At 34.0% G+C, this 131,093-nt stretch overlaps 3 protein-coding genes across 12 annotated transcripts; 2 read left to right on the top strand and 1 right to left on the bottom strand.

Annotated features, from left to right (window-relative positions):
- Window positions 1–10,711: 10,711 nt before the first annotated feature.
- LOC127841329 (BTB/POZ domain-containing protein 6-B-like) lies at window positions 10,712–13,821 on the top strand. The gene is made up of 3 exons (XM_052370059.1): window positions 10,712–10,838; window positions 11,206–11,411; window positions 12,687–13,821. The coding sequence occupies exons 1-3, from the start codon at window positions 10,770–10,772 to the stop codon at window positions 13,708–13,710; spliced, it is 1,299 nt and encodes a 432-aa protein (XP_052226019.1). The 5' UTR covers window positions 10,712–10,769; the 3' UTR covers window positions 13,711–13,821.
- A 1,778-nt stretch (window positions 13,822–15,599) lies between these two features.
- Window positions 15,600–30,286, bottom strand: LOC127841327 (transmembrane anterior posterior transformation protein 1 homolog). 8 transcript variants are annotated; one of them, XM_052370056.1, is made up of 12 exons: window positions 30,103–30,250; window positions 29,764–29,909; window positions 28,611–28,741; window positions 27,773–27,891; window positions 26,674–26,836; window positions 26,275–26,410; window positions 25,529–25,626; window positions 24,071–24,221; window positions 23,029–23,138; window positions 22,029–22,088; window positions 19,183–19,328; window positions 15,600–17,839 (listed from the first exon to the last, which is right to left on the bottom strand). In XM_052370056.1, the coding sequence occupies exons 3-12, from the start codon at window positions 28,737–28,739 to the stop codon at window positions 16,972–16,974; spliced, it is 1,980 nt and encodes a 659-aa protein (XP_052226016.1). In that variant the 5' UTR covers window positions 28,740–28,741; window positions 29,764–29,909; window positions 30,103–30,250; the 3' UTR covers window positions 15,600–16,971. The 8 variants fall into 8 exon arrangements, 5 of the variants coding, with proteins under 5 accessions (XP_052226016.1, XP_052226013.1, XP_052226015.1 ...); XM_052370053.1 differs by lacking the exon at window positions 29,764–29,909 and adding an exon at window positions 29,456–29,743 and having other exon boundaries at window positions 30,103–30,224; XM_052370055.1 differs by lacking the exon at window positions 29,764–29,909 and adding an exon at window positions 29,464–29,743 and having other exon boundaries at window positions 30,103–30,224.
- A 2-nt stretch (window positions 30,287–30,288) lies between these two features.
- On the top strand, window positions 30,289–68,713 carry LOC127841324 (protein SERAC1-like). Of its 3 annotated transcripts, none has more exons than XM_052370049.1 (17): window positions 30,289–30,396; window positions 31,011–31,222; window positions 32,028–32,055; window positions 32,550–32,683; window positions 35,681–35,731; window positions 36,609–36,737; window positions 37,443–37,561; window positions 38,380–38,502; window positions 40,321–40,434; window positions 48,539–48,701; window positions 49,512–49,677; window positions 51,611–51,767; window positions 52,781–52,881; window positions 53,375–53,472; window positions 53,733–53,921; window positions 66,722–66,865; window positions 68,221–68,713. In XM_052370049.1, exons 2-17 carry the CDS (start codon window positions 31,072–31,074, stop codon window positions 68,409–68,411), a joined length of 2,058 nt encoding a protein of 685 aa, XP_052226009.1. In that variant the 5' UTR covers window positions 30,289–30,396; window positions 31,011–31,071; the 3' UTR covers window positions 68,412–68,713. The 3 variants fall into 3 exon arrangements, with proteins under 3 accessions (XP_052226009.1, XP_052226008.1, XP_052226007.1); XM_052370048.1 differs by lacking the exon at window positions 66,722–66,865 and adding an exon at window positions 54,988–55,131 and having other exon boundaries at window positions 68,221–68,711; XM_052370047.1 differs by lacking the exons at window positions 66,722–66,865; window positions 68,221–68,713 and adding exons at window positions 54,988–55,131; window positions 56,509–57,530.
- Window positions 68,714–131,093: the final 62,380 nt, after the last annotated feature.

The raw sequence follows: 131,093 nt of genomic DNA, 5'->3' as shown, positions 1-131,093 counted from the left end.
GGGGAGGCTTTTTACTCCGGACTCCAGGGGTCAGTGTTTCGAGCCCTGCTGACGGTTACCTTTTTAATTTTTTCAACTTTAGTCTTGATTATTTACTGCGGATTTTTGTATCCAATGTTAACATTTATCAATATGAACCATTTAATGACAAACTTCAAAACATGCCAAAATCTGTGAAAATGCCCCTTTAATTGATATATTAAAATATATGGTTCAAAATTGGGCAATTTATTTAGGTTGGTAGAACATTTTTTTGGTATGCATAAATACGTTTTATTTGTTGCCATAATTGAATGTTATTTACCATTACTTGTGCGTGTGGTACCCGGCAAATGTTAGTGGGTTAACACATATATGAGATGCCTATAAAAAATACAAGTGGAGTTTACGATTGCAACATTATTGAATGTGTAATAAAGTGAGTTGTAGTGCTTACATTTTAAAGCCTAACTTGTTCTAAATATTTCTGCATGACACAAACGTTTATACACACACTCTTTGTCTTCACTATCTTTATAAGAGATGTTATAATTATAAGGAAGTGAACCAGAACCATAATGAATATAGTAGACGACGATGAACAATGCAAACATCCAATACATCAAACTCAGTAATGACCATGTCACCAAGCAGAAACATGAAGCGGGAGCAGGATATAATTAAGTCCAATGAACGTCCACCACTGTCCTCTAGGTACCAATCAGACAAAATATATTCCGTCAACGTCCAAACAAGAAATCATCAGTTTCATCTTTCTTATATTTTTGTTGGTAAACGAGAGCTTAGACTGAGAACCTGTTTTGTCATATTCGAATTAAAGCTGGTTGTAAAATGCGAAAATATATTTATTGCTTAACAAGCATACGCAAGTCTATAGGTTTGTTCAGTTATTGTATGTATATTGAAAAACCACTTAAGATTAAAACATATTAGCAACTACACAAACGTATTGTGCTACAACATTTGTTAGTAATAGCAGGACCTTAAGCTAATTTCAAGAATTTCGCACAGTTTTTCAATAAAGAACAAAATATATATGCAACCATATTAAATTTCACCCAAAGAGGTGTATGGTTGTCATAAACAAAAATTCTCTTCATGGTTGCCTTTAAGTGTTCTGTTGTTCTTGTCGAAAATAGAATGCCGAAATGTTCTTAGAAAATATATATTCTAGCACCCATTATATGGGCCATGGTCTCGCGCGCCCCTAATAATTCATATGCTTGTGTGTACATGTTTTTCAATCACGTTTATGTAAGCAAAACAAAGTCTCACCCGAGCATGAATGTGTGCCCTTGCTCTCGAGGCACCTGTACTTGACCTTGGTGGTGTTGGACACGTGCGGATACCTTACCGTCATCGAGTGTGACCGGATCCTAATACGTTCCTTATCCTCCGTCACTAGCATCCAACGGTCCCTAAGCGGCGCCGGGATCTCACAGACGCCAAAGGGTTCTAGGAGTTTACATAAAAACGATGTTTGTTTATGACTTAAGGATCCTTTTAAGTAACGCACAGCAAGTTAAGTGTGCATTTTTTTACGTATTGCCTTGCAATAGATTACGTGTAACGAAATAAGTACTTCGTATTGATAATACACGTCTTTTTTGCTTGCGCAACGGGAATGTTACAAAGGTTTCTTTGTAAATTTTATTAATTGTGCTTTTTGCCATCTTAACATCCGACTATTGCCTTATAGGCTGGGCATTTATTTTCTTAGTAGGAAGCTGACCTTAATGGTACATGTAATAACAAGACGCGAGTGACTGGTAATCTGTTTGTGTACTTGATTTTGTAATAAATCATCAATCATCAGGCCTGTGAACATTTATCTTAAAATATGCTCAATCAATGCCACAGCATAACAAATGTTTAAATGTTGACCTTCTATCACAAAGTAAGACGCGTTAAAGCGCTTAATGTGATAGTTGTAACGAACATAAACTGGGGGAGTTTAAATAACTCGTGGGACAGCACGGATCACAAATATTGTTCAACAAAAATATATTGTTGGCACAATTCTTGAAAGTCAAATTGTAAACTCGTTTAAATACGTGCTTATGGTCCGTAACTTTTAAAATACAGAACCCAGTGTTAAATCTCCTCGATAAAACTTACCATAATTAATGTTCTATCACAGAAATATTTGATCCTTCTATTTCATAATCCTTCGTTAATTAACATTGTATATTAAGAGTTAAAATGATCACAAAATGTTAGTTACTATATAAATGATTCCTCTTATTGCAGAGTGTTTATGCCATAATCGAAAAAATGCCTCCAGCAACTACCATTGTTATATTAACTATAACATGTTATTTTCTGATAACTTGGACCAAGCGCACAAAGCTTACGTTCAATAAGATGAACCTGAACAGGCATATGCTCCGGTTCTGGGAGATTCCGCATCTCTATGACTCGTCTCGACTCCACGATATAGACGCATGACTCGATCAAATGCACTTGAAATAAAATTGTTATAACACATTTTTGAACACGAGACTTCACAATATAGACGCATGACTCGATTAAATGCACTTGAAATGCAAATGTAAGAACACATTTTTTTTAAACGAAACTGCAAAATATATACGCATGACTCGATCATATGCACTTGAAATAAAATGTAACAACTTATTTTTCTAAAACCAGACTGCACAATGTTGACACATTACTCAATCAAATGCATTTGAAATGAAAATGTTGTAACACATTTTTGAAAACGAGACTGCACAATATAGACGTATTACTCGATCAAATGCACTTGAAATAAAAATGTTATTACACATTTTTGAAAACGATACTGCACAATATAGACGTATTACTCGATCAAATGCACTTGAAATAAAAATGTTATAACACATTTTTGAAAACGATACTGCACAATATAGACGTATTACTCGATCAAATGCATTTGAAATAAAAATGCTATAACAACATTTTGAAAACGAGACAGCATAATATAGACAAATGCTTCGATCAAATGCATTTAAAAAAAATGTTATAACACATTTTGGAAAACGAGACTGCACAATATAATTGCATGATTCGATCAAATGCATTTAAAAAAAAATGTTATAACACATTTTGGAAAAGAGACATCACAATATAGACGCATGATTCGATCATATGCATTTTAATAAAAAAAATGTTATAACACATTTGGAAAACGAAACTCACAAGATAGACGCATGATTCGATCAAGTGCAATTGAAATACAAATGTCAGCACAATTGTTTGAAAACGAGATTCCACAATGTATACACATGATTCGATCAAAATTCGCTTGAACCAAAAATGTTTTGAAGATCAAATTTCCCAAGCACATTCCTGAAATGGATTCCACAAAATAGACTCATGACGCTTTAAACATATATTGAAATAAAAAATGCGCGACCAGTATAAATGAAAACAAGAAATGCTAATAAAATTGGTTGAATGTCCAATGGAAGATTTTTTTAATTTTAAATCTTACAATGGTAACTTAAATGTGTTGTTTTCATGAGATCTACTTTATATAAACATGCATATTATGATTATTCAAATGACGCCATTAACAAATGTACTTTAATGCAATGATGCTGCACGGTTTGTTTTAAATGGCTAATTGAAAAAAAATAGAAACGCGGTATTGTGGTTTTGCAGTGTCACGCGATCTAAATTAAAGAGAAACATAAACCGTCAAACTAAGCAATTCTTCGAGGACAATAAATAACATTACATTCTAAACGGACAGTGGATAATTAAAGGACGTTTTCGTAAATCAAATCAAGAAAACAATCAAAATGAAATAACGTTAACTGTTTAAGAACAGGGAAAACATCGCTGACTTGTTTGAACTAATCACTAAGTGTTTCTCCACTCATTCTTTTCGGAGTAAACGGAAAGACCGGTGTGTGATTTAAGCTCATTCGTCAATATAATAATACAATTGTGTGTCGAGTAAAAATTGAAAAATATATAATGAGAAATAAAAGTCTTGCTTGATTCGGAAATGTCTTACCTTTTGAGATCAGCAACGCCAGCAAATAGCAAAAATGAATCTGAAAATAAAATGCATTTTATTTCATACATTCCTTAAACATCTATGCAAAATACTAGTGGCCTCGATGTTGTTTACTTTTGAAAACAATTTAAGAACTTGATCATGACTATATGACATTTACCGGTAAATGTGTTTTAAAAATCTGTTATATATAAATAAGTTTTTATACTGTTTAATAATAAAGAACATTTAAGACATTTCCATAAACAAACTACTTACAAGATAATCCGTATCCATTCCTGAATCGTTTCACATTAATTGAACTGACACTTCTCAGTCGTGGAACTGCAATTAAATTATCCTCAGCAATTTGCTTAGCCAATTATTGTTGCTTAATTGTGATTTTTGGTTTATAATTCAAGTATCATTTCGTTTCTACGTTATAATTACTGTTGACACAAGCTTGTTGTTGATTTTGTTGTTGTTGTTATTTTGTATTTTCTAAGAACACTTTGACTAGTTTAAATATATTACTAAAACACATGTCATTTTTATTTCCTTTGTTATTTTTTAATACAAATATGTTTATCCCAATCAACAATCAGCGATTATAATTGCATAGTATGAATATATACAGTGTGTGATAACAAAGCATTAAACAGTAAAGTACTCACAATAAGCTTCAACATTAAATACCGTTTCAGTGCATCCACTTTTGATAACACCTACTACAGAAAACTACTGAATAGTTATCATCTGACTGTTGAAGAAGGAATCCTACGAGTGCTTTACGTTTTCTAATTATTCATTCACTGGGTAGTGCGCTTCACTTGCTCTGTTAGTCCCTTTCAGTTTACGCCGTATGAAAGAATCGTGACACATACAAAAGTGTCCGTGTTCTGTCAGGAAAACTGCTCAATAAAATGACAGGCCGCGCTGTTGTCAACCAATAAAAGCAAAATTGAATTGCATCAATGTAGCGCTAATTGTAGCGCTAATTGTTTAAGTAACTTGATTGCCAATCAATATGATATCACATAAACCTTTATCAGTCCATTCCTTAGAGTACGAAGCCAGTATTTATCCCGGACATCGCTTTTGTCGCCAGTTAGGAATGCGTAGCGCTAGTGACTATTGGTGCAAATGGATTACATCGATTTTCTTCTCTTGTTCCTCTGCGTTTTCACCTATTATATCGCGCTCGCCATTTATTCGCGAAATCATTATGGAAACAAAATATTGTTTATTCAGTACCCAGTAGGTGGTTAAGTGAAATCGTGGTGCAATATTCGCGGACTCGCACTTAATCACGAGGAAACAGTTTGTTTATGTTCGGCAATATTTCCAGTAGCTGTTCGGATGCACGTCAATTTCTGTCTAGCGCGTCTCAAATATCTTCGTTTATTAATTTATTTGACGACTTTAATAATATTTACAACAGTCTTAGCGCTCGGGCGGAACTGTTTCACGCTCAAAGTGATTAAGCTCTTGGGCGATTCTCTGATGTTTTGACAGATGCAAACTCCATTAACCTACCTATTATACCGGTACAAGCTTTACTCGTGTAGTCACTTAACACATCGTTATTGTAAAACGAACACAACCAATGCGCGTTTACTTAACTGACAAAAAACTGACGTAGAAGTCGGTGAAGAATCTGTTCAGCAACAATATATGTAATACAAACATGTTTCCTCCGTGTCATTAATTATTATTGTCAAAATATATCAAACATTGTGTTCCATTTTGCAAACATATACAAAATGCATATACTATCATTCGTATGAAATAAAACGCTAAATTTGGGTTAATGGAAATTATCATTAATTATATTAATTCGTTCGACATATTTGTAAACGTTCCACGCCCATGTAACGCTGCCAAATACTTACCTGTGCTAAGAACTAATGCTAAATAGCAACGATTGATGTATTTTTTGGATATTGCTTAAACATGCGTCGAAAGTTGATAAGCATATTTTGCGCAAATAACACTTACGGCAATACACTAGGTGTCGCGAGCAAACGAAACCAAAAATACGTTAACCCAGATAAGACGCAAACATAAAATAAGACAATAGGTTTTAATGAAATTTTACATTTTATCTAAGAGACTTGCAATTCTAAAATTTTCTTTTTATTGTTAAAGGGACATTTAAATGTTTTTGTAGATTGACAAAATTGAACAAAAATTGTTTCAGATTTTCAAAATGTCTTTGCATTTATGATTTTTGCGAGGAAACACTATTTCTGAACATTTATCATTCTTTTAAATATCCGTTATATGCATCATTTGACGGTTTAAAAACCTGAAAATTATAAAGCGTTACAAACGCGAAACGATTGAATAATTTGGAGAGTTATCGCTGTATTTTGTGACATTACCAGGATTGCTTATATAATGTATAAAATACACCACTTACTTTATGGGCACGGATGGCAGAGTGGTAAAGTAGACTGGTCTTTTATTCCAAGAGTCAATGGTTCAAGTCCAATTATGGGTTACTTTTTTCTTTATTTTCAAATTTGTAGTTTTACTGGAGCTATTTCGTTTCATTGTTTACATTTATCAAATTTATAGCATTTAATGACAAACTTCAATACATGCAAAACTCTGTGAAAAAGTCCCTTAAAGATCAAGTGTCCTTGTTCCAAGTAGACGAACATGAAAATTACAGACCTTGTGTTTGCAAAGATATGCCGTTATTGTGTTTAATTAAACATCTCCGTTTTGGGGCTCGTCTAACAAACCTATGCTTGAAGCAAACTCTGGCTAAGAAAATGTATTTAATACATTATAAATAAATTGTGAAACACATACAATTAATTAAATTTTCAAAGAGACTTATAATCGTCTGGAATCGCTTACTTTGATTCTCGTGTGTTGGTGAATAAATAATGTACTTGAAAAGTCGAATGCTGTTCAAAATACTTTGTAGACGATCCTCAAAGTCAATGCCTTGGCTATGAAGACTCGAAATACATCTGTTCATGTAGCGTGGGGAGACACCCCAATAGTAAATGAATAAAAACAACCTTTATGAACAGTTTTCATTGGAGGTCGATATATACTTTTGAGATTGCTTCCACTTAGTCAAACACGTTCTTCCTTAAGTTGATAAAAAAAAGCCGCGTTCTGAGAAAACTGGGCTTAATGCATGTGCGTAGTGTAATCCCAGATTAGCCTGTGCAGTCAATTCATGTGCGTAAAGTGTCGTCCCAGATTAGCCTGTGCATTCTATGTGCAGGCTAATCAGGGACGACACTTTCCGCTTTTATAGTATTTTAAGTTTTAAGAAAATCCCTCCTTACCGAAAATCAAGTTTAGGTGTAAAGTGTCGTCCCTGATTAGCCTGCACATAGAATGCACAGGCTAATCTGGGACGACACTTTACGCACATGAATTGTGCCCAGTTTTCTCAGAACACCACTCATTTCATGGTTAATGACGTTGATGTATTTGTGAAAGAAAAGTGTGCTATTTCCAGAACATTTTACAATATGACTTTTATTATGGATTATTTGTGTACTTAGACCAAATGTATAACAAAATTTAAAATGAGCTTATCAGACGCTATCAAACGAATTGTTCGAATATGAATCCTTTTATTAAATCGAGTCTTTACTATTCTCTTTCAATTGTTATTTGCCCTTAGAAACAAAGAAATAGCTTCATGTCCATCAGACTTCGTATAACCCATTAATGCAGCCATGTTAATGACTTCCATATGGGGAGGCTGACGTTTGATTGACTCGTACAGGAAACTTTCAACCTGCTAAGCAGTTATTTATTTAACTTGAAAGCTTCCGTTTTTATAGGAATGCAATATATTCTCGTTTTGTTTAAGAAGAAGCAACTAATTCATTATTGCATGTCAATCTGATTTATTTAATTATTTCAGCCTATTAATACTTTCAGGTTATTTACTACGTACGTTAGTCACAATGTTTTGACTGTTTCATAGAGGAAGACATCGTATCATTAATCTATGTCTCTAGAGTGGACCAATGTTATATTTATGAAATGAATATAGGGTTATTAAAATAAGTGATAAAGGTCCGATATTTGAGAGAAAATTTCTTTATAACGGTGTGTTTGTGTGATTATTGGAGCAAACTCAGCTTTTGTTAAGCTCATGTCAACTACCTGAATCTAATAATGACAATGTACGTTTGACCTATTTTGAAAATTGACATATTCCGCAGCATTAATGCATTGAAAACCAGCCATTTACAGAGCAAAACATCATGAAGGTACACATGATTAGTTTCCATTTTTCTAAATCGGAGAAATTCGTTTTTGATGTTATTGTCTTTTTTTTCTTGTAAAAAGTTATAAAACATCGAATTTTGACTTAAATTAGTTTAGATATAATGGGTCGTTTACAAGAAAGATACTTAATTTGTCTTCATGGTCTAGATATGGTGGTATATTGTTGTATTTTAAAGAAATGTAAATATTTTGAAAGCTATTAAGATGATGTGTGTAACAACAAACTCAGCGATACTTCACAATACACTAGTTATACATTTAAATAGCTGACACAAAAGAACTGTTTGTGGAAATAACTTTCCAACGTACTGATTAAGTTGACAAAGTAGTTTGTCTTAGTTCTAATCGCATCGATTCCCATAATTCAACTGTCGCAGCGGGCGGAAGTCCTAAGTGACACCTAGCGGAAATCAGACGTCGCAATGCTGTTAACGGAAGTGGAAAACATTTGTTCTCCGTATAGATTCAGAATAATTCCAAAGAGATTATTGAAAGGCTTAATTTATCTTTTTAACATCTTTTTGAATCACGACAAGTGGTTTGTTTGCTTTTTCTGTTTGTGATCATCGGCAGATATTGATTAATTTTATTTGAAAAGTGTTTGAGTGCATATCAATGTATGTGATCATGTGCGTTATTATGCGTATAATTCTTCAACAATGGTATTGAATTGCAAATGGTTTTATTAGTTATAACATAAAAACACATCAATTGATTAGAAATTTTAAATAATTTTCATTATTATAGTAGGAGGGAGTGCCTTTGTCATTTGCTCGATACTTTGATCTGAGTGGAAAGTTGCTTTGAGTGATGACAACGTTTCAATGGTGGCATTAAATGATCCAAATTGCTTTTTCGTCTGATGGTCAATCCGTTAAAAGGTCAATCCGTTAGTAGTTGGATGATCTGAGTTGTTCGTTGGTGTTAGTGGTTCCCTGGTGTGAGTGTTAAGATAATATGAGGGGCGGGATGGTCTGGGAAGTTGGAAGTTGGATGGAGTAGATATTTGGATGGTCTAGTAAGTTGGTAGATAATTGAGATTGGATGATCATGGTGATTGGATGGTGTAAAAGGTGGGATGGTCTTGGTGGTATGATGTGTGAAAGCTTAGATGGCGTGAGTGGTTTAATATAGTGTGTAATTGGTTGGTCTGAGTGGTTGGTAGGTCGGAGTGGTTACATGATCTGCGTGGTTAGATGGCCTGTGTAGTTTGATGGTCTGAGTGGTTGGATGGTCTGAGTGGTTGGATGGTCTGAGTGGTTGGGAGTCTGAGTGATTTCATGATCTTAGTTGTGGGCTTGCCTGAGTGGTGGGATGGCCTGAGTGGTTGGATGGTCTGAGTGGTTGGATTGTCTGAGTGGTTGGAGGGTCGGAGTGATTTCATTATCTAAGTGGCGGGATGACCTCAGCGGCTGAGTGGTTTGAGTGGCAGGATGGTCGGCGTAGTTAAATCTTCGGAACGGTTAGATTGCCTGCTTGGCTGGATGATGTGAATGATTGGAGTGGCTCTTACTGATCGGGGGTTGTAGAAGTGGGTAGATGTTAAGATGGTTTTAATGCACGGATTCGTGATGCCGTTATACGGTATTGAATCGGACGATATGTCAGATGAAATAAAGAACTGCATGAAACTAGCAAGCATCCAATGATTTAAATTTTGAATTCCAACAATTGAAAATATGAGAACCTGATTTTGGATCTACATGTAATGTACTTATACCTTTTTGTAAATAGTTAAGATTTCAAGGTTTGTATGGAAGATTGCTGTTGAACAGAACCATTTTTTTCGAATAACAAGTGAACAATGTTAAAAACAAAACAAATTTTCCCAAACCAGCTGCTTAAAAAACATAAAAAAAACTATGTTACAGCTTACAAATAAATAAATAAATAAATACTTAAATCACTTAAATATACGTTCATTTAAACAAGCGTGTTCATAGTTGAATGGTGTAACGCAACACGTAACGCTATTGATCTAAATTGGTGTCAAACTTTTAATTGTGTAACAAAAGGAAATTCGATATGCTTGGAAAGTATACAATAGAAATGTGTTCACGATTTAAACGGTCTGTTACTTTGTGTGTGATTGATTTAAGAAAGACATAATTCAGTCAATTATCTAAACTGTAATTTAAATGGAAGCTACTTACACGAATACGTTAAGATCTTTCCGTAATGAAAATAAACTAGATATACAAACTACCACGTAGGATTAAAATAGGTATACATTTCACTGTAATATAAACTTTTTAACGTGATATTTTCTGAAAGCAATGTCTTAATACAATCTATTTCGCATGTTTCAGTACTTAGAGAAAGGGAAACTAATCTAAACGACTTTTTAAAATTAAAATTTGAAAGGAAATTTAAAAACGTGAACGCTTAGATCGTAACTATGATAAATAGCGTGCACGGACTCCATGTGCCAGTCGTACTTATATAGATCAACAACAAGAAACTTGATTCGAACCTGGAACCTGGAAATGTTCGGAAGACTGTAGGACCGGAAATGGCGTCCATGACACTGGCGTTAACCGATTGGCGTCTGCGTAATACAGCGGCCGGACTATTAGAGCAGGTGAGACCCAGTCCAGCGATAGAAATAATATGTGTTATTAAGATTGTAGTAGTATTGTTAATAGTAGTAATAGTATAATGATGATGATGATGATGATGAATTTGTATTAGTATTAGTAGCAGTTATAGTAGTAGTAGAAGTAGTAGTAGTAGTAGTAGTAGTAGTAGTAGTAGTAGTAGTAGTAGTAGTAGTAGTAGTAGTAGTAGTAGTAGTAGTAGTAATAGCAGTAGCAGTAGTAGCATTTGCAAGAATAGCCATGATGTTCAAATATATAATTAAAACGGTTTACGAACACTTCGCTGTAAAATTATTTTCAAAGACGTTGATTGTCTTTATAAATAATCCATGACACGTTTATGTATTTCAGTTATGCATGAACGGTACGCTAGCGGACATCTACTTCGTGTTTCCAAACCGAGGCGAGCAGCAAGACTCGCTTCCAGCGCACAAGTTCATTCTGAGCATGCGCAGTCCGGTGTTCGAAGAGATGTTCTACGGACTTGATTCCGGAAAGCAGGAATCAGAGATCATCGTGAGGGACATCCGGGCAACTACGTTCCGAATAATACTAAGGTTAGTATAGAAAGGAACTCGTGACCATGAAAACTGTCTCCTATATGATGTAAGCCGTTATTACCCATGAAAAAACTCTATTTGATATTATAAAAAAAAATAATCGGCGGACAAAACAAATGTTAATCAAACATAAGTTTTTATCTGAAAGCTTTTTTTATTAAAAAAAACAACAACAGCATACAACAACTTTTTCCAAAACATTTTGCATTTACGTTTACATGCCCAGTGTTCGAAATAGAAGTCTTCTATAGCAACTCCGTCCAAAAGCAGTTCCAATCGCCTGATTTGCATACAGCTGCTAGTTAGGTTGAAACAGTGGCGTTAATTACCATATACGCGATAGACTTGTCTCGATGTGTATACGTCTTATGCGAAGAAAAATTGCTTTAATTTGCATCTGATCAATCCAGAAACTCATTCATTGACATATTCTCTTTAAGATATTGACACTTTCAAACAATTTCTTCCCAAAACCGATTCTGACTACCGTTAAGTGCTACTATATGATACAAAAATACATGCATATATATTTTGGTAAATTCGTATTAATTTTCGAAATATACTTAATAAAAGTCAGCTTAAGGCTTATTTGCGCGGGGTATTATGCGACGTTTATTTAAAAAATTGAAGAGTATGCAAAAAGGAAAAAAAACGCGAGCACTTCATCACGACCGCAATATAACCGAACATGAAATGAAAACATCCTGATATTATTATTTTCAGTATATAGTTCTTGTTTCTGAAAATTACGATCTCAGAACACATTTCGCTTCCGCTATCTGTTCACACTCTTGATCATTGTATTTCGCCCGCTGCATTTGTATGGTAGCAATGACTATCAAACGTGAAAAATGGTAGATGTTCTTACGTACATTTATTGATCCGCGGCATGGCGATAATGGGTATAATGCCATATGCGGCCATCGTAGTTTCAAACCAGCTCGTGCATTTGCACGGTCTGATCAGGAGCTACAAGGTCCGCTATGAAGTCACGGAACCTTCCGTGGTCCCATTAACACACTTCATGACCCCTTATGAGAGAATACGGATGCAGAGGCATATCTGGGGCAACACCGTTCGAATTTGTCTTAAGGCCTATTTTCGCATAACGCGGCTCTATTTATATTTAAAAAATTAATAAGGGTATGCTCGTGTCTAGCAGTTTTTTACAATACCTAATTATAATATTATGTTGTAAAAAACCATCAACATTTATTAATATATGTTCATTTGAATAAGACTGCTATGAATGTACGGTTCAATTTTCTGCAGATACATGTACACGGACAGCGTCGAATTTGACGGCAACACCGTGCTCCATGTATTGTACGCGGCCAAGAAATACCAACTCTCCCCTTTAATCGAAGAGTGCGAAAGTTTCCTGCAGACGGCAATCGACGTCAATAACGTCTGTTCGATGTTCAACCAGGCCGCGTTCTACGAGATGGACATTCTGCAGACGAAGTGCCTCGATTTCATTTGCATGAACGCCAATGACGTCTTCATTACAGACGATTTTCTCCAACTGACGCCGCTGTCTTTACTGGCCATTCTTAAAGCGGGATCTTTAGGCGTCGAAGAAGAACTAGACGTTTTTAAAGCCGCCATGAAATGGGCGGAGCATCATTGCGAAAAGAAGGGCTTTGAGCCGACTCCCAAGAACAAAAGGGCGTGGTTGGGAGAGGCGTTGTTTAAGATTCGACTGCCAATCATTCCGGTCGCGGATTTTACGACAACGGTCGTAGAAACGGGTTTGCTGACGCCAGAAGAACAAGTTGAGCTTTATAAGCACATGACGTCACACAGAAATCCATCTCGCGATGAGGATCTTTTCGATAACGTTGGGAAGTTTGATGCTAAACATCGGCCCGGCAGCGTGTTTGAGTTAAAGATTCCAGTCTCTTCGGCAGAAAACATAAAAAGCTGTCTTACGGCAGCCAGTCAGATTCTGTTAGTGGCGGATAAGCCGCTCCGTCTGCGAAAAGTTAGCTTACTATACAGCCCTCAACAATACGAGCAAAACATTTCAGTCACCATAACGAATATGAAAGACAGGTCTTTTCAAAAACCTAAGCTGGAGCCGGTCCCCGAGAAAGGACCAATCACGTTCACGCAGGGCGTGTACCTTAAGCCGAACACCCAATACAATATTGCGGTGTCCTGTATGATATACCGGGGTGATGTCAAGGCACTCGAGTTTACTGAAACTCAGAGAGGTGTGCTGATCAATATAAGTAGTGTGTTTAATTCAATCTCATCCATTCATTTGTCGAGAGTTCATTCAGATTTCAAGTGAAATCATTTATTTTGATTATTAGAAAAAAGTGTTATATATATTTATAATTTAAACAGGTTACGTTTGTTTGATATTGGTGCCAAAACTATACAACACGTGAGAAATTGCCCCTGCTTCGAATAAACCCACGAAATAATACTGCTTTGAAGCTGAATGTTTATTCTTATGCAAGGAAATACACATGTTGTACATTGAAGCGTGTTGGGAAGTTTTCATTCACTACAAACGATGAGTTTCTATATATTACATTATTTTAATATGATTTAAATATTGTTGCAAATAAAACTAAACTAGTATACAATATAACGCGTTAGTATGTACGAAGGTGTACACTTCGCATATAGCACGGTTAACGCATTAAACTGTACCGGTGTTCTTGTTCATTATAATTTCGATGGCTTTTTGCACACACAAAACCATGTCCCTGTATATTTTAGACAATCTGGTATTTATAAAGTGAGTGTCATTATTAAAAACAGTAACACATGCGAACATATATTTTTTGATTAACAAAAAAACTATTATCTTAAAGAAACCGGCGTTGTGATGAAAGGGCATGTACTTTTTGTTTATCTTTCAACATGCCAAATCATGAAAAAATGATTGTGATGTTAGATACGTATAGAACTAAATTATTTCACAATATCGTTTTCTTGACAAAACCCGAATCCGTTTCTTCATGCGGAAACAGGTAGTAGTCTCAGCTTTAACACTTTTTTAAATCAGTTTCCAATATGCTTTTCTCAGACAGAGTTAGAGACATACTTTTTGAATTATTTCCTTATATTTATTTTATTGTTAAGTATATTATATCGTTTACAGATAAATTAAGTGTTATATATGTTGCGACTTGTTCACAGTTTCTATAAGTACAATAAAAACTGTCATTGATTCAGAAAATATAGTATGCATTTTTTTTAAACAAGTGAAGTTACATCCTGACAAAAACCCGTGTGAAAATATATCTATGAACAATCCCCAATCGAAATCAGTTAAAAATGCACGTTCGTAACGCGTTTTATGGATAATCTGCAAATAACGCGTATCGCTAACATAAAATTCACGCTTTAAATTTCGGACGCTTGAGTGGTTCAGTTGCCGCCAGTTGGTTTTTGCTTTCGAAGGTCCGAGTTCGACTCCCGGTTAAAGCCTTTTTTTTATGACACATGTTATTATTATTTTAGAACTTTCCAAGCATTAGAGTTTTGCAAGCAATAATATACAGACATTATTCGAAAATACGGAACTTATTCATTGAAGCAATAGGCTACACGAATAAATATTAGAGTGCTGAAAGGTTCATATCCGGTTGATTGCATGTAAAGTAAATGCATACTTTAAGGTAAATAACCGCATTCACATACAAATGGACGATTGGCCGAAACCTTTCTGGTAAATTTCCGATAAATAGGGGAATCAAGTCATTCCCATGTTTACAAATCAACAAATCATCGGTCTGAAAAACGATACGAATACAAAGTGCTTAATCTGGACGTACATACAATTAACTACATGTGTCCAGTTTTCCTTTATTGATTATAAGCAGTGACCTTAAGGGAATGTAGGGCGTCGGTAATAGCCAGATAAGCCGTAGGCAAACAGGGATAATCTGTAACAACGCGAGTATAAATCCTGGTATGATCAATTTACTAACATAAAACATAATTTCGGAAATGCCGAAAGACTAAGGTGTCCTTGAACTTTGACCTCATTGTCACAAAATCAATATGAGTTTCCCTTTCCTCCAAAAATAACCATGATGGTCGTAGGTCAGTGTTCTCTAGAAATCTTGCGAAAGCGAAATTGCCCAATGTGCGACAGGCTGACAAACAGCTGCACAGTTTTATACCACCTCTTCTGTGCAGGAAGCATATTAAAACAATACATGCTAGTTAGCATCTTTACTTTCCCAATTTAAATCAAATAAGCACAAATAATGCTGCAGAAAAAATACAGACGGTAGAAAATACGTACACGTATACTAAATATATATATTTAAAAATTATGAAAGTTCAACAAACAAAATACAATGCTTCATTATCACAGAAAAAAACTTGTTTATTTATGAATTCATGCATGAATTGCCTTTCTAAAAGAATGTGAACTTCTTCAAGATTTGTTTATATCAAAGCTTTTTTCACTTTCAGTAATCTTTGTGGGAGAAACAAAGTGCTTGTCTCAAATGGCACGGGTACGTATGTTTCATTCTAAAAACACATACAGCTTAACAGGTTTTAAATGGTATAGATAGTTTGTCTTTATTAATGTATGAAACGTAGCAGGTTAAAAATGTGATAATTTACTACTTCAGCTTCTGAATAACAGCAAAACGAGATCTAGCTGGTAAACTATACGAACACAATTATGAAACTGTCTAGAAGACTTGTCAGTATTCATTTTAAGCATTTAGCAATTCATTTTGAAAAGCATGCAAAGCTTTCAAAAACTACCTTTAATGCCATAATTGATACAAGAACAGTATTATGGCATTTGCGGACAAGAATATATAAATGATAACAATTAAAATATTAAAGTGAATCAACAGAAAGTTAGATAGGGGCTTGTTTCCAAAATACGTTTCAACTTGGCAAAATATTTTTAATTTGTGAGTACAATATGTCTCGAAACTTAGTATGGCAAAAGTACATAAGTGTATTTGTATATTAGTTATTACCAACATATATAATAAGTTTGAAATTAGCAATAATATTACTAGTGCTAACAATACAAATCTTAGTTTTATTAATACATACAAACAATATGACAAGTTGTCACAATAACTATAATTTTTTATAATATTTGACATTTTAATGTTCACAAATGGCACAGAAATTAATAATATTCTATCAAAGCAATTATGCAGCCATAGCATTGTTCCCCAAAACAAGCATATACACAGCAATATACATTATATCTCAATGATGACATTTGCTCATGTGAGTTTTCAAAATTAAGAAAAATATCACTAAATATATTAACAAACAAAACAAAAGTGTTTGGAATGGTCAAACATACTTTTAGCAGAAAAATAAACAGTGGAATAAAATGTTAATTCTTCACTGGGATTCAGATTTATATCCATTGTTTGATCCCAATGCATACTTCTTTTGGAATTATTTTTTTTCCAAACTGTGAACAATTCGCTTTGAGATTATTTATCTAGGTCAAGCAGGGGAGAGCTTATTTCTGTTTCTCTTTAGATTTTGCTTAAAGCACCTATAAGCAATATTATTATATGTTTACTTTAACACAAAACAGAATTTAATTATGCTTCTTAGAAACCTCAGGATCTTGATCATCAGCTGCTGATCTCCCCTCTACTGTTGTGCCATCTGAAGTCCCTATAGATTCTGGTAATGATGTGCTAGAACCGATTTTTCTGCCCATGCTAAAGCTCATGAGAAAATGCCCTTTCGATCTTTGAAACAATGTTGCTCCTTCCATGGATGGGTTGTTCAAAGGTTTTGATTCTACTTTTATTTCACTACATTGTTCACTGTCAGAATTTATTTTATTTATGTTATTATCACTGTCAGAATTTATTTCAGTTCTGTTATCAGAAAAAGTGTTGGCTCCACTTGCACTGGCAGAATTTTGCGTTACATTGTTAAGATTGTCACCATGTGTGCTGTTATGAATCTCTAGCTTTCTGTCAACATAATTTGACAGAGTTTGGTCACATGACTCATTTTGGTCACATGATTCTTTGCTATGATCAAATGACAATCTGGAATTCAGACTCATGGAAGATGATGCTGAAAAACTGCTCTGTGAATCATCTGGAGTTGTAGCCCTTGGCATTTTTATAACAAATCCTTCTTTTGGCTCAATGGGGGTGTGATCTTGCACCATGGTTAATTCAGTGTAAGAATTAGCACTAAAAATCTGACTAAAATTCTTAGGGACACTTGTATCTGAGGAAGCCCTTCTTTCATCTGAAAAATTTGATTCTTTGTTGTGATTTATTGTTTCTGCCATTTCTGTGGGGTTTTCATTGGTTGTTTTGTTGGCTGCTGTTTCCGGATTGGTTGATTCCTTCTCTTCAGTATTTTGCTGATGATATTTCTGAATGACTTTGTAAGAATGGCCCAGAAGTATTATGCTGTTTAGTACTTTAAACGACATCAAACTGAAATATAAATGATTTTTTTTTCATTTTCAATATTGTAACTTTTATTTCATGACCGAATAAGTAGTAGTCATTTAACATGTACCCATGTAATCAATGGGTGTCAATTTCAACAGGATACATGATAGGCACCATTAATTCAAGTAAAATGAAAAAAACATATATTGCAGGCTGCAGATGGTGGAAAAAATAATATACAAAATACTTTTTTAACTATGAGTTAAACTATTTCATAACACATATGGTTTTATATCCCTAAGGTAACCAAAAAATAAATTACCTCTAACAGTTTCAAAGTTTACCACGTATAACCATATAAACAAATTTCAAATGGTATCAGTTAAAAGAAATACTTTATCTATCACTGAGTGTTTAGAGGATGGCAAAATATTCACTTATGTTTATTAAACTATTGTATTTTAATGAGTTTTGCAAATTATTAAGATACAACTGTTACATCTGCTGAAGATTTCATAACAGATACCAAATGTGTTATGCTTAAGCCTCAACTGTTACCTCTTATTTGATCTTTTTTTAATTTATTTCTTCACTATCAACTGTGATTTTGAAAATATTAATACAACAAGAGCACCGCATAACAGATGCCAATGCTCTGCTGCGGGTGCAGTTTTGAATAAAAGAAAGACTGTCAGAATTTTTTTTATAGAGGTCACAGTGACATTAACCTTTGACCTAGTGACGCCAAAAATAGTGTGGCGTGTAGAACTCATCAAGGTGCACCTACATATGAAGTTTCAAAGTTGTAGGTGGAAGCACTTTGATTTTAGAGACAAAGGTCAAGGTTTTAGCATGACGCGGACAGCAGACGGCGGAAGACGAGCTGGCTATGACAATATCTCCGAAAATAGCTAAGCTAAAAACTGGAAACTTAATTCTTCCATACAAAAAGTAGGTTGTGACCAGAGTGGCTGATTAAAAAATTATTCATGCATTAACTGTTGACGCCAATCATTCTCATCATCACTAAATCATGAACTGCATTGCAATACACACATCACTAAATCATGGACTGCATGGCAATACACACATCACTAAATCATGGACTGCATGGCAATACACACATCACTAAATCATGGACTGCATGGCAATACACACATCACTAAATCATGAACTGCATGGCAATACACACATCACTAAATCATGGACTGCATGGCAATACACACATCACTAAATCATGGACTGCATGGCAATACACACATCACTAAATCATGGACTGCATGGCAATATACACATCACTAAATCATGGACTGCATGGCAATACACACATCACTAAATCATGGACTGCATGGCAATACACACATATTTATGAAAATTGTCCTTACCATAAGCAAATCATGAGAACAATGGCGTAGTCCATCACAGTGTTAAGTCTAACTGATCGACTCAGTATGCGATACAGGAGACACGCCAAGGGCAGGGGAGTTAACCCCATCCGACGAGAAACAAGATCTGCGGGATCAGAAAAGGCCTGAAGAATGGTAATAAAAGTCAGTTCTAAGATGGGTACATTTAATATATGTACAGACCAAGAAACTATATTTGAGCCTCACACTTGGAAAGCGGGGCTTAATGCATGTGCATCTTGTCTTGTCCCATGTTACCAGTCCACACAGGCTAATCTGGAAGACACTTTCAGCCAAGAATGGATGTTTGCTTAAAAAACACTTCCTATAATTAAAAAACACCATAGAACCAGGAAATTGAGCAAGGATACGTTTAGAATTAAAGGAAAATGTACATGTTTAATTGATTTGCTAGGGGTAATAAACCTGTTTCCAGCTTCCAACAGCCTGTTATACATATCTATACATATCTAAAAACTGAATTTTTCCTGGTTCACTGGAATTACTTTATTTAACATTGCACTGCAGTTAGTGTTTACCCAACTAGATGTTTACTTTTTCATGAAACAGATGAAGATGGAGCTTCGTTAGTAACAAAAGCATACTTAGGTTAATATCTTGACTCAACTTCAAACTTTTTCTAAATTTTCAAGACAAGTTTTACCCTCATGATAAATTTGGTGATTTTTTTTAAATAAGTTATGAGTATATCTCATCCCTTAGATTGAGGAAGAACACGCCAGTCCACTTACAGCTGATGATTTGAGATTGCTGCTTTGCTGAGCAATATTCTCAATACTCAGCTGAATCAAAACTCAAATCTCATCTTGTTAGTTGAGCTCATAAATTTAGAATATTGATGATATTTGGCTCTTAGTCTAGTATTGTATAAGTACCTGACTCAATATTTGGACTCAACTTTCTCTTTTTTCTTAATTTTTGAAACAAGCTGGAACAGCACGCTCAAATTGGTGATGGCAATAGATTTTTTTAGTTTTGAGTAAAAACTGAAATGTCCTGTCAGGCTAATCATTGTTATTTTTTTCGATAAAGTAAATTCAGGCTTTCTACTGCCTCTCCACAAAAAACTAGGGCAAAAGAAGGGCAAGATTTTAGCAAAAAGAAGGGACATTTACTGTTAAAAAGTAGGGCTAAATAAGAAAATAATTACCATTTTTCACCTGGAATTACCGTTACATTGATACATATCCGAGTCCATCTGATGCTGTGAGAATGCCTTGTTCTGCCCATCCTTGAAATACAGGCACCTGAATTTTTTATTTCTCATTTAACATCAATATGCCCAATGGAATACAATAAAGAACGTGACATTCAAAACATACACTGTTAATCTTATAAAGCAAAGTACAAAAGCACTGTTAACCCTTTCCTCCATGAATATATACCAAACTTCACCCACTATGAATATATATGTATTCTTGCACTAGTACTAAAACAAAGAATTTTCTCACCACAGGCAATAGTGAAGAATTATATTTTTATTATAATTGTATAAGCAGACAGAGACTAAGGTCTATTCCGTTTGCTAAGGTGTTAAAATGAGTAAAGTAAAATGTAAGATGTCAACATATACTGTACTGTTTAAGTGCAACATAATTATATGAAGGTATTATTGTCAAAATTTACACTCGCTAAAAATTGCAGCAAGTACATGGGTGAAAGTTGAAAATTCCCAAAATACTGAAAATAAAATCTGGGGGCCGATATGGCCCCCGGTGGGTCCAGGGCAAGTGCCCTGGCCAAGGGTCCAGGGGGTCTCGCCCCCGGAAGCTCCTGCATTTTAGCTTATTTGAAACAAACTACAAATGCCATGGTGTTAATCAAATTCTAATCAATTTATTAATTTTAAAGTAGATGTGTGTCCATTGGACACAGATGCCCCCACAATTTGTCTCTGTCACAAAGATTCCTATCGTTTGCTTAATTAGGGGCCATAACTCCATAGATATCTGATACACTTGCATCAAAATACTAAGGTATACAAGTTCACATGCTGACAACTATTCACAGAAAGATGGCTCTAGCAATTATACTTTTGAGTTCTGCGCGACACAAACTTTGGGCTATGGACAGCCAGATGGACGGACAGACAAACAATGGTAAATCACCCCACCCTTTTTTGTGGGGTCATACAAAATTATTTATGATTAATATGACAGTAAGGAAAAGAAAGCTTTACAATTAAACTTAAATTTATTGTGTAAGAAAGGAAAACAGCATCTGCAATTACGAATTTAACCCATTAGGTTTAAAACACAGCATTGCATTTGTGGGTTTCCTCAGCTAGTAGCATCATTGGGAAAAAAAGAAACTTGGCAGTGTAAAGTCTAGATGAAACGTGCATATCTGTCACCCCTATTTCAAGAAGCACATATGTCATGATTAAATATAACATACACGTTTTTTCACAATGTAAAAAGATATTATCTTACCTAAAGACCAGTTTGTCTGTACTGACTAGCCAAGGAACCATGGTGCTTTCAAGGATGGACATCACAAGGTGATCCCCCCAAACACATCTGAACTCTACTCATTACAAAAGATTCATAATGAATGGATATCCTGTAAAATATCTAAAGAAGAATCATGTAAGCCTTCATTTTACATTTTAGTTACTTTACTTGCAAAATGAAAAAGTAGGGATAATAGGGCTATTTTTGAAAAACGTTGGGGAAAGTAGGGTTAAGAAAAAAAAGTAGGGAAAAGTTGGGACCAGTAGAAAGCCTGTAAATTATAAAAAGTAAATGTTACAACTTAAAACCATGTGATTGTTGCAATAAATATGCATGCAGACATGCAGTCACCTGGCTCTGTCTGCTGGTGGCCATGTCCATTGCCAGTCTGACTCTGAACTCCCAGTATACCTGCAGGAAACAGAGATATATTGAAACCTTTCAGAAATATTGAAAAATTTGAGAAATATTGAAACCTTTGAGAAATATTGAAACCTTTGAGAAATATCAAAACTAGAGCTTGAAATTAAAGCTGCCGTAACCTTTAATAAAGACATTGCCAAGGAAATGAGACTCTCCATCCAATCCAAAAGTCTGTATCTGATGCAATAAACCAAGTGTCTACACATGAACAATGATATCAAATGGAGTTACCAAAACTCCCCCTCAACTTGTGTGAAAAAAAGCTGATAAAACACACCTGAGCAACAGGATGTTGGATATTCTTTTCAACAAACATAAATTTAAGGCAAAAAAAGCAATTACCTATACATTCTTATTATTCACACATTTCTGACAAAGATCATAATTTTCTGATGCAAATATTTAGTGGAAAAGGAGGTAATCAGATCGAAATATCAATATTATCACGCCTGTAACATGTACTCATTAGGGTTGTCAGAGAAACATTAGCTCAACATTTTTGTTTGACACTGACCTTAAGGCATGAATATATTAAAATACAGCTATTTGGAATACATAAGTTTTCGAATGATGCAAGTTAAATCAATTTAAGAATACACACTAAATTATCTGTAATGGCATCAGCAAACAAAATTGAATGCAATACTTTAATACCAGACCCAGACACAATTCATGATCGTAATGTATGTGTATAAAACCAACAAATGTCTGGTAAATTTTGGAATGCTAAACAATGATCAACAATGCCTGTCTCAAAAATTATTATTATTTTACACCATGAATTAACTGAAGTGGGATTAAATGCGCATTAAATGCAACTTTGAAACCCGTAGTTAATTTATATTTTTACAAAAATGTGAAGTTAATCTCGTGAAAAAAACTAAATATACATGTAAAATACATTTCAGTGCATTCAAAGACAACTTACATCAGCCAGTATCTCATTAAATTTAAGGATGAAGGCGTGTTTTCCCCAATCCACCAGTATCTCTGATATAAGCACAATTATTGCATCAGGTAACAGAACCCACAAGTGCTCTGAAACAAAAACAAACAATACAAATATTTGTTCACAAGGCAGTTAATTAAAATGCAAGTTGAAAAGGTTGCATTTGCATAACAGATATGGTCTCGGCTTTAAAAAAGGGAAGTCACAGGTCTATTGCTATTTCAAGAAGTTTTCTCTTGATTTTTCTAAAGACCATGAGAAATGGTTTTTCAATTTGACTAGTGCAAATTGAAAACAGTTTTTTAACACCCTTACTAAAGCTTGGTCACAAATTTGACCTTTACCCCCACATTGCCTTAACAGTAATTGCAGTAATGCCCATGGCTAAGTTCAAAGGCACATGTCTGTCACTTAAGAATAATTTACTCAATGCCCTTGAAAATTTATCTTGTACATGTACACTTCATGGTGAGGGCGTATTTCTTGTTTTAATTTCAAAATAAAATATACGGTAAAACACGGTACTTTTGTTGTTTTTTATTTCTAAAATACTTAACATGCTTTTGCAATTGCCTTCAACAATAGTAAAAATATAAACATAAAACCAAGAAGTATTTTTTTATAAGTTTTAATGGTATCACTTGAGATATTTGTAAATAGGAAAAATGTAGGTTTGATCTTTGGACTGTTAGAGTGAATTCTTTATAGAAGTTTATTGGACCATGTATTATACCTCTTTCTTGCTCATATCTATCTATAAGGTGAATGAAGTTCTGTACCCGTTAAACGTGCAGAAATAAAGTGAAAATGGCAACTTGCAAACACAATAAAATCAGACAAGACTGCGAGTTACTCAGGTTTAATACTGTTTGCTACTCATCAGTACCTCAGAGTTGGAAATGAAGCCTTTAAAAATTCGATCTAGTAAGAAATATCTTATATTTAATTTGATTTTCTGGGGACTACAAACGCGTCAAAATGCCTAAATTGCAAAGGTTACCACGGCAACAAAAAATCTCACCCATATCCCAAGCCACCTCGTTCATGTTTCGAATGCAGACAACAAATAGCAAGACAACATAGTGGAATCTCTCCTTTACGTCACTGCATGAGATCTGGTACAGGTTGTTCTTGTCCACCCTCTTGAAAAGGTTTGACTTGATCTCAGCTAACTAAAATTGAAATAAAAATTATTTGATCGTTTTATTACATAACAAAAGAATACCAAAATGCTAAAGTTGGAATGAATATCTGTAAGTTAAAAGAAAACAAAACAGATTTATTCTAAAACAAAAACATAATAAGGTATTTTAAAGCTCTAAATTTTACAACACTTAGTGCTGATTCTCGTATCCCCTTATTTGTTATATTGACTTAAAAGGGCTCCACTATTGTCTATTGCATGGAAATAAATACCGGTAGGCTTAATAATTTCATCAATTAAATCAATGTATTTACATATTGTATGATCAACTGTTAAACACCAAACAGCAAGGTATAATGTTTGTATGACGAGCCCCTACCAGAAATCTCAGTATTTGTACTCAAATATTAAATAACCCTGTTGTAGTGTCTAATCTTAGTATGGACACCCTATGCCAACCTTTATCAGTTCAAATCAATGCTTCGTAGTCCATCATTAACTGCTAAGTCAGCTGTAAGACAACTGTGAGAAGAGATGAACAATAATGCACTGACTTAAATATCATAAAAAGCTACCAGAACATCCTTCAAGGCCCTGGGTTCCAGAACCAAAGAGTACAATACCTCCCATTTGATTAGGGATTAAAGGAACTCAATCAATTCCTTTTTACTCCCTAAATATGTGAAAATGCATTGCACTAAGTAACAAATATGGATTAGAGATTTTATGGTGGAAGTACAGGAAATGGAAAACTCTTTGGATAGGTCAAACATTCATTAAACTATACCCAAGTTTGAGTTCACAAGACATTCTTTTCGCTACACCTTTTAACTATTTCCAACTCAGAAGCAAAGTGAAAATGTCTTTTGCAAGCAGCATAAAACCAGAACAGCCTGTGAGACACTCGCAGTCTGTTCAGGTTTTATGCTGTTTGCTGCTCATCAGTATCGTAAGATTGGAAATGAAGCCTTACAAACGTCATTCTCGTAAAGATTTTAAATTTAATGAGATTTTCTACGGGACTACAAACACATCACAGTATATTTATAAGGGGTAAAGGGCTAACCCTTTACCACTAAGATACAAATTTTCACGGCTTTGGCGTCCCTCAGTAAATTAATTTTAATTAAAGACCTTTCTTACTAGATTCAAATTTCAAGACTTCATTTCTTACCCTTAGATACTGACGAGAAATAAACAGCTTAAAACCTGAACAGACTGCGAGTTACTTGCAGGCTGGTCTGTTTTTTTGCTGTTTGCACATAGCAATGTTCACTTTGCCTCTGAGTGGGAAAGAGTCGACCGTGTGTGCCGTCCTTGAAGGTCACTACTTACGTTGTTGGACATCATGATCACCAGGAGGGCCTTGTTGTGAGAGTTGAAGGCCACATTCAGTACAGTGGCTTGGAACAGAATCAATAGTGCATGGAAAACTGAATATTTTGTTAAGGAAATGTGCAATACATACACACACAAAATAGTTCATAACAAATGGTGCCAAGAAATCTATCATGCTATAATTGTAGTGCTATAATAATTATATCTGATTTAATTAGCATCAGTTTCATTGATTGTTAGTTATATTTTAAAAAATCTTCATAATTACCATCAACAACTTTTAAATATACAAATATATACAATTTACAAAATCATGTTTAATAGTGATTTTTTTCTAACGACTTTTCATAGTACAGCCTACAGGGGGAGTAAACATTTGCAATAACTAAAAGGTACAGATTTCTAAACAGCGAATTATTTGCAATTACTAACTAAGGGCGAGTGAGGATTTGTAATCGCTAAGGGCCAGTAACAATTTTAAATCACTAACTAAGAGTCAGCATTTGCTATAACTTACTAGGAATTGCAATTAATAACTAAAAGCATGTACATATTTCTTATCTGCAAGTAAGGATATGCGATCCCAGTAATGTCTTCAGAAAGATTTTTATAATACTGCCTGAATGTAAAATCAAGCCAATGTTGCAAAGCAGAAACCATTGTTCATTACGCTTTTGCCACCAATAAGATGACATGTTTAAGCTTATTTACATCATACCGCAAACATACACATAGAAGGATACAGACATATATCACAGCGATAAGCAGGTGGGTGAGAGTTCCCAGATGATCTCGCTTGCGCCCCCTGGGCTCTGTAGCGGTCCAGAACAACGCATCAAGGATGTCATGGCCGAAACTGGACAGCAACCGGTCTGCCATCTGAACAAAAAACCATTTTGCAAAGAAATATTGGTGTATTTGCATTTTATGAACTCCTGAGATTTATAATAAACTGGTAACCGGGAAACTAAATCCTTAATGAGTTTAGACCTGTTTCATAAGCATAATTACAATAATATGCTTAGACCTTCTGAGACACTCACCTGAGATACAAAGGAACTGACATAGTTTTGCAAACAAAGGCAGTAATGCCACATTTCTATACATAGAATGGCAAAAATAACAAAAACACAAACACTTACATCAAGCATATTGAAGAACACGTAAAGCTTGATGGTGGCCTGCCCCCTCACGAGGTGGTACATCATGGAGGTGTCTACGTAGCTCAGCAGAAATGAGCACACAACCAGAAGCACCCCCTTGAGAATATCACAGATCTGGGACGGCTCCAGATAATGACGAGATCTGAACAAGAAAAGGAATCGGTACTTTACCCTTCACCACACAGCTTTGCACATTGAATTTGTAATCCCTTGGAAAATCTTATTAAATTAAAGACTTTTCTTACTGGATTTAAGTTTTAAATCCTGAGATGCTTATGAAAAAAAAACAGAATTAAACCTGAACTGACTGCGAGTTACTCGCAGGCTGTTCTTGTTTTATGCTGGATACATATAGCTATTTTCACTTTGCCTCTGGGTTGTTAAAGGTTAAGAAATAATACATGAATTCCTACTTAACTAGAGCTTTGTCACAAGCATAACTTATACTCCTGCATTACTTTGCCAGCTAATTCAAGTGCTGTCTGATATATTCTTAGTATTAAATAAATCACTTGAAAAATGTGGTAGTTAAACACTAGTGGAAAAACTGACCGAAATAATGACTCCTTTATACCACCTCACTGCAGGGGTATAATAAAGTTAAAATGGAATAGCTTTGTTATCACGGTAATGGGTTCGGCCCAAGCCATTACTTTTGGGAAAAAATGTGGCATTTTGAATTAAATTGGAAAATTGGTGTTAATTTTTTTTCTTACAAATACTTTATTATTGAGAATAAGAATAAAAGAGTTTTTAATATTTAATCTACTTAGGTTCAACTTGTAGAGCAGGATAGGAAAATTATATAATAAACATATTTTTTTATATATCTTTTAAATGGAACTCTTATTTGGAAATTTTGGGCAGGCTTTGGGGGAAAATACATACTTTTGAGATTGGGAAAAGGGCCACATTTGGGTCTCAATTTTTCCCAAAAAAAACACAAATTATTTGTGTTCATTACTTATTGTTTGAAAATGACTATAAATTGCATTGGCGCTAAATAGAGTGGTCAAGCATAATACTAATTCTTTCTAAATCAAGAAATTTAAATTAAATACTGGTGTTAAAGTTTCACCTCATCAATCCACATGGCAAAGTGAACACTTTCAAGACTGCCAAACAGATCCGCAATGGCAAGAATGTGAAGATGAACAGGAATGCGTCCAGGCATAGGAAAAAGCCATAAATACTGAGCTGAAAAGGCATTATAACATTTAGCAATATATTAATAATTCTTGAAAACACAAATTTTAAAGAAAACAAATGAGGCATTAATTTGCCTATACAACAATGAGTACATATAAATACATACAATTAATACCCAATAGCACAAAATTCAAGTTTAAATCAAAGGTACCTGCAGTTTGTGTCATTATATATTTTTTGTAGTGGATAAAAACAAGTTACGTCTGCATCACTTTTAGAATCAAAGAACTCAACATGAATGACATCTTTTTTTTTTCATTTTTAGTTCACATGTTATGAGAAATTGAGACCTATCTTGTCATGATAATAATATCTAGACAAGGCTCTAAAGGGACATTTTCACATTTTGGTAAATACACAAAATTGAAAAAAAAATCATTTTTTTCAAATTTTCCTTGTTCATGTAGTTATGATATTGCGAGGAAACATTTACCATGCTCTAAAATATCCGTTATAAGCATCTTTTGACAAATTTATAAACTGAATATTATAAAGCGTTACAAATGCAAAACAAAAATTGTGTAATTTGGAAACATTTATTATAATTGTTATTTTTGTGACATCACAATGATTGCCTACATTGAGAATAAAAAACATGCAGTTGTATGTCAGCACTGATGATTGGTGAGTGGCTCAGTAGTTGAACTGCATTTGGTAAAAGTCAATACTTTATGAATATTTCTTGTAAAATTGACTATAGTTGATACCTTTTCTAATTCTCGAGGGGTTTTCATAAACGTGTAAACCCGCTGTCTTTTCTGTGCATATTTTTCTTCTTCCCTTTCTAGCAAGTAACCCCTTGTGAGTTCTGTCGTGAAATAACTAAACACCGACATGGCTGTAACATAAACAGTACAGCTTATGTATTCTTCTTCAAAGTCAACATTTTGACCATTATTATCTGATTATGTGGAGTAAGATACTAAACTTAATACAAACTATTGTATTACACCTATTTTTTGTACTTGCTTTATTTTTAATGGTTATTATAGAAACCATCTTCATATATAAGATTAATGATTTAAAAGACAAACATGTTTGATTAAATGTCATTGGATAATTGCCTTCTATGGGGAAAATCCTTCAATTTTAACTGCAAAAATAACAAAAACTAAACCTGTGTCTATCCTTGTTCTTTATTTGTTCATTGAGTAATTCAGGTGTAAACAGCTAAAACAGCACTAATATTAAATTTAACATGAATAAACAAACATCTGAAATACCATTCAAAGTAACAATCGATAATGTATATAGCATTTAAATACATGGAACACATAAAAAAACAAAAGCACAGTCATTTTAAAGTTGTGTGCCTTTTTTTTCTTTTAAAAAATCAATTAAACTCTGAAATTTCAAATCATAATTGTTAAGACATTTAATTAACAAAAATCTTTTGATATTGGCAGCGAGGGATATTTTCTTGCAGAATTAACAGAAAGATGCCCAGGTTTGTTTGTAAATAAAAGCCAGGGGGCATAAACGATATACAGCGAGATAACTGACCCCGCGAGATTACCATCCGGGTTTGAACTCTGACTGTATTAATTAATACCTGGATACCTGGATACCTGGACTGTTGGGCCGTAATTTAGCTATGCTGTAGTGGCCCCTCTGATAAATGGTCTCTTCTTTAGAATCTCTCTCTGATAATTACTATTTTATTAAAAACTTCTCTAGAGTGCGCTTAGTAAAATTAATTGTTAATTTATCTTAAATTACCGACGGGTTAAACTTCTTAATGTTCCATTTTTCAGAATTTAGCAATGATTTAAATTGATTAACACTTGTGGCAGCTATTGTTAATTCTTCCAAACTGTTCCAGTAATGAATTGATCTTTGACTAAAGGTGTTGAGTCTTACATTACTTTTGGAATTCTTGCCTCTTAGTTTCAAGTGATGACCACGAAGATTATCCTCAGCCAGATCGAACAATTTTTCCCAGTTTAAATCATCTAGCTTATGTAAAGATTTGAAAATTTGGATCATATCCGCCCTGTCCTGAATGACTATAAAAATTGTTTATAAACATGATGCATAAATAAATATATTTACTTAATAAATAATTTTATTTATACTTTAACACTATTAATATTTATAAATAACTCTTTATTCTCTTAGTCTATTTTTATAAACTAAAATACTTTGAAACATACAATCCGAATTATTTATCCGAATTGTATTCCAACAGTAAAACTTTACTTTTTAACTGCTCCTCAGCCAATTTAAATGATTCTTTCGTTTCCATGATATAAAACTGCCGTCATCGTTCGAAACTCATGCTTCCGCAGTTATGTTCTTTTCTAAGAGAATATATATTGATAATTGTGTATGTTGACGCGATTGTTTTACGGTTCGGATTTGTTTTGTTTTGCACGTTCGGAAGACAGAATAACAACAACAACCGAACAACAACAACTAAAAGAACAGTCTGTCCTTAACTTAAGTCAAATGTCAAAGTGGAGATTCGCTGCTGTTAAAGATCTTTAATGAATGGTGAATATAGCATTTATGTATTTAAAATTGCAAAAATATAATTCAAATTGCTTTTAACTAGTAAAATCGCCAACGGTAGCAACAACCTTTGAATTTGTGTACACAATTTTAAAATTTCTGTAGACAGTGTAGTCAAATTTGCACATGTCAAGTGGCAGAGAAGGCCTTGTGGTATACCATGTTATCTTCCCATGGATTGGTCAAAGTGGCAAAGGCAGTTATCTGTGCTAAATCCATGTGCAATGGTTGATACTAATGGCTTGATCATTACATATTTGGACTTTGATTTTTTATGACAACCAATTATTTAATGATTAAACAACAAATCATATAAATTATGTCATTTTCACAGTTTTTTGCATTAGTGATTTGCAGCACTTTAATCTATTTGCTTAACATAGACATTTCACAGCTTCTAACATGACATTCTCAAACAATTGATGTCAATGCAAGGTAACTTTTCCTTAGTTGCAATAATTCAACTCCGAGCTACTTAACGTCTTGGTTGCTGGGTATGTACTCATAAAAGCTCAAAGTATTTAAGAAGAATAAATTTTTCCCTAAATGGTGAGATAAACCCCCACTAGACGCTAGCCAGTTTATTATAATTTCAGGACGAAATCACACACATCATTTCATTACCTTGCTGATGCACAATGGTTAATTGCAAGAAAGATGTCACCTTACCACCACAGTTTTAGAGTTGGCTACTGCTGTATACAAAGGAGATGGTTCGTTAAGAAGATAACGTCATTTAACCTCCGGGACAGTGACTCTGTGGACATACTGCGACAGAAATTAAAGTTGTCATTCAAGGCTAAGATTGGTATTATGTTTTGTTTTACAGGGTTGTTTTATTCTTTTATTCCTTATTTAATTTAGCTTTTCCCCTAATGGGTGTACACTGTATTAATTTATAGTTACAGACCTTGGGTGTCAAATAGCCCCACTCCCAATTGTCAAATACAATTTTGCTTTAGACAAATATGATCCCATTTGTGCAGGTGCTCTGCCAAGGCTCCACTAGATTTGACTGTTGATGCATCATACTATATATGTCTAGGTCATACTGAACATATTAGTAATAGTAAATAGCTGAAAATAAATACACTACCGCAGAGAAAAATGGCTGGAAGAAAATTTCAATATCAGTTTAGATAACAAATGGGAGACAATGATGAGATATTTGATGGTCAATAATACATACAGTGGAATGCCGCATGGAGGGGTCAAATATTCCTTAAACTTAGGCTTTTATGACTATACTCATAAAACAATTACACATTGCAACTGAGTAGGGAAGGGTACTTTAAATTGCTAATAGGTTTTAATTAACAATTTTAACAATAGTTCGATAAAGTCCACATAGAACAATTCATGCGTGAAACACATTATATACATTTTTAAATATTGAATCAAAATTTCAAATGCTTACGTTACTTATAATGATAATCATATGTTGTAGCTTAGCTTAAAATCAGTAAAATTTCTTATTTTATTTTGTCCACAATTGTAATCACTTGTAGTCGTTAAGATTGCCATCATCAGCATTTATATTTTGTGAAATGTTTGATTTGGCATTGAGTGACAATAGTTTTATTTGTACTTAAAAAATATTGACTTTGTTTCAGGAGTGGTATGCAGCTTTATCCTAGGCAGGTCAGTTAGTGTTGCTTTAAAATATCCGTGTAATTGAAAGTGTAAGAAAAATATGGTCTCAAACCTCAATTACTTGACCGTCACCCAAACAATTTTCAGATTATCACACTGTTTTCTGTAGTTTATCAATATAGTTAGACTCAATAATCTGTCACTTATATCAGACTTTATTTATTAAAATTGCAAAGGGATTAGTGAAGGTTTGCCAAAATGCCTGTAAGGTTTATCATTGAAAAGGATTCTTAGTCCAAATAATTGTTTTTAAATTGTTGGGATGTGGATTGGTTTTAACTTTAGTTATCTTTTAGCTGCTGGTTGCTTTGATATTAAGTGTTATTGTTATTTTATCTAACATGAAGAAAGTATATATATATATATATATATATACAATCTACCTCAGAGGCATCTGTATGTTTAGATAAGAATCAGCATGTTATCTCTTTCCAATCAGTGTGGTTATAAATGTAAATGAGTTGTTTGTTATATATTTTCAGTGTTCTGTTTGTTACGCACACAGTCTGGTCGTTGAGTGAGAAGTTACGCTTCACCCACGAGGCCCATGAGGCTGACCGTAGGACCAGGTTCATCTACATTGACAAGCCACTGGCTCTAACTATGGAGGATATTTGTAAGTGATCAATGTCAGCTGTTAAGATTTGACCATGGAGGATATTTGAAAATAATTATTTTCAGCTGTTTAGATCGGACCACAAAGGATATTTGAAAATGATCATTGTCAGCTATTTAGATTTGACCATGGAGGATATTTGTAAGTGATCATTGTCAGCTGTTAAATTTGACCATGGAGGATCTTTATAAGTGATCATTGTCAGCTGTTTGGATTTTACCATGGAGGATATTTGTAGTGATCATCGTCAGCTGTTTAGATTTTACAATGGAGGATATTTGAAAATAACATTGTTAGCTGTTTAGGTTTAACCATGGAGGATATTTATAAGTGATCATTGTCAGCTGTTTAGATTTTACTAGGAGGATATTTGGAAACGATTATTTTCAGCTGTTAAGATTGGACCATGGAGGATATTTGAAAATGATCATTGTCAGCTGTTTAGATTTGACAATGGAGGATATTTGAAAATGATCATTGTTAGCTGTTTAGAATTGACCATTGAGGATATTTGTAAGTGATCATTGTCAGCTGTTTTAGATTTTACCATGGAGGATATTTGTGAGTGATCATTGTCAGCTGTTTAGATTTGACCATGGAAGATATTTGTAAGTGATCATCGTCAGCTGTTAAGATTAGACCATGGAGGATTTTTGAAAATGATCATTGATAGCTGTTTACGTTGGACCGTGGAGGATATTTATAAGTGATCATTGTCAGCTGTTAAGATTTTACCATGGAGGTTGTGTGAAAGGATCATTTTTAGCTGTTTTAGACCATAGGCTATATTTCTAAGTGATACTTGTCCGCTGTATAGATTACCATGGAGGTTATTTGTAAAAGATGAATTTCAGCTGTTATAGTTTTAACAATGGAGGATATTTGTAAGTTATCCTTTTCAACTGTCTTATATTAAAGAAGTGTTTCTCAAAAATAAGTAGTAAGGGAACTATTTCTGTACTCTGTGATGATAGCTTGCTTTACGGAATTGTTCACAGATTTTCGTTAAAAAAATATATCATTAGAATAATTTGCTAACTGAATTGTAATAATTGGAATAGTTTTAAATGAATATTATAAAACATAAAGGACATGCCTGTCCTTGGGTTTAAATTTGGGACAGCTAGAAGTGAAAGCTTACGCCCTACCACTTTACCAAGTTTTTAAGATTGGAAGGTAGTTTTAACTTCAAGTCAGTAATACATGCGTTTTTAATGTATTACATGTCAAGAAAAGCGTTGCCAACGCTTGATCTTTTTACCATATTTTGATTGATAATTATCAATGAACTAAAAATTATTTGTAAGTTTTTTGTTTTTTAACACATATTGCACATATTGCAGCATAAAAACTGCCACTCACTGGACAATGGCTTAATGCTTTTTGTCTATTATCATTATTTGCTTAAGTCTGTTTTGATTCACTTTAGCAAACATTACTGTCTGTTGGTAACAGCTCAAACAGCAATCTCCACTTTGGGCCAACAGTTTTTACTGATCCCAAATTATTTAGGATAACTTTAAAATGCCATCATTAACCTCTGAAATAGTCAAATAATTGGTCAACTCAATAGTTAACTAGAAATGGCGCGGCAGAGGCCGACGCGTATCCCCACGCCGAATGTTTGAGCTAGGTGTGCCCCAGGGTTGGTAATGGGGCCATGCATAGCTGAGATTGACCGTATTGTCATAAGAGAAGTTCATCATCAATTAGAAGTGAATTGGTGTAGAAATGAAGAAGTTATAGTAAAAGGCAATTTTTGGTGGGTGTGACATATGTGGGCAGGGCGCCCCAGGGTTGGTAATTGTGCCATGCATAGTTGAGATTGACCGTATTGTCATAAGAGAAGTTCAGTATCAATTTGAAGTGAATCGGTGTAGAAAAGAAGAAATTATAGTAAAAGGCAATTTTGGGCGGGTGTGGTCTATGTGGGCGGGGCCCCAGGGTTGGTAATGAGGCCATGCATAGTTGAGATTGACCGTATTGTCATAAGAAAGGTTCAGTATCAATTTGAAGTGAATCGGTGTAGAAATGAAGAAATTATAGTAAAAGGCAATTTTGGGTGGGTGTGGTCTATGTGGGCGGGGCGCCCCAGGGTTGGTAATGGGGCCATGCATAGTTGAGATTGACTGTATTGTCATAAGAGAAGTTCAATATCAATTTGAAGTGAATCGGTGTAGAAATGAAGAAATTATAGTAAAGGCAATTTTGGGTGGGTGTGGTCTATGTGGGCGGGGCCCCAGGGTTGGTTATGGGGCCATGCATAGTTGAGATTGACTCTAATGTCATAAGAGAAGTTCAGTATCAATTTGAAGTGAATCCGTGTAGAAATGAAAAAATTATAGTAAATGGAATTTTTTGGTGGGTGTGGCCTATGTGGGTGGGCGCCCCAGGGTTGGGATTGGGGCCATGCATAGTTGAGATTGACCCTAATGTCATAACAAAAGTTCAGTATCAATTTGAAGTGAATCCGTGTAGAAATGAAAAAATTATAGTAAATGGAAATTTTTGGTGGGTGTGGCCTATGTGGGCGGGGCACCCCAGGGTTGGGAATGGGGCCATGCATGGTTGAGATTGACCGTATTGTCATAAGAGAGGTCCAGTATCAATTTGAAGTGAATCGGTGTAGAAATAAAGAAGTAAATGTAAAATAACCTAAAAAAATGAGTGATAATTTCTGACGCGGCCCCACCCCAACCGCTATAACTTTTGACCCAGGGGTCAGATCAAAATTCCAAATAGTGCAGGGTCGCACATATGCTCATAGCTACCATGTGTGTAAGTTTCAAGGTTCTAGTGCTTTTAGTGTAGGAGGAGATAGTGGCCAGGACGGACGGACAGACAGACAGACAGACGGACGGACGGACGGACGGCGGAGATAGCCACAATATCCCCACCTTTTTTTCAAAAAGCGTGGGGATAAATATTATTTACACCTGTTCTGAAAATACCTGAAACCCAAGGGTAGGGAATTAATTGTTTTTCTTTCACTTTCAGTTCCAGATACATTTAGAGGAAAATTCAAGTATCACACGGAAAAGTATGGCAGTAAGAGTTTTCTCTTCTAGAACCTTACTTGGTGCTCTGTGACAGTGTGTTTTGCTCATGAACCAGTTGACTATATAGCATGAAGTTGAAAGTCAGAATAGTGTGCTTTATTGTCAAAACAGGGCTTTTAAAAATGCTTATATCCTGCTATTTGCTATCATAACATTATAATACCTGTAAGATTTTCCTTATTACATTTTTTTCGAGTAATTTTTCCCATGAACTTACTAAACCTGTCTCTTATATATTATATGAATCAGCTGACAGATAGGGTGAAGGGTCAAGTTTTTAATATGTGTGAATGACTACCAGTAACAAACGTTTATTTTTAATTTTTGTTAGCTCGCTTGAGCTCAATGTGCTCATGGTGAGCTTTATTGCCGTTTTTTGTCTGTTGTCTGTCTTCATATGGATCAAAACCTTGTAGGCCATATTTATTGCCCAATCTACATTAAACTTTCTCAGAATGAATATTATATTTATAATGTATTATAATTTTCAATAATATTTTACTAGAGTTTGAAACTGTGTCATGTGGGTAAAAAAAACTATGTTCCAACGTAAAATTGTACAAAAAAGCCTGCGGTCACTGGTGAGGCCACATTAATTGCCCAATCATAAAACTTGAGAACATTCAACCCACGATATATTGTGTGCTTTATGCTATCACTATTAACAGATTTCAAAGACTTGGTTTAGTTCCTTGGGATCGCATGTGAGTGCCTATGGACCTTTAGCCTCTTGTGCAAGGCAATTGTCATTCAGTACATAATTCACTATCAAGGTAACTACTATCCCTGTAACATGCTTTCTGTGTAATATTGTTTTCAAGAGACTTAAAGAGTAATTTTTTCATTGTTTTCATTGTTTTTCCAAGGGAAAGTTCTGCCGTGGGTTCAGTCTAAATCCAAGGACCCGGCTCTGCTGTTGAACCTCGCTGAGTCCAGGGACCCAGAGATTCGCAGACTGGGACTGAAGAGTCTTACTGGCGACAATGACTGGGAAGGTCACTGGGCTTAATTATCCCCTGCCATAGGCGGAGGGATATTGTTTTGGCGTTGTCCGTCCGTCTTTCCGTCCGTCCATCTGTCCGGCACTTTTGTGTCCGGAGCCATATCTTGGAAGTTTGGAAGTGCTTTGGCGGATTTCATTGAAACTTGATACTAGTATATATATGGATAAGAGGATGATGCACGGCAAATGGCATTGTACACCTTCAGTTTAAAACGGAGTTATGGCCCTTCGTAACTTAAAAAAATGCTTTTTTAGCTGAGTGTCAAATATAACACTTTTGTGTCCAGAAGCATATTGGCGGGGGATCTTAATCCAACAAATTTGCTTGTTTTCTATAGTTTTAACCTTTCCTAAAGTTTCATTAATTGTTATAGTTTCAGCTATTAAAATAGTAACAGTCCTATTTTTCCAGAAAACCCTGAAGTCATTTCAATACTTTAAGTCATTACTTTAGTTTCACTCATAACTTAAGTGTCACTCATTGCTATACTTTCAATCATTAGTACAGTTTCAATCATTACTGTTCCACTCATTACTATTGTTTAACTTTTTTCTATAGTTTCATATCTGAAGATTCAAGTTAATGTTTTTATACTGGTACATAGTTTATCTCATCGCATAAGTATAGCATTTCTGTGTCTAAAAAATGCATTTTTTTCAGTCACACAAAATAATTGTTGGGTAAATAATATTTTAGATCATCAGTTCAGGAAGGTTGCACAGGCTTGCTCAAACCGGACAATGGTCAGTTTGGCAAGAATTCAAGAGGCTGACAACAGACTCTTCAGACCCATGCCTTGGCTGCCTCCACCAAAAGTACGGCTGTGATTTGTTTAAACCTATTTATATAAGCGCAACTCTATCAAAAGCCCAAGGCTTATCGAAAGTATGTTTCCTAGGTAGAACCAGTACTTGATGTCTTTAGGGAGATATGAGGAATGCTCCCACAGAATGCAAATCGAACCCATGACCACCCGGTTGCGAGGCGGACACCATATCCACTGTGCCATGGCGATTTAAAGTTGTGTTTCAGGGTTGAGTGTATAACTACCGAATAACTTCTTTTAAATAAATCATCAACATCTTGAAAACCTATGGTTATCTGAACAAATCTCATAGTCCTTAAAAAATCAATAATATTTCAATATAAAAATGACCACCTGTTACTCAAGCATTGTGTATAACTCAAGCCCAGGTTCGTTGCCTGTGCATGTTTCTTCATTTGTTATTCACAATTTATGGAGACTAATAGGTTCATAAAGTTTTGTTCCATTGCTTTATTGAAAATAAAGAAAATAAGTTATTAAAAATTGGTTTTTCACTGTTAAACAAGTGAAACATAACGCTGAAAAGTATCAAAGTATTAAGAGTTCACTTACTTTTCTTCAACGAGTTCTTGTTATTATATTATCAGTGAAACATTATCTCAAAATAAACAACGCTTTTTTTTTCATTCACTATAAAAGTCCCATTAATTAAATACCTGCACATCACTCTCCTTAACAAAAGTTCATTATATCATGAATATTATTTGTTAATTGAATTATAAAAAATATTGAATGTACTGTGATTATTACAAAAATATATCGTTCAAAAAGAGTTTTACTTGAACTTGTTTACTTGTTTTACTTCAGGCTACCATTGAAGACGAATTAAGAGGTCTGTTATCCAAGCTTCAGAAAGATATAACAGACACGGCAATCCAAAAATACACGACTAGAGTTTTACCCAAGGAAAAACAGAAAAGTATTGTAGAGGTTGGTTTTGAGTGAAATATCATCATCAGACTTATACACATGTTGGCACCCTGTTGTTGGACATTTTAATAACAAATATTGGATGTACTTTATACATAGTTGTAATTTGTAAAAGCATTGCCTGCACAATGTTTCCAATGTCAAGGTTGCACTATGATTAGAGACCCAATGTTAAATATGGTCTGTTTTTGGTTGTGTAAACCTGACTGGGAAGTACAATGTATCTATTTTTAAAGCCTTATATTGATATTTGCTGTATAAATCATCTGATCTTACATGACAGGGTCAATTTTGACCCAATGAATAATTTTTGAGTGACACACTTTCAAAGTTGTTTAAATCTTTCCAGTCTATTGTATATGTAGGTCTCCAGAGATAAAATAGATTTAAAAAATAAAATCTTCAAATAGCTTCTCCTCTAAAACAACAAGGAGCAGGGCTTAAATAATTGGCATATAACGTCGCTGTCGTTCTCAAACCTCGTAGCTACAAAATGCCAAGTTTTCAGGAGAGAGAAAAAAACGATGTTTTTGAAATTGAAATTCTGTAAAAATTCCAAACAAATGAAGCTGCAAAATACAGTATAAGCCGTAGAGGCGTAAGTCATACTGATAAGTCATACTGATGTTCAGAAATGGTAGCTACGATATTTTGTCACCACAGTTTTGTCATTTGTATGAGGTAAGACAATTCGTCCTGATATGAAACCTCGTAGCTGCAAATATAAAAAAGTTTTTGTCAAATTTGTCCAATCGAAATGACGTACCTATAGGTGAAATGACGTCGCTACGACTTTTCGCCTGAAAAAAAAACAACAATCAAGCTACAACATTTTGTCTCGTGCATTTTGCAAGGGCTCTGATTGGCATAGAGCTAAGAGATATAGCACAAAACAAGCGCCAGACTTCATATATGCGGAAAAGACGAAAAAAATAGAAAAATTTGGAGCTACGAGCTTTGAGAACGACAGCGACAATAAGATTGTGTTGTGGTCCACTACTAAGTTTGTTCCAGCCTTGCCGAAAATGGCCTTTGTACTGGATCATATAATTTATGAAGATTAATACACAAATGAAAACTTAAACAAATTTCCTCAGCAAACCAAAGGCATAATAGGTTTGGAACTTAGCATGTAGCATCGTCTGATGGTTCTTTACAATACATTTTTATTATTATTCCACTGGGTTCAATACTGGCTCTCCATGTTATCTTGTTTCCCGTATTCCCCAGGTTTGTAAATGGTTTTGGATATATGACAAAAGTTGCCAACAGTTCAGTTTTTCAAAGCCCAGTTTAGCAAATCAAAGAAGAGAACAACAACCATTCTTGAAATTTAGTATATATTCCATTTGCATGCAAGCATTTTGGAACATCCAAGTACAGGATGCATTTTTCAATTCATTATTTACAAACCATTATTTTCATTAGAACTAATGCTTTTTAAAATGCATTGAAGTAATTTAAGTAAATTGGAGCATTAAGATACAAACTTCAGTTATTGGGACATCTTAGCCAAGACAGGTACAAAGACTAAGTTCATCTAATTAGTCTTTCCATTGGACATTGTGAACTGAATTGGTTTGTATTCTTATTAAACTCAAAATGTTCACCGTGGCGTAAAGGATAAGGTGTCCGGCTAGCAATCAGGAGGTCACGGGATCGATCCACACATGAGGAGGGTTCTCAAGATCTTCCCCAAAGACACCAAGTACTGGTTATAGGCCCAGGAAACGGACTCAATAGCGTTTCTATATGCCTGAGGCTTTTGATGAATCGAGCTTAAATAAATAGTTTTGAACTTAACTCCAAATGTTTCAGACCGGGCCTTGGAGCTTCGGAGGTACCGCCCTTGAATATGCCAGGTCTGCTAGTGACGACTCGGAGGGACAGGTGGAGCTGTTGTTCATGGAGACCCTAGCCATACACAGTCAGGTGAGTTGTCATGGAGACTCTAGACATACACAGCCAGGTGAGTTGTCATGGAGACCCTAGCCATACACAGCCAGGTGAGCTGTTATGAAGACCCTAGCCATACACAGCCAGGTGAGTTGTCATGGAGACCCTAGCCATACAGAGCCAGGTGAGTTGTGATGGAGACCCTAGCCATACACAGCCAGATGAGTTGCTCATGGAGACCCTAGCTATACAGCCAGGTGAGTAGTCATGGAGACCCTAGCCGTACAGAGCCAGGTGAGTTGCTCATGGAGACCCTAGCCATACACAGCCAGGTGAGTTGTCATGGAGACCCTAGCCGTACACAGCCAGGTGAGTTGTTATGGAGACCCTAGCCATACACAGCCAGGTGAGTTGCTCATGGAGACCCTAGCCATACACAGCCAGGTGAGTTGTCATGGAGATCCTAGCCATACAGAGCCAGATGAGTTGTGATGGAGATCCTAGCCATACACAACCAGGTGAGTTGCTCAAGGAGACCCTAGCCATACACAGCCAGGTGAGTTGTTATGGAGACCCTAGCCATACACAGCCAGGTGAGTTTCTCATGGAGACCGCCATACACAGCCATGTGAGTTGTCATGGAAACCCTAGACATACACAGCCAGGTGAGTTGCTCATGGAGACCATAGCCATACACAGCCAGGTGAGTTGTCATGGACACCCTAGCCATACACAGCCAGGTGAGTTGCTCATGGAGACCCTAGCCATACACAGCCAGGTGAGTTGTCATGGAGACCCTAGCCATACACAGCCAGGTGAGTTGCTCATAGTGACCCTAGCCATACACAGCCAGGTGAATTGTCATGGAGATCCTAGCCATACACAGCCAGGTAAGTTGCTCATGGAGACCCTAGCCATACACAGCCAGGTGAGTTGTCATGGAGACCCTAGCCATACACAGCCAGGTGAGTTGTCATGGAGACCCTAGCCATACACAGCCAGGTGAGTTGCTCATGGAGACCCTAGCTGTACACAGCCAGGTGAATTGTGATGGAGACCCTAGCCATACACAGCTAGGTGAGTTGCTCATGGAGACCCTAGCCGTACACAGCCAGGTGAGTTGTCATGGAGACCCTAGCCATACACAGCCAGGTGAGTTGCTCATGGAGCCCTAGCCATACACAGCCAGGTGAGTTGTCATAGAGACCCTAGCCATACACAGCCAGGTGAGTTGTCATGGAGACCCTAGCCATACACAGCCAGGTGAGTTGCTCATGGAGACCAAAGCCATACACAGCCAGGTGAGTTGTCATGGAGACCCTAGCCATACACAGCCAGGTGAGTTGTCATGGAGACCCTAGCCATACACAGCCAGGTGAGTTGCTCACAGAGACCCTAGTCATACACAGCCAGGTGAGTTGTCATGGAGACCCTAGCCATACACAGCCAGGTGAGTTGTTCATGGAGACCCTAGCCATACACAGCCAGGTGATTGTCATGAGGACCCTAGCCATACACAGCCAGGTGAGTTGTTCATGGAGACCCTAGCCATACGCAGCCAGGTGAGTTGTTCATGGATACCCTAGCTATACACAGCCAGGTGAGTTGCTCCTGGAGACCCTAGCCATGCACAGCCAGGTGAGTTGTTCATGGAGACCCTAGCCATACACAGCCAGGGTAGTTGTCATGGAGACCCCTAGCCATACACAGCCAGGTGAGTTGTCATGGAGACCCTAGCCATACACAGCCAGGTGAGTTGTCATGGAGACCCTAGCCATACACAGCCAGGTGAATTGTGATGGAGACCCTAGCCACACACAGCCAGGTAAGTTGTCATGGAGACCCTAGCCATACACAGCCAGGTGAGTTGCTCATGGAGACCCTAGCCATACACAGCCAGGTGAGTTGTTATGGAGACCCTAGCCATACACAGCCAGGTGAGTTGCAAATGGAGACCGTCATACACAGCCAGGTGAGTTGTCATTGAGACCCTCGCCATACACAGCCAGGTGAGTTGTCATGGAAACCCTAGCCATACACAGCCAGGTGAGTTGCTCATGGAGACCCTAGCTATACACAGCAAGGTGAGTTGCTCATAGAGACCTTAGCCATACACAGTCAGGTGAGTTGTCATGGAGACCATAGCCATACGCAGCCAGGTGAGTTGGTATGGAGACCCTAGCCATACACAGCCAGGTGAGTTGTCATGGAGACCCTAACCATACACAGCCAGGTGAGTTGTCATAGAGACCCTAGCCATGCACAGCCAGGTGAGTTGTCATGGAGACCCTAGCCAAACACAGCCAGGTGAGTTGCTTATGGAGACCCTAGCCATACACAGCCAGGTGAGTTGTCATGGAGACCCTAGCCATACACAGCCAGGTAAGTTGCTCATGGAGACCCAAGCTAAACACAGCCAGGTGAATTGTGATGGAGACCCTAGCCATACACAGCCAGGTAAGTTGTCATGGAGACCCTAGCCATACACAGCAAGGTGAGTTGTGATAGAGACCCTAGCCATACACAGCCAGGTGAGTTGCTCATGGAGACCCTAGCAATACACAGCGAGGTGAGTTGTCATGGAGATCCTAGCCATACAGAGCCAGGTGAGTTGTGATGTCGACCCTAGCCATACACAGCCAGTTGAGTTGCTCATGGAGACCCTAGCCATACACAGCCAGGTGAGTTGTTATGGAGACCCTAGCCATACACAGCCAGGTGAGTTGCTCATGGAGACCGCCATACACAGCCAGGTGAGTTGTCATTGAGACCCTAGCCATACACAGCCAGGTGAGTTGCTCATGGAGACCCTAGCTATACACAGCCAGTTGAGTTGCTCATAGAGACCCTAGCCATACACAGCAAGTTGAGTTGTCATGGAGACCCTAGCCATACACAGCCAGGTGAGTTGCTCACGGAGACCCTAGCCAAACAGCCAGGTGAGTTGTCATGTAGACCCTAGCCATACACAGCCAGGTGAGTTGTCATGGAGACCCTAGCCATACACAGCCAGGTGAGTTGGTATTTAGACCCTAGCCATACACAGCCAGGTGAGTTGCTCATGGAGACCCTAGCCATACACAGCCAGGTGAGTTGTCATAGAGACCCTAGCCATGCAGAGCCAGGTGAGTTGTCATGGAGCCCCTAGCCATACACAGCCAGGTGAGTTGCTCATGGAGACCCTAGCCATACACAGCCAGGTGAGTTGTCATGGAGACCCTAGCCATACATAGCAAGGTGAGTTGTCATGGAGACCCTAGCCATACACAGCCAGGTGAGTTGCTCACGGAGACCCTAGCCAAACAGCCAGGTGAGTTGTCATAGAGACCCTAGCCATACACAGCCAGGTGAGTTGTCATGGAGACCCTAGCCATACACAGCCAGGTGAGTTGTCATGGAGACCCTAGCCATACACAGCCAGGTGAGTTGTTCATGGAGACCCTAGCCATACACAGCCAGCTGAGTTGTCATGAAGACCCTAGCTATACACAGCCAGGTGAGTTGCTCATGAAGACCCTAGCCATACACAGCCAGGTGAGTTGTTTATGGAGACCCTAGCCATACACAGCCAGGTGAGTTGTCATGGAAACCCTAGCCATACACAGCCAGGTGAGTTGTCATGGTGACCGTAGCTATACACAGCCAGTTTAGTTGTTCATGGAGACCCTAGCTATTCACAGCCAGGTGAGTTGTCATGGAGACCCTAGCCATACACAGCCAGGTGAGTTGTCATGAAGCCCCTAGCCATACACAGTCAGGTGAGTTGTCATGGAGACCCTAGCCATACACAGCCAGGTGAGTTGCTCATGGAGACCCCTAGCCATACACAGCCAGGTGAGTTGTCATGGAGACCCTAGCCATACACAGTCAGGTGAATTGTTATGGAGACCCTAGCCACACACAGCCAGGTGAGTTGTGATGGAGACCATAGCCATACACAGCCAGGTAAGTTGCCATGGAGACCATAGCCATACACAGCCAGGTGAGTTGCCATGGAGACCCTAGCCATACACAGCCAGGTGAGTTGTCATGGAGACCCTAGCCATACACAGCAAAGTGAGTTGTCATGGAGACCCTAGCCATACACAACCAGGTGAGTTGTCATGGAGACCCTAGGCATACACAGCCAGGTGAGTTGTCATTGAGACCCTAGCCATACACAGCCAGGTGAGTTGCTCATGGAGACCCTAGCCATAAACATCCAGGTGAGTTGTCATGGAGACCCTAGCCATGCACAGCTAGGTGAGTTGCTCATGGAGACCCTAGCTATACACAGCCAGGTGAGTTGTCATGGAGACCCTAGCCATACACAGCCAGGTGAGTTGTCATAGAGACCTAGCTACTGTGAAACCATTTATTTTCGTCGGCACAAAATTTCGCCCTTTTCATAAAAATGACTATTTCGTCCGCTCTTAAATTCGTCCATTTCTGGTTTTGAAAAAAAAACGTCCGATTTGTTTGTAATACATGTAATACGCGGTTGCGAAAAAAATCGTGCTGGAGAAAGAGAGGTGACACTTGCAGGAGGTAGGCCTTGTTTGGCATATGCCAATTAACAAGTCTGTTATTACAGGTGATAGTAACTGTCCCTTATTATTTTATGTCATTGACACGTTCTTTGTTATGATAAGCGGATAAGTGGGACTGAATAATCGTTAACGAGTGTTTTAAACAACGAAGCCAATTGCCAATTAGTCTTTTTCCATTACTATCACGGTCAAACACATTGTCATATTTTAATTGCGTTTAATAGTATTGTCTTTAATCCGGATTTACCGCGTGTAGGCTGTATAATCTGCAACACCCCTGAAAAACACAATACACACAATGGGTAATAAAGTTGTTAACAATTAGCGCTAATCAACACTATTATACCTAAACGAAGTCGACGCATTCGATACAGCCTTATTGCATTCGCGTTTTACAGGAAATGTCAGTTGTCAGTACACTGTATAATTAGCACCCCTTTGTGTCAAAACCGGATTTAACTTGAGTGTGAATAGTCGACTGCTTCATGTTCTTTGTATCAATACCATCTGTGTATCTGTATTATAAGTATACCAGTCAACAAACAAGGTGCGCGCTTCCACATATGGGTATTCGGACGTTAAAAAAATTGACCTACGGTTTAGCGTTCACGCCGTCGAATGCATTAAGCAATATAACTCGTTTTTTTCACTATTTCTTTATTTTCAAAAAATACTAGTGGCTTATAACTTACCTTGCAATCTTTTTTTCTCGCATTTTGCGAGTGTGGGAGTGTTAATTTCGAGCCCTGTGTATATGCATGGATTACGCTGGATTTAAATGCCTCATGCCTACAGTAATTCAGTCTTTTTTGTTTCAAATATGGGACATGATTGTTCGTTAGGATCTTGAATTCGTCCATCGGTCAAAGGACGAAAAAGGCGAAAATTAATGTCGGACGAATAATAATGGTTTCACAGTATACACAGCCAGGTGAGTTGTTCATGGAGACCCTAGCGTTACACAGCCAGGTAAGTTGTCATGGAGACCCTAGCCATACAAAGCCATACACAGCCAGGTGAGTTGTTCATGGAGACCCTAGCCATACACAGCCAGGTGAGTTGTCATGGAGACCCTAGCCATACACAGCGAGGTGAGTTGTTCATGGAGACCCTAGCCATACACAGCCAGGTGAGTTGTTCATGGAGACCCTAGCCGTACACAGCCAGGGGAGTTGTCATGGAGACCCTAGCCATACATAGCCAGGTAAGTTGTCATGGAGACCCTAGCCATACACAGCCAGGTGAGTTGTCATGGAGACCCTAGCTATACACAGCCAGGTGAGTTGTTCATGGAGACCCTAGCCATACACATCCAGGTGAGTTGTCATGTAGACCCTACATATACACAGCCAGGTGAGTTGTCAAGAGACCTTAGCCATATACAGCCAGGTGAGATGGGGCTAGAAAAAGAGTTTTAGTATGTTAGTAAACGTGGCTACATGTACACACGGGAACCTAGCCATACACAGCCAAGTAAGTAGGGGCTAGAAAAGGGTTCTAGTATGTTGGTAAAGGTGGCTAAATTGGTATGGAATAGTTTTCTTTGTATGGCTTAAGTGAAACCTTGTGAACAAAATCAAAAGTCTATATTTTTGACTAAATACTTGTGAACCTGTTACTGTTACAGTTTTAGTCTTTTAATGTATCTGCTAAGATTGGCATTGTTTTTAGTGGGATTCCAGGGGTTGGGCACATTTCTTTAGACATTTTTGTCTGCTGCAAGACTTTGTCAACACTGCCTACTCAGATGATTTCAGATCTTTTAGGTTTCAGCTGAAAGTTCTTGGTGCTCTGGTTCCACTATTAATGTCTTTCACATGATTATTATAATCTTGCCTAACTATGTACTCCTACAGTATTCAACTCACACATTCAAACTTGAATTTTTCCTGATTATATGAAGTTTTGAACAAGCAACTTTTATTGTAAGTTCAAATAAAAAAGTTATACCCCTGTTTCCATAATGTTATAATTTTCATATTTTTATCTTATTTCACAAGTAATTTGAGACATATATTCAATTAGTAGCAGTGTTTTATTTGACAGAATATGTTATGAAAATATGGTATAAAACAGAAATCTAAAATATTATTAATATTTTGTTTGTCTTAAACATATATCATAAATGAAAACAATGTATACAATTTGCTTGAGTGTCATGCATTTTTGAAAATTTTGACATCATTTATATGACGTCCTAATAATAACTGGTAAAAATTGTCAAACTTTTTTTATCCTACTTAAAAAAAATTGCTTCAATTACATGAAGTTAAGAACATTTTGCTTTAAAAAGAAGTTCAGTATAACCAATAGTGAAATGTTAAACCCTACCTTTTCACAAGACTTAATGAAATTTATAGGTTGTCATTTAATGGTATCCTCAATGCATTCCACGGGGAAGTGATAGTTAATAATAAATACTACTGCATGGATGAATAGGTATTTTATTATCTTTATGCCCCCCTTTGAAGAAGAGGGGGTAAATTGCTTTGCACATGTCTGTCGGTCAGTCTGTCGGTCCGTCCACCAGGTGGTTTCCAGATGATAACTCAAGAACACAGAGGCCTAGGATCATGAAACTTCATATGTAGATAGATCATGACTCGCAGATGACCCCTATTGATTTTGAGGTCACTAGGTCAAAGGTCAAGGTCATGGTGACCCGAAATAGTAAAATGGTTTCCGGATGATAACTCAAGAACGCATATGCCTAGGATCATGGAACTTCATAGGTAGATGGATCATGACTTGCAGATGACCCCTATTGATTTTGAGGTCACTAGGTCAAAGGTCAACGTCAAACCTGAAATAGTAAAATGGTTTCCAGATGATAACTCAAGAAGGCATACGCGATCATGAAACTTCATAGGTAGATAGATCATGACTCGCAGATCACCCTTATTGATTTTGAGGTCAGTAGGTCAAAGGTCAAGATCACAGTGACCCGAAATAGTAAAATGGTTTCCGGATGATAACTCAAGAACACATATGCCTAGGATCATGAAACTTCATGGGTAGATTGATCATGACTCGCAGATGACCCCTATTGATTTTGAAGTCACTAGGTCAAAGGTCAAGGTCACGGTGACCCGAAATAGTTAAATGGTTTCCGGATGATTACTCAAGAACGCTTATGCCTAGGATCATGAAACTTCATAGGTACATTTATCATGATACGCAGATGACCCATAATGATTTTCAGGTCACTAGGTCAAAGGACAAGGTCACGGTGACCTGAAACAGTAAAATTGTTTCCGGATGATAACTCGAGAACGCTTTTGCCTAGGATCATGACACTTCATAGGTACATTGATCATGACTCGCAGATGACCCCTATTGATTTTCAGGTCACTAGGTCAAAAGTCAAGGTCACAGTGACAAAAAAGGTATTCACACAATGGATGCCACTACAACAGACAGCCCAAATGGGGGGAGGGATGCATGTTTTACAAACAGCCCTTGTAATACTTTGTCTTGCATACCAGTAATACGAATATTCTCTACTTGCACTTTGTATGTTGTTTTCATTTGTTATACTTTGTGTTGCATACCGGTAATGAAAATATTCTCAACTTGCAGTTTGTATGTTGTTTTCGTTTGTTTTCTTGTAGATTACAGATCAACTGGAGAAGATTGTAGAGAATGGAGCTTTACAGCTGTTCCAGCGTATACTCATGGAATATGAGAAAATACGAGAGTTTAGACCTCTTATTGCTAGAATCCTTGCCAACTTGGCACTCAACGTGAAACTTCATAAGCTGATCATCGAAGGAGGTAAAATGGAAATGTTGAACCTTCCCTGCTCAGAACAAAAATAAAAAAGGCTTTATGAGACCATTGTAACTCGCAGACTGTTATGGTTTAATGCTATTTGCTGCTTATCAGTGCATTTGGGTTGAAAATTGAACCTTTAAACGTTGAATTAAGTAAGAAAGGTTTTTAATTCAATCTGATTTTCGAAGGGACTACAAACAGGTCAAAGGGCGTATCTAAGTGGGAAAGAGTAAAGAAAGAATCATAATTTTTCTATGAGTATTTTCTAGTTCATTTGACCAATAACTAGTGTTCTGGAGCTTTGAATAATAGGATTCAAATCTGAAAGACAAAATTGAATACAATCGACACATTTAAATGACAAATTGTGTTTTACTGATAAATTTAACAATCATTTCCAATGAATCTGAAGCTACTGGATATATATTTTTTATTTACGCCATGTTTATGGAAACATTTTCAGCACTTTCTTTGGCTACATATTTGTTATGATTATCAATTCAAAATATCTTACTACGGAAAAAATTACGCAAATGAGAATATTTTAAATACTCATTAAAACAAAATTCTTGAAATCAATTCCCATTGTGCATGTATATAGTGTAGTGATACTGGAATGTATTCCATGGGTTCCGATGATCCCATTGTGCATGTATATAGTGTAGTGATACTGGAATGTATTCCATGGGTTCCGATGATCCCATTGTGCATGTATATAGTGTATTGATACTGGAATGTATTCCATGGGTTCCGATGATAGAGCAGTCCTAATATTCTCCTCTAATTTCCCACTGTCTACATTTTGCAAAGGTTGGGTGGCAGTGTTACACAAGTGGCTATCTACAAAGGACACGGCGCTGTTTTTCTACACCACCAGGGCGCTTGCGAACTTAGACCGTGATATGAACACGGACATTGATGTAGATGCCATGTATGATGAGGGCATTTATCCGGGATACCCCGTGTTCAGATCAAGGTTTGAGGTTAAAGATAAGGCTTGTTGAATAAATCATACGATCTTGTTTATTTTCTATTATCTGGTGTTGAAAACGGTCAGATTTTCCAACGGATTTTGAACGGATCTGAAGCAGTAAATTATACTCGGCTTAGTGTTTTATCATTGAAACATCATGATAGATAACAATTTTCATGAAAGATCCAAATTAATGTAGTCTGAAAGAAAATTTTGCATGGATAAATCTTGCTAAGCAAAAACTTTGATTAAGAAAGTATATATAATTTTATTTAGTAAAATAAGTATGCACTAGTTCATTTTTAGCTCACCTGTCACAAAGTGACATGGTGAGCTTATGTGACCGTGTGATGTCCGGCGTCCGTATGTGGGTGCGTGCGTGTGTGCGTACGTCAACAATTTGCTTGTGTAGACAGTAGAGGTCACAGTTTTCATCCAATCTTTATGAAATTTGGTCAGAATGTTTATCTTGATGAAATCTGGGTTGGGATTGTATTTGGGTCATCTGGGGTCAAAAACTAGGTCACTAGGTCAAAAACTAGGTCAAATAATTGAAAAACCTTGTGTAGACTATAGGTCGCAGTTTTCAGCCAATCTTTATCAAATTTGGTCAGAATGTTTATCTTGATGAAATCTGGGTTGGGATTGTATTAGGGTCATCTGAGGTCAAAAACAAGGTCACTAGGTCAAAAACTAGGTCAAATAATAGAAAAACTTTGTGTAGACAATAGAGGTCGCAGTTTTCATCCAATCTTTATGAAATTTGGTCAGTATGTTTATCTTGATGGAATCTGGGTTGGGATTGTATTTGGGTCATCTGGGGTCAAAAACTAGGTCACTAGGTAAAAACTAGGTCAAATTATTGAAAAACCTTGTATAGACAATAGAGGTCGCAGTTTTCATCCAAATCTTATGAAATTGGGTCAGAATCTTAATCTTGATGAAATCTGGGTTGGGATTGTATTTGGGTATCCAATCTTTATGAAATTTGGTCAGATTGTTTATCTTGATCAAATCTGGGTTGGGATTGTATTTGGGTCATCTGAGGTCAAAAACTAGGTCACTAGGTCAAATAATAGAAAAACCGTCAACAATTTGTTTGTGTAGACAGTAGAGGTCACAGTTTTCATCCAATCTTTTTGAAATTTGGTCAGAATGTTTATTTTGATAAAAACTGGGTTGGAATTGTATTTGGGCCATCGGGGGTCAAAAACTAGGTCACTAGGTCAAATAATAGAAAAACCTTGTATAGACAATAGAGGTCACAGTTTTCATCCAATCTTTATGAAATTTGGTCAGAATGTTTATCTTGATGAAATCTGGGTTGGGATTGTATTTGGGTCATCTTGGGTCAAAAACTAGGTCACTAGGTTAAATAATAGAAAAACCTTGTGTAGGCAATAGAGGTCACAGTTTTCATCCAATCTTTATAAAATTTGATCAGAATGTTTATCTTGGTGAAATCTGGGTTGGGATTGTATTTGGGTCAGCTAAGGTCAAAAACTAGGTCACTAGGTCAAATATTAGAAAAACCTTGTGTAGACAATAGAGGTCACAGTTTTCATCCAATCTTTATGAAATTTTGTAAGAATGTTTATCTTTATGAAATCTGGGTTGGGATTGTATTTGGTTAGTCAGGTGAGCGATTCAGGGCAATCATGGCCCTCTTGTTTCATTTTAATTTTGGTTTATAATTATGTAAGTTACTTCATTTTTTTCCTTTTATTCTTTAAATAACTATGTTTTTATGAGGCAAATGAGATATAATACATGTATTGAACAACCATGTAAACACTAGTTCATATTTGCATTTATGTGATTGTTTATAAGCATACAAATTATTACATTATTTACTCTTATAATTCCTGTTACCATATTAAATAACCCTGGGCCATCTTTGCTCACATTTGTATGTACACTTCTTAATGAATTCTAGAGAAGTGAAACACAAGGTAAAGGTGGACATAGTGTTCATACATGGCCTGCGTGGCGGACCTTTCAAAACGTGGAGACAGGAGGACCGACGTCACACGGAGACCGGATTTGTTGTAACCGACGAGTTTAGACGATCACATACATTTTTCTGGCCAAAGGTTAGTGTTTCTTTTTAATAATATCCTACCAAAAGGTTGTACTTGAATAATCATGGAGGCATGTGCATGCATCAGTCCAATTACCAGGTATCCATCTGTATATGGGCAAAGCTATCTTCTACAATTCTGAATGTAAATATTACAACTTTCATGTATTGCTTGTAACCATTTGAAGTTGTGTTTGTACTTTTTTGTGCAAACAAGCCCCATATTATTTGTATCTTACTCAATGTGAGTTATTGTATGGGTTTGCATTGCTCCTTTGAGAAACTCTTGTTAATGTTTATTGATTGAGTCTTATCTGAGTTAGTAAATATCTATTAATGTAGGCCACCACTCATGCTAGATGCATGATGTCATTTTTGTAAAAGCTTAAATATTTTTGCTGCAACAAATTTAATTACAATAGTCTAGTAATTGTTTTGGCTTACCAGTTGTTCATATTTACCGGTATGTCCTTCATTTAAGGAACAGATTGATCATACATGTTAATAAATCGAAGCTACAAAATTAATTTTTTATTTAAAGTTGCATTGATATCTTTAATACGATATATGTTTATATTGGAATTAGTATGTCCGTCAATCTGCCCATAAATTTGTGTGGATGTCTTTTTTTCTTGACAAATGTAAAAATGTAGTTGACAAGTTTATTTGCTTCACTTGTTTTCTTTCCCATATTCTGATGCCATTTTTAATTTATAATACTGAAGGGGATTTGACCCTATGTTATAGTTAAAACGGAATGATGCTTGTTTATATATGGAATATATATACATTAATATATATAATTCTAATTTCGATTATTACAGAAAATACATTGAGAACTCAAAATGTGGAGGGCAAATCAGTAAAACACTTCTGATTCACCAATTTCAACAAGCAATATAAAAATTGTTACCCAGATGTGACAATTCTGTTACAGAATATTTTGTGAAATGAAACCCAAAGTTGACAAATTCTGACAAGCTTAAATTTTGAATTGCATGAGTTAAGTAATGTTTTCATGTTTAGGACTGGCTAGCACATGACTTGAAAGATGTGCGCATACTGAACGTGGGCTACGATACCGAGTTGACCACGTGGAATCTCAAACATCCTCTAGAGGCTGAAAAGTGAGTCTTAGAGTCTTAAATACTGAGCTTTCTATGATGAGATGATGATTAAAACACTTTGCACTGGTTTGATTTTGTATCACTTATTGATGAGATTTTCAAACATTTTTGTTGTAATAGTGATGATGTAACCATTACAAGATTTAGATGATGATGATGAATGTGATGATTATGAAAGTGTTGTAATGATGATTGCCTGAATGATACTGATGATATTGATTGTGGCAAATGAGAGATTGTGATAATGAATTTTATTTGGAAGTGTTAAGGATATTTACAACTTTGTGATAATATTAGTGATGATTGTGATGGTTATGATAATGATGATAATCCCCATGTAGATTGTTATGTAAATTGTAACAATATTGTTTAAGATGGTGGTTTTGATGATGATATAAATGTAGTTTATTTTACAATGACAATGATTATTATTATGAAGATTATGATGATGACATTATTATTGCACACAAACGTCCTTTTCTGTCTTTTAAAGGCGAACTTTATCGAGCAGAAGTGCAACATTTATTGAAAAATTGAGGAAAGCAGATATTGGGTCCCGCCCAGTTATATGGGTTGGACATTCTATGGGAGGTAAAAATACGAAAGAATTGTCTGATAACTCCACTTAGATGATGATCAAAATGAAAATTAAGATACATCTAATTACAATCATGTGATTCCAGTTACTTATACCACTCATAATAATGATAAAAATATTTTTTTATTGGATAACATATTGTTATAATAGAATGTAAATTAACTGAAATACATAATAAACAACAACTAATACCACAAATAAATGCGTTAGCTAGATAATAAATTACCAATTAAATATAAATTAATTTACACAGGTTTATTGATCAAAGACATACTACGCCTCGCCCAATCAACCCCAAGGTATAGATGTATCCTTGACAACACTATTGGTGTATTGAACTACAGCGTTCCGCACAGGGGATCAAGTCTGGCCACATTCTCAAAAAAATACGGTGTCAAGTATACTATATTTCCGTCCACAGAGGTCTTAGAATTAGATAAAGGTAAGTGCTTCTTTTTATTTTATTATTTTAAGCATCGTTGAAACCCATATTATATACCCGGTATTGTGTTGTCAAGAGGTATTATTATATATGGATAAATGGTTGACATTATTCAGTTTTCATAAATATTGATGAGCCAAATTATAACAAATTGAAATGTTTCTATTTAAAAAAAAGAACTTTCCTGAGGTCTTAATAGTGTGTCATTTCATATGTTGTATTTCTATGTGAATAAGACATGTAACTTCATTCATGAATACACAATTTGTCTTATTCTCCACTGTTCTATCAGGAAGAGCAGCTTATTTGAGTGAAAATTTGGTCTGACGGTGGAATTAAAATAAAATACAAGTATTTTAGAGAGATTTACATATCCAAGTCATTGTGCAGGACTGCTCAAATTTTACACGAAATATACGTAATATGAAATAAATAATTCTAGAAGAATTATTCATTACAAAATCTTGGCTCATTTTTAGCTCACATCAGCACGTATTGCTCAAGGGGAGCTATTGTGGTCTGTTTATGTCTGGCTTCAACCTTTATGTGTTGTGTGTCGTGTTTTGTCAACTTTAAGATTTTTTTCACTCTAGAGGCCACATTTTTCATCAAACCTTCATGAAATTTGGTCAGAATTATTATCTTGACAATATTAAGATCAAATTGGAAAATGCATCATGTGCATTCAAGAACTAGGTAACCAGGTCAGAACTTTAAAAAAACCAGAGTATAACTCTAGAAACACTATTTATTACTGATTATTAACAAAAAATAACCAGAATGTTTATCATGACAAAATGAAGGCCATGATTGAATTTGAGTCAAATATGGTAAAAAACTTAATCTTCATGTCCAATCTTTGACAGTTGGTGTATCTTTATCTCAGGTGAGCGCACAGGGGCCATCATAGCCCTCTTGTTTTGGTTGTGTATAGTGTAATTGCTGTTAACTGCTTTGATCTTATTGTATTTTGTCAAATGATAATATGTGTAATATTATCTAAACGAGTGTTACCATTGCTTCACCTCTGACAGTGTTCTGAAACTTTGTTATGTTTGATATACAGAAAATGAGACGTTGAAAAGTCTCCTGGAGTTTTTCAACGCCATCGCTCTACAACGTGGGATTTCGGTACTGAGTTTTGGGGAGACAGAAAAGACTCAGATCGGAATGAATATCAAATTGCATGTTGTCCCCCCAGAATCAGCGGGTATGTAAAAGAATTGATGTTAATGGGTTTGGCTCTTGGAAAACAGTGCTTAATGTACTTGTGTAAAGTGTTGTCCCAGATTTGCCATGCGGAGTACACACAGTCTCATTAGGAACAACACTTTGCGTTTTTTAATGGTATTTTTATGGTATTTTTTGTTTAAAGGATATCCATTCTTTTACAAAATTCAGTTAAGGCTGACAGTGTTGTCCCTGATTAGCATGTACTTGCTAAAGTAGGACAACACTGTTCGCTCATGCATTAAGTGCTGTTTTCTCAGAGCGCGGCTCAATGTTTTACTTTTGTGAAGCATTGAATATTTTTGTTTGATTTATTGTTGTTAATTTGTCAAGTACAGCTGTTTGTTTTCAGTTTGCATAAGAATTAGGGAACTGCTATTTTCTCCTTGTACTGGTTAAGTCCAATTTTAACAAAATTGTACACGATTTCAATTATTTGAAACCATAAGTTTTATATAACCCCACATGGTTTCAGTTTTTTGTCTGGCATTTTTTGGTATTTCATCATGTAGGTGTCAGGTTTTCTCGTCCTGAGCATTACTCTAACAAATTAAGATTTTAAAACCTTGAAACTTCATTGGTAATTAGATTTTATTGAAAGGATGTGCAGTGAACAATAAACATTGTTATTGCCTTTTTTGAATTGTATTCATCTCCTGCCAAAGTCGGAGGAATATAAAATTTAGCGATTTTTTGTCCTACTGTCAGTTGGTCGGTCAGTCATTATATCTGTCACAAAATTGTGTAGGGCTATATCTCAGAAACTATATACATGTATAAGATTTATTATGAAACTGCATAGGTGTATAGATATCAATGGATAAATGTGCCATGCACAAGAATCATAACCGTACACTTTATTTAATAAGAAGTATTGCACTTTGTTTATATATTTGATGTATCTTTTCAAGGCTATATCTCAGATTATGATACCATGAATACTTCAATACGAAGCTTCATGGTTGTATTGATATTAATGAGGATAAGTGCCATGCTTAAGAACCATAACCCTTCACTTTCATAAATAGGAGTAATTTTCTTTTGTTGTTTTTGTGTATGATGTAAATTTTCAGAGCTATATCTCAGATATGAAAAAAAACTCAGCATAAAACTTAATGGGTGTATATATATCATTTAATGCGTAAAAACAATTACCCTACTCTTAATTATTTTTTTGGGTTTATGTCCTATATCAAGGGATTAGCACCCATCTATAAAACACATTTTATTTCGCAGGGAAATCCATTCAATAAATATGCTTTTTATTTTACAAATGTGTGCGCAAAATATATAACATAATCATGAACAATACTCCATCATAGTACATGTATAATGTTAACTATAAATTCTCTTTTAGATCCTGGCATGGGCGACTTTCATCTAATAAAATCAGACCACATCAACATCTGTAAGCCTAGAGATGTTGACAGTGCCTTGTACACTCTCAGTCGAGATTTCATGCGGAAGTGTATACAGAAACATGAGGACAGACGTAAAAAGAAGAAAAGGAAAAGGACACAATCTGATAGAGAAGAAAGCGAAGACTGACATCGTTATATTCCTAATTAACATCCCAAGCAGATTTGTATTATTAATTAGATGCCAAAAATGACTTATCTGGATTTTAAAGTTATTGTCCTAACATTAAGATTTTCTTAGCAAAGTCTGACATTGTTTTTATTGTTATCTTAAGATTTTATGGTCTAATGGGATTTTATTTTCTCTCGGTAACTTCTGATGTCTGCATGGATTTTTAATTGATGTATGGTAATTATTGCTTGATTGGCAATTGTCGGCTCATTTACTACTTACATGTACCCAGAGGAAATGTACCAAGAGAACAGAAAATATACTAACACATACCCGTCCAATTTAGACCGAACCCGAGTTTTATTCCCCCTAAAATCCGATGTCGTAAAACCCGCTATGAAATACGAAACAAAATTCTCTTTGAAAAAACAGTTCATCAAATATTTTATTACTTTAGTAGGATTATCGATAATATAGTGTCCATTTTACAGAATATTGATATAATTATGAACAAAATAAGTTTGAAAAAAAAGCCAACAACGACCAATTTAGTGTTAGAATTCCCGGGTACATTTCAGTTTATTTTCTGTACCCAGGGTACATTTAAGTATACGTAAAAGTACCCAGGGTATATTTAAGTAGTACCCGACCCGACAATAATTGATCGAGCGTAATTATTCGTCATGACCGGACACAATAATGCACATATCCACCATGCTCGTATGTATAAGTCAAGATAACAATTTAAAATAATGCTGTTTGGATATATGTATGGATGCATTGACCAAGTTGTTTTTATTTGTTATTTATTTCTTAAATCAGTGAGTGATTAAAGTTTTAAGACGTTCATTGCTGGAGTCAACTTTGTTTCGAAGGCTGAAATCTGTAGAAGTACGTAATACTTGCGTCGATTTCAGACAGGTATATATTCACGGGTTCACGTTAGCAGATGAAAGTGCCTTACACTAATTGAGCATAGTCATACTTAAACAATGCCAAACATTTTATCGCCTAAATTCAGGTAAAGATCAAAACATAGTCTTCAGTTGAAATTTGATTTTCACATAACAGAATACATTTGGCTTAACCCTTTACCACTCAGATACATATTTTGACGCATTTGTAGTTTCTTAAAAAGTTAAAATTATTTAAAGACCTTTCTTACTAGATTCAAATTTTAAAAGCTTCATTTTCAACCCTTATATACTGTTGGGCAGCAAACGGCATAAAACCTGAACAGACTGTGAGTTACTCCAGTAAATCCAGATTGGTGGATAAGCAATATTCTAGTCATGCTTAAAAAACAACAACATTATGTTGATGGATTTTACACCAAGTTTTCTTAAACGCCAAACAAAACATAACTTCAGTATCTTGATAATTGAGAAAAACATCCTCATAGAAGATTCTTGTTAAAACTATTGCCATAAGAAAGTAATTGTCTCTACTCCAACAGTTCAATGGTTAACATATGACGCGGGATCGGATCATTTGAGTCGCGTTCTGAGAAAACTGGGCATAATGCATGTGCGTGAAGTTTCTTCCCAGATTAGCCTTTGCAGTACACACAGGCTAATCAGGGACGACACTTTCCGCCTAAATTGGACTTTTGCTTAGAAGAGACTTCATTTAAACAAAAATGTCATAAAAATTGCACAGGCTAATCAGGGACTACACTTAACGCACATGCATTATGCCCAGTTTTCTCAGAACACGGATCATTTGGTTTGTTCAAACGTTAAACGCAACCTTACTCCAGCCGCTTTTTTGTAAATAATAAACGTACACAAAATGTTATCAAATGCAATATTTTTATATTAATATCCGTATTAAACTATTTTTAGAAACGGAAGTAAAAATTAATAGCCATCTTGATAAGTTTAAAATATAGCGCTATATTTAAAGAATGAACTATTCATTTTATCAATTGATGTTCTATTTATAAATGTATTTACATATTCAATGCATAAACCGTTACTTAATGCTACCAACAACAAGGAACACGTTTCAAATATTTAGCAAACAATAAACACTCAAAATGGAACATTGTGAAGTATGGTGTTTCCCAGGTTTTAAAATTTAGTTCAGTAAGTAATGGATTTATAACAAATAGTACTCTAAGTAGCCTGCGGAAATTGACCATACAATTGAATAGATGTGTGAGATACAGGGTATAAACAAGAGAAGTTTACTATCATAGCTAGGACAGGACACTTGATGCGTGCACATAAAAGCAAAAGACGTGTAATTTCGGGACGGTCAGCTCTACATGCAATCCGGAGCGCGAAGCCAGGCGCTTTCGGTTTCCGTCTCGCACACACACACGTGCGATGGCCACGCACGCGCATGTGGCGCATAACAGTGACCGTCTGCGGCCGGCGTCGGGCTCGGGACCACCTGTGGTGCTGCCGGCTTCCGAAATTACATACTCGCGGGATTGGCGTGGAATAATCGTTCCACGTGTGTACAATGCTGGATGCCCTTAGGTTTTGTATCACATATAAATTTGACGCCAGTTCCTCCCCCCAATTACCATCTGAATATAATTGATAGTTCATATGTAAATGCATTTTCATAATTTTCCATGCGATATCCAGAGCTATTTGATTAATTACTAGGCAAAGTTTGAGAAATCCCAGCGATATTTACCACTTGCAAACATTTAAACGAATGGCTGAAGTGCATTAGCAATCCTATATTTAGAAGTTCAAATTAGATCCCGCTGTTCTCAGATTTTTATTTATTTGATAATAACCTCAATGTTAAAGTAGAACATGGGATGACAATTGTGTTATCCGTTGTTTTTCCAGCTCGTTGCTTCTGTAAAGGAACAGAATGCGTTTCTCTATGATCGCGCGAATTCCTCTAAATATATTATCTGGATCATAATCCTATTAGCGGTCGACAATACCCTTTTTTCGGAAACTTTAAATTAAACAAATTTTATCCATGAAAAAAATGTGAACACCATAAATGCAATTTATATGTACTGTACTTCCTGAGAAAACAAAGCGTTGGTGTCGGTGTTGTCATATAAAGTGTAGTCTTACACAACTAAAATACAAGAGCACAAACGGGTGCAGACCGCTCATCTATTTGTCTTTTTTAAGGTGAAGGGACCTATCTCAATACATTAATCAAAAAGGAGGGAGGGGGAGGGTGGAGAGGGGTGTATAGTATGGGGGTGTGGTCATTTATTACATTATCTTCCAAAAATAAGAAAAAAATGAGGGGGGGGGATTCTTGGGTGGGATGGTTGGACGGTCTTTCATCAATAAAATAATAAAAATAAATAATTTTGTTTAACAATGTTTCAAAAAAAAAATCGGGAGGGGGGGGGGGGGCGGTGAGAGGGGGTATTGTATGAGGGTGTGGTCATTTATTAGAGAATCTTTCAAAAATAAGAAAAAATGGAAAACAAAATATTTATTTGTTTATTTTTTTGTGGGGGGGGGGGGATTCTGGGGTGGAGCGTGGGGATGGTTTGGGTGGAGTCTATTGTGGTAAATCAAATCTGATCTTAAATAAAAAAAGTTATGGCAATTTTATCAAAATTTAATAATTTGACCTTGAGAGTCAATGTCATAAAAAGGTCAAGGTCAAATTCAACTTGCCAGGTACAGTATCCTCATGATAGTATAGTATTTTAAGTTTGAAAGCAATACCTTGATACTTTAGATGTAAAGAGGATCTAAACACAAAATTTAACAAAATATTCAAAGTTACTAAGTCAAAAAAGGGCCATCAAAATGCCAACCAGTGTTATGCAACTTGTCTTGTACAGTCCCCGTATAATAGTAAGCGAGTTCTCCAAGTCTGAAAGCAATAGCTATGATACTTTAGGAGTAAAGTGGACCAAAACACAAAACTTAACGAAATTTTCAATTTTCTAAGCATAAAGGGGCCGTAATTATGTCAAACTGCCAGTCAGAGTTACATAACTTTGCTTGCACAGTTCCCTTGTTATAGTAAATAAGTGTTCCAAGTTTGAATGCAATAGCTTTGATACTTTATGAGAAAAGTGGACCTAAACATAAAACTTAACCAGCGCCGACGCCGATGACAATAGCTCTTTTTTTCCAAAAATAGATGAGCTAAAAATGGCTATAACATGATGTCCCGACCTGCACTAAAATCTTGATTGACTGTTGTAACCTCTGAAAGTCTTCAGTTTTCTGAGCAATTTTTCGTACGATTCTTCTAAATCAAGTAAAGCCTATGCCATGATTCCCAACCTAAATGCAACTATTATTGATCATATGTGTTGCACTTTTTATCCAACTCCTCTTACATACACTTATTGGATGATGCAAACACCGCCTGTCGTTTATCAATACATCCGCCGGCGTCAGAGCATTTACGCGGTATTCAAGATTTAATCCATTTACTTTCTCGATTGTTTTACACACACGTCACTGACGCGCATCTCTATGTGTAAATTTGGGGGGGGGGGGGGGGGGGGTTAGACAATTTAACTGAAAAAAAAATAATTGTGAAAACAAGCATAACGTGTACTTTAAAACATTCCACTTTTTATTTCTTACATTTCTTATATAGTAACTGTATTATCATACATCATTTGAAAGATAAATGCATAATCTTTTAGACAAAATGCATGTCATTAAATTCTATTCGCCATTACTCAAAATATTCACCTTAGAATAGGCACACCGGTTTTGACACGTGTGGAGGCGGCCATGTTTGGCTCAAATAGTGTGACCTACTTTCAAAGCCGGGAACCATCAACAGAAAAACTGAAAAAGTTGAGCACAAAAATGGCCTTTTTTCTTATTGCTTACAAATATACATTCAATTTGATACCAAAACGTACCATTTGCAATGGGTTTTTTTACAAATCCTAGGCTGCATGTACTGAGCAATGTGTACTTAGTATCAAGGTGACTGTATGTAACTCTGCAAACAGGAGTTCCGGTTTGGGGCTATGTAGCCTCAAGACCGATTGACTAGTGATAATGGCGGTTATTATTTTTTTTATTAACTTCTTGACTTAAAATAAACTAAATACAACTATATAATTAATGTTCAGAAATGTAGTATAAGCATACTGTTTATATAAAATGGATACCAAAACAAAATCAACTTTCCACTGGCAAACTCCTTTCAGACAAGAAAGTTGCGCTGAATTCCGTAATATGTGCAAAAAGATGATACATTGTGATAACGTGCATATGCATATCCATTAAGGCTGTTATCTAAAGAACGTATGCACATTTAACTACATGTATTAACGTATTTGATATATGTTAGAAGTTTTTGTTTGACGTTTGTTCCTGACATGTCTAAATGAATATTTCCATCGATCAATGCGTTTGAACTACGGCATGTATACCAATATACATAATGTATAGGTTTAAAACATTACCGCGTGCGAGAGCCACGCAGGCGCATGGGGTGCGTGACAATGACCGTCTGCGGCCGGCGTCGGGCCCTAGACCACCTGTGGTGCTGCCGGCTTCCGAAATTACATACTCGCGGGATTTGCGTGTAATAACCATTCCACATGTGTACAATGCTGGATGCCCTTCGGTTTTGTATGTTTCATATCTTATTCATATAAATAACAATAAATTTCACTACAAACTAAATTTAAGTTTAAAAAAAAACTTGTATTTGAAAATAAACACAAGAATAACAACAAATACATCTATTATTTTCACAATTAACTTCTTATCCGTATTAAGCAAACCGTATATCTTCGAAACGCTTCTATTCAAGACCGATTTATTAGTGATAATGGCGGTCATTATTTTTTATTAATTTCTTGTCTAAAATTAACTAAATACATATGTAATTAATGTTCATAAATGTAAAATAAGCATAATGTTTATATAAAAGGGATACCATAACAAAATCAACTTTCCACTGGCAAACTCCTTTCAAACAAGAAAGTTGCGCTGAATCCCATAGTATGTGACAAAAAGATGATAGATTGTGATAACATACACTATGCATATAAAAAAGCTGTTATCTAAAACACTTATGCAAATGTAACTATTTACTATTTGATATAGTTTAGATACTCTTGTTTGAAGTTTGTTCATGGCATGTTTTAATACATATTTCCATCGATAAATTCGTTTGAACTACGTCATGTATATTAATATTTGTATAGGTTTTAAAACATTTACTTATCACATGTTTTACACACCACTTTGTCAGATTAATACTGTTGAATGTATTGTTTACAGGATGAACGAATCCTAAAAAATCAAATACACTGGACTTTTGTTTTATCATGGAAACAATATGATTGATTAAATTTTTCATGAAAGATCCAAAGTAATGAAGTCTGAAGATTTCTCATGGATAAATTTTGCCTAGCAAAAACTTCGATCAAGACAAACAAATACTAGTTTACCTAGTAAAATAACTATGCTAGAGTTCATATTTTAATTTCAATAATTGGTTTGATCAGGTCGCCGTGGTGTAATCAGGTCGCCGTGGTGTAGTGGATATTGTGTCCGCCTACCGATCAGGAGGTCACGGGTTTGATCCCCACTGTGGGAGCGTTTTTAAGATCTCCCCCAGAGACACCAAAGCCCAGGAAACGTTTCAATAAGCCTTAGACTTCCGATGTAATCGAACTAAAATAATAGGTTTACCATTATCTTGCGTTTTAATAATAAAAGTTATTTCATTATTTTCAATTGATCATCAAATTTCTATTTGTTTTAAGGCAAATTAAATATAAACTAAAGCAATATGTAAACACTAGTTCATATTTGCATCTTAAAGTTCGTTTATAAGCATACACATAATTACATTGTTGACACATAGTATTCCTGATACCATAGTATAAAAATAATATCCATCTTTGCTCACTTTTTATGCATAATTCTTGATGAGTTCTAGAGAAGCGAAACACAAGGTGAAGGTGGACATAGTGTTCATACATGGCCTGCGTGGCAGACCTTTCAAAACGTGGAGTCAGGAGAACAGACGTCACACGGAGACTGGATTTATTGTAACTGATGAGTTTAGAAGATCACATACATTCTTCTGGCCAAAGGTTACCGTGTCCTTTTAATACTATTCCTTCCCAAATGCATTTGATAATTATGGACGTATGTGCATCCATCAGCCCACCTTTCCATCTGTACGTGCGCAAAACTATTTTCTACACTGTTCAACACAAACATTCAAACTGTCATGCATGGCTTGTAATAATTTAAAGTTGTGTTGGAACTTTTTTTGCAAAGAAACCCGATAGAATTTGTATGTATGCTACGCAATTTGGGTTATTTGGGAGTTTTCAACGCTTTGACAAACTCTTTTTTGAAATGTTAATGTTGCTCCAGTGAGTCTTATTTGAGTAAAGAAACAGCTATTTATGTAGGCCAACACTCCGACAGCCTCTGTCGTGCTTTGGCTTATTTTAGATGCATGATGCCATTTTTGTAAAAACTTACATACTTTGGCAACAACAAATATTTTTAATATAGTTCAGTAATTGTTTTGGTTTGCCAGTTGTTCATATTTCCTTCATTTCAGGAACAGATTGATCATGCATGTTAATATTTCGAAACTACAAAAGAAAGTTTGTATGTAAAGTTGCCATGATATCTTTGACAGGATGTTTATATTGAAATTTGTCCGTCAATTTGTGTATCAGTTTGTCTAGATGTTTGTTTTCCTTGAAAAATATAATGATATAGTTGACAAGTTTATTTGCTTTTTACAATATTTATGGAGTTGAAAAAATCTCTTGTTATCTTTCCCATGTTTTGATGTCATTTTGCTCTATAATGCTGAAGGGATCTGACCCTATTCAATAGATAAAATGGAATGATGCTTGTTTATATATGGAACGCAAGTCACAATAATTTAAATTTTGTTTGTTACAGAAAATACATTGATAACTCAAAACGTTGAGGTCAAATCAGTTAAACACTTCTGATTCATCTATTTCAATTATAAAAATACTGTTAATCAGGTGTGATAATTCTGTTACAGAATATTTTGTGAATTCAAACCCCAAATCTGAAAATTCAGACATGCTTATTCTTTGCATAGCATGAGTTAAGTAATGGTTTCATGTTTAGGACTGTCTAGCACACGACTTAAAAGATGTGCGCACACTGAACGTTGGCTACGACACCGAGCTGACCACGTGGAATCTCAAACATCCTCTAGATGCCGAAAAGTGAGTCTTAGAGTCTTATAAACTGAACTGTTTATGATTAGATGATGATAAAAACACTTTGCACTGGTTTGATTTTGTATCAATTATTGATGAGATTTTCAAACATTTAATTGTTGTAATAGTGATTATTAAGCCATAATTAGAAGATTCAGATGATGATGATGAATGTGTTGATTATGCAAGTGTTGTAATGATGATGGCCTGAATGATACTGATGATATTGATTGTGGCAAATGAGAGATTGTGATAAGGAGTTTTATTTTGGAAGTGTTGAGGATATTTACAACTGTGTGATAATATTAGTGATGATTGTGATGGTTATGATAATGATGATAATCCCCATGTAGATTGTTATGTAAATTGTAACAATATTGTTTAAGGTGGTGGTTTTGATGATGATATAAATGGTGTTTATTTCAAGATGACAATGACAATGATTATGACAATGAAGATTATGATGATGACATTATTATTGTAACAAATTACAAACTGCACAAAAAAGTCCTTTTTCTGTCTTTTAAAGGCGAACTTGATCGAGCAAAAAGTGCAACATTTATTGAAAAATTGAGGAAAGCAGATATTGAATCCCGCCCAGTTATATGGGTTGGACATTCTATGGAAGGTAAAAACACGAAAGAAGTGTCAGCTAACCCCACTTAGATGATGATAAAAATGACAAATAAGATACATCTAATTATAATCATGTGATTCCAGTACTTATACCACTCATAATAATGATAATCATATTTTTTATTTGGATAACAAATTGTTATAATAGAATGTAAATTAACTGAAATACATAATAAACAACAAATAAATGCGTTAGCTAGATAATAAATTACCAATTACATATAAAATGATTTACACAGGTTTATTGATCAAAGACATACTACGCCTCGCCCAATCAACCTCAAGATATAGATGTATGCTTGACAACACTATTGGTGTTTTGAACTACAGCGTTCAAACATTTTCCAAAAAATACGGCGTCAAGTATACTATATTTCCGTCCACAGAGGTCTTAGAATTAGATAAAGGTAAGTGCTTCTATTTATTTAATTTCATTCATTAATACTCGATTAGTCTTATTCTCCACTGTTCAATCAGCTTATTTAAGTGACAATGTTTTCTGACGCTGGAATTAAAATAAAATTCAAGTATTTTAGAGAGATTTACATATCCAAGTCATTTTGTAGGACTGCTAAAGTCTTACACGAAATGTACTAACAAAATATGAAATTAACAATTTCTAGAAGGATTATTCATTACAAAATCTTGGTTCATTCTTAGCTCACATCAGCACGTATTGCTCATGGGAGCTATTGTGGCCTGTTTATGTCTGGCGTCATCCTTTGTGTGTTGTGTGTCGTGTTTGGTCATTTGTAAGATTGTTACCACTCTAGAGGCCAAATTTTTCATCAAACCTTCATGAAATTTGGTCAGAATTATTATCTTGACAATATTAAGATCAAATTGAAAAATGCATCATGTGCATTCAAAAAATAGGTAACCAGGTCAGAACTTAAGAAAAACCAGAGTATACCTCTAGAAACACTATTCATTACTAAATATTAACAAAAGATTCCCAGAATGTTTATCATGCCAACATGAAGGCCATGATTGAATATGAGTCAAATATGGTAAAAAACTAAATCCTCATGTCCAGTCTTTGACAGTTGATGTACCTTTATTTCAGGTGAGTGCACACGGGCCATCATAGCGTTCTTGTTTTGGTCATATATAGTGTAATTCCTGTCAACTGCCTTGATCTTATTGTATTTTGTCAAATGATAATATGTGTAATATTATCTAAACGAGTTTTACCATTGCTTCACCTCTGACAGTGTTCTGAAACTTTGTAATGTTTGATATAAAGAAAAAGAGACTTTGAAAAGTCTCCTGGAGTTTTTCAACGCCATCGCTCTACAACGTGGGATTTTGGTACTGAATTTTGGGGAGACTGAAAAGACTCAGATCGGAATGAATATCAAATTGCATGTTGTCCCCCCAGAATCAGCGGGTATGAAAAAGAATTGATGTAAATAGGTTTGGCTTTTGGAAAACAGTGCTTAATGTACTTGTGCAAAGTGTTGTCCCAGATTTGCCATGCGGAGTACACACAGTCCCATTAGGGACAACACTTTACGTTTTTATGGTATTTTTTGTTAAAAGGATGTCCATTCTTTTACAAAATTCAGTTTAGGCTGACAGTGTTGTCCCTGATTAGCATGTACTTGCTAAAGTAGGACAACACTTTTCACTCATGCATCAAGTGAGAGCGGCTCAATGTTTTACTTTTGTGAAGCATTGCATATTTTTGAAATACTGTTTGATTTATTGTTGTTAATTTGTCAAGTACAGCTGTTTGTTTTCCGTTTGCATAAGAATTAGGGAACTGCTATTTTCTCCCTGCACTGGTTAAGTCAAATTGTAACAAAATTGTACACGATTTCAATTATTTGAAACCATAAGTTTAATATCACCCCACATGGTTTCAGTTTTTTGTCTGGCTCTTTTGGTATTTCATCATGTAGGTGTCAGGTTTTCTCGTCCTGAGCATTACTCTAAAAATTTAAGAGTTTTAAACCTTGAAACTTCATTGGTAATTAGATTTTATTGAAAGGATGTGCAGTGAACAATAAACATTGTTAATGCCTTTTTTGAATTGTATTCATCCCCTGCTAAAGGCGGAGGAATATAAAATTTGGCGATTTCTTGTCCTACTGTCAGTTGGTCGGTCAGTCATTATGTCTGTCACAAAACTTTGTAGGGCTATATCTCAGAAACTATATACATGTATAAGATTCATTATGAAACTGCATAGGTGTATAGATATCAATGGATAAATGTGCCATGCACAAAAACCATAAACGTACACTTTATTTAATAAGAAGTATTGCTCTTTGTATATTTTATTTGATGTATCTGTTCAGGGCTATTTCTCAGATTATGATACCATGAATACTTCAATTTGAAGCTTCATGGCTGTATTGATATTAATGAGGATAAGTGCCATGCTTAAGAACCATAACCCTTCACTTTCATAAATAGGAGTAACTTTCTTTTGTTGTTTTTGTGTATGATGTTAATTTTCAGAGCTATATATCAGATACGAAAAACAATCTCAGCATGAAACTTCATGGGTGTATATATACCATTCAATGCGTAAAAAACAATTACCCTACACTTAATTATTTTTTGGGGTTATGCCCTATATCAAGGGATGAGCACCCATCAATAAAACACATTTTATTTCGCAGGGAAATCCATTCAATAAATTTGCTTTTTATTTTACAAACTTGTGCGCAAAATATATAAATTAATCATGAACACTATTCCATCATAATATAATGTTAACTATAAGTTCTCCTTTAGATCCTGGCATAGGCGACTTTCATCTAATAAAATCAGACCACATCAACATCTGTAAGCCAAGAGATGTTGACAGTGCCTTGTACACTCTCAGTCGAGATTTCATGCGGAAGTGTATACAGAAACATGAGGACAGACGTAAAAAGCTGAACAGGAAAAGGAAACAATCTGATAGAGAAGAGAGCGAATACTGACGCTGTTATATTCCACATTTACATTTCAAGCAGATTTGTATTATTACTTAAATGCCAAAAATGACATAATTGTATTTTAAAGCTTTTGTACAAAGATTAAGATTTTATTAGCAAAATATATCATTAATTTATTCTTACGTTTTTGCTGTCTTAACAAATTGTATTTCCTCTCTTAAACATCTGATGTCCTCATGGATTTTTAATTGATGTATGTTAATTAGTTATCATGACCAGACACAGTATTGCACATACCCAACATGCTCGTATGTATAAGTCAAGGTCACACTTCATATAATATTGTTTTGATATATGTATATATGCATTGACCAAGTTGTTTTAAATTGTTATTATTTGTTAAATCAATTATGATTAAAGTTTTAAGACGTTCGTTGCTGGAATCAACTTTGGCTGGAATTAACTTTGGTTTGAAGGCGGAAATCTGTAGAAGTACTTTATACTTGCTGCGATTTCAGAGACTTATGTATTCACAGGTTCACGTTGGCAGATAAACGTTCCTTACACAAATTAACCATAGTCGAACTTAAACAATGCTTAATTTTTTTTAACATCTTTGTATCGCTCTAAATTCAGGTAAAGATCACATCTTAAAGATCAACACATAACATTCAGATGTCATTTGATTTTCACAAAACAGAAGACATTTTACTTAAGCCAGAACTCATTTAGACACAATGTTACAAAAAGGCCCCGATTTATCGAAAATTCTTAAGTCATGAAGATTAAATTAAGACTTAAACCCCATTTAATGGTTAAGCTAAGTACTGCAACTTAAACCGTTTTCTTAAACGATTTGAGCGAAGCGTTTAGCTAAGCGATTTTAATGCGATTATCTTGCCGATAGTTTTGGGTACAATCGGAACTCTTCCAAAAATCGTCTGTTTACAAACAAAAGAAAATGGCCGAGGAAAAAAACAAAAAGCGTTGTCAAAATTGGTCAAAGGCAGAAAAGGCATTTGGCCTTGAACTCATTAAATCTGAGGAAGAGATTTCAAGGGGCCACTAAAGGAAAGCTGAAAAAGAAGCTATGTTGGGAGAAAACGCCCTGGATTTAAACGCGTTTGTAAAGTTTCTGATTTTTGAAGTTAATGTTTATTGTATAATAATATAAATTGTATAGATCTAAAATAAATGAGGTTTATTTTGCGTAATTTGTAAGACGATATCTACTATAGTATTCTTTTAATTTCTTATTTGCTGAACAAATTTATAAACAACCGCGATTTATTACTTGCTGAAAAAATCATTCAATCTTCGCAAAAAGAAATTATTTTATTGATTCTAAGTTGCTCATTCGTTAGTACGCTGACAGATAAAACTTTAAAATATAAAAATTACAGGTCAGGCGTATGCTAAAAAATCGGGGAGTGGAGGAGATCCGCACCATGTTTAAGAACTCGACAGATCTGCATACAGAGGGCGCTATAACTCCATGCACGTCCCCTATCACCACATAGTGGGCTCCCGGTGCCAAAACATACAACGTTACCAAACCGCTCAAAAGTGGTGGGAGAGGTGTCACGTAATTATGTATCGTTCGTGGAGAACACACAGTAACAAACAAAGTTAATTTCTGTTTTCATCGAGATTTATTTCTGTTAAATAATTTCTAACACAACGCTTCTAATGTTCATGAAGTACAATTTTACAGCGCGGCGGCCAATTTGCCGCCACGCCAAGAAAGCGTGACTGCTCTACTCGATTGTCAAACTAGGACTCTAGAATCCTTCTTACCACAAAGCACAACATTTTATTCCAAGGTACATGAACATAAAATTTAGATTTTTTCCTTTCTCATCGTTGGTTGGTTAACTGTTCTCTTACCCCGATTTTCTAAACCCACCCCTTCGAATAACCCTTGTTGATTGGATGGATCGCTTATACACCTACCACATGTCACAGCAGAAGCGTGCAATATACAATTATCACTTTGGGAACATTTCATTTGCATACTTGATCATACAAACAGATGCTCTCTATGGACAAACCACATTAGTAGTGTGAAACCTAACACTCCTATAATCGATTACGTGAATATTTCAATTATTTAAATTTCATTAAATACCATATCTGAATTGGGGCTTGTTATGTACGAGCCGAATTGTTAATCAAGGGCTAAAGACAAATCAACATATGTTCCCGATAAATGAACTACATTGGAGAAATGAAACAATACTTCCATAATCAATTTTTTAAACTTCATTACATACCCCATCCAAAGACATCTGTTATGTTAATTCCTAAATACCCACAACATACAGCTACTTTACAAGATGAACTCTCAAATAGTTTGATCACTTTAAACTTTTAACTTCTGTTTACGTATAAGATAGAAATATTGATGTAAATAACCTTTCAACATGTTCTTACATATCAGTAATTATAACAGTTACTAATTAATTACTCAAACATATTATTAAAATATTTCCCTATTATTAAATCTATATGTACTTAAATTTCTATCATAAGAATAAACAATATGGTTATGTCACAGTGGTGACGAGCGTTTAGTCGGCCTCCCTAAGAAGGGGAACAGCACTTCAGCAATGTCCATTAGCGTTCTTCTTCGGAAACGATACCGCCGAAAAACCTTCGTCCGACAGGACTTCAAGCGGATTCAACCTATCTTGAAAAACTCGCTCTACCCTGACAACTCTTTGCAACTGACGAATACGACGCCGTATCTCTGCCATATTTAAGTCGCAATAACAAAACTTAAACCTGCTGAGTACTTGGTTTAAAATGACGTACTTAAGCTATTAAGTTAATCCCGTAATTTTATTCGTGAAATCGGATTAATTTAAGCGATCAGATTAAGCTTGTTTTTACCAGCTTAAGTTTAATAATTTGACTTAAGAATTTTCGAGAAATCGGGGCCAGATCGCTGTAATATTAGTCGCCCATAATATAATATAATATAAGTATGCAGCCACGGCACATTGACCTATTTCTCTCACAGGTGCCCATTTATACTCCTGGGTGGAAAGAAGCAAACGTGGGATTAATGTTTTACTCAGAACCCAGGGCTTTTCACCCTTATATGACAGGATCGAAAAAAAGGTCATTTTTTCCCAAAATTGAAAGAGGAATTTCCCAAATTGTAAAAAACAAAAACATTTTTTTTTACTTCGACATATTGGGCATCTCTCAAAATGAAAGCAATGCTCTAATATGATTAAGAATGCACCACAATGTGTCTTTTAATACTTCTGCACAATGAAAAGACAATGTTTCAAAAACTTCTAAAAACACGTTCTTCCCAAAATGAGCAGTTATCGCGCATGATATTCCCAATTTGAAAAGCCCCTGGCCTCTTCCCTATTTCCTGATGAAAAGCCCTGGAACCATCCATTGCTCTAAGCGGGATTCGAACCAGGGACCTTCTATCCCTAGACCAAAATCCTACTACTAGACCACTGTCCCCATAGTAGGCTTAATCAATTCCACGAAATATATATCAAGATGTAATTGAGATATTTTGTTTAAACTTTACAAAACATTCCATTGTGAATGATCACGCAGACATCAACAGAAGTAGGCTTGTTTAATCAACTGTCAGTCTGTTTCAGTACTTTGTGTCTTTGAGTGAATATTGACGTCATTCTAAGATTTGGGGATGAAACCTGGTTTCAATTCAATTAATTATGTTAGTCACCATCCGTCGTCATTTATTTTTCTAAAACTGCTGCGCATATCTTGATCAAACTTTGTCTAGAATATTGCTTTCATTTTAATATTAAATGGATGTCTTTTATCAAATAACTTAAATATGTAAGCAGAAAAATTATCCTAAACGATTGACATCCAAATATTATATTACAAAACGATTAATGAATAGCGGGTAAAAACGTCGTATCCAAAATATAGGATAATTATAAAGGTTGGAACGTACTCACAATACAATTTCAGCAAAAGAAAACGTTAGTTTTCTCCTTTTCAATATTATTATTTTAATGTTTACAGTTTGGTCACACACAACTCTAAACTGTTTGAAATGAAAAACCTAGTTAACTCTTTGGTTTAAGCTTTACACTTGGTTATAAATCATAAATGCGGAACATTCAACTGTGTATGTCAACTTGATGTCTATTATACTTGATTATCTGTTTTGATAGTGTTCCGTTTATGCATATCAAGAATGAAAACACAGCTAAAACATCAATTGATTCAAACCTTAAGAACATTTAAGGAATTTCTTATATTAATTTATGAATAAAACTTATACGTAAAATAGTTCCAATGTTTAACTAAATCTTTCCGTTAAATGCCCCAAAATATAAGAGGCGAAATATGTGTTTTAAGTTAACAATATAATTCCTACTGAATGCCGTCAACTAAACCAAAACCTAAACTGTTAAGAACAAACAAAGTTTCCATAGTTATTGTGCTATGGAAAGTAGAGCTTATGTTTTTAAATACTTACGCAATTGCAGCTATTAGTCTTATCGTTAAACTAAGTTACTTATTTACGGTTCGTTAAGGTTCATCGATGACGTGCAAAGATGGCCTGTGTGACACATGATGCGTTGGTGTTTGTCGAAAAACTCGCTACGGAAAATGAAACAAAATTCTATTTCAGCAAAACCTGCCTCAAAATTAGATTTTTGAGTATAGGTTTCGACCATTTTACAAACAATTGACATAAAATATGGACATACCCCCGGTAATTAATTTGAAAAACAATATCCGGCAACGACCATTTAGCGTAAGAAACCTTAGAACGTTTTAGTATATGTTCCGTACCCGAGGTGCATTTAAGTATAATTAAGAGTTCCCGTGGTACATTTTAGTAAAACGTTACTAATCAGATATTAAAATGGATATTTACACTATACTTCAACAGTAATGTTGTAAACATTTTCCTATAAAAACAATACTTATTATACCTGTGACGGAGCTGTTTAAGGAATGTATCAGAATTATTATATTTAAAAAATTGACCTTACTACTTTATATTTCGCTAAAGAGGAATGGTTGCCTGGGAGGGGGGTCCATGCTTATGCCACTCCCTTTACCTACAGCCCTTTCCATTTATCCAACCCTCCTTTTAAAACCCATCCTATATTATCCCAAAAAGTAAATACTGGCACGCCGAACGATTTTATAGAAAACAACACAATTTTACTTTATATTGACATCAACTTAATCTCATAGAATACATTACTTACTAGACATCGCATAATTAAGTCACTTAGAATGTAGCAAGTTTTCCATCTGACGATAATTTCACGAAAGCGGTTACTCTTTCCAGACGCCATGATTTGTTTTAGTCTGGTCTAATCTGTTTTGCTTTGATTAATAACGGCTTGTTTAACATGTATTCATCGCGCAAAAGAATGCCTTATTTTTAAGCAAAATAAGTGTGAAATATGTAATTTCTGCCTGCGCCCACACAACCTGTGCCTGAAAATTAACGTTCCACTGATAGAAAAGTTGGTTTGAGACGCATCAGTCCATGGATCAGCAGCCAATAAGAGGCATTAGTTGATCGATCCGTTGCGTAAAAAAATCACAATGTGATATACTTTAGCTCAATAATTCACCTCACCAAATTGTACTTGTTATAATAATCACCCAAATGTGACCGTCGGATAAATTCTCTCGTTAAGGTAAACGTGCAACTTTTTTTCGAGTCATTATGTGAGGTCCAATAAGTGTGTCCTTTAAAGTATAAGAGTTATGCCCGATTGTTGTATCTTGTAATTTGGTAAAGTTTAGTATTGCTACTACTACATGTATTCATTTGAAACGTCACATATTGGTTCTGGATAAGTCTTAAGTAACACTTGAACAAATTTTACAGACAATCTAAGGTATACATGAATGTGAAAATAAGTGGAAAGGATGATCGAGGCCTGGTAAACACAGTAATGGGTAATTTAAAGTGGTATTCTCAAGCATCCAGTGTCGGAAATGATTTCTAGCAGTTTATGTGATGCGTCTCTTTTTATTTATTGATCATTCTTGGTGTGATTATTTCGCGTACTTAAGACATTGATCATTGACTGACTGCATACATTCAATAATCTTTCAAAAACAAATTATTGTGTTTAGTGCCAACACAAAACTGTATGCAGATCGTTGAAATTCGACACAATAAATTTACAATCCTTTAAATTATATATTTAACGTTCAATTTGAAAAAATCTTAAAAATATACCGAAAATCAAATGGCAATATAAAATCATCATCGAATTGTCTGGATGATACATTCATACCGTTAACAAACTTAAAGTTTACACTTGATCACACAAAACAATAGTGTCTTCTATATAACATTTTATCACGTACGCATCCAAAAATTCAACGTGTTTCTAAGGCCGTGGTGTTCATTTTTCTCTTACTTCGAACAGAGTACTCGTTTGTCGTAAACTTAGCCAGGTCACATGCTGACCTCGTATTCTTCCACAATATTATACCTCACATAAATTAGTTTCTTCTTTGCGTATATAAACTTCACAGGTCCGTTATTTTGAATAGTACCATGTAAAGATGCGCGCGCATAGTCAGCGGGTGCTATTTTGAATAGTGCCCTGTAAAGACGCGCGCGCATGTAATAGTGCCCGCTAAAATGGTTATTTGTAACATGTGTGCAAGTTTTACAATGAAGAGAATTTTGCTTTATATACTTAGTGTAAACGCACGTTTCGTTTGGCAGGTCACAAGTGTGTGTTTTTTTAAATTATTAATCACATCTTAAAAAATACAAAAATTTAATGCTATATTTGGGATCAATGTTTTGCAACATGTTTTCTGTGATATAAGCAGTTACCTCTTTATAAGATGTATCTCAATATGTAAAATGCTCTTTAATAAAAATGTATTTTGTATAAAGAAGCGAATTTTTCCGTGTCCAACTTTTGCAGGGAGACAACTCGCGCACTAAAGAAACTGGTAAATATTTATGGAATTTATCATGTGTTATTAATTTTTATTTCTATTGACATTTATCTGCACAAAAATGTTCGGTATAATATAAGAAATTTAAGAAATAGAAAACCTCACTTCAGGCCCAATGGCAGAATAGTGACCAGCCAGGCATCCCCTGGAGCAGCTCGTCTAAGTTATCATACCGTGAAAAAATTCTTCACAATGGCGACCAATGTAAAAGACCGAGCTAGTCCGATTGAGTTAGCTAAATTTTCTCAATCGGCATACCTCGCTGATTATCATTGATAAAGATAAAGGCTGCTTGGTTCCCGTCCTGTTTCAAATTCATCGAGAGGTTCGGGACAGGAACCAGACACCCACATTTTTTTCGTACCCAAATTTGTTCGAACTCATTTTTTTTCGTACCCATTTTTTTCGTACCCAATTGTTTTCGTACCCAATTTTTTTTTCCTACCCACTTTTTTTGGTACCCAAATTTTTGTTCGTACCCATATTTTTTATCTCTAACAATCTATGTACCGGTACTTGGCCTGAATGGGTCGAGTTACCCACGGGTACTACTTACCCGTACCCCGGTACTTTGAAGTACACTTCACCGTACACCGATTTTGAAATGATACTTTTGGGTACCCCGGTATACTTACAGGTACTCCATCTTTCCTAATAAAAAAATTTCGTACCCAAATTTTTTTCGCACCCAATTTTTTTTTGTTTACAATTTTTTTCGTACCCAAGTTTTTTTTCCAACCCAAGTTTATTTTCGTACCCAATTTTTTTTTCGCATCCAAAATGTGTTCGTACCCAAAATGTTCGTTCCCACATTTTTATCGTACCCATATTTAAACAAATCTTTCTTTTCAGTACAAGTCCACTTTCACCAACTACAGAACTTGTTCAAAAGTGGGTTTTCCAAAACGTATCACATCAAAGTTACATACATGTATCTGCATCGTTGTGGCAAAACGCTTAAAATTTCATTATATTCAAATTAACAGATACTATTTAAGTCTACAATTAACACTTTATCCACTGATATGCATCTCGGGTCCGTCAGGTATTTCGAATCGCTTCACTTATTCCGAATCGCAATAATGTTACATCATTTAATGTTATCAATATCAATAAATTAGAACAAAACATTGTAAACAATTCAAAACAATCCTCTTAGAAAACGTGCAGATTTAATGAAAATTCTTTTTACATAAAGCAATACCAAGCAATACCATAATGAACACAGTACTGGTAGTCATGACCTTTAGTTTTTAGTTTAAAGCATTGTATCGTATTATGTGTTTTATCTTCTAAATGATCATACGCACGGATTGCTTCAAACATTTTTGTTTGTTTGTTTGTATTCTCTACCATCTCCTCTCTTCCCAGCTGAATGTACAATGGCTGTGTGTTTTATGGTTGAGTGCGCAAATAGCTGAGTACGCAATGGTTTGAATGCGCAATGGTTGAGTGCGCAATGGCTGAGTACGTAATGGCTGAGTGCGCGATGGTTGAGTGCGCAATGGCTGAGTGTGCAAGGGCTGAGTGCACAATGACTGCGTGCGCAATGGTTGAGTGCGTAATGGCTGAGTGCGCAAGGGCTGAGTTCGCAATGACTGATAGCGCAATGGTTGAATGCAAAGTTCCAGATGCAGCATTAATTGATTTTAGCGGACGCGGATTGCGACAATGTCCGTCCAGTTGGACCATGACCGATGCCAGAATAGACAAGTTTAATATCCTAGATTTTGGATAACGCGTCAATAAACTAGACATGTTTGCTAATATTAATTATTTATATTTATGACATGATAAGAGTGTTTTTCTTATTGTGATCAAATATTGACATAAACCTATGAGTTACTAGTTAAGTAAGGTCGCGGTCGCGGTAGTGTAGTGGATGAGGTTTCAGCCTAGCGATCGGGGGTTCGCGGGTTCGATTCCTACTTAGGGAGCGTTCTCATTATCTCCTCCATATACACCAAGTACTGGTTCTTCCCAGGAAACGGACTCAACAAGTGTCCCTGTCAGTAATTATCGAGCACGATTGTAGACCGTACTAAGTTGAAATTGAAGTTGAAGTTCAAAGAGTAAAATATTTGTTTGACAACTACTTCTTGTCGATGTAAGCAGAATATTGTAAATTCATGCTTTCGGATCAAATCTACGATGCCTACGTTTATCTAATCTTTTATAAAGTGGTTATTTATAATTATTAATTGTGCGCTAATATAAACGCAAAATCAAACAAGCTTGAGGGGACCAATTCATCACAAATTAAAACGATTTTTGACCTGTATGGGTTCTTGAAGATGAGCAATCACTTTTTAAAAACAAAATATAGCAAAAATAAAATATGCGGCCATGTTAAAGAATAAGTGTTCTTTTTACATGGTGAAAATGCCTAAACGATCGGTTCACAGGAAATATGTGGTTCAAATGTACTAAACTTTATAATATTTGTCTTTAAGCAAGACCATATATGTAGTCGATGCAAATGAATTTATAATATGTAGACATTCGGTATGCTCGTTTCAGGTGAAATCATTTAAAACATCATTCCTAAAAAAACATCAAATAAATACATGTGAAAAAATACAGCTATTTTGTCAGAGAAGTGTTAGAAATCGTAAGCTCATCAAAAACAATATTCTATAACAGATGCAGCATTTAAACAATATATAAAACAATATTCTATAACAGATGCAGCATTTAAACAATATATAAAACAATATTCTATAACAGATGCAGCATTTAAAGAATATATAGAAGAACTTTTTGACAAAGTGTAGGTTATTTTAAACAGACAAACGTAAAGTTTTGATGATTTTTGTTAATGTTCTAATAAGGAGGTGAGCAAATTGTCAATTGATAATTGTTTTGTAAAGTGTTTTTATTGTGTGATATATTTTTGTAGTTCAGATAGAAATTTTATGAACAATATATTAATGACGATTTTAGCTCACGGATCTACATTTTGTTACAGTTAGAACTACCTGTTCAAGCTGAACACGGGCCTTAGAACATTAAAACAGTACGGACATTTGTCTTGAAATATTACCGTTAAGTCGTTTCAAATATACTTTTATTATCTTGTAGTCCGCACATGCTGATTAGAGACGACACTTTTCGACTAAAGTGGAATTTTGGTAAGAAGGTACTTGCTTTAAACGAAAAATACAATACAATCGGACTTTATAATCCCTGATAACACTGTGCAAACTGCATTCATGAAACCCCGTTTTCACAGAGCCGGCTCAAACGTATTTTGTTCAGGAAATGCTGATTTACGAGGAATCGTGGCTAAGGATTCTGGAAGTGGGGTTCAAACCTAGATTTTTTTGCGGGAAATGCTGATTTACGAGGAATAGTGGCTATGGATTGTGTATCTCAGCAAAATCTTCAATAAAAAATGTTGTTTTTTTCTCGAAAATTGGGTTCAAGCCTAGACATGTTGTGTTTTGTGTTTTTTTCTCATATAATGCTGATTTACGAGGAATCGTGGCTGTTGATTGTGGTGGTGGGGTTCATCATCGCCTTTGTACTTGCGTTCGGGGTCGGGGCCAATGACGTGGCTAACTCTCATTTGGGACGTCAGAAGGGGCAAAAGTGATCACCGTACGGCAGGCGTGCATTCTGGGTTCCATATTTGAGATTCTCGGAGCCATTCTTGTAGGTGAGTTGGTTTTTGTTTTATGTAGATAATGTATTTGTGATTTGAATAAAGTTGATATACTTCGGATTGCGGCGATTACTTCGAAATAATGTTGTTGTTGTTGATGATGATGATGATAATGAAGATGATGATGATGATGATGATGATGATGATGATGATGATGACGACGAGGACGACGACGACGACGACGACGACGACGACGACGACGACGACGACGATGATGATGATGATGATGATGATGATGATGATGATGATGATGATGATGATGATGATGATGATGATGATATCGTTGGCGATATTGTATCACTGCTGCTGCCTGATGGAATAAAAGGATTAATGATTTGATAACCTTAAGTGTCTTATCCCATCTTTTGAGGAAGGCATAGTACTAAGTATCATACTAAGCTTTGCAGAAAGTTCACTGGCAAGGACATAATTCACGATTCACAACACAGATTACCTTGGCCATGGATTAAAGATGGTAAACGACGAACTACTATTCTGTGTCATATGTGATCAAAAATGCTTTTACCGCTTTTCAATTATATCCACGGTGTTCAGTTCATCTGTCCCTCAATTTTTGTCTAGGGACTGCAAACGTCACGGATCTCTATGAACTGACCAGTTCTCCCTTTTAAAGCCTCACAAGCTGCCATCATCATATGCCTCGTAAACGCTAAGGTTTTTCATTGGAACAGTTTTTTTTCCTGAGAAATACTATGAAATACAAATGCAACATTGTATGTGATGTATAAAATCTTGATATGAATCTTTAATGTTATACTTAAATATATATAGTGCACATTATAAAAATATAGAAAAGCGTATTTATAGCAAGTCCTTTGAGAATGCGGAAACCGCCTTTTGCGACAAAATGTCATCAGACGCTGTATACTGGAAAATACTCATAAGGAGGAGGAAGAAATCGTGTTTATGTTCGATAATGTCAATTAGAATGCTTCAGGATATTATGAATTATAATTTTACCTGTTTGCATTGTATTTCCGATCCGCAAAACGTTAGTCACTGTGTAAACACACAACTATTTACCGAAACGAATGGCATCCTGTGCAATCGTTCTATCAAGTGAACTCACACGATAACTAAGAGTGAAATATAACCCGCGACTCATTTAGAGCTTTGCTTCGGACTCTTATTTTGAGACTTTGATCATTGTTTGATTTAATAAATAGTATGTTTGGCCCTCGATTTGAATCTGTATCAAAAAAGCAAAAACATAATTATCTTACCAATAATTATACATGTCATTCTACGCGTTGAAACATTTGACCTTTCGCATCTAAGTAAAGCCCTGATTTATATATTAAAGGGATCTTTTCACGCTTTGGTAAATTGACAAAATTGAAAAAAATGTTTCAGAATCGCACATTTTCGTTTTAGTTATGATATTTGTGAGGAAACAGTAATACTGAACATTTACCATGGTCTAATATAGCCATTATATGCATCTTTTGACGATTTTAAAACCTAAAAATTATAAAGCGTTGCAACGCGAAACGATTGAATAATTTGGAGAGTTCTGTTTTTGTCGTTAAATTTTGTGAAACTACGAAGATTGCTTATATAAGGTATAAAATACGTCACGTATGTGTATTCGGCGGAATAGCTCAGTTGGCTAAAGCGTTTTTACTTCAGGACTCTGGCAGGACTCCAGGGGTCACTGGTTCGAAACCTGGTCCGGGCAATATTCTATTCCTTTTTTAAATTTTATTCTTGATTTTTTACTGGAGCTTTTACGATCCAATGTTTACATTTATCGATATAAAGCATTTGATGAATAAGTTAAAAAATGACGAAATCTGTGAAAAGGTCCCTTTAAGTTTATATATCACATAACATCCTCAAACACAACATATTTTACATAATATCATGATATAAAGATACGTTACATAAAGAATGACGAGTTTTTGTTTGTAATATCGTTAAAGTAGATTCTGACATTTTCGCTGATTCCTTATATGCTGCACATCTGCTAACATTGGGCGATTAGGTGATCACATCAATTTTAAGTTGTGGTCAACTTGGCATGTCGACGTTTAAATCATTAAAATGTCACCTTCTAGTCGAAAACAAACATTTACCTATTAAAGGTATGCGGACTACTTCTTAGTAATTTCTTAAAGCTAGTATATACGATTTTTATTCTAAAAGTGAAGTATTGTAAGCTTAAATCTATTAATGAATACAAAGAAAGAATGTTAAATAAATTAACTTTCTTTTATTGGCTCACTGCATCCATTCTTGTAATTTAATGAACTGCATCGTCATACAGTTCACTCTATTACCATCACATTAAACCGGATGTGGTGCAGACCTAAAACGAGTGTCTATCTGTAGTATGAATTTAGATTGTCTGTGAAAATAAGTGAGGTTTTGCAAACAGTTTTCATTTCTTTGGAAGGTAATTTCTCAATTTCTCAAAAGAAAATTATTTGAAGTTGATTTCGACGCTAGTTTCTTTGATACGTTTTGTTATGCCCAAATGTTATATATGTTTTTGAAAAACAGATTGTAAGTTCTTTTCAAGAGTTCACCTATATTCTGTTTAATGTTGCATTTTCTTTGATGTCTTTTCTGGAGGTAATGTGCGAATAAAGCAATGTTTCCCATGCGCATTTAAGGCGCATGTTGCATTTTGTTACATGGCATATCAGAGTGCTATTAACGAATGTAGAATTGTGTTCGCAGACATTTCAGACTGTAATGTGACAATGTAGCATAATAATTATGGGAATTTCAGATAGTGATGCCTAAAGTAATTTTCACCATTACATGCATTTGATTCCAACGACGTACACAAATTTAACCCATAAACTAAGTTACTTATAAACATGTGCGTTGTTTAACTGTATATCTCAATTTGACCTACAACACCCTTCGTCTGAATTTCTGTGTCACCACATTATTGAATGATCGAGAGCATAGGATCAAATCAACGAATTAATGCAATTAAATATATATTTATTCTTGATACATAAATATGCTGATAGGCAAATACAAAACACAGCCATTGATTGGTAAACACGCATACAAACAAACAAATACACACACACAAGTATTGATATATATGAAAGTTGCAGAGAGACAAAAAACTTGAAAATACAGCGCAATAAGGTAACCTGTTTAATATGCATTGTCAATCGTGTTAATACAATAGGCAACATTGCAAGAGATTAAGTATAATATGTATATCCGTATATAACATTTCTACGCAACTAAATTACACATACAAGCACAATACATTAGCGTTTAAATAAATAAAGTCTGCACATACCGATACAACATTATTTAAATACGTTCATTTAGCATATATTTATATTATTCTCTCACCATAAACTTTTTTAATTAACATACCATACGAACGTCCTGACGTTCATCCGTCCACACGCATGCACACGCAGACAAATGAACATAAATACATACGATTTCGGCTAAATAAACATAACGCGTAAAACAGATATTTAATCATAATAATAACGTTTAGCAGAATTTAATTTAAACAATTTAAATTATAACAATACAATTTAACAATGTATTTACATTCACAATACGCACAACCTCATAAGTATATGCATTATTTTAAGCATTAAGTTTATGTCAATACTAAAAATCACTAATGAAATGACTGAGTTTACAAAAAGCTAAACGGCGAGTAAATTAATACCAGTTATGAATATATTGCTATATTATCATGTTAATTTAAAAGGTACATGAACAGTATGCATTATATGTCAATATTACATATATTGACACGCTGTACTGTAGTTACATTCTTTACGGTCGACGTAATGTTTGTGTGTTCCTTTGCATTCCAAAATATCCAAAAAAACAACTATTTTATCTACCCAAAGAATTTTGGCGATTGTTACCAATAGTATTGCATCTTTTTGTAATTGTATTATATCGTACAATACAGTGTGTGGTTATTACAAAACAATTTTTGCCAACCCAGAGATTGATCGTGTGTTTTCTAGAAAGATTTTTCGATATGCCTATTTTGTTAAGATTTATATATTTTTGTAGAAAAATTTTAATAAAACGTACAGGAATTATTATATATTTTGTTTAATTTTTTTTGGTCAGCAGTTGCGTTGCGTTGAAAAAGTGTCCAAGTGTATTGTCAACCCGTGGAATGGTCGTTCTGTTCTTAAGCTAAGAACACTATACATCCGGGTCGTCAGTTATTTTTTTCCGCTCCTCTGTAAATAAAATGTGGTAATCACAGGTAATCACATGTGAGTTAGGATTGTTAACGAAACGGCCATGATATCATGATATGGTTTATGTATTAAAATTTTCACCATTATCTCAAAAATTCTGTTTGGATATTATTGAAAAATTAATGAACGAGACTTGTCAAACATTGCTACTCTGTCTTGCGTTCCATCTTATGTCATGTCGTATACCCTTTTAATGATGATTATATATATTATTTGATTGATCCCAGGACTGCTAGTTGTTCTGAGAATTATATCTTTCATATTAAATGAAAATAAAATAAATAGCCTTTACAGTTTTGAAAATCTGTAGTAAGATGAAGGAACACTTGCTTTCACGAAGCCGTTTGACAAAAATAGATGTATTTATATGATTATTAGTAAGAGTACTTTTCATACCCATCTGCAAACAATTTTGTCAAAAATACTGAAATGATAAGCCGTAAATAGTGATTATTAAGGCCCGCCAAGTGTAAGACTTTTTAATAAGAGGTGTACAATTTATGGAAATATATATTTTTCACACAAGGGAGGTTACCAATAACTACACGAGTTCTTGCGCGAATATGTGGTATGCCGTAATGTGTAGTACATTTTTTTCTATAAAGTTTCTTCCAATACAAAAAAACAATTGTTTAATGTGCGACGCTTAACTAAGTACAGACTCTGACATTTAGCTATGGAAGCTGCAGTATTGTGCTGTTTATTTACATACACATACCAGATGTTTCTTAGTCACATTGAGAGGATCGTGGACTAAGTTATTAACGCATTATCTGACAAAAAAAGTACATTAAACTATCATCTCAAGGCAACTGATGTTATATGATTGAATCGGAGTGCTTTTTAATGGCATGCGTAGTAATATAGAGTTTTGCAGATTTCGCACACTTTGCTTTAAATGCAGATGGTTTGGATCCCTATTAAAGATATCCAAAATATAAAAAAAATAACAAAATACGGAAAAAACGCAGTTATTAAGTAATACATATAAATACCAAATTTAACATAAAGAATTTAATTGTTACTTTGGATGAATAATCGGACACGTATTTCCCTCTTGGTCATATAAAAAAATATTTAACCGTCGGGGCTATACCATTCGTGATTAGTATATTTACAACTTGTAAGATAAAATTTTATCACCTATAAACATAACAGTTTTTTCTGAATATTTATATAACTTAAATGGAATAAATATTTAACACGGTGAAATCATGTGTGAGGAGCTGACATTTGTGATGTGTAACCTACGGCATCATCGTAATTCTGGTAGACTGTAGACTGACCTGCCACAGGACCCTGTGTATTACGCTGATTACGTCCTTTGGGTTTACGTTTTCTCTGTAACAGCAACTACTGTTTATCGCAACTAGGTCTTTGGCATTTGATGTAAACAAAAGACTGCTAAATAAAAGTAAGACCATTTTTGCAAGACATGGTAACAACATTTTCCACACATTTCCAGACATATGACCATTTTAGGGTAAATTCTATAAATGCATCGTTTTTGGACATTGACATATGCAAAATATATTAATAATCAAAATAAACAGATATATCATTCAGTAGTTGTAGTTAATGATTAGGTATATCATCAGGTAGGGCTGAAAGTACCACAAGTTCTAAACAAGAGATGTGTTCGTTAGAAACACAATGTATTATTGCGCCGCTTTGAAATAAAATTTCAATATATCATTTGGCAGGTTTAGAAATTATCTCTCTTTTTTAGCTTATTACTCCCCTTGGATTGTATTTTTTTACTTTTGACCTTGACGGATGACCTTGACCTTTCACAACTAAAAATAAGCAGCTTTATGAGATACACATGCATGCCAAATATCAAGTTGTTATCTTCAATATTGCAAAAGTAATTGCCAATGTTAATGTTTTCGGACGGACGCACAGCCTGACAGACGGACTGACGGACCGTTCAACTGCTGTATGCCACCCTGTCGGGGGCATAAAAAACAAATGTGCCTACCTGAGACAAGAATGAACATAACTGTTCTGGACATATTTTGTGATGTTTTGGGATAAAATGTGGCTTTCTAACCTATTTTTGTCATCCCCAAAATGAAATAGATCTAGGCGAAGACAAACATTTTATCCAAGTCCAACACAGATTTCACACTTTTGCTGGCAAGAGTTTCCTACCACTGCAAACTATTATCAAATATAAATAGGGCATTACTTCATATTGACCTTGATCTGTACTGTAAGAATATGTAAGTATGTAGACGTTTTTAACATTCCACAAAAGCAATCCCAAGCTGTTTAACCTCTAGTAAAAAATAATACCTATAAACCTAACACTGCTGTCATGTATATGCCAAGTTTCATATAAAGAAGTTAAACTCCAGCTGCTGGAACAGTATTGCATTCATGATTATATGTTCTACACGTTAAAAGCCTTTAAGAAACCTTCAGGAGATATTAAATTTTGACCTCCAGGGAAATTAAGTCACGAATAATCACGTTATCACTTTTAATCATAAACTAAGTTTGTAATCAAATCTTATTAACTAACTTTTTGACTTATTTGAACTAAGAAAAGGTGAGACAGACTGCAATTACCTTTTTTTTATTCAAAATGTCATGATCATATCTTGTCCATTTTGAGGTATATTAGTGCTAAAAAAATCTGTTTTAGGTGACCTCACCTTCGACCTATAAACAAGGGGGCCTGAAAGGCCCAAAGTTCCTCACCTGAGATTCAAAGGAACTGACCTGTTCTGTGCAGCCCAAGATGTCATTAGAACAAAATGTTATTACCAACATTCATGACTAGTGAACACCCTGGCAGCCACGTTTTTCAACAGACCAGAACCATTTTCATACACATCCAAGATATCATTTAAACAAATATACTGACAAAGTTTCATGAAGATTCATAAGTCCATATAAGAAAAATGCCTCGCCCACTGGTGATGATGCCTTTATTTTCCAATCTTATCCATCGTTTGACCTAGACTTCTTCTGATAATTGGTGTTGTGGGAAAATAACACGCAAATCACATTAGGCACATTTATAAAATTTAAGGAATATTACTGCATTTGTTAAGTGTAGATAAAGAAATTAAATTGCTGAACATACATATAGAACTGAGATTTTTGTCCAAAGACAAAAATGTTCAAATAAATTATTTATCTCACGTATCCGTCCGTGAGGTGCGTAAAGTTCGCAATATAAACGACAATCAAAGATCAACACTCATATATTAAGCTTATAAACATCATGCTTGCTTTGGGACAAAAAAAATAAACATGATCCGAGAAAATCATTTTAGGTTGAATTTTGTGCCAAAACTGATATCGACATCAAAAAGTGTATTACGAATATAGAGCTAGTGCGATCGTCTATCTTACTCTGAAATCGAAATTCAAACACGAAACGCGAGTATCGAGCGAGGTTGAATGTCGAGCCAGCATTGCAATTTACTTTCAAAGAGAATCGCGCATATCGAGCTGGTAAAAGTGTTGTGCAAGGTCTTATAATAACGTTTAAACTTGAACCGCAAATACCGAGCTATGTTGAATTTGAATTTAGAGCCTTCAATAACATCCTCATTCATATGCAAATCGCGAATATTGCGCTAAGACTGTTTTCAATATTTAAACTAGAAATGGCGCGGCAGAGGCCGACGCGTATCCCCACGCCGAATGTTTGACCTAGGTGTGCCCCAGGGTTGGTAATGGGGCCATGCATAGCTGAGATTGACCGTATTGTCATAAGAGAAGTTCATCATCAATTAGAAGTGAATTGGTGTAGAAATGAAGAAGTTATAGTAAAAGGCAATTTTGGGTGGGTGTGACATATGTGGGCAGGGCGCCCCAGGGTTGGTAATGGGGCCATGCATAGTTGAGATTGACCGTATTGTCATAAGAGAGGTTCAGTATCAATTTGAAGTGAATCGGTGTAGAAATGAAGAAATTATAGTAAAAGGCAATTTTGGGTGGGTGTGGTCTATGTGGGCGGGGCGCCCCAGGGTTGGTAATGGGGCCATGCATAGTTGAGATTGACTGTATTGTCATAAGAGAAGTTCAATATCAATTTGAAGTGAATCGGTGTAGAAATAAAGAAATTATAGTAAAGGCAATTTTGGGTGGGTGTGGTCTATGTGGGCGGAGCCCCAGGGTTGGTTATGGGGCCATGCATAGTTGAGATTGACCCTAATGTCATAAGAGAAGTTCAGTATCAATTTGAAGTGAATCCGTGTAGAAATGAAAAAATTATAGTAAATGGAATTTTTTGGTGGGTGTGGCCTATATGGGGGGGGGGCCCCAGGGTTGGGATTGGGGCCATGCATAGTTGAGATTGACCCTAATGTCATAACAAAAGTTCAGTATCAATTTGAAGTGAATCCGTGTAGAAATGAAAAAATTATAGTAAATGGAAATTTTTGGTGGGTGTGGCCTATGTGGGCGGGGCGCCCCAGGGTTGGGAATGGGGCCATGCATGGTTGAGATTGACCGTATTGTCATAGGTGAGGTCCAGTATCAATTTGAAGTGAATCGGTGTAGAAATAAAGAAGTAAATGTAAAATAACCTACAAAAATGAGTGATAATTTCTGACGCGGCCCCACCCCAACCCCTATAACTTTTGACCCAGGGGTCAGATCAAAATTCCAAATAGTGCAGGGTCGCACATATGCTCATAGCTACCATGTGTGTAAATTCAAGGTTCTAGTGCTTTTAGTGTAGGAGGAGATAGTGGCCAGGACGGACGGACAGACGGACGGACAGACGGACGGACGGCGGAGATCACCACAATATCCCCACCTTTTTTTCAAAAAGCGTGGGGATAACAAAAACGTAACAATCGAATAAGTTTTATATCGATCCAGCGCTGACATCGACAAATTTGAAACGCGATTATCGAGGTGGTACATACATCATGCTAGCTGTGATATCAAATGGCAAATTTTAAGTAAGATTCGCGAATAAGATCAATTTCGAGCATGCTTTGACATCAACATTCAAAGGTGATGAAAATGTCAAACTGATGAGGATATCGTGCGGGCTTTGCAATAAATATACAAAGCCAAACGTAAATAACCGAGTTTTGCATATATCAAGCTATATTGAAATCACGATTTTCTAGGCTTAAATGCAAGCAAGCAAGAACATCCGCTTTCAAAGGCGAACCGTGAATATCGAGCTGGTGATATTTCGTTATTGCTCTAAGATAGAATTTCATTTGTCGACATAAACAAATAGGGCTTGACACACGAAATTCAAAGTAAAGCGCGCCATGTAGAATTTTCCGACAATCTTGTCAGAGTTCTCCGTGGCTAAATCTGCACTGTTAGGTAAGCCAAATTATTCATGCTTCTTTCAGATTCTACTTAATTAGCAATTTTAATGAAACGTTGGATCCATAGTTTACTTAATGTTTGTAAAGGCAGCTTACTTGCAGACTATTCTTTGAAATGAAAAAGTAAAATGAATGTAATTTTATACACTAGTTAAACGTTGAAAACATGCATTAATGGTATGACAACGTCTCTAAATGTTTTGTGCACAAATGTAGATTTTAGTTTACATATATTTTTCTATAATTTCTAACGATTATCAGCTTTAAATATGTCTTCGCGCTCATTAGATGACTTAACTCTATATTCCGATGTGATACGAGATCTCTTTTCGAGCTGGTACAATTATTGTCCTTGCACTTAGACCAAACTTTAATAACGACTAAAAATCATACATCTCCATTCTCACTATTCAAAGTGAAGCGCAACCTTATATAATTTCCCGACATTTTTGTCGGAGTTCTCCCCAGCTAAATCGTATTCTTAATAAAGCAAACATGTACATGTTTATTAAAGGTCTTCATATTTTGGGCATATTGTATGAGTTTTATTTCGCACATTTTATAGACAAACATATTATTTTTTATGCAAAATTCGCTATTATGTGGACTTTATCTAAAATGGTAAATAAAAGTATTCCTATGTTGTTTTCACTTTCCTAATCTAATGCTTTATACATGTAAATAAATTAATATTCAAAGCCTTGATTCGATAATAAAGAAAGAACGAGTACTCTGACTTCATAAAAAATACGAACTGAGTCTAAGTTAATAGAGCATGTAAAATACCAAACAAGAGCGTTCATAATCATATGTTTATGTCTAGATTTTAATTGAAACACATAGATGTGAAGACTTAAAGGAAGTCCGCAAACATCTTCATCTTTTCAAACAAATAAGTAATTCCTAGTTCCAAACATCAAGCTAAATTTTGTATAAATTACAAGAGGCTCATATAGATTGATTTAATCATATGTAGATATAACAGTACGTTACTCACCCAATTGGAATCCTGAGGCTCCTGAAATACACAAATGATAAGCCATATTTAAATATAGCACAATATTTTGATAAGATAAGCATTTATGTTACTGTTTAGAACAAACGATTCATGTCTTCACTGGAAATCCCGTTGTATTATTTTTCACAAGAGGGACATACTGTATATACACACGGGTTTTATGAGAATGTTTAAATCGGCTAAATGTGTATTGGATTTGTGTTATATAACATTCATCAATACAAACAAAGCATTGTTTTATTTGCACGAAATACATCATATGTGAACCTATCTTAAATCTTAAACATATCATTTCCGTACTATATATTTAGAAACAATTTCCAACAGTTTATTAAGGATAATGAGAGGTGATTTCACACACTTATTGAACTTTCATTCTTTGTGTATAAACTAACGTTAACATTTCGAAGAAACGCAGTTAATCGATATCCCAGAGTAAGATATCGTGTGTATTACTCTTAAGTGTTTAAATAACACCAAAAATGGAGTCAGTGACCGCAATAAACAGAAACGTTTAATTATTGCACATATAGTTTCAATCAAGTATCTCTGTATACACTTAAAGTCACATATTATGAAAAGATAACTGTTTTCCACCCAAATACTTACGCTTTGATAATAGTCTTATGCATAATCATGTACAGGGAGCAGAAATAAAAGTGTACTTGGAAATGCACATTTAATATAATTTACGTTACTGCATTGGTGAAACATTGAAAGCCTAGACTTTTATTTTCCTTTTCAAATTAGTCTGTAGCTGCAACATATATTTAACCAGATTGACGAAAAAAAAAGAGTTTAAAAATACTGTAATTTTTTACAATTAGTTTATATTGATTTAAATATCAGGACTGGTATATTACATTACTTGAAAAAGGTTGTTAAGTTTTCATACTGTCAGTATATTCGGTTAAAATTTTACTGGGGATGTGTACCAGGTAACTACTTGTTAACTATAAATAACGCAAGTAGATTGATCATCATCGTCACGTGGTAAACCCAGAAATGCAAATTGTGCATGCGTAGTGAATTGTGTATATTATAAATATAAAATGATCTACTTTCGTTATTTATAGTGTGTATATCTTTATGTAACCTATTTTCGCGATATACTTTCGATTTGACATCGCGAAATTTTGTTACCGAATATACTGAAAAGATGAACTTTTTATCAAATACTTATTACACTCGGGATGATAGAAATACATATTTTTACACGTTATTCGTGAAGTTTACCAATCGTGAAATAAATGTGATCAATCACTAACATAACGAATACTTTAGTTTGAATATAAATATTCATTTTCACGACAGAAAGTGATATAACCCCTTTCATTTAATAATACTTTTTTATCAGCACAGATTATCGCAAATGTATTAGTAAATATAGTGAGCATAACAGATGGTTTCAAAAATAATCAATTACTCAACCTGGGTACAAATAAGTAAAGGGTCAGCTGAAACTTAATGTAAACATTTTGTTTGACCTTACCTTGACTTCATAATCAGGACTTGATTATTTACGATGTTAACGGACTGGTTATAATGATGATTTGATATTGCAATTATAGTAAACAAATGGTGCATAAAATTATGTTCTAATTTGAATTGTATTTATTTGAAACATATTTTATTTTCCAAAAATCATTCAAGCTATAATTAATGGGAAGTGTTTTATTTCAATTATAATTTATTCAAAGTGTGTTGTTTTTTTAGATATCGTAAGATATTGCTATGTACATGTAGTGTATATTTCTTGATTATTTTCTGAAAGGCATTTGCATGTATAGCAAGGTGAACTTATAATACATTTGTGTATTTATTTTATAATCGGAAACCAGCTCATATCTGTCAGTCCTGTTAAAATTTACGGTGCATATTACAAAATAGGTTTGTGTTACCAATCTGGTATTAATTTTATTGATTATCGCAATACAAAGAACATTTTAAATATTGTATGTATCACGTTCTCATCTATGGCTGTCCCTATAAGGAAAATTATTTTCAGATTTCTTTATTCAACACTTTAATAATTTAAAACGGAAATGTGCAGTAAATATTATATTGATATCATTTGTATTTTTTAATCACAACTCAAATACAAATATTCAATGTCTGAACGTGCATTGAAAGCAAATTATTTAAATTATGTTAAATTAATTCTAAACACGATTAATGTAAAGCTAAATATATTGACCCGTCACTTCAAAGGTATTATTATTTAGTTATGTATGCTTAAATTTGATACCTGTATTCGCATTTGCCATTGAACAGATAAAAATATCGTGCTAGCGCTGATATTACAATTCAACTATGAATCGAGAGTATTGAGCTAGTTCTTATCTCCAGTATGCGCTGACATCTAGATATAAATATTGAGCTGGTAAGAATATCATGCCTGATATTAGGTCGAAACTTAACAAAGGCATTTGTGTGGGCCAAAATGTTCATGCACCATTACAGATCTTCTTCATTAGGATATTGTGAATGAATCTTGTTTAACAAATGTTGACGATGAACAGATTATTATTATAACGAATTGGCTAATCTGTGAATATCGTCTAATTTTGGCAATTAACGTACTATGCTGATTTATAGCTAAATAAACTTCAGCCAACAGTTTATACAGTATTGACAGACATGTACGCTGAAGCGAACCCCATATCGAAAGTCAACCAGAGTCGTAACATATTTATGTCACGCTATAAATCAAAGACAGTTCATTTTCTTGGATACATTTCTACATATATTGGTAAATGAATGTAAACTACTGCATCGGGGCATATTTTAAGGTTCAAATGTTTCAAATGCATCTTACAATAGATGAAAATAACTTTCATCAGCCTGACATTCACAATTTTGACGCCATTGTCGCTTTGTCACGTGACCAATTTTCATTCGGATACTTTCGGATCGACCATGACATTTTTTGCTGAAATTGTAAACATTACTTTCGTTTCCTGAAATCTATTATTTGTGATTAACAACTTACATCTGGTGGATTAAAAGACAAAGAGACTCAAGTCATTTTAAATAATTTTAACTTTGAGTTTGTATTTACACTACAATTTGTTTACAAAACAAACAATAATAATATCAAATACCGGGAAATGTCATTCTGAATTTGAAAACACTTGAGCACATGATACAATATCTGTTACTAAACATAGAAATAACGTAAAATGACCGTAAAATCTCGGGAGATTCACATTTCAAAAATGTCTGTCGCATCGCAGAAAAGATAAATTTCAAATGTTTAATATAGTATTTTGTGAAAGAAAATATCAGTTAAATGTGAAAATGTCAATCTGTCCGATCAAGTGGTTGATTTGGGCCAATAACTGCATTTGAAAGCTGATTTGGACCGGTTTTTGTTAACTGTCAACTTTTCTGGAATTTCTGGTTGACTTACCAAACGGGGTTGGTCAATAACTGTAAAGTCGCGCCAGTCAAAAATCATAAAAAGCGATATTTAAAGTTATGGTAGCCAGAACAAGTTGATTTAACTTGCCTGATCACATTTTTTTTCAGTGCCGGTTTTCTAAAAAAAGTAACATTTTGTATTTTATATTTAAGTGTTAAACGGGAGACATTTAAAAGCAACAAACTATAATAAAAGATAATTGTATTTGTTTAAAACTATCATTTGTATTTACGGTATTAAGATTAGTATGTTTATTTCTCTATCGCTGAACTGTCAACCTGTCATTAATTATTTAATATTAGTAAATTAGAAAATCCATAAGCAGATGGTATATGTGACATGTACTTTCCTGACACATAAATTGTATTGAAAACACCTTTGTTGTCAACATTGTTGTACCAATTGAATAGTTAGACAATTCATTTGCGTTAATGGCTTTAATTTACAAAATAAAATTAAATATAATAATGTTTTGCCTTCAAAGCATATTCAAATGAAGCCATGCGGGGCTCAGTCAATTTAAGTAATGCCATTATATTTGTTCGCTCAATTTCATGCAAATCAAAAATGTAAGGCTTTACCAAGATATTTACAAACAAATGCTCTTTCTTTAAAGAAAACGTAACTGAATAGCAATAGAAAATGTTGTTCTCTCTTTTACACGAGTTCCAATGGAGGTTTTGTCGAATAGTTTAAAGTATACATCTCATTAATAGATGCTTTTGCTTTGAACTAAACAATCAATTGAATGTAATTTGGAATGCAAACGATTTTATGTCTATATAAGTTTTATATTGAATTTTTCATACACAAATTAGGATGTTTATAAAAATTAATAATGTTAAATTTATAGTATTTTGTGTGGGCCTTTGGTGGCAGATCGAATACTTATTAAACGCGTTGCCAGGAAAACATACATGTTTAACGTCGTGGATATGCAATTCGTGTTTTTGTTTTACTGTATTTGTGAAATAAAATTTGATTATCTCACAAAAGCCACGAAAAAAGTATATATGTTTAATATACCCATTAACATCGTTTGAATTTAAGTATTTATTAAATGGAATCGTAAATAATGTTTGCGATTAAAAGTAATACGAAATATTTGTATATATACAATGGGTGTGCTCCTCTGGATCATCGACTTATCTGACTATTAAAGGAGTCTTTTGCCTGGGTAGAACCATTATTTGGTTTCTTTGGGAAGATCTTAAGAACGCTCACACAATGTGAATCGAACATGTGACCTTCCGATCGCTATGCGGACAACATATCTACTACGTCACGGTGACCAATCAAATCGATGTAAAGCGACACAATAATTACTCTAAATAACTATCGTTCAAAAATATCGCAATTTTGTTTTTTGAATGTCTGTTCGTATTTGATCGTAGTTTAAATATTGCGATACACGCGGTTAAAATTTTACGTATTATCTATTTCACCGGTACCCTTGTTAACGAAGTTGAATGGTGCTACTTTACTTTACTTTACTCACTTTGCTTAAGGTAAAATTAATGCGAAAATAAAGGTTTAATGGCGCAATTAACTTACATTAAAGTATGTTTGTATATCTGGTAATAGGTCATGTTAATTAACTTGTTTTTGGTTTGAAACACAAAAGTAATAGTTCGTACTCATATTTAAAAAAACTTAGCAAATACGATATCGTTTTTACGCGATTTTCATTACGTTTTAGCCTGCTTTTGGTGTAACAACTAGATTTTCGAGTGATGTTCACTGTGCACACAATGTTGTTTTTGTACATGATTTGAATCCTTATTGACGATATTCAATCTAAAAGAAAATACACAAACTTTAGAATGTTTATAATTATTATTAATGTTTAATATATATTATATTTATCTATTTCAACATAATTTGATACGCCTCGTGGATACTCAATTCGTGTATTTTTTATGTACTTGCTTTGATCATTTAACAAAAGCAACGCTAAACCTATATATTTTAAAAGCTTTGATAACAAATAATATCGTCCGAATATTAGAAATGATCAAATTGAATAACCTCTTTTTACGATAACAAGTGATACGGTATATTTGTTTTCGTTAACTTTTTTTAAGTAAGTGAACAAATTATTTTTGCGATCATAATCGAATTTTACAACATAAATACAAGCTTAAAAGTATTTGTAATAAATATGATAAAATTGAGAAAACCTTATCCAAATGTAAACTCGGATACTCATACAAAATTAATGGTTGATAAAAATATATGATCAGACGGTTAAGTTAATTATTCTTTAACAGTGATGACTGGCGGGTTTATAATCTAAATGGACTGGTTATTAAGATGATAGGAGTTCGATGTTAAAGTCGAAAAATGATTAATGTGTTTAAATTTTGCAATTAAAATATATACTCCTCGAAAAAAACTTTATATGACAAAAAATGTATAACAAGCCAGTCATACATTATTGTATGTTGTTTTAATTGCAATACACTCCATTAAATGAGTGTGTGAGCTACAATTTTAACTATTAAGAGCCTTGCCATAAAAAATTATATTCCCGTATACTGTGCTTTTAATTATTTATAGTTATTTATTATCAGTTATTTATCTTTATTTATGTTTTCATTCATGTTATGTTATTATATTATTATAGGGTATGCGCAAACTGCGATCAGGCTTCTATAAAATTAACGCAGCAAATCAAAAAATAGTTTCTTGTTTACCGATACGGTATACATGTTATTGGTTATCGCAATGTAATTAACACTTTAAAATATGTTAAACGTTTTCGTTGTGACTATCCCTAAAATTATTTCGGACATACAATTAAAAGCACAGATAACTTTCTAATAGTTTCATTAAATGGGAATGTCAGCTCGTATAGATTAGACTGATAGCAACTTTGCCCATGCCGTCATTAAATAAATATCCGTACCCAGTCCCTGAAAATGCATTTAATAAAAAATAAATAAACCAGGAAATAATGGTCTTGAACGCATATTTATCTGATCTAAGAGGAGATGCAACATATTTACTCTAAACGACCTATCATTCAATGTAATGCGATAAAATCGTTATATCGCATACATTTGAATAATAGTACGTTAAGAGTAAAGATTAAGTGTTTCTTGTATTCTTGTTCGTCTTTATTCGAAGTTAACATATTGCAATAAGCAAGAGCATAAACCCCTCATAGTTTTTATATTTTCTAATTATCTAATACATCGGTAACCTGGTTAACACAGTCGCATGGTGTTTCTTTCGTATTTAGGAACGAATGAATAAGATGGTTAATCTTTAAAGAGACATGTTCACAGATTTTTGCATGTTTTGAAGTTTGTAATTACGTGTTTTAAATTGATCAATATAAAACTTTTAACTAAAAAGCTCCAGTATAAAACAATAATAATTTAAAGAAAGACAAAAAAGTAATCCCAACTGAGCTCGAACCACAGATCATTGGAGTAAAAGTCTTAGAAGCTAACGCTCGGCCATCCGTACTAATATAGTTAAAACGTATTCCATACAATACATTCACAATTATGTAAATTATGTAAAAATAAAACGGTAACAACAGAACCCTTCGAATTATTCAATCGTTTGGCGTTTGCAACGTTATATAATGTTAAGGTATTGCAATCGTCAAAAGATGCATATCATGGTTATTTAAGAGCATGGTTAATGTTCATTATAACTGATTCATTGCAAATATCATAACTGCAATAACAATTGGCAAATCTGAAAAGGTCAAGTTTGTCAATTTTCCAAAACCTGAAAATATCCCTTAAATATAGTTGTTTACATAAATGAAGGTATGTTTTTTTTTTATATTTTAATAAGTCAAGTTATTTAATTTACCAAGTTCTCGCTCTTGATCTAAAAGTACAGAAATGATGTAACGCATTAATAGTTATGAAAACAAATTTAAAAAACGATATCATAGTTGTTCGCTTGCGAACAACTAAGATTAATAGCGCGTTTCTGGAAATCGGTCTGCAAAAGAGCTGCTGTTCATCGGATCACTCAAAAATCATGGATTGAAGGCTACTTTTTGTATCCGTTTAGTACTGTCTTTGAGATACAATAGTTATACTCTCAACCCACATCCGCACCGAGAAAGAGAGCGCGGAAGAGTATACTTTGCATTACTGTTTTGCATAACAAAAATAGTCCACTATGTGCTTTGTTATAATCACGCAACACAGTCTCCTTAAAGTTTACATCGGCAAGTCAGTCAAAGGTGCATTCTTGTAAATCAACTCTGAAAAACTCACATACGTGTACATGCGCCCAACACAGAAGCTGAGTATTTTAATTAGCAACCTTAATTTCAGCCGATTCCTCATCAGAACAACGGGAGAAAAACTGAAAAACCAAGAACCATTTTACTAAGTGACCAATAGAATTATTATAACATTGTGTAAAGCAAAAACATTTATTTAAGGAAAAAAGTTTTATTTGTATATGCATATACATTCAATTTCATTATTGTTTCATTATAATAAGTAATAAACTGTTAATTGAGCAAAATTGTGATCATCGGAAATAATTAATACATATTCGCGGCAAAACAACATACAACAACAAACAAGGTTAATTGTGATAATTTTCAATATTGTGTGTGTTCGAAATATGTTTTAATAATACTTATATTTATATAAAACCCGCTTTTTGCAAGGATGGCAAACTTCGCACTTTTACTCGGTACTTTGTCAATAAATCGTCCGGGGAAGACAAATGGAGTATCGAGAAACGTTGATAACACAGTATTTCTTTCAAGACGCAAACACGAAAACTATCGAAAAAATATAGAGTCATGATACGACGGAATTATCTCACTACAAATATGTGCCGTTCTTGGTTTGTCGGTACGAAAATCCTTCTTCAAAGACTGAATAGGCTATCGAAATTTGCCAGTTTGCTATGAATAACACAATTTTAACTTCCATTTTCTATCGTAAAGTATTGTGCGTAGATGTTCAAAGTTATAAGTAGCAAAGAGATGTTTAAAGATCCGAGTCATGAGTAGATGGGTATTATTCCATATGCGACCAGTGTACCTAAAGCCAAGCTTGCACATCTCGCATTCTAGTAAGGTGATACCTAATTCAACTAAGAAACCTTGCGCGATCTATAGTGGACTGCGCAGCTAATGACCAGACTGCGCAATTGCGCTGACTGTGATTGAACTACGCTATCCGAAACGCAATAAGACCTATTTCCGCAGAACGCGGCTGTAAAAGTTTAATTGGAATCTGTCAACATACTGCGTTATAATCAAATATTAAAATACCAAATATAATGATGTCGAAAAAATTAACTTATAATTAGCCATGTGAGGACACACATGATGTTATCTCCCGTAGTATATTTTCTTCGAACAGTTGTTGTGATTTTACAATACGTGATTTTAATAACACACGTTTCATGTGGTTAAGTTGCGACTTACAAGTGACAAAAACAACAACAAATTAAAATTTTGTTTTAAATTTAATTATTTAAAAACGTGATTTTTCTAGCATTATTTCAAAGTCAAGATATACATCGACAATATTGTTTTAAGAGATTTCTTTTCAACTAAGCTTCATCTTTGCAATAATTAGTGGAACATGTGTGAATCCTGAAAAAAGAAACAAATTTTATAGATTAAAGGTGATTTTCCTCCTTTTTTAGATACAGTTTATCCCAAAAGGGAGACAATTATTATTTGAACGAGCGACTGCTCGAGTTAAAATAAGTAAAATGCGCCGCTTTGCTCAATTACCGCATATATATCAAACATATTATCTTGGCAATTCATTTTGCTCATATCTGTTTCAGAATGTTTGCTGTGTTTAAAAATGTTTCCCTCGTGCTGGTTCAGCGGAATTTTCGATGTTTGTGTATTTGTGTAGTTTCGATCAACTGCGTCTATGTTAGTTTTAAATGAACAAATGAAACCAGACTTAAGTTTAACATGATATTTATCCCTAGATTGTTGGTTGTTCTTATATTTATACCGTCCTATACGTAATGTAAATAAAATAACCGCCTTTACAATCTTAAGAATGTGTACAATGCTTTAAAGACACAATCTTGAATTATGAATTATGCAGTTTAAAAACAGTTTAGTTTGATAAGTGTTTGGTTACAAGTAATCGTACTTTATCCACCTTTCCATACATGTATTCCCTACGCTGAAGTACAAAATGGTAAATTATATTAATATAAATCAACAGTTTTCGATACAATAGGCATTTTTGTTATAAACCTTATGTACTAATAGAAAATACCTATTTATATGTTCTCACAAAAAGGAGACACGGATTCTTGCGCGAATATTTATATTGGCCTACCGTGCACTGTATTTGTGTTACCTTATATTTTTCAAAACATGCAAACCATCGTTTTTGTGCAAGAAATAAAACATGAGGAAACCTGTCTTTAAACTAAAGTATGAGCAGTATTATACTGTATATTTAGTGCATTTTTGCTGTTATGGGATGTTTGACAATTATAGATTTATGTTACTTTTTTATTATCGAGATTCAGCAAATTGCTGTAAGTTCTTTTTTAAATTAACGCTGCATTTAAAAAAATGTTCGTGGTAACCAATCTGGTTTCAGTGTTATTGAATATCGCAATACTTATTTATGTGTGAATATATATTTATGAAAAATATTTATGTGTAATATATGTTATTTGTCTATATTACAACAAAGTTGTAAACGCCTCGTGGATAAGCATCTCATGTTGTTTTTTTGTATTTGTTAAACAAAATTTGATCATTCAACAAAAGCAACGCAAAACCTATATACGTTTAATAGCTGTCATAACAAATATAATCGTCAGAATATTAGTATTAATCAAATTTAATAAATACTGTATACGATAACAACTGCTACGATATATTTGAATTCGTAAAACTTTTGTTATTAAACTAAAGCGAACAAACCTTTTTTTGCGAACATAATCGAATTTGAAAACACAAGTTCAAGCTTAAAAGTTTCTTTATTAAATATGATCAAGTTGAGCAATCCTTATCCAAATCTTAACTCGGATTCAAATATACAATTAATGGTTGACAAAAAAAATATGATTAGTCGGGATAGTTGAAAACGAAGTATTGTTTCACAGTGATGCCTGGCTTGTTTGTAATATTAACGGACTGGTTGTGATGATGATAAGAGTTCAATGTTAAAGTCGGAAAATATTGAATGCGTTAAAACTTTGCAACTTTTAAAGAGCATACCTTACTGACAATAATTTACATGAAACAAGTATTATTATTTAGAAAAAAAAGTCAGTCGCACAATGATTTATGTAAGTTCTTTATATCCATCATTCTTCATTTAATGAGTGTGTGAGCTACCATTGTAAGTTTTAATGATTCTTGCCATAACAAGTTATATATTCTTGTCTAATGTGCTTTGTATTTGGTATAGTTATTTATAATTAGTTATTTATATTATATTTTTATCATACTTGTATTGTATTATATGATTATAGAGGATAATCAAACTGCAATCAGGCTTCTATAAAAATAACACTGTAAATGAAACAAATAGTGTTTTGTTAACCGATGCGGTGTAAATGGTATTGGTTATCGCAATGCAATTAGCACTTTTGAATATGGTATTCGTTTTCCTTGTGACTTTCCATAAACTTATTTCGGACAAACAATAAAAAGCATAAATAATTAAACTTTCTAATAGTTTCATCAAATGAAATGTAAGTTCGAATATATTAGATCTAAAGCAACTTTGTAAGTGTCGTCATTACATAAATATATAAACCCAGTCCCTGGAAATGCATTTAATAAAACAAATAAACCAAGAAATAATGGTCTTAAACTCATACCGGTATTTATCTGATAGATGTAGAGATGCAACATATTTACTCTAAATGTCATATCTTTCAAATTAATGCAATATAATAATAATATCGCATACATTTGAATAATAGTGCGTTTAGAGCAAACATTAAGTGTTTCTTGTATTCTTGTTCGTCATTGTTAGAAGTTAAAATATTGCAGTAAGCAAGAGCATAAACCACTCATGGTGTTTATATTTTTTAAGTATCTTATACACAAGTAACCTGGTTAACACAGTCGCATGGTACTTCTTTCGTATTTAGGATTGAACGACTAAGAAAATAAAGCTTTTAAGATACCTTTTAACTGATTGTGGCATGATTGGAAGCTAGTCGTTACATGTTTAAGATTGATAAATATAAACAGTTTAGCTAAAGAGCTCTAGTAGTAAACAAGAATAAAATTAAAGAAAGAAAATATGTAATCATCAACAGTGCTCGAACCTCTGATCGATGGAGTAAATGTCAAGCGCTTAAACCACTCGGCCATATAGTTAAAAATAATATTTTTTAAGACATAATTCATATTATATATAACCAATCCTCGTCATGTAAAAACATAAAGGTAACATCAGAAACCTCCAAATTATGTAATCGTTTTGCGTTAGTAACGTTAATAATTTTCAGGTTTTGTTATCGTCAAAAGATGCGTTAAAGTGATTTTTTACATCATAGTAAATGTCCAGTATTACTGTTTCCTTGAAAATATCATAACTACAATAATACTTTGCAAACCTTTTTTTCTAGTTTGTCAATTTACCCAAACATATCAAGGTCCCTTTAATTGGCAGTTGACATACATGAATATCTGGTAATAAGTAAGGTTATTTAACTTACCATCGGCACAATTGTCATCTGAAATACAGCAATTATACTACGTATTAATATTTGTGAAACATTTCAAAAAAAGATATCATAAGTTGTTCTCTTGCGAACAACAAATGTTAATACTGGGGTTCTGAAAATCGGTCTGCAAAAGTACTACTGTTCACCAAATCACTAAAACATCGAGGATTGAAGGCAAACTAGCGTATCTGTTTAGTTCATCCTTTGAGATACAAGAGTTTAACTCTCAATCCGCATCTGCGCCGAAGAAGACTGCGCGGAAGAGTATATTTTACATAACTGTTTTGCATAATGAAAATAGTCCACTATGTGCTTCGTAATAATCGCGTCATACAGTCGACTTAAAGCCACACACCTTATTTTGCATAGTAATTTAAGCATAAATAAGAAACATATTTTATCTATGCCCATTTACATATATCTGGTGGTTACAATGTATAAATCCGTCTTTTTGCACTTTAAAATGTAAAAATAATCGCGATTGTCGAAATGGACGTATACGTCAAGAAATCATACTTTCGGTTTTAAAAGCAATACCGTTTGAAAATTAATAAATTACTTGCTAACTAGGCTATATATTAAATTTTATCTATGCCAATTAGAATATATCTGGTGGTTACAAGGTAGAAAAACGTCTTTTTTGCGCGTTAAAACTTAAACGTAATCGCGCTTGTGGAAATGAATGGACGTATACGTCTATAAATCCTACGGTTTTAAAAGCGGTACCGTTTGAAAAATAAAAAATTACTGGCTAACTAGGCTATAGATTTAATGACAATTTTGCACACATTCAAATTGCATCTATATGTTTTGATTAAAATGTATTCTTTTTCAAAGTCAGAGGCAAGGTGTGTGACTTTAAAGGTCACAAGGGCAGGTCAGCCAATGATGCATTAACGAAAACACAGTGGGGCATATAAATGAGCTCTGATAGACACGCCTACATGCGCGCAGCTCAGCAGCTGAGTCTTTTAATTAACAACATAAATAACAGTCGATTCATTATCAGATCAACGAAAGAAAAACGGAAAAACCCTTTAACAGTTTACTAAGTGATCAAAAGAACAATTATTTAATTATATAAAGAAAATCAAAATTATTATTTTTAACTGTTTAATTTTATATGCATATACATTACCTTTCATTATTGTTTCGTTATGATACTTAATATACTGTAAATTGAGAAAAATCATGATTGTTGGAAATAATTCATTCATGTTCGCTTAAACTCAACAGAAAACACCAAAAAGGTTTGTTATGATGATCATTTTCGATATCATTGTGTTTGACATATGGTTTTAATAAAAAATACTTATATTCATATTAAAACCAGCTTTTCGCATAAATGGCAAACTTCGCATTTCGACTCGGTACTCGGTCACTAAATCGTCCGGGGAAGACATAATTTAGTATCGAAAAACGTCGATAACACAGTATTGCTTCCAAGATGCGAAAACGAAAACTATCAAAATAGTATAGAGTCATGATACGACGGAATTATCTAACAACAAATATGTGCCGTACTCGTTTAGTCGGCATGGAAATCCTTCTTCAAAGGCTGAATAGGCTACCGAAATTTGCCAGTTTGCTATGAATAACACAATTTTAAGTTCCATTTTCTATCGTAAAGTATTGTGCATAAATGTTCAAAATTATAAGTAGCAAGGATATTTAGTAAAGATCCGAGTCATGAGAAAAAGGGTCTTATTCCATATGCGGACAGCATAGCTAAAGCCAACACATCTCGCCGTCTAGTAAGGTGATACCTAATGAGACTAAGAAAACTTGCGTGATTTATAGTGGACAGCGCAGCTTATGACCAGATTGCGCAATTGCGCAGACTTGGATTGAGCTAAGCTAGCCGAAACGTCATAAGACACATTTTCGCAGAACGCGGCTGTTAAAGTGTGATTTAAATGTGTCAACATAAAAATGCGTTATAATCAAATATTAAAATACCAAATATAATGATGGTAAAAGAAATTACTCATAATTAGCCATGTGAGGACAACAATAATGTGATCCCCCGTAGTATTTTTTCTAACAGTTGTTCGTGCTTTTAAAATGCACTTTATAACACACATTTCATGCGGTGAATTTGCGAATTACAAGTGACAAAAACAACAAACTAAAATTGTGTTTTAAATTTAAATAAATAATTTACTAAAATTTAAATTTTTCAAGCAAATAAGTAATTCCTAGTTTCAAACATCAAGCTAAATTTTGTATAAATTACAAGAGGCTCATATAGATTGATTTAATCATATATAGATTTAACAGTATGTTACTCACCCATGGGATTTCAACATCCTCCTGAAATACACAAATGATAAGCCATATTTAAATATAGCACAATATTTCGATAAGCATTTTTGTTACTGTTTAGAGCAAACGATTCATGTCTTCACAGGAAATCCCGTTGTATTATTTTTAACAAGAGGGACATAATACATATACACACGGGTTTTATGAGAATATTTAAATCGGCTAAATGTGTATTGGATTTGTGTTATATAACATTCATCAATACAAACAAAGCATTGTTTAATTTGCACGAAATACATCATATGTGAACCTGAAATCTTAAACATGTCATTTCCGTACTATATATTTAGAAACAATTTCCAACAGTTTATTAAGGATATTGAGAGGTGAATTCACACACTTACTAAACTTTCATTCTTTGTGTATAAACTAACGTTAACATTTCAAAGAAACGCAGTTAATCGATATTCTCAGAGTAAGATATCGTTTATATATTATATTATAACTTAACAAGATATTGCAATACGAACGCATTGTTTAGAAACAATGTATGTGCTAACGGAAATACTTAATGAAATTTATCCCAACACGGACACAATTATTATCTGGACGAGCGGCTGCTCGCGTTAAAAAAGAAAAATGCCTTTCTCAAGCTACTGTATAATATATATGTGCTATTAAATGTTCCTCAAATACAAGCAAATTAATGATTTATTGGAGACGGGTTAATACAATGTGAACCTGGCGTTAAGGTATAGTAGGACCTAAATATTTACGAGCACAGCGGTTTCGTAGTTATAACATTACTCATTTTCACGCATATTTTTCGTTAACAACTTTTTTAAGCGTTACAATTAATGCATATCGAAAGAAATAGATAATCCAAAAATGAGAGTTCGTGTTTAGTGTTTTTATCACATTACAAGCAGAAAGAGTGACCGTTTAAATAGAAAAAGTTTTGTTTTAGAATTACATCCTTCAAGAATTTGTCAAGTCAATGTGTTCATTTGCTTAAGTTGATGCAAAGCATGAATTATATTTATGTCTTACAAAGACAGTATTCTTTTTTAACATCAAAGTTACAAAGATATTAACAATAAAACGCTCGTAAATCCAGATTTATATAAATGTTATTATCATCGTTCAACACCTTGAATCATGGTTATATATATATACACACACACATATTAGTATCTGTTTAGGTTGTTATCGATAAACTTTCTGTTGCACAAAGTTTTTTATCCCATTATCAGAATATATTTTCATTTATTATCGCAATGCTGAAATATAGCTGTCACGCGCGGCGGTCTCTTATTATATATATGTCATGTGTGGAGGAATGATCATATTACTCGGAATCAACTTGAAAGTAATTAATTTTAGTAAAATCGAATCAGATTCAACAAAACAAAAAAATTGAAACCAAGATGTAATATATGTTAAACACAACATGCAACAGAAACAGCAAAATACATTTTTACCAATATTAAGTGCGCGTGCTCATGACGTCATTATTAACACGTCAAACGACAAAAGTCATAATCTATCCCGCTAAAGCTGCAGTGTTTTTTAGTGTTTTTTTTTATTATTTCTTTAAAATCGGGGAAGTAGAGGTACGATGAACAGAAAATCAGGTTAGTGCCTGATCTTTTTGTAATATATCAGGCTCGGCACGAATAAAATAAAACAATGTTTGCTAAAAATAACTATGGGATTTTCCGTGTAGTTCTAATTTTCTAATCTATCTTTAAAGAAATAATTCACGACTAAGAAAATAGATGTGATAAATCGAATACTTGTTCAGTGCCGAATAAAGCGAAGTTTATTTTGCTCGGCCCGAAAATCTGAACCACGAGCCTTGGCGAGTGGTCGAGATATTCTATGCCTCGCAAAATAAACGTCGCTTTCTTCGGCACCGACCTTTTGTTCTCTATGACAACGTTTGTCAATAACACAAACATTGTCGTCAGTTTACATATATAAACCAATCTTAAATGAATACATAAAGCGTAAACATATAAATGGCAAGAGGTTCTCAAAGATTTTGTATAATGCTATTTATACTAATAAACACATATTATAAACAAATATAATGCACACTATATATATATATATATATATATATATATATATATATATATATATATATATATATATATATATATATATATATATATATATATATTCAGTGTTTTAACCATTTAATATTAATTCATAAATATTTGACAAAGACGTGCAATCTCACTTTAAAAACGTCTTCTCGATAATTAGATGACTGAAGTCGATGTCATATGAGATCGAATTTCGAGACAGCACTGAGCACTATGCTCGACTTTCAACGCCATGCCACAAAGATCGTGCTTTTGTGGAGCTTTACTTTATAGAATGTACCTAATTTATGTTAAGGATTTTCCCAAGCTTGATCGTTATTGTTAATAAAAAAGACCAAATGTTCATGTTTCATTATAAATCTTCTTAGTTTGGGTATTTTGTATGAATTAAATTCTGCAAATTGTGTAGACAAACATATAATTTTGATGCAGAATTCGCTTATAAATGGACATTATTATTGTTAATAATACAGACCATATGTTAATGTTTCATTATAATTCTTTTTAGTTTGGGTATTTTGTATGAATTTATTTCTGCAAATGTTATAGACAAACATATTTTAATTATGCAAAATTCGCTTATTGATGGACATTATCTTATTTGGTAAATGACAGTGTATGCCCATGTTGCTTTCACTTTCCTAATCCAATGTTTTTTAATGTAAATAAAAGTGTGTCCAATGATAGAAAGCCTTCTTAGCCTTGATCCGATTATAAAGAAATAATGAGATCTCTGACTTCAAATAAAATGCATTCTTAGTCTAAGTTAATCGAGCATATAAACATGAACTTTCATAATCATATGTTTTTGTCTAGACTTAAATTGTAACACATTGTTTTGAAGACTTTTAGGAAGTCGGCAAACTTCTTCGTCTTTTAAGGTCAATAAATAAATCCTTATTTCAAACATCAAGCTAAAGTTTTTATACATTACCAGAGGCTCATATAGATTGTTTATTACTATATAGATGGCAATTTATCAAATATCTTACTAATAGTGCGTTACTCATATATGTTCGATTCTCCTGAAAAACACAAATGATAAACCATATTTAAATATAGCACTATATTCCGATAATATAAGCATTTTTGGGGCGATTGTCTCCTGCAATTGGCCCCATAGGTAAAATAATATAAGTAAACCGAAGAATGTAGTCCGTTATTGCATTTAACCACTTTGCATCCAGATTCTGCATTCGCAAACAAAATTGCTCCGGTGAGCGCGCTCCATCCATGGCAGCGTCTTTCCACTGTGTCATAAGCACCCAAGTAACACGCAGTCCTCATGGAGGGTGTATACAGCGACGAAATATCGGTTCAATACTGAACTATCTAGACTTAAACAATACAGCGCATATATGTTCTTTCGTTTTGAGAAATCACCTGCGCTCGCGTTATGTGCGACACAATTTAATTACGACGCGCTACATTTTTTACTTTCAAAGTAAACAGTTGAATGTTCTCTGCACTTAAAAGTTTTTGTATGACAATTCGCACGTGCTTTTCGTGGCAGTTTTGAACTTTTTCCTTACTCACGAAATACATGTTGTGGTTTCACTTTCACAGCAGCTGATTAATTTGCGTTAATGTTTTCCAAGTAATCAAAACAATCTCGTATATGTCCGTCTATTACAATAGAACATTATCAACATTTATTTTTGTTCCCATAAAGTCGCTTTATGACCTACACTGTGTCGGTGTGACTTTAAATCCAGCACATAAATTAATTGAATATAAATAAGAATAATTATTGAATCTACATGATGTATAGAAACCGTATGACAACTTTTTTTATTCACGAAATCTCAGATACATATACCACTAAGTCAGAGTAAAAACCTAGGTCACCAGTTCAAATGATAATATTCAACATTGTATTCACAAACGTTTCGCAGTTATAAATTGGCACGAACGACAATGAGTTGTTTTAAAAAGCAGCATTAACTTTTAACCCCAATAGCTAAATCATATATTATGTTGACAGCCTGTCACCCTTCCTTGATTCCATCTGTTTTATTCAACAAAGGTGATTGGATGGCATCACGGTGTATAGTGTTTTTACGACCACAAAAATTGAGAAAAAATACCCCACCAGTACTTTCAGTACTTTGATTTTTACAAACGATTCATGTCTTTACAGGAAATTCCTTTGTATTTTTTCTCAAAAAAGGACATAATAAATATATACACGGCTATTTATATATTTTAATCGTCTTAATGTGTATCGTTTATGTGTTATATTACAGTCATCAATTCATGCAAAGCATTGTTTAATTTGCACGAAATACATCATAAGTGAACCTGGATTTAATCTAAAACATACCATTTCAGCAGTATATTTTTACAAACAAATACCAAATATAATGATATTGAGAGGTGAATTCACCCAATTACTTAACATTCATTCTTTGTGTATAAACTGACGTAAACATTTGCAAGAAACGCAGTAAATCGAAATGTTCAGAGTAAGATATCGTGTGTGGTACTGTTTAGTGTTTTAATAACTCCGAAAATAGAGTCAGTGACCGTAATAAACAGACACATTCAATTGTTACACATATCAATTTAATCAAGGATTTATTTATATATTTAAAGTCACATATTATGAATAGAAAACTGTTTTTAACCCAAATACTTACGGTTTGATAATTGTTAATTATGTTAAGGGAGCAGATATAAAACTATACTTGGAAATGCACACTTAATATAATTTACTTAAGTGCATTGGTAAAACGTTGAAAGCCTGGATTTTTATTTTGCCTTTTTAAATTACTCCATGACTGCAGATATAAAGCTTTAAATATGAACCCGCTTTTATAGGATGACTGACAGAAAATGTAAATGGAACAACCAAATCGATATTATAGTACCATGACAGCTGTTTTTTTTAATCTGGTTTATAGGTAAGTAAGCATCACTCTGCTTCTTATGTCGCAGCCAGTTTTGTCAAGTTTTGGAGACTTTACACACTTTCTTGCTTTTGTAGATTGTTTGAAAACGTGTTTAAGATATTCGAGCAATGAGAAAATACCAAAAATGGAATTTTAAAAAATGTAATTATTTAGTATTATACATGTTTATTACTTGCCAAAACAATGGACATTTTATCTTGCTTTTGCCGAATTATCAAATACGTACTTCACTCGCGATCATAGAAACACATATATTTACACGTCATTAGTGAATTTAACCAATTGTGAAATAAATTTGATCATTCACAAACATCACGAATACTTTCGTTTGGATATAAATATTCATTTTCACAACAGCAAGTCATTTCGATAATGCTAATTTTTAATTAAATCCAACTTTTATATACGATCGAATTTAGAATAGAGTATCGCAAATGTATTAGTTAATTTAGTGAGCATAACTACCTGGTTACAAACAAGTTAAGGGTCGGCTGAAACTTCATGAAAAATGCACCGTTTTGCACATTCACCGCATGTATATCAAACGAATTATCTTGGTAATTCATATTGCTCATATTTTGCAAAATTGTTTCAGATTTGCTGTGTTTAATTATGTTTCTCTCGTGCTGGTTCAGCTGACTTTTCACTGTTTGTGTATTTATGTAGTTTTGATCAAATGCGTCTTTGTTAGTTTTAAATGGACAAATGAAAACAGACTTAAGTATTTATGCCAAGAATGTTGGTTGTTCTTATATTTATACCATCCTTAATGTAAATAAAATGAACCGCCTTTACAATCTTGAGAATTTGCACAATGCTTAAAATACAAAATCTTTAATTATGCAGTTTAAAAAACAGTTTAGTTTGATTTGCATTTGGTTACTAGTAATCATACTTTACTCACCACAACATTTTGGCATTCCTTTTTCTGAAATAAAAAATGGTAAACCATATTTATATAAATCATCGGATTTCAATACAATAGGCATTTTTGTTATAAACCTTATGTACGAACGGGAAATACCTATTTTTTTCACAAAAGGGAGACATGGGTTCTTGCGCGAATATTTATATTGGCTTATCGTGCACTGTATTGGTGTTATCTTATTTTTTCAAAACATGCAACTTTCGTTTTTATATATAAAATATATAATATATGATATAAATATATATTATAATAAGTGTTTTTACCATTTAATATTAATTCATTAATATTTGACAAAAACGTGCAATCTCACTTAAAAACATCTTCTCGATAATTAGATGACTGAAGTCGATGTCATATGAGATCAAATTTCGAGACAGCACTGAGCACTGAGCTCGACTTTCAACGCCATGCCGCAAACATCGAGCTTTTGTGGAGTTTTACCTTATAGAATGTACCTAATTTATATACAGGATTTTCCCAAGCTTGATCGTTCTTGTTAATAAAAAAGACCAACAGTTCATGTTTCATTATAATTCTTCTTAGTTTGGGTATTTTGTATGAATTAAATGCTGCAAATTGTGTAGACAAACATATTATTTTGATGCAAAATTCGCTTATAAATGGACATTATTATTGTTAATAATACAGACCAAATGCTCATGTTTCACTATAATTCTTCTTAGTTTGGGTATTTTGTATGAATTTATTTCTGCAAATGTTATAGACAAACATAGTTTAATTATGCAAAATTCGCTTATTGATGGACATTATCTTATTTGGTAAATGACAGTGTATGCCCATGTTGCTTTCACTTTCCTAATCAAATGTTTTTTTTAATGTAAATAAAAGTGTGTCTAATGATAGAAAGCCTTCTTAGCCTTGATCCGATTACAAAGAAATAATGAGAACTCTGACTTCAAATAAAATGCATTCTTAGTCTAAGTTAATCGAGCATGTAAAATTTCAAACATAAACTTTCATAATCATTTATTGCAAAACAGGTTGGAGTATCTTACTGCGAAACGGGTTGGAGTGTCTTATTGAAATGTGAAAATTGTATAACAACCCGTTTTGCAATTAACCCGTTTTGCAATAAAATCATCACTCTTGTATTAATTAATGCAAATGGATTGGACAAGCTAAAATGGAGATTCAAGTGCTGTATTTAAATAAAATTGTTTTAAAAAATTGCAAAAACTGTGAGTTCAGACGTAAAATTAAACAGCATGGAAGGTGATGAATTTCGAGATATAATACGATAAAACAACACAGAATGTGTATCAAAAGTGACTTCAAACAATTTTGTACTCAAGTTAAGATAACGCAACAATGCAATAATTTATGGATAAACGTGTTGAAATGTCTTATTTCAATGTGAATTTTTGTGTAACAACCCGTTTCGCAATAAAATCATCACATATATCTAATTGGTTCATAGTGAATTTAAACGCTACAGAGAAAGTTTTAAATATTGTCTCTAACGTAAATATGATGAAAAAAGGTTGAATGTATATAAGAAGTTATGTTCACCAATTTGGGAATTAAGTGAAGAATATCCAGAGGTGTATAATTTTATAGCAAAACGGGTTGCAGTGTTTTATTGCAATGTGCATTTTTTATAACAACCCGTTTTTCACTAAACTCGTTTTGCAAACTGACATGGTTAACAATACGTTCAATGATTGAGAAAACACATTTCTTAAATGCAGAAGTTAATCATATGTATAGTACAATTAATATGTATAAGAGAGATCTACATACCATATAATTCGTGTCGTTCTGAAATACAGAAATGATAAACAGTATTATTACTTATAAAGATATTGCAATACGAACGCATTTTAAGAAAATATTTATGTGCTGACAGAAATACCGAATTATTTTACTCCAAAAAGGGAGTCAATAATTATATGAGTGAGCGGCTGATCGAGTTAAACTAAGAAAAATGCCTTTCTCAAGTTACTGTTTAATATATTTGTGCTATTAAAATTTCCTCAAATACAAGCAAATTATTGATTTATTGGAAACAAGTTAATACAATGAGAACCTGGCGTTACGGCATAGAAGAACCTGAATATTTACGAACATGACGGTTTCGTAGTTATAACGTTACCCATTTTCACGCATATGTGTCGCTAACAACTTTTCTAAGTGTTGAAATTATAGCATATCGGAAGAAATCGATAAACCACAAATGAGAGTTCATGTTTAATGCCTAGCATGAATCATATTTATGTCTTACAAAAACAGTATTCTTTTTTAACATCAAAGTTACAATGATATTAACTTTAAAAAGCTTTCTCAATCAATTGTGTGATAAAAAATAATAATTAAAACGGTTTGACACTCAAAAACCTAAATGCAGACTCTTCTTGAGAAAATAAAGTCAATTAAATGTAATTTCTTCATTGGTAAAACGTTATACATGCTAGTTTCAATACAGACCGTCTATCAGTCACTGAGTAGGAAGAGACAACTGTTTTCCTCTTAGTTACTTAAAGTGATATTATGCTCATCTCACAGTATATGCTATGTTTATAGGTGTCGATCGCAGCCGTTGTTTATTTGTGGTGTTTTCACTTCATATACACTTATATTTGTTAATGCAGCATCAACCTACTAATACAATATCCCGGAAAGAGAAAAAGTTTCAGTGCAGATTTGTTCATATCTATTCATACGACACACGAACATTAATTCCGATCCTAATAAAAAGACAGTTCCGCTCGGCTTAGAGGACTGTACAGTCATGTCAAATATCGAATATGATAAAAAAAATATAAACATCTGGAAGCAAGATGAGTTGCAGATAATTTGTCAGTTTCCACATTTTAACTAACTGTTTTGACCTGTTAATTCTTGTCAGCTCAATTCAACCGTGAAAAATGCGCATAATATCACTTTAAGTTTTAATGAAGGTCTATCGGTTCGTTTTGGAAAGGGTGTTTAAATAAAGACTTTACTTGGAAACGCACAGTTTATTAAATTTAATTACCGTCATTTGTTAAACCTTTTAACCCTGAGCTTATGGTATGGCTACTTTTTATGATGTTATGTTTAAGTCTTGTCATTTGTGTGATGATTTTTGCCGGTACTTTATCATTTAGGTTCATTATTCTTTGAGTTCTTTCCTATTTTTTACACCAAAACGAAAGTACGTTTCCCGCGAACAAGCATTCGACCATTCGGTACGTTCCACGCAAATAGCGTGTGTATTTGGATTGATCATTGTATTTTTATGTACATAATTTGATGATTTAATAATACAAGTCGGTTGTTAAGATGCACAATATGTATTTCATAATATAGCCACAGTATTATACAATTACTGTTTGAAACGGTAGGGTTGTGTTTACATGAAATAGTAGGGTGATGTCTTTAGCAAGCGGGTCACGTGGTATATATATCAGTATATAAAGCGCTGCTCTTATGGGGAGCAAGCAGTCTGCGTTCGATCGTCGAACAGTTCACAACGTTAAATACGTTGCATTAATTAGAGACCTTATACCATTGAAATTATCTGGGACTTTGGATGCCTTTTGAGTAGAAGTGACCCAAGCAACTTTGCGCACTACACCATAGCTTGCTGGGTAGCTTCAATAGAGACTCATACCTTTGTCCGGGTCACAGGTTTTCATTGGTGATATAAGACGGTGCACGAGTCTGGTCTCGTAGGTCAGCCTGAGTCTGTCAAGCTACTGATTGTCGCTTGTACAACATTGACCGATTGTCTTCCTTGCATAAACGCAGAGGGGGGACATTGATTGTCTTCCTTGCGTAACGCAGAGGGGAGACACTGCAGACTCTTTGGTATAAGTGCAAGTCGACCCAAGTCAACCCAAGTCGACCCAAGTCAACCCAAGTTTACCCAAGTCGACTTAAGTCGACCCAAGTCGACCCAAGTCGACCCAAGTCAACCCAAGTCGACCCAAGTCGACCCAAGTCGACCCAAGTCAACCCAAGTCGACCCAAGTCAACCTAAGTGATCAAAGCAATCCAAGTCGCACAGGGCATACGGAACCGGCTTGTATAGAGGCAAATTATATTATTTGTTTATCAAATCACACGGCTAAGGAAAGCCCGAGGAAAAGCCATTATATATATAACCCGAAGGAACGGTAGACATTATATTCTTTTTCAAATTACTCTTTAGCGACTACATATATACATATTTATGCTTTTGCGATTATTAGATTACAGTCATCAAATTAAATGTGTAATCAAAACGAACGAATAGTCAAAATACAGCTTTAGGTGTTAATATGGTTTTAAAAGTTTTCGGTCTTTTATGTCACAGCCAGTTTTGTCGAGTTTTGTTGATATCACACACTTTGTTGTTGGTGTGAAAAGATATTCGACATAAGAGAAAATACACACAAAAAAACGTAAACTACAAAAACAAAACTATTAATGACTATTCATTTCTAGTAATCAAAAATAAACAGGTGGAGTTTATTAATAGTTTTTGTTGAATTATCAAATACTCATTTCACTGGTAATCATAGAAACACATGTATTTACAATCGTTTCTACGCCATTCGTGATTTTTTTAATGGAATATAAGCTCGTAATTATTTAATGATATCAATTTCATTTTAAGTAAACACCACAAAACAAGGTGTCAATATCCAAATGATGACAGTGCATTCAATGCCCTTTTTTAAATCATGGAATATTGATTCTGAACAAATATGTTTGAAGTAAAGCTTAACAATATTTACCACTTACTCAATAACACTGTAAATGAAACAAATAGTGTTTTGCTTACCGATGCGGTGTAAATAATATTGGTTATCGCAATGCAATTAGCACTTTTGAATATGGTATACGTTTTCCTTGTGACTATCCATAAACTTATTTCGGACAAACAATAAAAAGCATAAATAATTAAACTTTCTAATAGTTTCATCAAATGGAATGTAAGCTCGACTATATTAGATCTAAAGCAACTTTGTAAGTGCCGTCATTACATAAATATGTATACCCAGTCCCTGGAAATGAATTTAATAAAACAAATAAACCAAGAAATAATGGTCTTAAACTCATATTTATCTGATCGAAGTAGAGATGCAACATATTTACTCTAAATGTCATATCTTTCAAATTAATGCAATATAATAATAATATTGCATGCATTTGAATAATAGTACGTTTAGAGCAAACATTAAGTGTTTCTTGTATTCTTGTTCGTCATTGTTAGAAGTTAAAATATTGCAGTAAGCAAGAGCATAAACCTCTCATGGTGTTTATATTTTTTAAGTATCTTATACACCGGTAACCTGGTTAACACAGTCGCATGGTACTTCTTTCGTATTTAGGATTGAACGACTAAAAAAATAAAGCTTTAAAGATACCTTTTAACAGATTGTGGCATGATTGGAAGCTAGTCGTTACATGTTTAAGATTGATAAATATAAACAGTTTAGCTAAAGAGCTCCAGTAGTAAACAAGAATAAAATTAAAGAAAGAAAATATGTAATCATCAACTGTGCTCGAACCTCTGATCGATGGAGTAAATGTCAAGCGCTTAAACCACTCGGCCATTTAGTTAAAAATAATATATTTTAAGACATAATTCATATTATATATAACCAATCCTCGTCATGTAAAAACATAAAGGTAACATCAGAAACCTCCAAATTATGTAATCGTTTTGCGTTAATAACGCTAATAATTTTCAGGTTTTGTTATCGTCAAAAGATGCGTGTAAGTGATTTTTTTACATCATAGTAAATGTCCAGTATTACTGTTTCCTTGAAAATATCATAACTACAATAATACTTTGCAAACCTTTTTTTTCAAGTTTGTAAATTTACCCAAACATATCAAGGTCCCTTTAATTGGCAGTTGACATACATAAATATCTGGTAATAAGTAAGGTTATTTAACTTACCTTCTTCGCAGAAGTGACCTGAAATACAGCAATTATACTACGTATTAATATTTGTGAAACATTTCCAAAAACGACATCATAGGTTGTTCTCTTGCGAAAAACAAATGTTAACACTGGGGTTCTAAAAATCGGTCTGCAAAAGTACTACTGTTCACCAAATCACTCAAAAATCGAGGATTGAAGGCAAACTAGCGTATCTGTTTAGTTCATCCCTTGAGATACAAGAGTTTAACTCTCAATCCACATCTGCGCCGAGAGAGACTGTGCGGAAGAGTATGTTTTACATATTTTGTTTTGCATAATGAAAAAAGTCCACTATTTGCTTCGTTATAATCGCGCAATACAGTCGACTTAAAGCCACACACATTATTTTGCATAGTAAATTTAAGTATAAATAAGAAACATATTTGTCTATGCCCATTAAAATATATCTGGTGGTTACAATGTATAAATCCGTCTTTTTGCACTTTAAAATGTAAATAATCGCGATTGTCGAAATGGACGTATACGTCAAGAAATCCTACTTTCGGTTTTAAAAGCGGTACCGTTTGAAAATTAATAAAATACTTGCTAACTATGCACCATATTTAATTTTATCTATGCCAATTAGATTATATCTGGTGGTAACAAGGTATAAATACGTCTTTTTTGCGCGTTTAAAACTTAAACATAATTGCGTTTGTGGAAATGAATGGTCGTATACGTCTATAAATCCTACGATTTTAAAAGCGGTACCGTTTGAAAAATAATAATAATAATTACTGGCTAACTAGGCTATAGATTTAATGACAATGTTGCACACTTTCAAATTGCATCTATATGTATTGATTAAAATGTATTTCAAAGTCAGAGGCAAGGTTTGTGGCTTTAAAGGTCACAAGGGCAGGTCAGCCAATGATGCATTAACGAAAACACAGTTGGGCATATAAATGAGCTCTGACATACACGCCTACATGCGCGCAGCTCAGCAGCTGAGTCTTTTAATTAACAACATAAATAACAGTCGATTCATTATCAGATCAACGAAAGAAAAACGGAAAAACCCTTTAACAGTTTACTAAGCGATCAATAGAACAATTATTTAATTAGGTAAAGAAAATCAACATTATTTTTTAACTGTTTAGTTTTATATGCATATAAATTACCTTTCATTATTGTTTCGTTATGATACGTAATATACTGTAAATTGAGAAAAATCATGATTGTTGAATTTAATTCATTCATGTTCGCTTAAACTCAACAGAAAACACCAAAAAGGTTTGTTATGATGATCATTTTCGATATCATTGTGTTTGACATATGGTTTTAAAAATACTTATATTCATATTAAAACCAGCTTTTCGCATAAATGGCAAACTTCGCATTTCGACTCGGTACTCGGTCACTAAATCGTCCGGGGAAGACATAATTTAGTATCGAAAAACGTCGATAACACAGTATTGCTTCCAAGATGCGAAAACGAAAACTATCAAAATAGTATAGAGTCATGATACGACGGAATTATCTAACAACAAATATGTGCCGTACTCGTTTAGTCGGTATGGAAATCCTTCTTCAAAGGCTGAATAGGCTACCGAAATTTGCCAGTTTGCTATGAATAACACAATTTTAAGTTCCATTTTCTATCGTAAAGTATTGTGCATAAATGTTCAAAATTATAAGTAGCAAGGATATTTAGTAAAGATCCGAGTCATGAGAAAAAGGGTCTTATTCCATATGCGGACAGCATAGCTAAAGCCAACACATCTCGCCGTCTAGTAAGGTGATACCTAATGAGACTAAGAAAACTTGCGTGATTTATAGTGGACAGCGCAGCTTATGACCAGATTGCGCAATTGCGCAGACTTGGATTGAGCTAAGCTAGCCGAAACGTCATAAGACACATTTTCGCAGAACGCGGCTGTTAAAGTGTGATTTAAATGTGTCAACATAAAAATGCGTTATAATCAAATATTAAAATACCAAATATAATGATGGTAAAAGAAATTACTCATAATTAGCCATGTGAGGACAACAATAATGTGATCCCCCGTAGTATTTTTTCTAACAGTTGTTCGTGCTTTTAAAATGCACTTTATAACACACATTTCATGCGGTGAATTTGCGAATTACAAGTGACAAAAACAACAAACTAAAATTGTGTTTTAAATTTAAATGAATAATTTACTAAAATTTAAATTTTTCAAGCAAATAAGTAATTCCTAGTTTCAAACATCAAGCTAAATTTTGTATAAATTACAAGAGGCTCATATAGATTGATTTAATCATATATAGATTTAACAGTATGTTACTCACCCATGGGATTTCAACATCCTCCTGAAATACACAAATGATAAGCCATATTTAAATATAGCACAATATTTCGATAAGCATTTTTGTTACTGTTTAGAGCAAACGATTCATGTCTTCACAGGAAATCCCGTTGTATTATTTTTCACAAGAGGGACATAATACATATACACACGGGTTTTATGAGAATATTTAAATCGGCTAAATGTGTATTGGATTTGTGTTATATAACATTCATCAATACAAACAAAGCATTGTTTAATTTGCACGAAATACATCATATGTGAACCTGAAATCTTAAACATATCATTTCCGTACTATATATTTAGAAACAATTTCCAACAGTTTATTAAGGATATTGAGAGGTGAATTCACACACTTACTAAACTTTCATTCTTTGTGTATAAACTAACGTTAACATTTCAAAGAAACGCAGTAAATCGATATTCTCAGAGTAAGATATCGTTTATATATTATATTATAACTTAACAAGATATTGCAATACGAACGCATTGTTTAGAAACAATGTATGTGCTAACGGAAATACTTAATGAAATTTATCCCAACACGGACACAATTATTATCTGGACGAGCGGCTGCTCGCGTTAAAAAAGAAAAATGCCTTTCTCAAGCTACTGTATAATATATATGTGCTATTAAATGTTCCTCAAATACAAGCAAATTAATGATTTATTGGAGACGGGTTAATACAATGTGAACCTGGCGTTAAGGTATAGTAGGACCTAAATATTTACGAGCACAGCGGTTTCGTAGTTATAACATTACTCATTTTCACGCATATTTTTCGTTAACAACTTTTTTAAGCGTTACAATTAATGCATATCGAAAGAAATAGATAATCCAAAAATGAGAGTTCGTGTTTAGTGTTTTTATCACATTACAAGCAGAAAGAGTGACCGTTTAAATAGAAAAAGTTTTGTTTTAGAATTACATCCTTCAAGAATTTGTCAAGTCAATGTGTTCATTTGCTTAAGTTGATGCAAAGCATGAATTATATTTATGTCTTACAAAGACAGTATTCTTTTTTAACATCAAAGTAACAAAGATATTAACAATAAAACGCTCGTAAATCCAGATTTATATAAATGTTATTATCATCGTTCAACACCTTGAATCATGGTTATATATATATATACACACACACATATTAGTATCTGTTTAGGTTGTTATCGATAAACTTTCTGTTGCACAAAGTTTTTTATCCCATTATCAGAATATATTTTCATTTATTATCGCAATGCTGAAATATAGCTGTCACGCGCGGCGGTCTCTTATTATATATATGTCATGTGTGGAGGAATGATCATATTACTCGGAATCAACTTGAAAGTAATTAATTTTTGTAAAATCGAATCAGATTCAACAAAACAAAAAAATTGAAACCAAGATGTAATATATGTTAAACACAACATGCAACAGAAACAGCAAAATACATTTTTACCAATATTAAGTGCGCGTGCTCATGACGTCATTATTAACACGTCAAACGACAAAAGTCATAATCTATCCCGCTAAAGCTGCAGTGTTTTTTAGTGTTTTTTTTTAAATATTTCTTTAAAATCGGGGAAGTAGAGGTACGATGAACAGAAAATCAGGTTAGTGCCTGATCTTTTTGTAATATATCAGGCTCGGCACGAATAAAATAAAACAATGTTTGCTAAAAATAACTATGGGATTTTCCGTGTAGTTCTAATTTTCTAATCTATCTTTAAAGAAATAATTCACGACTAAGAAAATAGATGTGATAAATCGAATACTTGTTCAGTGCCGAATAAAGCGAAGTTTATTTTGCTCGGCCCGAAAATCTGAACCACGAGCCTTGGCGAGTGGTCGAGATATTCTATGCCTCGCAAAATAAACGTCGCTTTCTTCGGCACCGACCTTTTATTCTCTATGACAACGTTTGTCAATAACACAAACATTTTCGTCAGTTTACATAAATAAACCAATCTTAAATGAATACATAAAGCGTAAACATATAAATGGCAAGAGGTTCTCAAAGATTTTGTATAATGCTATTTATACTAATAAACACATATTATAAACATATAATGCACACTATATATATATATATATATATATATATATATATATATATATATATATATATATATATATATATATATATATATATATATATATATATATTCAGTGTTTTAACCATTTAATATTAATTCATAAATATTTGAAAAAAACGTGCAATCTCACTTTAAAAACGTCTTCTCGATAATTAGATGACTGAAGTCAATGTCATATGAGATCGAATTTCGAGACAGCACTGAGCACTATGCTCGACTTTCAACGCCATGCCACAAAGATCGTGCTTTTGTGGAGCTTTACTTTATAGAATGTACCTAATTTATGTTAAGGATTTTCCCAAGCTTGATCGTTATTGTTAATAAAAAAGACCAAATGTTCATGTTTCATTATAAATCTTCTTAGTTTGGGTATTTTGTAGGAATTAAATTCTGCAAATTGTGTAGACAAACATATAATTTTGATGCAGAATTCGCTTATAAATGGACATTATTATTGTTAATAATACAGACCATATGTTAATGTTTCATTATAATTCTTTTTAGTTTGGGTATTTTGTATGAATTTATTTCTGCAAATGTTATAGACAAACATATTTTAATTATGCAAAATTCGCTTATTGATGGACATTATCTTATTTGGTAAATGACAGTGTATGCCCATGTTGCTTTCACTTTCCTAATCCAATGTTTTTTAATGTAAATAAAAGTGTGTCCAATGATAGAAAGCCTTCTTAGCCTTGATCCGATTATAAAGAAATAATGGGATCTCTGACTTCAAATAAAATGCATTCTTAGTCTAAGTTAATCGAGCATATAAACATGAACTTTCATAATCATATGTTTTTGTCTAGACTTAAATTGTAACACATTGTTTTGAAGACTTTTAGGAAGTCGGCAAACTTCTTCGTCTTTTAAGGTCAATAAATAAATCCTTATTTCAAACATCAAGCTAAAGTTTTTATACATTACCAGAGGCTCATATAGATTGTTTATTACTATATAGATGGCAATTTATCAAATATCTTACTAATAGTGCGTTACTCATATATGTTCGATTCTCCTGAAAAACACAAATGATAAACCATATTTAAATATAGCACTATATTCCGATAATATAAGCATTTTTGGGGCGATTGTCTCCTGCAATTGGCCCCATAGGTAAAATAATATAAGTAAACCGAAGAATGTAGTCCGTTATTGCATTTAACCACTTTGCATCCAGATTCTGCATTCGCAAACAAAATTGCTCCGGTGAGCGCGCTCCATCCATGGCAGCGTCTTTCCACTGTGTCATAAGCACCCAAGTAACACGCAGTCCTCATGGAAGGTGTATACAGCGACGAAATATCGGTTCAATACTGAACTATCTAGACTTAAACAATACAGCGCATATATGTTCTTTCGTTTTGAGAAATCACCTGCGCTCGCGTTATGTGCGACACAATTTAATTACGACGCGCTACATTTTTTACTTTCAAATTAACAGTTGAATGTTCTCTGCACTTAAAAGTTTTTGTATGACAATTCGCACGTGCTTTTCGTGGCAGTTTTGAACTTTTTCCTTACTCACGAAATACATGTTGTGGTTTCACTTTCACAGCAGCTAATTAATTTGCGTTAATGTTTTCCAAGTAATCAAAACAATCTCGTATATGTCCGTCTATTACAATAGAACATTATCAACATTTATTTTTGTTCCCATAAAGTCGCTTTATGACCTACACTGTGTCGGTGTGACTTTAAATCCAGCACATAAATTAATTGAATATAAATAAGAATAATTATTGAATCTACATGATGTATAGAAACCGTATGACAACTTTTTTTATTCACGAAATCTCAGATACATATACCACTAAGTCAAAGTAAAAACCTAGGTCACCAGTTCAAATGATAATATTCAACATTGTATTCACAAACGTTTCGCAGTTATAAATTGGCACGAACGACAATGAGTTGTTTTAAAAAGCAGCATTAACTTTTAACCCCAATAGCTAAATCATATATTATGTTGACAGCCTGTCACCCTTCCTTGATTCTATCTGTTTTATTCAACAAAGGTGATTGGATGGCATCACGGTGTATAGTGTTTTTACGACCACAAAAATTGAGAAAAAAAATACCCCACCAGTACTTTCAGTACTTTGATTTTTACAAACGATTCATGTCTGTACAGGAAATTCCTTTGTATTTTTTCTCAAAAAAGGACATAATAAATATATACACGGCTATTTATATATTTAATCGTCTTAATGTGTATCGTTTATGTGTTATATTACAGTCATCAATTCATGCAAAGCATTGTTTAATTTGCACGAAATACATCATAAGTGAACCTGGATTTAATCTAAAACATACCATTTCAGCAGTATATTTTTACAAACAAATACCAAATATAATGATATTGAGAGGTGAATTCACCCAATTACTTAACATTCATTCTTTGTGTATAAACTGACGTAAACATTTGCAAGAAACGCAGTAAATCGAAATGTTCAGAGTAAGATATCGTGTGTGGTACTGTTTAGTGTTTTAATAACTCCGAAAATAGAGTCAGTGACCGTAATAAACAGACACATTCAATTGTTACACATATCAATTTAATCAAGGATTTATTTATATATTTAAAGTCACATATTATGAATAGAAAACTGTTTTAACCCAAATACTTACGGTTTGATAATTGTTAATTATGTTAAGGGAGCAGATATAAAACTATACTTGGAAATGCACACTTAATATAATTTACTTAAGTGCATTGGTAAAACGTTGAAAGCCTGGATTTTTATTTTGCCTTTTTAAATTACTCCATGACTGCAGATATAAAGCTTTAAATATGAACCCGCTTTTATAGGATGACTGACAGAAAATGTAAATGGAACAACCAAATCGATATTATAGTACCATGACAGCTGTTTTTTTTAATCTGGTTTATAGGTAAGTAAGCATCACTCTGCTTCTTATGTCGCAGCCAGTTTTGTCAAGTTTTGGAGACTTTACACACTTTCTTGCTTTTGTAGATTGTTTGAAAACGTGTTTAAGATATTCGAGCAATGAGAAAATACCAAAAATGGAATTTAAAAAAATGTAATTATTTAGTATTATACATGTTTATTACTTGCCAAAACAATGGACATTTTATCTTGCTTTTGCCGAATTATCAAATACGTACTTCACTCGCGATCATAGAAACACATATATTTACACGTCATTAGTGAATTTTACCAATTGTGAAATAAATTTGATCATTCACAAACATCACGAATACTTTCGTTTGGATATAAATATTCATTTTCACAACAGCAAGTCATTTCGATAATGCTAATTTTTAATTAAATCCAACTTTTATATACGATCGAATTTAGAATAGAGTATCGCAAATGTATTAGTTAATTTAGTGAGCATAACTACCTGGTTACAAACAAGTTAAGGGTCGGCTGAAACTTCATGAAAAATGCACCGTTTTGCACATTCACCGCATGTATATCAAACGAATTATCTTGGTAATTCATATTGCTCATATTTTGCAAAATTGTTTCAGATTTGCTGTGTTTAATTATGTTTCGCTCGTGCTGGTTCAGCTGACTTTTCACTGTTTGTGTATTTATGTAGTTTTGATCAAATGCGTCTTTGTTAGTTTTAAATGGACAAATAAAAACAGACTTAAGTATTTATGCCAAGAATGTTGGTTGTTCTTATATTTATACCATCCTTAAATGTAAATAAAATGAACCGCCTTTACAATCTTGAGAATTTGCACAATGCTTAAAATACAAAATCTTTAATTATGCAGTTTAAAAACAGTTTAGTTTGATTTGCATTTGGTTACTAGTAATCATACTTTACTCACCACAACATTTTGGCATTCCTTTTTCTGAAATAAAAAATGGTAAACCATATTTATATAAATCATCAGATTTCAATACAATAGGCATTTTTGTTATAAACCTTACCGTACGAACGGGAAATACCTATTTTTTTCACAAAAGGGAGACATGGGTTCTTGCGCGAATATTTATATTGGCTTATCGTGCACTGTATTGGTGTTATCTTATTTTTTTCAAAACATGCAAACTTTCGTTTTTGTGCAAAAAATAAAACATGAGAAAAACTGGCTTTTAACTAAGGTTGAGCAGAATAATACTGTATATTTACAACGAAATTCCATAAGTTTCTTTATAATATTCAGATGTGCATTTTGTAACATTGTTAACGCATAATCTTCGTGCATAAACTAACGTACACATTTCAAAATATGGCAATTCATCGATATTTTCGGAGAACGATATCTTGCTAATTACTGTAGGAATTTGCAACTGTTTTCCTCTCAATAACTTAAGTTTTTATAAACGTCTTTCTTTTCATTTTGTAAAGGGTGCTTCAATAACAAATGAGCTTGGAAACGCATAGTTGATTAAAATTAATTACCGTAATTGGTTAAACGTTTAAACCCTGAGTCTATGGTATGGCTCTGTTTTATGATGTCATGTTTAAGTCTTGTCATTAATTTTCATTTTCATATTACTCTATAACGACTACATATATTAATATTTATGCTTTTGCGATTATTATGTGACTTTCATGAAATAAAATTTGAAAAATCAAATCGAAAGAATAGTCAAAATACAGCTGTAGCCAGTTCTGTCGAGTTGTGTTGATTGCCCTCACTTTGTTATTTTTGTGAAACCGTATTAAGATCTTCGAGAGTAAGGAAAATACAAAACAAATAGTAAATTACACAAATAGAACTAAATCATGTTTGTTTAGTACTCGTCCAAAATTGAAGAGATGGAGTGTAATAATAGCTTTTGGTGAATTATTAAATACTTATTTCATTGTTGATAGTAAAAGCACTTCTTTTTACAGTCGTGGCTACGCTATTCGTGATTGTTTCATTACTCGTGAAATGCATGTAATCTATCTACTATCTATCTATCTATCTATCTATCTATCTATCTATCTATCGATCTATCTCTAGCAGAGCAGAGCAGCAGCGAGCGAGCGATGCGAGCGAGGAGCGAGCGAGAGAGAGAGCGAGCGCGTAGCGAGAGAGTCGAGCGAGCGAGCGAGCGAGCGAGCGAGCGAGCGAGCGAGGAGCAGCGAGCGAGAGAGCGAGCGAGCGATCTATCTATCTATCTATCTATCTATCTATCTATCTATCTATCTATCTATCTATCTATCTATCTATCTATCTATCTATCTATCTATCTATCTATCTATCTATCTATCTATCTATCTATCTATCTATCTATCTATCTATCTATCTATCTATCTATCTATCTATCTATCTATCTATCTATCTATCTATCTATCTATCTATCTATCTATCTATCTATCTATCTATCTATCTATCTATCTATCTATCTATCTATCTATCTATCTATCTATCTATCTATCTATCTATCTATCTATCTATCTATCTATCTATCTATCTATCTATCTATCTATCTATCTATCTATCTATCTATCTATCTATCTATCTATCTATCTATCTATCTATCTATCTATCTATCTATCTATCTATCTATCTATCTATCTATCTATCTATCTATCTATCTATCTATCTATCTATCTATCTATCTATCTCTATCTATCTATCTATCTATCTATCTATCTATCTATCTATCTATCTATCTATCTATCTAATCTATCTATCTATCTATCTATCTATCTATCTATCTATCTTATCTATCTATCTATCTATCTATCTATCTATCTATCTATCTATCTATCTATACTATCTACGTATCTATCTATCTATTCTATCTATCTATATCTATCTATCTATCTATCTAATCTATCTATCTATCTATCTATCTATCTTATCTATCTATCTATCTATCTATCTATCTATCTAATCTATCTATCTATCTATCTATCTATCTATCTATCTATCTATCTATCTATCTATCTATCTATCTATCTATCTATCTATCTATCTATCTATCTATCTATCTATATTTATATATATATATATAATAAGTGTTTTTGCCATTTAATATCAATTCATTAATATTTGACAAAAACGTGCAATCTCACTTTAAAAACATCTCGATAATTAGATGACTGAAGTCGATTTCATATGAGATCGAATTTCTAGACAGCACTGAGCACTGAGCTCGACTTTCAACGCCATGCCACAAACATCGAGCTTTTGTGGAGTTTTACCTTATAGAATGTACCTAATTTATATACAGGATTTTCCCAAGCTTGATCGTTCTTGTTTATTAAAAAGACCAAATGTTCATGTTTCATTATAATTCTTCTTAGTTTGGGTATTTTGTATGAATTAAATTCTGCAAATTGTGTAGACAAACATATTATTTTGATGCAAAATTCGCTTATAAATGGACATTATTATTGTTAATAATACAGACCAAATGTTCATGTTTCACTTTAATTCTTCTTAGTTTGGGTATTTTGTATGAATTTATTTCTGCAAATGTTATAGACAAACATAGTTTAATTATGCAAAATTCGCTTATTGATGGACATTATCTTATTTTGTAAATGACAGTGTATGCCCATGTTGCTTTCACTTTCCTAATCAAATGTTTTTTTAATGTAAATAAAAGTGTGTCTAATGATAGAAAGCCTTCTTAGCCTTGATCCGAGTACAAAGAAATAATGACATCTCTGACTTCAAATAAAATGCATTCTTAGTCTAAGTTAATCGAGCATGTAAAATTTCAAACATGAACATAATGCCTTACTCAAGATACTTTATAGTATATTTGTGCTATTTAATTTCCCTCTATTGATTTATTGGCGACGAATTAATTCCATGAGAAACTGGCGTTAAAGAACAGAAGAACCAGTATTGTGCTGTTAATTTACAAACACATACCAGAGTAGTCGTAGTTATACCATTACGCGCTATTATGCACATTCACCGCATATATATCAAACGAATTATCTTGGCAATTCATTTTGCTCATATATTACAAAACTACTTCGAGATGTTTGCTGTGTATAATTATGTTTCTCTCGGGCTGGTTCAGCTGAATTTCCAATGTTTGTGCATTGTTGTAGTTTTGATCAAATTCGTCTTCGTCAGTTTTAAATAAACATATGAAACCAGACTTAAGTTTAACAAAGTATTTCTCCCAAGATTTCTGGTTTTTCTTATATCTTCAGTAAACGTAAATGAAATAAACTGCCATACCATTGTTTAGAATGTGTGAAAATGCTTAAACGACGAATTCTTTCATGAAGCTGTTTAAATACAATTAATTGTGATTTGTATTTGGCTATTAGTAACCGTACTTCGCTCAACGGATTTTTATCCGTATCCATAAATACAAAATGGTTAACCACCTTAATATAACTCATCAGATTTCGATACGATAAATATATGTGCTATGAACCTTATGTACTTACGGGAAATACGTTTTATTTTTTTCCAACAAAAGGGAGACATGCGTTGTAACAACCCGTTTTGCAATAGACCCGTTTTGCAATAAATTATTGCAAAACGGATTAGAGTGTATTATTGCAATTTGTTTTGTTTTATTTACAACAACCCGTTTTGCAATAAATCCGTTTTGCAATACATTTATTACAAAACAGGTTGGAGTGTCTTATTGCGAAACGGGTTGGAGTGTCTTATTGAAATGTGAAAATTTTATAACAACCCGTTTTGCAATTAACCCGTTTTGCAATAAAATCATCACTCTTGTATTAATTAATGCAAATAGATTGGACACGCTAAAATGGCGTTTCAAGTGTTGTATTTGAATAAAATTGTATTAAAAAATTGCAAAAACTGTGAGTTCAGACGTAAAATTAAACAGCATGGAAGGTGATGAATTTTGAGATTTTATACGATAAAACAACACAGAATGTGTATCTAAAGTGACTTCAAACAATTTTGTACTCAAGTTAAGATAACGCAACAATGCACTAATTTTTGGAAAATGTGTTGAAATGTCTTATTTCAATGTGAATTTTTGTGTAACAACCCGTTTCGCAATAAAATCATCACATATATCTTATTGGTTCATAGTGAATTGAAACGCTACAGAGAAAGTTTTAAATATTGTCTCTAACGTAAATATGATGAAAAAAGGTTGAATGTATATATGAAGTTATGTTCACCAATTTGGGAATTAAGTGAAGAATATCCAGAGGTGAATAATTTTATAGCAAAACGGGTTGCAGTGTTTTATTGCAATGTGCATTTTTTTATAACAACCCGTTTTTCACTAAAGTCGTTTTGCAAACTGACATGGTTAACAATACGTTCAATGATTGACAAAACACATTTCTTAAATGCAGAAGTTAATCATATGTATAGTACAATTAATATGTATAAGAGAGATCTACATACCATATAATTCGTGTCTTTCTGAAATACAGAAATGATAAACAGCATTATTACTTATCAAGATATTGCAATACGAACGCATTTTAAGAAACAATTTATGTGCTAACAGAAATACCGAATTATTTTACTCCAAAAAGGGAGTCAATAATTATATGAGTGAGCGGCTGATCGAGTTAAACAAAGAAAAATGCCTTTCTCAAGTTACTGTTCAATATATTTGTGCTATTAAAATTTCCTCAAATACAAGCAAATTATTGATTTATTGGAAACAGGTTAATACAATGAGAACCTTGCGTTACGGTATAGAAGAACCTGAATATTTACGAACATGACGGTTTCGTAGTTATAACGTTACCCATTTTCACGCATACGTGTCGCTAACAACTTTTCTAAGTGTTGAAATTATAGCATATCGGAAGAAATCGATAAACCACAAATGAGAGTTCATGTTTAATGCCTAGCATGAATCATATTTATGTCTTACAAAAACAGTATTCTTTTTTAACATCAAAGTTACAATGATATTAACTTTAAAAAGCTTTCTCAATCAATTGTGTGATACAGAATAATAATTAAAACGGTTTGACACTCAAAAACCTAAATGCAGACTCTTCTTGAGAAAATAAAGTCAATTAAATGTAATTTCTTCATTGGTAAAACGTTATACATGCTAGTTTCAATACAGACCGTCTATCAGTCACTGAGTAGGAAGAGACAACTGTTTTCCTCTTAGTTACTTAAAGTGATATTATGCTCATCTCACAGTATATGCTATGTTTATAGGTGTCTATCGCAACCGTTGTTTATTTTTGGTGTTTTCACTTCATATACACGTATATTTGTTAATGCAGCATCAACCTACTAATACAATATCCCGGAAAGAGAAAATGTTTTAGTGCAGATTCGTTCATATCTATTCATACGACACACGAACATAAACTCCGATCCTACTAAAAAGACAGTTCCGCTCGGCTTAGAGGACTTTACAGTCATGTAAAATATCGAATATGATAAAAATTATAAACAACTGGTAGCAAGATGAGTTGAAGATAATTGGTCAGTTTCCACATTTTAACTAACTCTTTTGACCTGTTAATTCTTTTCAGCTCAATTCAACAGTGAAAAATGCGCATAATATCACTTTAAGTTTTAATGAAGGTCTGTCGTTTCGTTTTTGAATGGGTGTTTAAATAAAGACTTTACTTGAAAACGCACAGTTTATTAAATTTAATTACCGTCATTTGTTAAACGTTTAAACCCTGAGTTTATGGTATGGCTACTTTTTATGATATTATGTTTAAGACTTGTCATTTATATTCTTTTATAAATTACTCTTTAGCGACTACATATATAAATATTTATGCTTTTGCGATTATTAGATGACAGTCAACAAATTAAATGTGTATAATCAAATCGAACGAATAGTCAAAATACAGCTTTAGGTTTTAATATGGTTTTAAAAGTTTTAGTATTTTTTTATGTCACAGCCAGTTTTGTCGAGTTTTGTTGATATCGCACACTATGTTGTCGGTGTGAAAGATATTCGACATAAGAGAAAATACAAAAAAAAAAATACGTAAACTACAAAAACAAAACTATTAATGACTATTTATTTCTAGTAACCGTCCAAAAATAAACAGGTGGAGTGTATTAATAGTTTTTGTTGAATTATCAAATACTCATTACTGGTTATCATAGAAACACATGTATTTACAGTCGTTTCTACGCCATTCGTGATTTTTTTTAATAAAATATAAGCTCGTAATTTTTTAATGATATCAATTTTATTTTAAGTAATCACCACAAAACAAGGTTTCAATATCCAAATGATGAAAGTGCATTTAATGCCCTTTTTTAAATCATGGAATATTGATTCTAAAAAATATGTTTGAAGTAAAGCTTAACATATTTACCACTTACTCAATGAGAAGTGTATTTTTGTTATTAATTGTAAACATGTGTTTCCTGTTTTTGCATTCATCATGGTTCGAAGTTTAATTATTTTAATACACACGAGCATAATCCCCATTTCAGCGTTTGAGAGCTTAATCAAAGCTGCTGCACAGTTATCAAATAATGTAACTATGCTATTTAATTGATTTGTTTGCAGAGTGAAATAAAAGGCGAGCAATTGACATATTATTTGCAGCGCGTAAAGATGTAATTTTGCATCTTATGCATGGATATGTCCGATTAATGTGGCTCGTGTCCTTTTTATAATACCATATTGAAGTTAAACGTCCATCTGTTACACGGCAACACGTGTTTGCTAATTATCATAAATGTTATTTCATGTTACGGGCTCTTGTATATTGTCAATTACATAAAGTGTGTTTTTGCAGCTGTTTTATCCAATCATCTTGACAAGATATGTCGATGCCATTGATGGCCTAGCCGGAAGCGAAAATAGTTAACCAACCTAGTGGAGCGACTGGACAAAACCGCCACAGCCTTCGGGATGGCGATCTGTGCAGAGAAAACCAAACTGATTACCAGCAATACCGACGGCACCAGCAATGACATCAGGATCTGTGACGAAAAACTAGAAACCGTCAACAACTTCAAATAACTTGGCGCAGTTGTCGCGGATACAGGATCAATGTCTGAAATACTCGCCACACAACAACAGCAGCGCCCAAAACACTGATGGCCAT

This window comes from Dreissena polymorpha, chromosome 8, assembly GCF_020536995.1.
Source record: "Dreissena polymorpha isolate Duluth1 chromosome 8, UMN_Dpol_1.0, whole genome shotgun sequence".
Taxonomy (NCBI): domain Eukaryota; kingdom Metazoa; phylum Mollusca; class Bivalvia; order Myida; family Dreissenidae; genus Dreissena; species Dreissena polymorpha.
This window is presented reverse-complemented; position numbering and strand designations above follow the sequence as displayed.

Coding starts and splice junctions, on each gene's coding strand:
- LOC127841329 (XM_052370059.1), top strand. CDS start 10,770: ATGGCGTCCATGACACTGGCGTTAACCGATTGGCGTCTGCGTAATACA. Junction 10,839..11,205: donor CGGCCGGACTATTAGAGCAG/GTGAGACCCAGT, acceptor TATGTATTTCAG/TTATGCATGAACGGTACGCT. Junction 11,412..12,686: donor ACGTTCCGAATAATACTAAG/GTTAGTATAGAA, acceptor AATTTTCTGCAG/ATACATGTACACGGACAGCG.
- LOC127841327 (XM_052370052.1), bottom strand. CDS start 30,148: ATGGAAACGAAAGAATCATTTAAATTGGCTGAGGAGCAGTTAAAAA. Junction 26,411..26,673: donor TGTTCTTCAATATGCTTGAT/GTAAGTGTTTGT, acceptor TTTTTTGTTCAG/ATGGCAGACCGGTTGCTGTC. Junction 23,139..24,070: donor CGAGGTGGCTTGGGATATGG/GTGAGATTTTTT, acceptor TTTTTGTTTCAG/AGCACTTGTGGGTTCTGTTA.
- LOC127841324 (XM_052370049.1), top strand. CDS start 31,072: ATGTCACCTTACCACCACAGTTTTAGAGTTGGCTACTGCTGTATACAA. Junction 38,503..40,320: donor AACAGAAAAGTATTGTAGAG/GTTGGTTTTGAG, acceptor CAAATGTTTCAG/ACCGGGCCTTGGAGCTTCGG. Junction 49,678..51,610: donor TACCCCGTGTTCAGATCAAG/GTTTGAGGTTAA, acceptor AATGAATTCTAG/AGAAGTGAAACACAAGGTAA.